The sequence below is a fragment of the Nomascus leucogenys genome, chromosome X (genome assembly GCF_006542625.1).
Source record: "Nomascus leucogenys isolate Asia chromosome X, Asia_NLE_v1, whole genome shotgun sequence".
Lineage (NCBI taxonomy): Eukaryota > Metazoa > Chordata > Mammalia > Primates > Hylobatidae > Nomascus > Nomascus leucogenys.
In genome coordinates this window covers 62302601-62446779 of record NC_044406.1, presented here as the reverse complement: position 1 = coordinate 62446779, position 144179 = coordinate 62302601, and the positions used below count along the sequence as shown (strand labels likewise).

The window sequence follows — 144179 nt, the reverse complement described above, 5'->3', positions numbered from 1 at the left end:
GGGATTACAATTCAAGATGAGATTTGGGTGGAGACACAAAGCCTAACCATATCATTCCACCCCGGACCCTCGCAAATCTCATGTGCCTTTCACATTTCAAAACCAATCATGCCTTCCCAACAGTCCCCCAAAGTCTTAATTCATTCCAGCATTAACCCATAAGTCCATGTTCAAAGTCTCATCTGAGACAAGGCAAGTCCCTTCCACCTGTAACAGCAAAACCAAGTTAGTTACTTCCTAGATAAAATGGGGGAGCAGATATTGGGTAAATACACCCATTCCAAATGGGAGAAATTGGCCAAAACAAAGAGGCTACAGGCCCCATGCAAATCTGAAATCCAGCAGGGCATCAAATCTTAAAGCTCCAAAATGATCTCCTTTGACTCCATGTCTCACATACAGGTCATGCTGATGCAAGAGGTGGGTTCCCATCATCTTGGGCAGCTCTGCCTCTGTGGCTTTGCAGGGTACAGCCTCCCTCTGGTTGCTTTCATGGGCTGGCATTGAGTGTCTGTGGCTTTTCTGGGTGCACAGTGCAAGCTGTCAGTGGATCTACCATTCTGGGGTCTGGAGGATGGTGGCCCTCTTCTCACAGCTCCACCAGGTAGTGCCCCAGTGGGGACTCTGTGTGGGGGCTCCAACCCCACATTTCCCTTCCTCACTACCCTAGCAGAGGTTCTCCATGAGGACTCCACCCCTGCAACAAACTTCTCCATGGACACCCATTTGTTTCCATACATCCTCTGAAATCTAGGTAGAAATTCCCAAACCTCAATTCTTGACTTCTGTGTACCCACAGGCACAACACCACATGAAAGACACCAAGGCTTGGGGCTTGCACCCTCTGAAGCAGTGGCCTGAGCTGTACCTTGGCCCCTTTTAGCCATGGCTAGGATGTGGCTAAAAGTCACAGTTCCAAGAGTACACAAAGCAGAGAAGCCCTGGGCCTGGCCCAGGAAACCATTTTTCCCTCCTAGGCCTCCAGACCTGTGATGGGAGGAGCTGCCTTGAAGGTCTCTGACATGCCCTGGAGACATTTTCCCTATTGCCTTTGTGATTAACATTGGGCTCCTCATTACTTATGCAAATATCTGCAGCCAGCTTGAATTTCTCCCCAGAAAATGGGTTTCTCTTTTCAGTTGCATTGTCAGGCTGAAAATTTTCCAAACTTTTATGCTCTGCTTCCCTTTTAAACATAAGTTCCAATTTCAGATCATCTCTCTCAAGTTCATAGTTCTATAGGTCTCTAGGGCAGAGGCAAAATGCCACCAGTCTCTTTGCTAAAGCATAGCAAGAGTGACCTTTGCTCCAGTTCCCGAGAAGTTCCTCATCTCCATGTGAAATTATGTCAGCCTGGGCTTCATTGTCCATATCACTATAAGCATTTTGGCCAAAACCATTCAACAAGTCTCTAGGAAGTTCCAGACTTTCCCAGATCTTCCTGTCCTCTAAACCCTCCAAAGTGTTCCAACCTCTTACCTGTCACCCAGTTCCAAAGTCACTTCCACATTTTTGGGTCTCTTTATAGCAGTACCTCACTCTACTGGTACCAATTTACTGTATTAGTCCATTCTCACCATTTTACATTCCCACCAGGAAATGTATCTTAATTTCTCCACCTCCTTGCCAACACTTGTTGTTTTCCATTTTTTATTATTATAGCTATTCTAGTAGGTTAAATAGTATCTCATGGTTTTGATTAGTATTTCTCTAATGACTAAAGATGTTGAGCATCTTTTCATGTCTTTATTGGTTATTTGTATTTCATCTTTGAGGGAGGGAAAGGACTTGTCTATTCAAGTTCCTTGCCCGTATTTAAAATTGGGTTGATTTTTGGTGTTGAGTTTTAGGATTTCTTTATATATTCTGTATGTTAAACCCTTATCAGGTATATGATTTGCAAATATTTTCTCCTGTATGTTTTCTTTTCACTTTGTTGATAATGTCCTTTGATGTAGAAAAGTTTTTAACTTTGATGAAGTCCAATTTATCTACCTTTTCTTTTGTTGCTTGTGCTTTCAGTGTCATGTCAAAGAATCCATTGCCAAATCCAAAGTCATGAAGATTTATTCCTATATATTCTTCTAAGAGTTTTATGATTTTAGCTTATATGTTTGGGCAATTGATCCATTTTGAGTTCATTTTTGTATTCAATGGTATAGTAGGCATCCAACTTCATTCTTTTGCCTGTGGAAATCCAGTTGCCACCACGCCATTTGTTGAAGAGACTATTATTTTTTGTTTGTTTGTTTGTTTGTTTTGAGATGGAGTTTTGCTTGTTGCCCAGGCTGGAGTGCAATGGCACAACCTTGGCTCACTACAACCTCCTCCTCCCTGGTTCAAGCGATTCTTCTCCCTCAGTCTCCCAAGTAGCTGGGATTACAGGCATGCACCACCATGCCTGGCTAATTTTGTATCTTTAGTAGAGGTAGGGTTTCACGATGTTGGTCAGGCTGGTCTCGAACTCCTGACCTCAGGTGATCCACCCACCTCGGCCTCCCAAAGTGCTGGGATTACAGATGTAAGCCACCACACCCAGCCTGAAGAGTCTATTCTTTGTCCCATGTAATGGTCTTGACACCCTTGTTGAAAATCAGTCTGCCATAGATGTATGGGTTTATTTCTTAACTCTCAGTTCTATTCTGTTGGTCTATATGTCTATCTGTATGGTAGTACCACACTGTTTTATTACTGTAGCTTTGTAATAAGCTTTGAAACAGAGAAGTGTTGGCCCTCCAGCTTTGTTCTTTTTCAAGATTCGTTTTGAACTATTGGGGCACGTTACAATTCCATATAAATTTGAGAATTGACTTTTTCATTTCTGTAAAAAGAGGCTGGTGGAATTTTGATAGGGATTGCTTTGTGTAATATAAGTTTTGAAGTGTTGACATCTTAACAATATTAAGTCTTCCAATCCATAAAATGTAGGCTGTCTTTTCATTTATTTAGGTCTTCTTTAATGTCTTTCATCAGTGTGTTATAGTAATCATTGTACAGATCTTCCACCTTCTTGGCTAAATTTATTCTTTTGAATACTATCGTAAATGAATTGTTTTCTTAATTTCCTCTTTAGATTGTTCATTGCTGATGTGTAGAAACACAATTGATTTTTGCATGTTGATCTTGTACCTGCAACTTTGCTGAATTTGTAGCTTTCTTGTGGTTTCTTTGGGATTTTCTATAGGTAGGGTCATGTCATCTGTGAACAGTGAGAGTTACACTTCTTTCTTTTTACTTTGGATGCCTTTTATTTCTCTTTGTTGCCTAATTAATCTGGCTAAAACTTCCTGTACAATGTTGAATAGCAAACTTCCTGTACAGTGTTGAATAGCGGTAGTGAGAGGGCATCCTTGTCTTGTTCCTGATCTTAGGGGTAAGCTTCCACCATTGAGTGTAATGTTAACTGTGGAATTTTTTTAAATGCCCTTTATCGGGTTGAGGCTATTGTCTTCCATTCCTAGTTTATCTTGAAAATATTTTGGATTCTATCACATGATTTTTCTGCATCAATGAATATGACCTTTTTTCCTTTTTTCTATTGACATGGTATATTACATTAATTGATTTGCTTATGTTGAACCACCCTTGCGTTCTTGGGATAAATCACACCTAATCAGATTGTATAATCCTTTAATATGCTGTAAGATTTGGTTTGCTAGTATTTCGTTGGGTTTTTTTTATTGATATCCATAAAGAATATTGGTTTGTAATTTTCTTTTCTTGTGATGTCTACATTTGGCTTTAGTATCAGGGTAATGCTGGCTTCATAGAAGAAGTTAGGAAGTATTCCCTCCTCTTCCATTATTTGGAAGAGTTTGAGAAGAACTGCTGTTTATTCTTCTTTAAATGTTTGGAAGAATTCACCAGTGAAGCCATCTGGTCCTGGACTTTTGTTTATTGGGAGGTTTTAAATTACTTATTTAATCTCTTTACTTGTTATAGGTCTGTTGAGATTTTCTATTTCTTCTAAAGTCAATTTAGTAATTTGTGTGCTTTTAGGAATTTGTCATTTTATCTAAGTTATCTAATTTTTTGATGTACAGTAGTTCATAGTAATCTCTATTTGTGATCCAATTTTTGGAAGGTAAAATCAAGAGTTGTTAGAGGCAAATTGGGCGCTTGATTAAAATAGGATCTGGTAGTTCTGTTTTTAGTTCTTTGAGAAATCTTCACACTGTTGTCCATGGAAGCTCTACTGATTTACATTCCCACCAGCAGTGTAAAGCATTTCCTTTTCTCTGCATCCTTGCCAACATCATTATTTTTTGACATTTTAATAATGGACATCCTGACTGGTGTGAGATGATATGTCATCGTGGTTTTAATTTGCATTTTTTCTGATGACTTTTCAATCCAGCAATGCCACTACTGGCTATCTACCCAAAGGAAAAGAAATTATATATTAAAAAGATACCAGCACCCATGTGTTTATTACAGCACTATTCACAGTTGCAATGATATGGATGGAGTCAACCTACGTATCCATCAATGGATGATTGGACAAAGAAAATGTGGAATGAAGATACACACAATTAAATAGTACTCAGCCATAAAATTGGAATGAAATCAGGTCATTTGCAGTAACGTGGATGAAACTGGAGGCCATTATCTTAAGTGAAACAACTCAGAACCAGAACGTCAAATACTGCATGTTCTCACTCATAAGTGGGAGCTAAATAAAGTATGCACATGGACATAGAGTGTGGAATAATGGACACTGGAGACTAGGATGGGTGAGATGGTAGGAGGGGGTTAAAGGATGAGAAATTACTTAATAGGTACAATGTACATTATTTGGGTGATGGTTACAGTAAATACCCAGACTTCACTACTACTTAATGTATCCATGTAACAAAACTGAACTTGTGTCCTTTAAATTTATAGGAATTAAAAATAAAAATAAATAAGTAGGATCATGAGTGCCCAATAAACAACACTTGGTTACCTATTTAAACAAAGTGACAATCAAACATTTAAAAATAAACATAGGGCTTTGGAAGGCCGAGGTGGGTGGATCACCTGAAGTCAGGAGTTCAAAACCAGCCTGGCCAACATGGTGAAACCCCGTCTCTACTAAAAATACAAAAACTAGCTGGGTGTGGTGGTGCATGCCTGTAATCCCAGCTACTCAGGAGGCTGAGGTAGGGGAATTGCTTGAACCTGGGAGGTGGAGATTGCAGTGAGCCGAGATTGCGCCACTGCACTCCAGCCTGGGAGACAGAGTGAGATTCCATCACAAAAATAAATAAATAAATAAATAAATAAATAAATAAATAAACATAGGAGGTAACACAGTTGTAAAGAACTTTAGCTCTTTGACAAGTGAGGAACCTTTGCTCTTTGTTAGTTTGCCACTAAATAATCAAAAATAAAGAAAAAGACAACATAAAGCTCAGAGAATTATTCTTGTAAAACACAGAATCTGCTATCTAGGCAGATTACACAGAAGATGAAGAATAACTTTTGCATTGTGGTGAAGGCATTAATCAATAAACTAAGGAAGCAAGCCCATCAAAATTTAGATAACGTTGCTACAATTTTAACACATTGCATAGCTTTATTTCAGACCTAGGTTTAAATCAGGGCAAAAGAATTTAACTTTCCCAGTTTGTCCTTCATTATGCTCTTTGATGTTCTGGAACAAACTGACCATCTTTCAGGGCATCCACTAGGTCAAAACTATTTTTATTATAATACTAAGATGTGTAGTTTTTCAGGGGCAGTATGATGTGTGATACTGTAATAGATTGAATGCAGAAGCAGATAGTAGAGTCTAATTATTTCTATTAAGTTGGGCATTAGAGAACTTCGCAAAAATGTGAAGCAGTCTTCTTATTTTTAAAATAAAATTATTTTTATTAAAATTGACATCAGCATGCAACAGATTCATCTCAAATCAATTCAATCAATAAATATATTTAATTTTTTCTGTTTTAATTTATAATATGGTAAGTATTGATAGTTACAACATACATGCGGAAAACCTCTTTGGAAGTCCTTAGTAATATTTCAGAGTACAAAGGGGTCCTGAGAACAGAAAGTTTGAGAACTACTGTCTTAGAAACAAACTACTTTTCCCTTTAAAAGCAGAAGCATATACCCATTTGTCACTATTGCTCATAATATAATTTCAACCACTTGTTTTAATTTTAACTTTTAACCAAAATAATATCTGTTTCAAAGAGAAAATTTGAGAGGTGCAATTGAGAACTATCTCTCACAAACATTATAGCAGATTAACAGAGCTCATGAACACATGTAGCACTTTCGATGTACACACCCATCCCTTTTAAAGAGGAAAATGAACACAACCATTAACATGACCCAAAGATATTGTCTCTTTATAGCATATAAAAATAAGAAGCAACAGTATATAGGACCAGGCGCGGTGGCTCATGCCTGTAATCCCAACACTTTGGGAGGCCGAGGCAGGTGAATCACGAGGTCAGGAGATCAAGACTAGCCTGACCAACATGGTGAAACTCCATCTCTACTAAAAATACAAAAAACTAGCCGGGCGTGGTGGCACATGCCTGTAGTCCCAGCTACTCGGGAGGCTGTGCTAGGAGAATTACTTGAACCCGGCAGGCGGAGGTTACAGTGAGTCAAGATCACACCACTGCGCTCCAGCCTGGGTGACAGAGAGAGACTCCATCTCAAAAAAAAAAAAAAAAAAAAAAAGAAGCAACAGTATATAAACTTAAAACTGCTTAGTGAGGCCAAGATAGGAGGATTGCTTGAGCCCAGGAGTTCAAGACCAGCCTGGGCAACATAGGAAGACCCTGTCTCTATAAATAATTTTTTAAAGAATTAACCAGGAATAGTGGCACATGCTTATACTCCCAGCTATTCGGGAGGCTGTGGCAGGAGGATTGCCTGAGCCTGAAAGGCTGTAGCTGCAGTGAGCCATGATTGTGCCACCACACTCCAGCCTGTGTGACAGAGTGAGACCCTGTCTCAAAAAAAAACAAAAAACAAAAACAAAAAACTGTGCTTAGTAATCAATATTTAAGCAGTCTATGTTAATTAAAATTACGTAGGTATCCAATGATTATCCATTAATGAACTCAATTTAATATCAAACCAGTGTGTTAAGTTAATTAGATTATCTTAAATCTAACATACCACAGAATGTAATTACTGCTGAAATAAAAGTTTGTCAGAACAGGGATTCAATTTCAGTTGAACACAAATTTACATCTTTCATAATCTTAAATATTATATATAAGTAACATTATCTTATTTGATTAGTAAATCTGTATACATTTAGGAAAAACAGACCCAAGTAAAATAAAATGTATGCTTGTTTTATACATTACATAAATAAATCACCAAAAATGACATAGCTCTCTGAAATAAAAATTATTTTTAATGTTTTATTTTTAATTTTTGTAGGTACATTACAAGTGTATCTATTTATTGATTACATGAGATATTTTGATACAGACATGCCATGCATGGTAATCACATTAGGGTACATGAAGTAGCCATCACATCAAACATTTATCCTTTGTGTTACAAACAATCCAATTATACTCTTTTAGTTATTTTTAAATGTACAATTAAGTTAATACTGACTGTGGTCACCCTGTTAGGCTAGCAAACACTAGGCCTATTCATTCTTTCTATATTTTTTACCCATTACCCATCCCCACATTCTCCCCTACTATCTTTCCCAGCTTTTGGTAACCATCATTCTACTCTCTATTTCCATGAGTTCAGTTGGCTTAATTTTTAGCTTCCACAAATAAGTGAGAACATGCAAGGTTTGTCTTTCTGTGCCTGGTTTATTTCACTTAACATAATGACCTCCAGTCCCATTCATATTGTTGCAAATGACTAGATCTCATTCTTTTTAATGGCTGAATAGTGCTCCATTGTGTATATGTACCACATTTTCTCTATCCATTCTTCTGTTGATGGACAGTTAGGTTGCTTCCAAATCTTGGCTATTGTGAATAGTGCTGCAATACATATGGGAGTGCAGATATCTCTTCAATATGCTGATTTCCTTTCTTTTGAGTGTATACCTAGGAGTGGGATTGCTGACTCTTCTCCATAGTGGTTGTACTAATTTATGTTCCCACCAGCAGTGTACAAGGGTTCCCTTTTTTCAACATCATCACCAGCATTTGTTTTTGCCTATCTTTTGGGTATAAGCCATTTTAACTGGGATGAGATGATATCTCACTGTAGTTTTGGTTTGCATTTCTCTGATGATCAATGATGCGGAGCAACTTTTCAGTTGCTTGTTTGCCATTCGTATGTCTTCTTTTGAGAAATGTCTATTCAGATCCTTTGCTCATTTTAAAAATTAGATTACTAGATTTTTTCCTATAGAGTTGTTTGAGCTCTGTATATGTATCTGCTTATTAATCCCTGGTCAGAGGGGTAGTTTGCAAATACTTTTTCCCATTCTGTGGGTTGTCTTTTCAGTTTCTTTTTTTTTTTTTTTTTTTTTTTTTGAGACGGAGTCTTGCTCTGTCACCCAGGCTGGAGTGCAGTGGCATGATCTTGGCTCACTGCAAGCTCTGCCTCCTGGGTTCACCCACCATTCTCCTGCCTCAGCCTCCCGAGTAGCTGGGACTACAGGCGCCTGCCACCACATCCGGCTAATTTTTTTTTTTTTTTTGTATTTTTAGTAGAAACGGGGTTTCACCATGTTAGCCAGGATGGTCTCGATATCCTGACCTCGTGATCCGCCCACCTCCGCCTCCCAAAGTGCTGGGATTACAGGTGTGAGCCACAGCGCCCAGCCCAGTTTCTTGATTTAAACAAGAATTATTAAACAAATCTCATTTGCCAAAGATTTACCTTAATTTTGGATTCTTAAAATGTTTGAGTTAGCAGAATTTTTTGTAAAAATATTTTTAGTTTAGCACATTTTAGTATTAAAAGTTCAACTTCTGGCCGGGTGCAGTAGCCAGCACTTTGGGAGGCCAAGGTGGGTGGATCACCTGAGGTCAGGAGTTCGAGACCAGTCTGGCCAACATGGCAAAACCCTGTCTCTACTAAAAATACAAAAAATTAGCTGGGTGGGCACCTGTAATCCTAGCTGCTTGGAAGGCCGAGGCAGGAGAATTGCTTGAACCCAGGAGGCAGAGGTTGCAGTGAGCCAAGATCGTGCAATTGCACTCCAGTCTGGACAACAAGAGTGAAACTCTGTCTCAAAAAAAAAAAAAAGAAGTTCAACTTCTTTTTTTCTTGGAATTAAAAAAAATGTATCTAAGTTCTTATTTATGTCTATAAACCAATTAGAACAGAGCTCCTTTAATTTAGGAAACTTTATAATATAACTTATTAATACTCCCCAGAGATAGGAAAATATTTTACACTCACACAATGTGAGGTCAAAGCCTTTTCCAGTTGTAGACACATAGACATAGATAAAGCGATCTTATGAATTCAGATCTACAATTTCAGCTACAAGTTAAGAGTAAACACAGAAATACACCAGTCCAGATATTAAAGTGTTCACCTTCCCTGCGGGCATGAAATTACTGATTAATTTGAGTTCAAAATGAACAAATAGAACAACAAAAAAGACAAATTCTCTGTTATTTCCCACCCATCAGTGACTGGGTAAGTGACTAGATAATCCATTAGCCCAATTACAAAGACCACCAAATGGTCAGACCATATAATCACATTCCCAGTCATTGCTGCTACCAAGGAAGAATATAACTTACTGACTATACACAAACCAGAAACTAAAACAAAACATAAACTCAATAGAAAAGAAAAAAGAAAGAAGCAGAGATTCGACAAAGTTCTGCTGCCACTTTAGATTCAATCTGGAAGCCAAGAAAAGATTAATGTAAACAATCTATGAGTTACATTTCTCCAGTAACACAATTTACCTGGCCCTGTCAAGTGTATCCATTGGGCATCTCAGTCAGTACTTTTAAGATATAACCTTGGCTGGGTGTGGTGGCTCACGCCTGTAATCCCAGCACTTTGGGAGGCCAAGGCAGGCAGATCACCTGAGGTCAGGAGTTCGAGACCAGCTTGGCCAACTTGGTGAAACCCCGTCTCTACTACAAATACAAAAATTAGCTGGGCGTGGTGGTGGGCACCTGTAATCCCAGCTACTTGGTAGGCTGAAGCAGGAGAATCGCTTGAACCCAGGAGGCAGAGTTTGCAGTGAGCAGAGATCCTGCCACTGCACTCCAACCTGGTGACAGAGTGAGACTCTGTCTCAAAAAAAAAAAAAAAAGATATCATCATGACTCTCTTAGGAATATTAAATGAACACATCAAGGATTTTATTTAATTCATTAACTAATGAGGAAACTGAGAAGATGTTACAACCAATTTCAATTTGCATTTCATTTTGGTTGCTTGGTTTTTCCTGTTTTCTGTCTCTTACTGTTTATTCAGCGGTATCTTTTTTCCCTTTTGCTGCTTCCACTTCCTTTTGCTGCTTCCAGTTTTACTTTTATTTCTGTGGTGGCTTTATTTTTTTATTCCCATTTCCTTCTTTGTCTCTGACATAGCTCATATTCCATTTCCTTTTGTTGTCTACCAACTCTTCCCTGAGTTCTAGCATTTCTGTTTTATATTCTTGTTTTATAGAGATGATTACTTAATTAATATTACTGAATTTATGCTGATATGTTTAGTCACAATTTTAATCTGCATATGGCAACATTTCTCTGGTGAGAATTCTCCATCTGCCATTTTTTTTCTGTTTCTTCCATCCCATTTTCATGTAGTATCTTTGTGTATAAACTGTGCTGGAGTTGTTTGTTTTGTTTTGCTTTGCTTGATAACATCTTTAATTGCAATGAAGTCTCTTTAGACCTTCTACTTGCAGATGATACATGTGGAGAGGAGCTCAGGACCTGATCAAGGATAATAGAAATTTTTACTTAAGTTCTAAGGTTGTTGTGTATGTGAGTTCTTGTAGGCTCTACATCTTCTCAGCCAGTGGATATAGGCAGCTATGGTCTTCTCATAAGAAAGACTCTTTTCTCCCCACTGCTTCACTGACCTGTTGCTCACTCTTTCTTCTCTGCTTCTCAAAACCAAACTAAGTCCAGACAAATTCCCTTTACCAGCCTCTAAACTCTTTTCTTGTTATTGTAGATAAAGGATATGCACTTCAGGGTGTGCTCCTCCCCTTGGAGTGCTGTACTTTTGCTGACTTTTTCTGATTCTATTTTTATTTTTAAAACGTATGTGTGTATGTGTACACAAATACCCTAGACTGTAAGCTCCACAAGGACAGATACTGTGCCTGATTTTGCTTACCTTTGTATTGTGTGCCTAGCACATAATAGGTCTTTAGAATATACACACATATATATATTCTTATAAAATGTGTGTATATGTATATATATTTATGAATGCATATATCATCTATAAAGCCTTGGAAGGATACACATCAAACTTAATACTTGATAGCTCTTGGAACAAGTATTAGTGTGTTTAAGGGACTTTCACTTTTTATTTTGTTTCTGCATTTGAATTTTTCAATGAATATATAGTACTTTAATAATTAAAATGAAAGATACATTTAGAAAAATTATTCTGACTTGTTAAAGGTTTATGTTTCTTGAGATTTTGTATTTCCAATGAACTAATGCCTAAAATAATGAACCCAGTATGTCAGTAATGTAAATAAATCATTAAGCTACCAACTGCAAATAGATAAATTGAGGGAAAGTACAAAGCCAGTGAATCATAAACTCTTGAGGGAAAGTTGGAAAATGCCATCCTTTTAAAAATCTACTCCAAATCAGAGTTAATTAAGAGCTGTATAAACAGTGATTAAAATTTTAGTGCTATGAGAATTGGCTTTTACAAAAGGATTAACCCTGACATGCCATTATATTAGTGACCTAAGGAAAGCAGCTCACCACATTTATTCTGCAAAGTATTTATTAAATTCCTAAGGGCTACTATGTATTGTGGAAATAAGGAAATGTATTACTGTCTCTGTCCCTAAGAAATTTACAGTAAAGAAAGTAGGTCAGAAACATAATCAATTATACATATATAAGGCAAAATGAAATAACTATACTAATAGGGATACAGAATATATGGGACCACAGAGGAAGAAATGATCTATTCCAAAAGGTGATATTTGAACTTACTCTTCAAGAATAAATAGAATTTTAATGGTAGGAACCAAGTGAACAGAAGCCAGGAGTAATACAGGAGAACATTGTTAGTTTGGGGATTATCTCTTATTCAGGGGTTATATAGTGGGAGATGAGTCCGTGTCTTAGTCTGTTTCTGCTGCTGTAACGAAACACCTCATGCAGACGGGGTAACTTACAAAAGAGAAAAATTTTTTTTCTCACATTTCTGGAGGCTGGGAAGTCTACGGTCAAGGCAGGTTCAGTTTTCTGGTGAGGGCTGCTCTCTGATTGCAAGATGATACCTTGTTGCTGCATCCTCCAGAGGGGAGAAACACTGTGTCTTCACAGGGAGGAAAGTGGAAGGGCAAGAAAAGTTAGTGCTGTGTGGAAGCCTCTTTTTTAAAGGCCATAAGGGCTATCTGTAACCCCGTTCATGAGGGAGGAGCCCTCTGGGTCTAATAAGCTATTAAAGGTTCCACCTCTTATCCTATCACATTGGCCATTAAGTTTCAACATCTGAATTTTGGAGGGGACACATTCAAACCACAGTAGGCTGAAAGTAGTGTGATTTGTGATATGCCCATTCTCAATAACAAATTAGGCCACTAGTATCACCTAGTTCCAAGCTATCTCATGTCTCACTTGGACCACTGCAATAGCTTCCCAAGTGTCCTCTCTGCTGCAACTCTTGCCCTCCTAATAAATTCAATAGCCACACAGCAGCCAGAGTATTTTAACATAAGTCAGTTCATGTCAGTCTCCTTGCACTTCCCATTTAAATGGATTTAAAATAAAATCCCAAGTCCTTACCATAATCTACAAGGCCATAGATAATCTGGTCCTTAGATACCTTCCTCGCCACCTCTTCTGCCACTCTGCCTCATAGCTCAATGTACTTTAGCCCTACTATGTCTCGATAACACCTCGTACTTCCCTGCTTCTGGGCCTTGGTATTTGCCCTTTCCTTTGCATTGAACACTCTTGTCCTAGATATCCATATGCCTTGCTCCCCAACTTGCTCAAGTTTTACCCCCTCAGAGACCACACCCTTTCAAAAATAGCAACTTTCAATACTATTTACCCCTTTAATCTGTGTGTTAACTACTTGACGTATTCTATGTTGCTTATTGTTTGTCTCCCTAAATAGAATCTAAGTTCCATGCAGGCAGAAAAGTTGTCTGTCTTGTTCATTCTTTATCCATACCTCCTAAAGTTTTGCCTGGCATATAATAGGGCTCAATAAATATTTATTAAATGAAATTCTGCTATAACACCAGAAATTATATCATTAGAGAGTCACTTATTTTAGTATTAGAGTGTTTCGATCTTAGAGAACCCTCTATACAAAGATCCTCTATACAAAGAGAGCTCACAATTTAGTCATTATCAACGTATACTCTGGGAGAGGAACATTTGGAAAAAAATACCTAATGGAGATTGAACTTGAGATTTAGAGCAGAGAAGGGCAGGTTTCCAGGGGTGAAAAAGGATATTTAAGGGGAAGTTGGGTTTGTACCAAAGATGACTTTGCTTATAGTGAGAAGATACTCAAACCTTTCTAACTTGAGGAAGCTCACAGCTTCTGAATCTCTCTTTCTGGCTGTAAAAAGAGATTTCCTCTTTTGGGTCTCCCTTGAAGATTATCATTTTTGGATGTTGCTAAGAGCATCCTTGGAGTCAGAGTCTCTATATATAGCAAATCATCAAATGTTAGGGCTAGAAGTAATCTTGGTGATTTGGTTTCTTAAAACTATTTATTTTATAACATGAGTTAAACATTTGTCACAAAAACAGGAAGAAAGAGAAAAGGCTTTAGTTTTTGTAGGTCATTGCAAGGAAGAATTTCACTTATCTCCAGTGCTATAATTTTGACTTTGGTATAAAGCATTCATCAAGTGTCATCATCGAAAGTATTAGTGGTTATGACAAACAAGGCAAACCTCCTGAGAGCTTTAGAACAAAGCCCAGCATGGATGTTCTGCCAGCAGAAATGCAGCTCAGCTGGCAGGGCAGAGGATTATCTATGTTTTTATGTATTATATATTACATATTTATATATTAGGGTCAGGATCCTCAACCCATCACTGGAAAGGTCATTCTAATTTATCCAAATACAGTAGATAAAAGCTGCCATTTAACAAGGTGTATGCTAGAATAGAAATACTTTTTGTCTTTTCCATTGTACACACCAAAACTAGGATTGAATGCTTATTCCTTTGCAGGCAGTCTTTGCTCGGTTCCTTCATTGGCTTAATACAGCAATCAGTCATGCATTACTTTTGTCTCAGAGATTAGTTCTCATGGATAAGAAATTCTCAGAGATGAAAGTTTTGAGATCAGCCAAGAGAAAAGGCAATTGGAGCTGATCCTCAGGCACATTAAACAGAATGGTAAAACTTGAGTAGATTTTTTAGTATACATTTTGAGCCAGAACTTAGGCCATAGAAATAGGAGAACCTGAGTTTAGGATTATTTCCTGGAAGGAAATTAAACAATTAGCTGGAGATACCCAAGTATCTCTGATAAAAATGGATCCTAAAAGTCTTCACTTTTGGCAGCATTCCATTTAAATCATACCTCATAGTCAGCAGAAGCTTACCCTAATGATGCAATCCAAAGCCTTAATGGCAGTGAGTAGAGACTTTGATACAGGGCTATGGAGTCACTGAAGAAATATAGTAGGGGTTCCAGGTTGAGGAGACAGGTTTGTTATGGTTCCCAGATACTTATGGTGATATATACTATTCCTTCTCCAAAGTGCCTGATCTAATTAGGAATGTCAGTCCAATCTCACTGTTCCCAACATATATCTTATTATGGTTTGCTTTTAGAGAAGACAAATGTGAATCTGGAAATTTTATTTTTTATTTATTTATTTTTTTTTTTATTATACTTTAAGTTTTAGGGTACATGTGCACAACGTGCAGGTTAGTTACATATGTATACATGTGCCATGTTGGTTTGCTGCACCCATCAACTCGTCATTTAACATTAGGTATATCTCCTAATGTTATCCCTCCCCCCTCCCCCCACCCCACAACAGGCCCTGGTGTGTGAAGTTCCCCGTCCTGTGTCCATGTGTTCTCATTGTTCAATTCCCACCTATGAGTGAGAATATGCGGTGCTTGGTTTTTTGTCCTTACCATAGTTTGCTGAGAATGATGGTCTCCAGCTTCATCCATGTCCCTACAAAGAACATGAACTCATCATTTTTATGGCTGCATAGTATTCCATGGTGTACCTGTGCCACATTTTCTTAATCCAGTCTATCATTGTTGGACTTTTGGGTTGGTTCCAAGTCTTTGCTATTGTGAATAGTGCCACAATAAACATACGTGTGCATGTGTCTTTATAGCAGCATGATTTATAATCCTTTGGGTGTATACCCAGTAATGGGATGGCTGGGTCAAATGGTATTTCTAGCTCTAGATCCCTGAGGAATCGCCACACTGACTTCCACAATGGTTGAACTAGTTTACAGTCCCACCAACAGTGTAACAGTGTTCCTATTTCTTCACATCCTCTCCAGCACCTGTTGTTTCCTGACTTTTTAATGATTGCCATTCTAACTGGTGTGAGATGGTATCTCATTGTGGTTTAGATTTGCATTTCTCTGATGGCCAAGTGATGATGAGCATTTTTTCATGTGTCTTTTGGCTGCATAAATGTCTTCTTTTGAGAAGTGTCTGTTCATATCCGTCGCCCACTTTTTGATGGGGTTGTTTTTTTTTTCTTGTAAATTTGTTTGTGTTCTTTGTAGATTCTGGATATTAGCCCTTTGTCAGATGAGTAGATTGCAAAAATGTTCTCCCATTCTGTAGGTTGCCTGTTAGATGGTAGTTTCTTTTGCTGTGCAGAAGCTCTTTAGTTTAATGAGATCCCATTTGTCAATTTTGGCTTTTGTTGCCATTGCTTTTGGTGTTTTAGACATTTTCTTATACAGTTATCTTAGCACAATGTCTCCTGATCAGAATAAGTTGTGTACTATACCTCACCTACGTATTCATTACTTATTTTCACAAGATTCCCCAAGCTTTAAACTTCAGTCCACCCCTAACTGATTATATATATATATATATATATATATATATATATCTCACAATACACATTCTTTTCAAGTGCACTTGTAACATATACCAAAATAGATCATATGCTGGGCCAAAAAGCAAGTCTCAACAAGTTTCAAAGGATCAAAATCATACAAGGTATGTTATCCAAACAAAGTATAATTACATGAGAAAGCAACAACAGAAGGATGATTAGGAAACCCCCACTGTTGGAAATCTAAAAGAAACATTTCTAAATAACCCATCAGTCAAAGAAAAAATCAAAATGGAAACGATGGAATAGATTGAACTTAACAAAAATGAAATATGACATCAAAACTTGTTAGATACAACTAAAATAAAGGAAAAGACATAGCTTTAAATGCATATATTAGTAAAGATTAAGGGTTGAAAATTGATGATCTAAGCTTCCAACTTGAGTCTAGGGAAAGAACAACAAATTAAAGATAGTAGAAGGGAGAATGTAACAAAGATAAGAGCAGAAAACAAAGAAATGAAAAACAACACGCAACACAGAAAATCAGGCTGGGCACAGTGGCTCATGCCTGTAATCCCAGCACTTTGGGAGGCCAAGGCGGGCAGATCACCTGAGGTCAGGAGTTTGAGACCAGCCTGGCCAACATGGTGAAGCCCCGTCTCTACTAAAAATACAAAAATTAGCCAGGCATGGTGGCACATGCCTGTAATCACAGCTACTGGGGAGGCTGAGGCAAGAGAATCGCTTGAGCTTGGAAGGTGGAGGTTGCAGTGAGCCAAGATCACGCCACTACACTCCAGCCTGGGCGACAGAGCAAGACTGTGTCTCAAAACAACAACAACAACAATACAGAAAATCAACAAAGCTATAGGTTGCTTCTTTGGAAAGATTAATACAATTGCTAAAAGTCTTGCAAGATGGATTGAGAAAGAACACAAATTACCAATATCAGTAATTCAAAAGTGGGCATCACTACAAATCCTTCAGACATTAAAATCACAATAAAAAGGATATTGTGAACAACTTTATGCCAATAAATTTGACAGTTTGGACAAAATGACAAATTCCTTGAAAAGTACAGCTACCAAAATTACTTTCCCGCCCCCCATTACTTCTCAGCTTTTTGGCTAAGATCAAGTACAAAATTGTGCCTCCAAAAATAATCTGAGTAGTCCTATTTAGACTATTTTAAATAGTCCTAAACCTACTAAAGAAATGAAACCTTAAATACCTTCTCACAAAGGAAATGGCTTTACCAGTACATTATTCCAAATATATAAGAAAGAAATAATATCAATCTCATACAAATATCTCTTATGGAAAATAGAGAAAAAAGTAATACATTGATTTTATGAGGTCAGCGTGACTCTGATTACAAAAACTAAAAAGAAAAATACAAGTCAGTGTCAGTGTCTTTTTTGTTTGTTTTTTTTGTTTTTATTTTTGTTTTTTTGAGACGAAGTCTCACTCTGTCGCCCAGGCTGGAGTGCAGTGGCACGATCTCAGCTCACTGCAACCTTTGCCTCCCAGGTTCCAGCGATTCTCCAGCCTCAGCCTCCCAAGTAGCTGGGACTACAGGCATGCACCACCACGCCCGGCTAATTTTTGTATTTTTAGTAGAGATGGGGCTTCACCATGTTGGCAAGGCTGGTCTTGAACTCCTGACCTCAGGTGGTCCGCCCGCCTTGGCCTCCCAAAGTGCTGGGATTACAGGCGTGAACCACCACACCCGGCCTCAGGCCAGTATCTTAAATGATAGATGCAAAGATCCTAAACACATTTTAGAAAATTGAATCCAGCAATATATAAAAAGGATACTGCATCATGACCAATATTGCTTATCCCAGGAATTCAACATTCAAAAATGAGTGCGCATTAACAAAATCAAAGAGGAAAACATAATAATCTCAATAGATGCAGAAAAAGCATTTGAAAAAAATTCCATACCCATTCATGATGAGAACACTCAACAAACTAGGAATAGAAAGTCACTTCCTCAATCTGATAAACATTACTTGAAAACAAACTACTCCTTACTTTGTATTTAATGGTAAAATATGAACACTTTCTCACTGATGTCAGGGAATGAAACATGGATATACACTATCACCACTTCCATTCAATATTATACTGGAATAATTCCAGGCCTCCTAGTAACCCATTTCACATCTTAGGTCTAATTGATCACTCTCTCCATGCTGCCTCTTAAAAACGATCTGTTCTTTTTTAACTTCAGTTGTAAACCCTTTATGTGCTTTAAGACGGTTTCCAAAGCATTTGTTAAGCTCTGTCTTCTTCAGACCAACTATTTCAGAACTAGGTTCTATTTTCCAACCTTCTAGTCATAGCCATTCTTCTCCTCTACATGTTTTCCAGTAGTGGATTGTGAATCAGAACATGTGGGATTAGGGTCCTGGCTCTCCATTAATTTGCTGTTTCCATGGGTAGGAACAGCATTTAGTTTCTCAGCCATAATCTTCTCATCTGGAAAGTGGGGTTAATAACCCCTGCCCTGTGTATGCATTAGAAGGGCATTTTGCCTATCCGAAGGACTCAGAATAATGGAGCAATTTCTAAACCATGACTTTGAAAGCACTGCAGAGACCCAGCCAATCTACCATTTCCAGGAGCTGACAACATAATTCCGACAACAAATGTAACCTGAAATAGATAAACAAACTGTACATCTCTATAATGGAATACTACTCAGAAGTAAATGAATGTTTAAATGCATTTGCCAAGTGAAAAAAGACAGACCCAAAAGGCTATGATTCCATTTATATGATATCCTGGAAAAGGTAAAACCATAGGAACAGAAAACACACCAGTGGTTGCCAGAGGTTGGACATAGGAGTAGGAGTTCCCTATAAAGGGGTAACATGAGAGAATCTTTAGGGTAATGAACATTCTATAAGGAGCAGTGATAGTGGACACACAATTCTATGCATTTTTCACAACCAACAGAACTATATGCCACAAAGAGTAGCTTTTACCGGATACAATTTTAAAATAAATCAATCAGGATGTGGAGGGAACCCCAGATGGAATTCAGACTGTGACAAATGAATTTGACTGTATTACGAATGAACTACATAGCCACATGGAAGGGGGTGAGGAAGAAAGAAGCTGATTTAAGTAACTTTGAAAAACTCTGTTTTGATTAAATGCAAGGCTAAAGACAAAAAGAACTATGCACAATACTGTATTCTAGTTGGTAACTTTTTTCACGTAGATATGGATTAGCAATAATGAAAATACTTTACATGTTTAGTCAGTTTTGCTGGTACATGGCATATGCATGCCTAAAAATTATTACAGTATCCAAAATTGTGTAATAAAGACCACAGGGCTTATGTGAAAAAATGGGGTTGGGGTATAACACTAAAAAATTTGGTCTGTGACATATTAAAAAAAGATAAGAACCTAATAAAATGACAGCATGGTTTTATATATGTTAAATGACTAAAAATACATGAATACTACAATAAATATGGCTTTTTACCTTAAAAAAGACCTGGCATTTGCTTATGGAAGTGAGTATCAGAAGGATTGCAGCTTGTGAGATACTGTGAAGTGGTGGGAGGAGGTTGTCTGAAATCTGATGGAAAGTTATAGCAACAGATGTGGATGAGTGTGGCCCATAACACATTCAGTGAACTGAGGTAGTGGATAGAAGTTCGAGTTGTGCACGTGTGTGTTATGCATATTCCTATACAGCTTGGTTCAGCCAGATGCTGCTTTCTGCATTCACTTACTATTTCACATAGACTAAATTGCACATAAGCAAGTACTTAACTTACATAATTTACATTAATTGTTACCTAATATATCAATCTTGTTGGAACAAATTCACATTTTCAAAAACATCTTTATAACAACTGTATGTATGTGTGTGTGTATATATGTATGTATTATGTATATGCAAACAGACATGCATATAATATGGTTTTCTTTATCTGTGATTTGGAATAAAGTTTTAAAAATAAGTAAATTTGGACTGGGCACGGTGGCTCACACCTGTAATCCCAGCACTTTGGGAGGCCAAGGCGGGTGGATCATGAGGTCAGGAGTTCGAGACCAGCCTGGCCAATATGGTGAAACCCCATCTCTACTAAAAATACAAAAATTAGCTGGGCATGGTGGCACGTGCCTGTAGCCCCAGCTACTCGGGAGGCTGAGGCAGAAGAATTGCTTGAACCCAGGAAGTGGAGGTTGCAGTGAGCTGAGATCACGCCACTGCACTCCAGCCTGGGCGACAGAACGAGACTCTGTCAAAAAAAAAAAAAAAAAAAAAAAAGTAAATGGGTATGGTTGTTGGATACAGGTTTATATATAAATAATTAATTATATTTCTGTGTACTAGCAAGAAATTATTGGAAAGTGACCTTTAAAATACAATTTTTGATAGCATCAAAATCCGTCAAATGCCTAGTAATCTATAATGAAAGATGTATAAGACCTCTGCACTGAAAGCCACAAAACCTTGAAACATGGCTGAAAGAAATTTTTAAAGGTCTAAATAAACACAGATATATGCCATGTTTATGTATTAGAAAACTCAATATTGTTAAGATATATCAGCTTTCCCAAATTGATCTATAGATTCAAAGCAATCCCAATCAAAATCCCAGCTGTGGCTGTGTGTGGTGGCTTACAGTACTGTAATTCTAGCACTTTGAAAGGCCAAAGTGGGAGGATTGGTTGAGTCCAGGAGTTCAAGTACGGCCTAGGCAACATGGCGAGACCCTATCTTTACCAAAAAAAAAAAAAAAAAAAAAAAGCCCGGTACGGTGGCATGCACTTGTGGTCACAGTGGTCACAGCTACTTGGGAGGCTGAGGCAAGAAGATCACTTGAGCCCAGGAATTTGAGGTTACAGTGAGCTATGATGGCACCACTACACTCTAGCCTGGGTGACAAAGTGAGACCTTGTCTCAAAAGATAATGAAATAAAATAAATAAAAACTTGTAGGAGAATATCTTCATGACTTTGTGGAGACAAAAGATTACCAACTATAAAAGAAAATATTGATAAAGTGGACTTCATTACAAGTGAGAACTTTGGTCTGTCAAAAGATATCATTGAGAAAAGAAAAAGACAAGCCACAGATAGGAAGAAGATAGGCCAATACATAAGCTTGACAACTTCCAGAATATATAAAGAATTCTTACAACTCAACAAGAAAAGACAAATAACCCAATAAAAAAATGGACAAAAGAATTGAATGGCCGGGCGCAGTGGTTCATGCCTGTAATCCCAGCACTTTGGGAGGCTGAGGCGGGTGGATCACCTGAGGTTGGGAGTTCGAGACCAGCCTGACCAACATGGAGAAACCCCATCTCTACTAAAAATACAAAATTAGCCAGGCGTGGTGGCACATACCTGTAATCCCAGCTACTCGGTAGGCTGAGGCAGGAGAATCGCTTGAACCCGGGAAGTGGAGGTCATGGTCAGCTGAGATCACGCCATTGCACTCCAGCCTGGGCAACAAGAGTGAAAATCCATCTCAAAAAAAAAAAAAAGAATTGAATGGAAATTTCACCAAAAAAAATGTATAAATGGTCAATAAGCAAAGGAAAAGATGCTCAGCATCATTACTCATTAAGAAAATGCACATTGAGAAGCCGCTGCACCCTCACTGAAATGACTAAAAAAATCAAGTGTTAATGAGGGTGGGAAGCAACTGGAGTTCTGGCACACCACTAGTGGAAATGTAATTAGTACAACCACTTTGGAAAACTGTTTGGCAGTGTCTGCTAAAACCAAACATGTTTCTATCCCAGCAGTGACTGTGAAATCTCACTTTTAGATATATACTCAGGTGAAATGAGTACATCAGTTCACCACAGTTTGTACAAGAATGTTCAAGACAGCTCTATTCATAAGAACTAAAAATTTGAAGCAACATTACTGTTCATCAGCAGAATGATAGATTAAATAAATTGTGGTATGTTCATACAATGGAATACTACAAAGCAATAAAAGGAATGAACTTCTGATAGCATACAAAAATATTTATGAATATGACAGACGTTATGAGTAAAAGAAGTTGGTCCCAAAAGAATACACAATATAAATTCAATTTTTCAAACAATTTTATTGAGATATAACTCACATGCCATGCAGTTCACCCATCAAAGTGTACAATTCAATGCACTTTAGTGTATTCACAGATATGTGCAACCACCAATGATAATCAATTTTGGAACATTTTATTACCTCAAAAAGAAAGCAACGTACCCTTTAGTTACCCTCGCATTTCTCCCACAAGCCCTGAACAACCACTAATCTACTTTCTGTTTCTATAGCTTTGCATATGCTGAACACTTCATGTAAATAAAGTTATATAATACATGGACTTTTGTGACTGCCTTATTTCACTTAGCATATTTTTAAAGTTAATTCATGTTGTGGCGTGTCAGTACTTCATTACTTTTTATGGTCAAATAATATTCCATTGCCTGGGCATACCATGTTTTATTCATCCATTCATCAGTTGATGGACATTTGGATCGTTTCCATCTTTTAGCTATTATGAATAATGTTGCTGTAAACACTTGTGCACAAGTTTTTGTGTGGACCTATTTTCACTTTTTTTTTGTATATACCTAGGAGTAGAATTGCTGGGTCATATGGTAACCATATGTTTAATCATTTGAGGAACTGCCAGAGTGTTTTTCATTGAGCTATGTCTCTGTTGTGGTACCAGTACCATGCTGTTTTGGTTACTGTAGCCTTGTAGTATAGTTTGAAGTCAGGTAGCGTGATGCCTCCAGCTTTGTTCTTTTGGCTTAGGATTGACTTGGCGATGCGGGCTCTTTTTTGGTTCTATATGAACTTTAAAGTAGTTTCTTCTGATTCTATGAAGAAAGTCATTGGTAGCTTGATGGGGATGGCATTGAATCTATAAATTACCTTGGGCAGTATGGCCATTTTCACGATATTGATTCTTCCAACCCATGAGCATGGAATGTTCTTCCATTTGTTTGTATCCTCTTTTATTTCATTGAGCAGTGGTTTGTAGTTCTCCTTGAAGAGGTCCTTCACATCCCTTGTAAGTTGGATTCCAATCCTCTTTGAAGCAATTGTGAATGGGAGTTCACTCATGATTTGGCTCTCTGTTTGTCTGTGATTGGTGTACAAGAATGCTTGTGATTTTTGTACATTGATTTTGTATCCTGAGACTTTGCTGAAGTTGCTAATCAGCTTAAGGAGATTTTGGGCCGAGACAATGGGGTTTTCTAGATATACAATCATGTCATCTGCAAACAGGGACAATTTGACTTCCTCTTTTCCTAATTGAATACCCTTTATTTCCTTCTCCTGCCCGATTGCCCTGGCCAGAACTTCCAACACTATGTTGAATAGGATTGGTGAGAGAGGGCATCCCTGTCTAGTGCCGGTTTTCAAAGGGAATGCTTCCAGTTTTTGCCCATTCAGTATGATATTGGCTGTGGGTTTGTCATAGATAGCTCTTATTATTTTGAGATACGTCCCATCAATGCCTAATTTTTCAAGAGTTTTTAGCATGAAGGGCTGTTGAATTTTGTCAAAGGCCTTTTCTGCATCTATTGAGATAATCATGTGGTTTGTGTCTTTGGTTCTGTTTATATGCTGGATTACATTTATTGATTTGCGTATGTTGAACCAGCCTTGCATCCCAGGGATGAAGCCCACTTGATCATGGTGTATAAGCTTTTTGATGTGCTACTGGATTCGGTTTGCCAGTATTTTATTGAGGATTTTTGCATCAATGTTCATCAGGGATATTGGTCTGAAATTCTCTTTTTTGGTTATGTCTCTGCCAGGCTTTGGTATCAGGACGATGCTGGCCTCATAAAATGTGTTAGGGAGGATTCCCTCTTTTTCTATCAATTGGAATAGTTTCAGGAGGAATGGTACCAGTTCCTCCTTGTACTTCTGGTAGAATTCAGCTGTGAATCCATCAGGTCCTGGACTCTTTTTGGTTGGTAAGCTATTGATTATTGCCACAATTTCAGAGCCTGTTATTGGTCTATTCAGAGATTCAACTTCTTCCTGGTTTAGTCTTGGGAGGGTGTATTTGTGGAGGAATTTATCCATTTCTTCTAGATTTTCTAGTTTATTTGCATAGAGGTGTTTGTAGTATTCTCTGATGGTAGATTTTATTTCTGTGGGATCAGTGGTGATATCCCCTTTTCCATTTTTTATTGCATCTATTTGATTCTTCTCTCTTTTCTTCTTTATTAGTCTTGCTAGCGGTCTATCAATTTTGTTGATCTTTTCAAAAAACCACCTCCTGGATTCATTAATTTTTTGAAGGGTTTTTTGTGTCTCTATTTCCTTCAGTTCTGCTCTGATTTTAGTTATTTCTTGCCTTCTGCTAGCTTTTGAATGTGTTTGCTCTTGCTTTTCTAGTTCTTTTAATTGTGATGTTAGGGTGTCAATTAGAGCCCTCAGAAATAATGCCGCATATCTACAACTATTTGATCTTTGACAAACCTGACAAAAACAAGCAATGGGGAAAGGATTCCCTATTTAATAAATGGTGCTGGGAAAACTGGCTAGCCATATGTAGAAAGCTGAAACTGGATCCCTTCCTTACACCTTATACAAAAATTAATTCAAGATGGATTAAAGACTTATGTGTTAGACCTAAAACCATAAAAACCCTAGAAGAAAACCTAGGCAATTACCATTCAGGACATAGGCATGGGCAAGGACTTCATGTCTAAAACACCAAAAGCAATGGCAACAAAAGCTAAAGTTGATAAATGGGATCTAATTAAACTAAAGAGCTTCTGCACAGCAAAAGAAACTACCATCAGAGTGAACAGGCAACCTACAGAATGGGAGAAAATTTTTGCAACCTACTCATCTGACAAAGGGCTAATATCCAGAATCTACAATGAACTCAAACAAATTTACAAGAAAAAAACAAACAACCCCATCAAAAAGTGGGCGAAGGATATGAACAGACACTTCTCAAAAGAAGACATTTATGCAGCCAAAAAACACATGAAAAAATGCTTATCATCACTGGCCATCAGAGAAATGCAAATCTAAACCACAATGAGATACCATCTCACACCAGTTAGAATGGCCATCATTAAAAAGTCAGGAAACAACAGGTGCTGGAGAGGATGTGGAGAAATAGGAACACTTTTACACTGTTGGTGGGACTGTAAACCAGTTCAACCATTGTGGAAGTCAGTGTGGCGATTCCTCAGGGATCTAGAGCTAGAAATACCATTTGACCCAGCCATCCCATTACTGGGTATATACCCAAAGGACTATAAATCATGCTGCTATAAAGACACATGCACACGTATGTTTATTGCGGCACTATTCACAATAGCAAAGACTTGGAACCAACCCAAATGTCCAACAACAATAGACTGGATTAAGAAAATGTGGCACATATACACCATGGAATACGATGCAGCCATAAAAAAGGATGAGTTCATGTCCTTTGCAGGGACATGGATGAAACTGGAAATCATCAGTCTCAGTAAACTATTACAAGGACAAAAAACCAAACACCGCATGTTCTCACTCATAGGTGGGAATTGAACAATGAGAACTCATGGACACGGGAAGGGGAACATCACACTCTGGGGACTGTTGTGGGTTGGGGGGAGGGGGGAGGGACAGCATTAGGAGATATACCTAATGCTAAATGACGAGTTAATGGGTGCAGCAAACCAACATGGCACATGGATACATATGTAACAAACCTTCACATTGTGCACATGTACCCTAAAACCTAAAGTATAATAATAAAATTTAAAAAAAGCAGCTGCATCATTTTACATTTCCACCAGCAATGTATGAAGCTTCCAGTTTCTCCACCTCCTTCTCAACACTTGTATTACCTGCCTTTTTTATTCTAGCCATCCTAGTGAATGTATAGTGATATCTCATTATGGTTTTGATTTCCTGATGACTAATTTTCCTGATGACCAATGGCTTTAAGCATCTTTTCAGATGGTTATTGGCCATTGTATCTCTTCTTTGGAGAGTATCTATTCACGCCCTTTCCCAATTTTTCATTAGGCTGCCTTTTATTATTGAGTAGCAAGAGTTATTTATGTATTCTAGATACATGTCTTTGATCATATATATGCCTTGATTTTGCCCCACTCTGTCAATTGTCTTTTCTCTTTCTTGATCATGTCCTTTGAAATACAAAATTCGTTAACTTTGAGGAGGTCCAGTTTATCTATTTTTCTTTCATTGCTTATGCTTTTGATGTCATATCTAAGAATCCATTGCCAAATCGAAAGTTATGACGGTTTACCCCTCTGTTTTCTGCCATGAGGGTTTTTTTTTTTTTTTTTGGATAATTTGAAGAAGGTTTACTTACAAAAGTGTTTATGCAAGGTGGTGGACCTCAAGCAGATTGAAATCCAATATCAGTTAGAAGCCTAATTCTTTCCAGTGTTGTGAAATTAAATATCACCCATATTCCTCTCAGCTAAATTCTTCCCCTTCTTCTAGAAGGATTTTTTTTTATTGTACTTTAAGTTTTAGGGTACATGTGCGCAATGTGCAGGTTTGTTACATATGTATCCATGTGCCATGTTGGTGTGCTGCACCCATTAACTCATCATTTAGCATTAGGTGTATCTCCTAATGCTATCCCTCCCCTCTCCCCCCACCCCACAACGGCCCCTGGAGTGTGATGTTCCCCTTCCTATGTCCATGTTTTCTCATTGTTCAATTCCCACCTATGAGTGAGAACATGTGGTGTTTGGTTTTTTGTCCTTGCGATAGTTTACTGAGAATGATGATTTCCAGTTTCATCCATGTCCCTACAAAGGACATGAACTCATCATTTTTTATGGCTGCATAGTATTCCATGGTGTATATGTGCCACCTTTTCTTAATCCAGTCTATCATTGTTGGACATTTGGGTTGGTTCCAAGTCTTTGCTATTGTGAATAGTGCCACAATAAACATACGTGTGCATGTGTCTGTAAAGCTGAAACTGGATCCCTTCCTTACACCTTATACAAAAATTAATTCAAGATGGATTAAAGACTTATGTGTTAGACCTAAAATCATAAAAACCCTAGAAGAAAACCTAGGCAATACCATTCAGGACAGAGGCATGGGCAAGGACTTCATGTCTAAAACACCAAAAGCAATGGCAACAAAAGCCAAAATTGACGAATGGGATCTAATTAAACTAAAGAGCTTCTGCACAGCAAAAGAAACTACCATCAAAGTGAACAGGCAACCTACAAAATGGGAGAAAATTTTCGCAACCTACTCTTCCGTGAGTTTTATAGTTTAGCTCTTATCTTTAAATATTTGATCTATTTTGAGTTAATTCTTGTATATGCTATGAGGTCAGGGTCTAACTTCATTCTTTATCATGTGGCTATCCAGTTGTCCCAGAACTATTTGTTTAAAAGACTATCGTTTCCCCCACTGGCTGGTCTTTGCCCCTTGTGGAAAATCAGTTGACCACAGACATATTGTTTTATTAATGGGTTGTCAATTCTATTCCGCTTTTATATATATATATATATCCTTATGTCAGTACCATGCTGCCTTGATTACCATTGCTTTCTATTTTCTTTTTCTTTTCCTTTCTTTTTTGTTGAGACTGAGTCTTGCTCTGTTGCCCAGGCTGGAGTGCAATGGTGCCATCTCGGCTTACTGCAACCTCTGCCTCCTTGGTTCAAGCAATTCTCTCAGCCTCCCAAGTAGCTGGGACTACAGGTGGCCACCACCACGCCTGGCTAATTTTTGTATTTTTAGTAGAGACAGGGTTTCACCGAGTTAGCCAGGCTGGTCTCGAACTCCTGACCTCAAGTGACCTGCCCACCTCGGCCTCCCAAAGTGCTGGGACTATAGGCATGAGCCGCTGTGCCCAGCCTCCATTGCTTTCTAATAAGCTTTGAAATCAGGAAGTGTTAGTCCTCCAACTTTATTCTTGGTTTTCAAGATTGTCTTGGTTATTCTGGGTCCCTTGAATTTCAATATGAATTTCAAGATCAACTGTCAGTTTCTGAAAAAAATAACCGAGCTGGGATGCTGATAGGGATTGTGTTGAATCTGTTGATAATTTTGGGGAGTGTTATCATCTTAACAATGATAAATCATCAAATCCATGAACACGGGATATGTTTCCATTTTGTTACATCTTGTTTATTTCAATGATGTTTTATAGTTTTTAGTTTATAAGTTACATAACAAAATGGAAACTAAGTTACATAACTTATACACTAAAAACTACAAACTTACACACTAATTCCTTCTTTTTCTTTTTTTTTTTTTTTTTTTTTCCTGAGACAGAGTCTCACTCTGTTACTCAGACTGGAGTGTAGTGGTGCAATCTCAGATTAATACAACTTCTGCCTCCCGGGTTCAAGTGATTCTCATGCCTCAGCCTCCTAAGTAGCTGGAATTACACACATGCGCCACCACGCCCGGCTGATTTTTTTTTTTTTTTTCGTAGAGATGGGATTTTGCCATGTTGGCAAGACTGGTCTCTCTCAAACTCCTGGCCTCAAGTGATCCACCTGCCTTGGCCTCCCAAAGTGCTGGAATTACAGTTTTGAGCCACCATGCCTGGCCCTTGTTCTTTATTTCTAAGTATTTTCTTCTTTTTGATGCTGTTATAAAGGGAATTGTTTCAATTTTATTTTCAGCTGACTCATTGCTGCTATATAAAAATAGAATTGGCCAGGCATGGTGGCTCACTTTGGGAGGCCAAGGCCAGAGTATCACTTGAGCTCAGGAGTTTGAGACCAGCCTGGGCAACATAGTGAGACCTTGTCTCTAATAAATAAATAAATAAATAAATAAATAAATAAATAATTGATTTTTGTATATTGATCTTGATGAACTTGCTGATTAGTTATAATGGCATTTTACTGGATTCCCTAGGAATTTTATTCACAAGATTATAGCATCTTGTGAATAAGATTGATGTTTTTATTCTTTTTGATGCTATTGTAAATGGATTTGTTTTGCAGAGCTTCAAAACACTTGAAGCAAAAACTGCTAGAACTAAAATGAGGAATAGACAAATCCATAACTACTTGGAAACTTCAATATTCCTTTCTTAGTACTCAATAGAATAGGTCAACAAATACTCAATAAAGATATAGAAGACATGAGCAACACTATCAGCCAACTTGACCTAATTGACATTTAGAACACTCTACCCGACAACAGCAGAATACAATTTTTTCAAATTCACAAGGAACATTCATCATCGTAAGCCATATTCTGAACCACGAAACAAACTTCAAAAAATTTAAAAGTATTGAAATCATAAAATTATTGAAATATCCAAGTATTTTCTCTGACCACAAGAGAATTATATTATATATCTATAATACAAAGTTATCTGTAAAACCTTCCAATATTTGGAAATTAAACAACATACTTTAAAATAATCCAGTAGGCCAAAGAGGAAGTGACAAGGGAAATTAGGATTTTTTTTAATTGAATGAAGATGAAGACACAACATACAAAAATGTGTAGGCTACAACTAAAGCGGTATCTAGACAAAAGTGTATAGCATTAAATGCTCCTATTAGAAAAAAAAAAGAAAGGTCTCAAGTAATCTAAGTCTCCACCTTAAGAAACTAGAAAAAATGAGCAAATTAAACCCAATCAAGCAAAAGAAAAGTAATAAAAATAAGAGCACAAATCAATAAAATTTAAAACAGAAAGCAGTAGATAAAGTCAATGAAACCAAAAGTTTTTTTTTTCTTTTGAAAAGATCAATACAATTGATAAACCTCTAGCCGGGCAAATCAAGCACAAATTAACAATGTCAGTAATAAATGTGGAGACCTCACTAGAGATCCTACAGACATTTTAAAAGGTAATAAGGGAATATTATGAACACTTTTATGTCCATGAATTTAGAATTTTAGGTGAAATGTACAAATTTCTTGAAAGTCACAAACTACCAAAGCTCCCTCAAGAAGAAATATATACTCCTATGCCTATTAATTAAATTCATAGTTTAAAATCTTCCAACAAAGAAAACTGCACTGAAGAATTCTACCTAACATTTAAAGAAGATGTGATACCAACTCTATACAAACTCATCCAGAAAGGAGGGCCAATTCCCAGTTCATCTTATGAGACTATTATCCTGATACCAGTAGTAGACAAAGACAATATAAGAAACTGCAGACCAAGTTTCCTCATGAAAATAGATGCAAAACATAAACGCAGAAAAGTAAAGATAGTTGCTACCTTGGTTGGATGGTATTGACTGGAAAGGAGCACAAAGGAACCTTCTGTATTGTTGGAAGTGTTTGTTATCACAATCTAGGTAGTTATTACACGGGTTTAAACACATGTAAAAACTCATCAAGCTGTTTAAGGTTAGAGCACTTCTTTCAGTTTGTTGTATATATGTCATACCTCAAAACATTTTTCAATGTTCAATCTACCAAGAAGGATGAATGAAAACTGTCTCACATAGTTTAGTGTATGACACCTGACATGAAATTCTTTCTATGTTGATGCCCAAGAAATTCTGTAGACTAATGAAACAGTTTGGAAACTCTCCTCTATTCTGCTTAAAATAAAGTCACTGTTAGTTTATACAGCACTGTATCTTCTGGTTAACTCAGCCATCAGAGTGAGCACCAGCCCAGTTGAAAGTTCACAAGAAGCAAGTAAACATTGGATTTGAATTAGAATCAATGATAGCAGCAGGGTTTTCTCAGGCTGTTTAGAAGCATTGTGGCAACTGTTTGAGAAAATATAGGTAGTTCTAGTGAATGCACTACAGAATGTTGGAAGTAGCGGTGAGCTTAGAGATTTTAAAATGTTAGAATCAAATAAAAAAATAAATAAAATTTAGAATCTGTCTACAGCAGTGAAGATGATCTTCAAATTGTAAGTAAAATTAATTTTTCTTAGAAGGAAAACCTCTCCAGTTAGTGAAATTACAACCAAAGAGAATAACAAAATATAATCACAAAGAATGTTGCATTTTTGCCTCTTTCTTAGGGACCTTCTCAAATGATTCATATGAGAAATTGCTTCTGCTGTACGAGTTTGAAGTTAGAGCCAAATTGAATGATCCATTACTGGAAAGCTTCCTGGAATCAGTGTGGGAGCTGCCTCATTTAGAAACTAAAACATTTGAAACAATTGCAAGTAAGAGCTATATTTATGCTTTTGTAAGGCTGGTGCCCGTTTAGATCGTATGACTTTTTTTCTTCTCTCTACTCTTGTTTCTTACCTCCAGGTAGGAAATAATTTTTCCTCATAGCACTTTGTTTCTCCTTCTCTAATGCCATTCTTAGACTATTTTGTATTATGATTATTTGTGCATTTATCTTCTTTACTCTATGAGATTATAATCTCTTTAGGGTCATAAACAATAATTACTTAATTTGCACTTACAAACCCTAGCGAAGTTCATTGCTCCTAATAGGTTCTCAAATTTTTTCTATGTGGAATTTAATTATGTAACTACACAACAGGGGGAGCTCAAACTTTAGAAAGTTTTTCTGGGCTAGCTGGAAATAACTGAGTGCTTCAACAATCAAAAGTGATGCAATCTTAGCTGTTTGTTGAAATGTACAGAGAAATACTGGTAATATTTTTTAACACAACTGACACTCTCAAATTTCAGGCCGAACTTTAAGTGGGTTTGGGGGCTTAGAGCCTTTTTGGGAGTACACTGCAGGAAACAGCCTAATTATCTTCCCTTTTTAACTCTCACCCTCTTCAGGAACATGTGTGTGGTTAATAAAAATATTAGGTAGCTCCAAGTGCACAAGAGTCACATTTGCCTTTCCTTGGTCTTGCCAAGACAGAATTCCTAGAGCCATGGAGCAGATGATATATACTTTATGGACATGTGGCAGTGACCACTGCTCCTTGTATAACAGAACTCCAATTCTAAAAATCTGTTAAATGCATCTGGAAGTCTTAGGGTTAGTTACCTCTGATACTCCCTTGTCAAGTGTTTCCTATTTTTAGTATCAGATAAAAGTAGAACATTTTAGTACAAACCTGTTTCGATTAGTGCCCTTTTACTGATCTGCTTTCTGTTTCCTTCTTAGTGTGCCCTTCCTTGACTCTCATTCATAAGATTATTGCTTCACCTGTATGACTGTGTGCAAGGTCATAGAAACAGTAGGTTTTCTGTTGATGTTTGCTAAAAAAGGATGTTACTTGGTAATCCCACCATGCTACTCTGCCCAGAAAGTAGAAGCTATTTCCAAAAGCGATTGTAGATTTATCATTTATAAAATACATTGTTGTTTATTTTTGTTCATCTGTTTCAGCCCAGTTTCATTAGAGAAAGCAAGTGGTAGCCTGGGATGAAAACTGATGGGTGACATTGTCATGTTCACAACCTTTTTCCTTTTCTTCCTTTAGTAATAGCAATGGAAAAGCCTGCACACTATCCTTTGATTGCTCTCAAGGCCTTGAAAAAGGCTTTATTGCTCTACAAAAAGGAAAAATCAATTGATGTATCACAATACAGGTTAGTAAATACAATCCAGCCTTTTTGCTAGCCAAAAGAACTATAGTCAATGCCTCATAAGTAACCAATCATTCTTAATTGACCCAACTTAAAAGATGATATGGGGATGATCTGGGGGCACTCTTGTGAACAGCTCCATACTGAGAGTTGTATTACAGACCAATAATTATTTAGCAAAGTCAAGGAGCTTGGTTTTCCCAAAGGAGGAAAAAAAAGGGGGAAAGTTACTTCTTTGTGTGAATCTTTGTATATAATAAAACTGCTAAGTACCTTTCTTTCTTTGTTTCATCGCTAAATAATATTCCAAATGTACAGAAAAGTACAGGGGTTAATATAACAAACACCAACGTATCCACCACCCACATTTATTTGTTTTATTTTTAGAGATGGAGTCTCGTGATGTTGCCCAGGCTGGATTCAAACTCCTGGGCTCAAACGATTCTCCGCCTCAGCTTCATGAGTAGCTGGGATTACAGGCACGCAGCACCCAAATTTAACATTTGTTAACATCTTGCTATGTTTGCCTCATTATTTTTCTAAGCACTTTAAGCACCGATAAGTGCTGTATAAAATATTATCTATTGGAGACTTTTTTGTTTTCTGTGTCCAGACATGGGGAAAAATAGATGTTGTGTGACTTTTTTTGTCTGGAAAACATCATTGCAGTCTCCCTGTGTTAAGGCACGAAAGACAGTTCTTGTGGAATCATTCCACTTTAAACCCCAGTTCCCTTGCCCATTTGAGGAAGTACCGAGATGCTTTAAAATGCCTGTAAATTGAACCAGCTCATGAAATATAATAGCCACAACTCCTTCGTGCAGGAAACTAAAAAAAGAATGAAAGACAACCATGGGCATGAAAAAAGAAAGGATTGGTCAACCTGTTTTACAGCTTCAAAAATCTGTCTTCTGAGGTTGGAGGCCAGATAAAACCGAGGGAAGAACAGAAGTGTTTTGAAGCTGTTAGTCTGGGATGAGATCCAGATTTTACTTATCTTAGCCATGAAGCCAATGATTTCTTTCCTTATGGGGTGAGTTTTCTCTTTTTGATTTTCAGCAAATGTATGCACAACTTGGTTAACCTCTCAGTGCCAGATGGGGCGTCGAATGTAGAGCTCTGTCCCCTGGAAGAAGTTTGGGGCTATTTTGAAGATGCTCTGAGCCACATTAGCCGCACTGTAAGTCAAATAGTGATATTAAACTTTCAGTTAATTTTAAAGAACTGAACTGTCTTGTGTACTATAAATTATATACAATAATGCTTTCTGATATGAGTTTTAGGATAAATTCATATTGCAATTTTGTAGTTACACACTACAGAATTTTCCTGGGTTTCTGAAATATAAATAGTTGAAAGTAGACATTTTCTAACACAAGTGTATTATGGATTAGGTCCAAGTAGCAGTACCACCAGGCATTTTGAATTATTTTATATTTTCAAATCATGGTGGAATGATTACTTCCTCTGTGATGATATGAACCTTTTGAAAAAAAGTTATTGCTATTCCCATCCTTTCTCAGAAACATCCTTTCTCAGAAGAGTAGAAGGAACATTGAAGACCTGTATTCTAGTCCCTCCTCTGCTGATTTATTTTTCTTTTCTGTGCAGGTTTATTCAGTGGTTTTAAAATTAGGTTTCTTGAGGTATAATTTACATATCATAAAATTCACCCATGGCTTGTGCACAATTTGGTGAATTTATAGAGTTGTGCAACTATCATTACAATCCAGTGTTTTTTAATTTTAAAAATGTTTTATTTTTAATTTTTGTGGGTACATAGCGGTGTATATATTTATGGGGTACATGAGATTTTTTGGTACGGGCATATAATGCATAATAATCATATCAGGATAAATGGGGTATCCATCACCTCAAGCATTTATCATTTGTGTTATAAGGAATTCAATAATACTTTTAGTTTTTAAAAATGTACAATTAAATTATTGTTGATTATAATCACCCTGTTGTGCTATTAAGTACAGATCTTATTCATTCTATTTTTCGTACCTATTAACCATTTCCACATTTCCCCCACCCCTCCTCTGGTAGCCATCACTCTACTCTTTCTCTCCCCAACAGTTCAATTATTTTAATTTTTAGCTTTCACAAATAAGTGAGAACATGGGAAGTTTTTGTGTGTGTGTGTGCTGGGCTTATTTCACTCAACATACTGACCTCCAGTTCCATCCATGTTGTTGCAAGTGACTGGATCTTATTCTTTTTTATGGCTGAATCATACTCCATTGTGTATAAGTACCACATTTTCTTTATCCATTCATCTGTTGATGGACACTTAGGTTGCTTGCAAATCTTAGCTATTGTAAACAGTGCTGCAACAAACATAGGAGTGCAAATACCTCTTTGATATACTGATTTCCTTTCTTTTGAGTATGTATCCAGTAGTGGGATTGCTGGATCATACAGTAACTCAATTTTTAGTATTTTGAGGAACCTCTGAACTGTTCTCCATAGTGGTTGTACTAATTTACTTTCCCACCAACAGTGTGCGAGGGTTCCCTTTTCTCCACATCCTCACCAGCACTTGCTATTATTGCCTGTCTTTTGGATATAAGCCATTTTAACTGGGGTGAGATGATATGTCATTGTAGTTTTGATTTGCGGTTCTCTGATGATCAGTGATGGTAAGTACCTTTTCATATGCCTGTTTGCCATTTGTATGTCTTCTTTTGAGAAATGTCTATTCAGATCTTTTCCTTATTTTAAAACTCGATTATTAGATTTTTTTCCTATAGAATTGTTTGAGCTCTCTATATATTCTGGTTATTAATCCCTTATCAGAGGGGTAGTATGTAAATATTTTCTCTTATTCTCTAGGTTGTCTCTTCACTTTGTTGATTGTTTCCTTTGCTGTGCAGAAGCTTTTTAGCTTGATGTGATCCCATTTGTCCATTTTTGATTTGGTTGCCCATACTTGTAGGATATTGCTCAAGGAAGCTTTGCCTACTCCAATATCCTGGAGAGCTTTCCCAGTATTTTCTTGTAGTAGTTTCATAGTTTGAGGTGTTGGATTTAAGTCTTTAATCCATTTTGATTTGATCTTTGTATAAGGCAAGACATAGGGATCTCAAGTTTCCTCCTGCATGTGGATATCCAGTTTTCCCAGCACCATTTATTGAAGATACTCTCCTTTCCCCAAAGTATGTTCTTGGCACCTTTGTCAAAAATGAGTTCACTGTAGATGTATGGATTTATTTCTGGGTTTGCTATTCTGTTCCACTGTGTTGAGCTGCCTGGGGCTGGAGGAGGGGTGATACAAGCAACCTTGTGGCCACTACCACTGGGACTGTGCTGGTCAGTCCTGAAGCCAGCACAGCACTGGGTCTCACCCAAGGCCCACTGTAACCACTACCTGGCTACCACCTATGTTTGCTCAAGGCCTTAGGGCTCTACAATCAGCAGGTGGTGAAGCCAGCCAGGCTGTGTCCTTCCCTTCAGGGCAGCGACTTCCCCCTGGCCCCAGAGATGACATGCAGGAGCCAGGGCCTGGAGTCAGAAACCCTAGAAATCTACCTAGTGCTCTATTCTACTGCAGCTTCGCTGGTATCCAAACCACAAGACAAAGTCCTTCCCACTCTTTCCTCTCTCCACACGCAGAAGAGTCTCTCCCCGTGGCCACCACCATCAGGTGGTGTGGGGAGTTCTGCCGGGCTACTGCCAGTGTTCACTTAAGGCCCAAGGGCTCTGCAATCAGCTTGTGGTGAGTGCTGCCAGGCCTGGGACTCATACTTCAGAGAAGTGGGCTCCTCTCTGGCCCAGGACAGGTACAGAAATGCCATCCAAGAGCCAAGGCCTGGAACTGGGGACCCTAGGAGCCCACTTGGTGCTCTAACCCACTGTGGCTGAGTGGATATCTAAGCTGCAATACAAAATTCTCTTTACTCTTCCCTCTGCTTTTCTCAAGCAGAAGGAGTCTCTCCTCATAGCCACCACAGCTGGGAATGTACTGGGTCACAACTGAAGCCAGCATGTCTGAGTCTCACCTAAGGCCCACAGTATGTACTACCTGGCTACTGCTGCTGATCATTGAGAGCCAAAGTGCTATTTAGTCAGCAGGTGATGAATCCTGCCGAGACTGGGTCCTTCCCTTCAAGGCAGTGGGTACCCTTTAGCCCAAGGTGTGTCTCAAAATGTTATCTGGGAACTAGGGCCTGGAATGGGGCCCTCATAACTATGCCAAGTGCCCTATCCTACTGTGGCTGAGCTGGTATCCAAGATGCAAGACAAAGTCCCCCTTAAGCTTCCCTCTCCTCTCCTGTAGTGGAAGGAAGGGGTCTGTTTTGGAGCTGCAAACTGCACTGCCTGGGGTTGAGGGAGGGGTCGTGCAATCACTCCCTTGGCTGCCCTGGCTGGTGTTTCACTAGGTCGCATGTCCCCCAGATGCACTGGCTCCAAGCCCAGCACTGCACTAGGATTTGCCCAGGAGTTGCAGTCCTTGTGGCCTAGACTGCCTCTCAAATTTATTTAGAACCCCAGAGCACTTTAGCTCTCAGTGGCAAGGCTTGTTGGAACTCAAGTTCCAACTACTGGGATGGACAATTGCTCTCTAGCTAGGGCTGGTCTAAATACTCCCTCCATGAGCATCAGTTGAGTTCTGCCCAGTGTTACTTTCCGCTGTGACAGGGCAGCACTGAGTTCCAAGCAAGATCCCACAATCACTGTGCTCTCCCTTCCCCAATCACCAGATTCGCCATGCCATGCAGCCACTGTTGGGGCATAGGAGAGGGGTGGCATTGGCAATTCAAGATTGTCTTTCCTACACTCTTCAGTGGCTCTTTCAGTGATACGAAGTTAAAACCAGGTGCTGTGATCACTCACCTGATTTTTTATTCTTTTTTAAAAATTTTATTAGTATTATACTTTAAGTTTTAGGGTACATGTGCACAACGTGCAGGTTTGTTACATATGTATACATGTGCCATGTTGGTGTGCTGCACCCATTAACTCGTCATTTAGCATTAGGTATATCTCCTAATGCTATCCCTCCCCCCTCCCCCCACCCCACAACAGTCCCCGGAGTGTGATGTTCCCCTTCCTGTGTCCATGTGTTCTCATTGTTCAATTCCCACCTATGAGTGAGAATATGCGGTGTTTGGTTTTTTGTCCTTGCAATAGTTTGCTGAGAATGATGGTTTCCATCTTCATCCATGTCCCTACAAAGGACATGAACTCATCATTGTTTATGGCTGCATAGTATTCCATGGTGTATATGTGCCACATTTTCTTAATCTAGTCTATCATTGCTGGACATTTGGGTTGGTTCCAAGTCTTTCCTATTGTGAACAGTGCTGCAGTAAACATACGTGTGCATGTGTCTTTATAGCAGCATGATTTATAATCCTTTGGGTATATACCCAGTAATGGGATGGCTGGGTCAAATGGTATTTCTAGTTCTAGATCCCTGAGGAATCGCCACACTGACTTCCACAATGGTTGAACTAGTTTACAGTCCCACCAACAGTGTAAAAGTGTTCCTATTTCTCCACATCCTCTCCAGCACCTGTTGTTTCCTGACTTTTTAATGATGGCCATTCTAACTGGTGTGAGATGGTATCCCATTGTGGTTTTGATTTGCATTTCTGTGATGGCCAGTGATGATGAGCATTTTTTCATGTGCTTTTTGGCTGCATAAATGTCTTCTTTTGAGAAGTGTCTGTTCATATCCTTTGCCCACTTTTTGATGGAGTTTTTTTTCTTATTTTTATTTTTCTTTTTTTATTATTATTATTATACTTCAAGTTTTAGGGTACATGTGCACAATGTGCAGGTTTGTTACATATGTATCCATGTGCCACGTTGGTGTGCTGCACCCATTAACTCGTCATTTAGCATTAGGTATATCTCCTAATGCTATCCCTCCCCCCTCCCCCCACCCCACAACAGTCCCTGGAGTGTGATGTTCCCCTTCCTGTGTCCATGTGTTCTCATTGTTCAATTCCCACCTATGAGTGAGAACATGCGGTATTTGGTTTTTTGTCCTTGTGATAGTTTACTGAGAATGATGGTTTCCAGTTTCATCCATGTCCCTATAAAGGACATGAACTCATCATTTTTTCTTGTAAATTTGTTTGAGTTCATTGTAGATTCTGAATATTAGCCCTTTGTCAGATGAGTAGGTTGCAAAAATTTTCTCCCATTCTGTAGGTTGCCTGTTCACTCTGATGGTAGTTTCTTTTGCTGTGCAGAAGCTCTTTAGTTTAATTAGATCCCATTTGTCTGATTTTTTATTCTTAATTTTTGTGTAGATAGTTATTAAATTTGGTGTTCCTGCAGAGAGGATGATTGGTGGAGGCTTCTATTCAGCCATCTTGCTCTGTCCTTCCTCCCACAATCCAGTTTTAGAACGTTTCCATTACCCGAGAAATGTTCCCCTTGCCCATTTGCAGACAATTCTTGCTCCCACCTTCAGCTCCAGGCAACCACAGATCCACTTTCTGTCTCTGTATATGTTCTCTTTCTGGACACATCATATAAATGAAATTATGTAATACGTGGCCTCTTGTGTCTGGCTTATTTCATTGAGCATAACGTTTTTGAGGTTCATCCATGTTGTGGCATTGTCAGTATTCCGTTCCTTTTTTTTTTGCTGAATAATATCCTAGTGAATGGATATAACACACTTTGTTTATCCATTGATCAGTTCATAGATATTTGAGTTGTTTCCACTTTTTGGCTATCATGAGTAATGCTGCTATAAATATTCATGTGCAAGTGTTTTTGTGAACATATGTGTTTAATTCTCTTGAATATATAACTAGGAATGGAATTGTTGGGTCAGCAGGTAACTCTATGTTTAACTTTTGGAGGAGCTGCAGTCTGTTTGCCAAAGTGGCCATACCATTTTACATTTTCACTAGCAGTGTATGAGGATTCCAGTTTCTCTACATTCTCAACACTTGCTATTGTTCATCTTTTCTTTTTTTGTTATAGCCGTCCCAGTGGGTGTGGAGTGGTAGCTCATTGTGGTTTTGATTTATATTTCCTTGATGGCTAATGGTGGTGATCATTTTTTCATGTACTTATTGACTGTTTGTATATTGTGTTTGGATAAATGTCTATTCAATTATTTTCCCATTTTTAAAATGGAATTTTTTATTGAGGTATAAGAGTTCTTTATATATTCTGGATACAAGTCCTTTACCAGATATATGATTTGTAGGTATTTTCTTCTAGTCTCTGGCTTGTCTTTTCATTTTCTTAACGGTATCATTTGAAGAGCCAAAGTTTTTAATTTTGATGAAATCCAATTTATCAATTTTTTCTTTTGTGGGTAGTGTTTTGGTCATGCTGAGAAATCTTTGCCCAACCCACGTTTACAAAGATTTTTTCCTGCGTGTTTTTGTAGAAGTTTTATACTTTTATCTCTGACATGCAGCTCTATGATTCATTTTAAATTTTGTTATAGTGTGAGGTAAGGGTCTAAATGCTGTTTTGTTTGTTTGCTGTTGCATATTAGTATCACTCCTCTGCTGTTTGACTTCAGTTTTCACATTTGTAAAGTGGGAATAATACCTGATCTGACTCTCCCACACTGGGGTTGTAAGGATCAATGAAAATAATGTATGTTTTGTAAACTTTAACAGCTTGTACACATGTAAGGCAGTATTGTTATTATAAGAGAGCTATAAAACATTAAGAACACTACATGCCTTGCTTAAAGTTACACAGAAAGTCATTATTTGAGTCCATGTTAATATCTGAGGATCCTGACTTCTCTTGACTCAACTACTTCTTAATATATAAATATAGTCATGTGCCACGTAATGACATTTCATAATATATAGTGGTGGTCCTGTAAGATTATAATGGAGCTGAAAAATTCCTGTCACCTAGTGACATCATAGCCATCATAAGGCAACACATTACTCACATGTTTGTGGTGATGCCAGTGTTAACAAAACCTACTGAACTGCCAGTCATATAAAAGTACAGCACATACATTAGATACAGTCCATAATTCTTGTTAATGATATAACAAATTACTATGTTACTGTTTCATGTATTTACTATACTTTTTTCATTATTTTAGAGTATATTCCTTTTACTTATAAAAGAAAGTTAAAACTGTAAGGCAGCTTCAGGCAGGTCCTTCAGGAGATATTCCAGAAAATGGCATTATCATCCTAGGAAATGACAGCTCCATGTATGTTTTGCCCAAGAAGCCTTTCCAGCAGGACAAGATGTGGAGGTGGGAGACAGTGATATTGATGATCCTGGCCCTGGGTAGGCCTAGGTTAATGTATGTGTTTAAAACAAAAAGTTTTAAAAGTTTTTAAAAAAAATTAAAAATAGGAAAACGTTTATACAATAAGGATATAAAGAAAATATTTTTGTACAACTGTATAATAAGTTTGTGTTTTAAGCTAAATGTTATTACAAAAGAGTCAGAAAGTTGGGGTTTTTTTGTTTTGTTTTTGTTTTTTTGAGACAGAGTCTTGCTCTGTCACCCAGGCTGGAGTGCCATGGTGCAATCTTGGCTCACTGCAACATCTGCCTCCCGGGTTCAAGCAGTTTTCCTGCTTCAGCCTCCCAAATAGCTGAGACTATAGGTGCACGCCACCACACCCGGCTAATTTTTGTATTTTTAGTGGAGACGAGGTTTCACCACATTGGCCAGGCTGCCCTCAAACTCCTGACCTCAAGTGATTGTCCCACTTCAGCCTCCCAGAGTGCTGGGATTACAGGCGTGAGCTAGCATGACTGGCCAAAAAAAATTTTTTTTAATTGAAAAGGTTTTTCTTGTTTTTGTTTTTTTGATTTTTTGGTTTTTTTTGTTTTTGTTTTTTGTTTTTGAGATGGAGTCTCGCTGTCACTGATGCTGGAGTGTGAAGGCACAATCTCGGCTCACTGCAACCTCTGCCTCCCAGGCTCAAGTGATTCTCCTGCCTCAGCCTCCCAAGTAGCTGGGATTACAGGCGTGTGCCACCACATCTGGCTAATTTTGTATTTTTAGTAGAGACAGGGTTTCACCATGTTGGTCAGGCTGGTCTCGAACTCCTGACCTCAAGTGATCCATCCTCCTCGGCCTCCCGACCTCAAGTGATCCATCCTTCTCGGCCTCCCAAAGTGCTGGGATTACAGTTTATAAAGGAAAAAAGTTGCAGTAAGACAAGGTCAATTTATATTTATATATTTTTTGAGACAAAGTCTCTCTGTGTCATCCAGGCTGCAGTGCAGTGGCATGATATCAGCTCCCTGCAGCTTTGACCTCCCAGGTACAATCAATCCTCCCACCTCAGCCGCCTGAGTAGCTGGGACCACACGTGCGCACCACCACACCCGGCTAATTTGTTTGTATTTTTAGTAGAGACAGGATTTCACCATGTTGCCCAGGCTGGTCTCAAACTCAGGTTCAAGTAATCTGCTCAAGTAATCTGCCCACCTTGGTCTCCCAAAGTGCTGAGAATACAGGTGTGAGCCACCACGCCTGGCCAAAGTTAATTTATTATTAAGAAAGAAAAATACCCTTTAATAAATTGAGCGCAGCTTAGGCATACAGTGTTTATAAAGTCTGCAGTAATGTACAAGAATGTCCTACACCTTCATGTTCACTCACCACTCACTCACTGACTCACCCAGAGCAACTTGTAGTCCTGCAAGCTCTATTCATGGTAAGTGCCCTATACAGGAGTACCATTTTTTATCTTTCATACCACACTTTTCCTCTACCATTTCTATGTTTAGATACACAAATACTTACCATTGGGTTACAGTTGCCTACAGTAGTCAGTAGAGCCACCTGCTGTATGGGTTTGTAGCCTAGGAGCAATGGGCTTTACCATATCGCCTAGGTGTGTAGGAGGCTATACCATATAAGTTTGTGTAAGGACACTCTATGATATTCACACAATGACGAAATCACCTAATGATACATTTCTCAGCTTGTGTCCCCATTGTGAAGTGAGACATGACTATCTGCAAATCACAACAGATGGTGGAACATTATAGCAGGGTGACAATCTGATACAAACTAGCATTGACTTACCAAAGCCTAGAATTCTCCTGGAGATGTGTAATTATGGCCTGTGTGAATTTAAGTTTAAAAATAAAAACTTCAACATTGGACATTTGGATTATATATTTTACTGTCTTCTCGGATGAATAGGAAATTCTATTTCTAAGCCATGAGCCTCATCTGGACCTTTCAGGTGTGTTTGCCATAGTGACCAATACAAACTGAAATTAGATTGTACTATAACTCCAAGTTGGTCAATTTCCATAGTCTCTCTATAAGGCCAAAATTTCTCTGTGCATTTTGTTTTTGCCACTTTCATTCTGTCCAATATATTGCAGTTCCAATTCTCTGGCTCTTGGGTTACCTGTTAGAGAGCTTAATGTTTTTCTACTTTTCTCATGAGTTTCCCATCCATTTATTGCTCATCCCCTGAAACATGACTGGATAGTTAGCTTTTTAATGCAGTGATTAATTTATTTTTTTAAATTTTTTATTTTTATTTATTTATTTATTTTTATTTATTTTTTTTTTTTTTTTGAGACAGAGTCTTGCTCTGTCACCCAGGCTGGAGTGCAGTGGCACGAACTCGGCTCACTGCAAGCTCTGCTTCCCAGGTTCACGCCATTCTCCTGCCTCAGCCTCCCAAGTAGCTGGGACTACAGGTGTCCTCCACCATGCCTGGCTAATTTTTTTGTATTTTTAGTAGAGACGGGATTTCACCGTATTAGCCAGGATGGTCTTGATCTCCTGACCTCGTGATCCGCCCGCCTCAGCCTCCCAAAGTGCTGGGATTACAGGCATGAGCCACGGCACCCGGCCTGCAATGATTAATTTAATAACCCTCTTGGCTCTTTATATTATATATGTTGCTTTTTCCTGTTTGATTGAATGTGCCGTGCATCTCCTTTGTTTTAAATGCTTGGGAGAAAATTCTGCCTTTGTTTGATTGACTTTTTTAATGACCAGTCACTCATTCATTATTCACTGAGCAGATAACCTTTATCAAGTGCCTCCACACACTGGCAAAATGGCTATCATACAAATATAAAACCTCATGCCTCACAATATTATGCTTTAGACTGAGCAGAGTACTCTTACATCCACTCTCTCGTACAACCTCCAACAGCAATTATATGAAGTGGACAATGCTGCTATTGTTATCCCTAATTTATCAATGAGGGAATTTTAAGATTCAAAAAGTCAAGTTACCGATTTACCTAAGGTCATTCATGACTAATAAGTGAGAGTCAGGACTAGAATGCAGGTCTTCTGAGCTCCTGTCTTAGTCAATTCGGGCTGCTATAACAAAAATACCATAGAGTAGGTGGCTCATAAACAACAGAAATTTATTTCTCACAGTTTGGGAGGATAGAAAGTCCAAGATCAAGACACTGGCAGATTCAGTGTCCGGTGAGGGTCCGCTTCCCCATAGACGGTCCTTTCTGACTGTAAGCTCACATGGCAGAAGGGGTAAAGGAGCTCTCTAGGGTCTCTTTTATAAGGGCACTAATCCTATTCATGAGAGCTCTGCTCTTATGACCTTATCACCTCCCAAAAGCCCCACCTCCTAATATCATCACCTTGGAGGTTAGGATTTTAACATACTAATTTTGAGGGAACACAAACATTCAGTCCATTGCACGTCGACTACAGGGGTGTTTCCACTAGAAGTGTGTGGCTTCTTTACCAGTTCTTGCTAGGAAATTTTAGTTTAAAGAAGCTCAAGTTGATATTTAGAAGCTAGTGGTAATGAAAAAGCAGGGAGATGACTCCCAGGCTTAAGCAGACAAACCTATCAACCTATGTAGATTCATATTCTAGATAATTTGTAAGAAGAAGTCGATTGTTCAGGTTTTTTAAAATCAAAATTTTATGTTGAAATAATTGTAGATTTACACGCAGTTGTAAGAAATAACACAGAGAGATCTCGTGTACTCTTTTTATTGTTTGTTTCTGAGACAGAGTCTCACTCTGTCACCCAGGCTGGAGTGCAGTGACGCCATCTCGGCTCACTGCAACCTCCGCCTCCTAGGTTCAAGCGATTCTCATGCCTCAGCCTCCCGAGTAGCTGGGACTACAAGCACATGCCACCATGCCTGGCTAAATTTTTTTGTATTTTCAGTAGAGATAGGTTTACACCATGTTGGACAGGCTGATCTCGAACTTCTGGCCTCAAGTGATCTGCTCACCTTGGCCTCCCAAAATGCTCATGTACTCTTTACCCAGTTTCCCCCAATGATAACAAAACTATAGTACAATACCACAGTCAAGATATTGGCATTATCACAATCAAGACATAGAGCATTGCATTTCTGTCACCACAAGTATTCCTCATGTTTTGTTTGTATAGCCCCCATACTCTTCTCTCCCACTCTCAGCTCCTCCTTAAACCCTGAAAACCACAAATCTATTACCAATTTCTATAATTTTGTCATTTCAAGCACGTCATATAAATGTGATCAAACAGTATATAGCTTTTGAGATTTGGAATCATACAGTACATAACTTTTTGAGATTGGCTTCTTTTGAGACAGGGTCTTGCTCTGTCACCCAGGCTAGAGTGCAGTGAAGCTGATCATAGCTCAGCCTCAGCCCCTCAGGCTTAAGCAATCCTCCCACCTCAACTCCCTGAGTAGCTGGGACCACAGGCATGCACCACCAAGCCGAGCTAATTTTTTAATTTTTTTGTAGAGATGGTCTCAAACTCCTGGACTAAGCGATCCTCCCTCCTTGGCCTCCCAAAGTGCTGGGATTATAGGCAGGAGCCACCACACCTGGCCAAGATTGGTTCTTTTCACTTAGCATAATTCTCTAGATTCATCAAGTCATTGTTTGTTACAAAAGGACAAATATCGTATTCTTCTATTTATATGAAGTACCCAGAGTGGTCAAATTCATAGAGATGGACACCTGCAGGGGAGGCTCCCCAGGAAGAGCTGACTGGGTGTTTAATGGCGTCTTCTTGCAGGCTCAAGATTGACCTCAGCTTGGAGTCACTGGGCTTGAGCTTCTATTTCCCAGTCAGGGGTGTTCACTCAGTTTTACATGAGAAAATACTCAGTGTTTGAAGAATCCAGCAAAATTACTCAAACTCAGTGTTTATGGAAGGGAATAAAATAGTAAGGCATTTACATTTTATATCTCCATAAACAAGCAAAAGTGTCTATGTCTTTCAGACAACAAACATGTCATTTAACTATCTCCATAATAAAAAAATTATTTAATAAACAATTAAAAAAAAAGAAAGTAAAGTGGTTGTCACCAAGGACTGGGGTTATTATATAATAGGTACAGACCTTTAGCTTTGCAAGATGAAACTGGTTCTGGAGATGGATGGTAGTGATGGTAGCACAACAATGTTAATGTACTTAATGCCACTGAACTGTTCACTTAAAATGATTAAGATGGTTAAATTTTGTGCTATATGTATTTTACCCCATTTTTTAAGTCATAGAAAAGAATCTTTGTCAGGTATTGTAACATTTCTGTCATCTCAGTGTTGGCATCAATTCATTGTCTTTTTTCATTATTTGAGATCTTCCTGGTTATTGGTATAATGAGTAAATTTGTTAAACCTGGACAATTTCATATTTTGTTCTGAGACTCTGGATCTCATTTAAACCTTCTGTTTTAACTTGGTTTCTCTGATCTGCTTTAGCAAGAGAGTGGGCCCAGCCTTGTTACTTCCAGGTAGAGGTAGAAACAAGCCTAAGTTTCTAACTTGGCCTCCATCGTTGATACTCAAGGTAGAGGACTCCTTTTTACTACTGGTCCCTTGGCTAGAGACAGCAGACTTTTCTTGGGGCTTTTTTCCTTTTTTTCTTTTTGGGTCTATGTCTGTTGGCATCTCTAGCACCAAGTTTGGGGTATATGAAGCAAAAAGAAAACCCAGAGAACTTATCACTGTGTCAATCCTTGGCTCCAAGGTCTTCCCTTTCTCTACACCTTTCAGAGGTTTCTTATGTTTGTTTTATGTATAATGTTCAGGAGTTAGTTCTATTTAGCAGGAAGAATAGGGATAAGTACATCTATTCCATCTCATGGAAGTGGAAATTTCTTGGTTCGTTTTTAAGAATATACAAAGACTTAAATAATGGTGGGGGGGAAACCTACACTTAAAGAGAAGGGACAAACCTAATCCTCACAGCTGATGTCAGAGTCACAGAGTCACAAAGGCGTTTTGTAACCAAGAAGCCCAGAAGAACACAGACTCTTTCCTTTTACAAAGGAAGCTAAGGTGATTCAGACTACTTAGCTACATTCTCTAAGAGTTTGCTTCTCAAAGTGTGATCAGCATCCCCTAGGAGCTTGTTAGAAGTATGGAATCTTAGGCCCCAGACCTACTGAATCAGTCTGCATTTTAACTATATTTCCGGCCGGGCATGGTGGCTCACGCCTGTAATCCTAGCACTTTGGGAGGCCGAGGCGGATGGATTACTTGAGGTCAGAATTTGAAACCAGCCTGGCTATCATAGTGAAACCCTGTCTCTACTAAAATTACAAAAGTTAGCCGGGCGTGGTGGTAGGCGCCTGTAATCCCAGCTACTTGGAAGGCTGAGGCAGAAGAATCGCTTGAACCTAGGAGGTGGAGGTTGCAGTGAGCCAAGATCACACCACTGCACTCCAGCTTGGGCAACAGAGTAAGACTCCATCTTAAAATTATATTATATATATGTATATTTCCAAGTGTCTTGTATGCACATTAAAGTTTGAGAAGGTCATTTATCAGTATCTTTTGTCTCGTTTGGCCTTCTACTAGTTCAATTTCATCTCAGTTCCTACTTCTGCCAATCTTATATAAGTTCATAGATTAGGCAATTGGGATCTAAAGGAAATATAAGGTAAAGCTTCATTCAAAGACTGAGAAAATTTAGAACTGGAAACTAATGATCTTTGCAGTTACCTAATTTAAGCTCATTATTTTGCAAATTGAGGCATTGAAAGGTTAAATATCTGACACAAGGTCATACCACTATATAATGGCAAAGCTAAAAATTGCAGCCGTGTTATTTCTTCATAGGACAATTGTCCTTGGGCTTTCTTTCATCTATTTTTTAATAAAATTTTTTTAATTGAGAGGAGGTCTTGCTGTGTTGCCCAGGCTGGTCTCAAATTCCTGGGCTCAAGCAATCCTCCTGCCATGTCCTCTCAAAGTGCTGGGATTACAGGTGTGAGCCCCTGCACCCAGCCTTCTTTCATCTAAATCTTCCTCCTTCCAAGCCTCACATCTCCCTGAGACTGGAATTGAGGTTCATACAAAGGCATCTTTTAGTCAGACTTTGGTATTGTGTCTCTCCTACAGCTTTGTAGTTTCCTAATTGGTCTCTGGCTCTTTCTTCTCTTCTCCATTTTTTCCTGTGCAGCCCTATCAAATATATCTCCCTAAAACACAACCTTTGCTCTATCACTCCCTTTCCCTCAAATCTTTTAACAACTCTGTATTTCCCAAATCCTTACCTAGACCCTTAAGGCTATCTATCCATAACCTCGTTGAACCACCAAAACAAGACAGAGTTTTTCCCAGGCAATAGTCAATATTCTCTTTATCATCAACCTTCATCTCCTTCTCTCCCTTCTTCTTAGAACAAAGCAGAATCTTCCCTGAAGAAAACGTGTCCCTCACTACCAATTTTTATGGAGGTCTCATCTTTTCTAACTCCCTGTTTCTCAACAGAAGGGACTAAATTACCTGGATCTTTGCTCCATGGTGGCACTTTGTTCTACTTACATACCACCTTCCTACTGTTTCTCTTCACTTAAAACCTATATCTCTTAATCACCAACGTTGTCATGTCCTGGACCCACCTTTTCCTTCCTTGATAACTTCGTTATTTATTATCCTAAGCGACTTTGGCATCCATGTTAGCAATTCTTGTACCTCACAGTTTCCGTTTTATACCTTTTAGCCACTGTCTACATCCCATATAAGCCACCCACTGTGGCACTGCTCCACCTTCAAGATTGGTAACTAATGCAACACTTTTCTATTGAGTATAATCTCCCTTACTTCCCCATATCTATTCTCTGTTCTCACTTGAACTTCAAATCACTCATCTTTTCCCACTCTATTATAGTCCAGTCTAACTACCTTTTTTCTTTTTCTCTTTCTTTTCTTTTCTTTCTTTCTCTTTTCTTTATTTATTTGCTTCCTTCCTTCTTCCCTCCCTTCCTTCCTCCCCTTCCTTCTCTCTTTCTATCTTCTTTTGATTATTCCTGCTGTTTCATTTTTTTTCCAAATGTTTCATTTTTTTTCCAAATCTGGTACCTTGCCACCATCAGTTCTTCTGCTCCTCATCTTGAGCAGCAGAGGCACTAAAGAAAGTTACAGAACCATCTAGATCTGGTCCAGTACAGATTCGTTCTGTTAAGCTTTCAACGACTTCTCATTGCTGCTCAGAAATACCTTTATTCCTGTCAACTTTTTGGCAAACTCAAGTAAAGTGGCTGCTTCAAACCTTTTCTAATCTCGTAAAAACTTAGACCTACCTCATTCTCCATTAGATGATCTCATCATATCATTTCAGTTGAGAAGATCAAGGGCATCACATATGAGATCCCTCATTGGCCCATGTCTCAACCACAACATTCTACCACTGTACCTATCTACTCACCTTTCCTCTTTTTTCGAAAGAAATTTTCTCAACCTTGCACTGTCAGTTCAATCCCCTTCTACTTCCTGAGGCATTTTACTGCCTGTCCATCATTTTTACTCTCTGTCTACAGATCGTTCCATTCTGCTTTCAAGAATGCATAAGTCTCAAACAAATGGAAATATATACCATGTTCTTGGACAGGAAAGCCTTAACAGTATAAAGTCAGTTTCCCTAAATTCAATGCAATCAATTCAGTTAAAATTAAAATCTCAATAGGATTTTTAATGAAACTTCATAAGATGATTCTAAAATTCTTCCCTAAAAGAGAATGAACCAAAACTTTTTTTTGTAAAAGAACAAGGAAGGACTTGCCTTATCAAATACTTTTAAAACTATAAAATGATATTGATTTTAAAAGTATGGCATTAGTGCAAATATCTACAAAGAGATTAATAGAATAGGACTGAGCCCAGAAGGAGATCCACATATCTATGAGAATTTTGTATGCAATGGGGAAGGTATATCACATCACTGAGGGAACAGTTGGTAAAATGGTATTGAGACAATTTAAAAAACAAAGTTACATCCTTATTTTTAAACTGAGGGGCATTATAGCATAGTGGTTAAGAGAACAGACTTTGGAGCCACATAGCCAGTTCAAATAAATTCTGGATACACCATTTATTAGCTGTATGACTTTGGTCTTATTAATTAATTCTTTATACCTCTGTATCCTCATCTGTAAAATAAATATAATAATAATCTCAGCACTTCGGGAGGCGAAGGCAGGAGTATCGCTTGAGGCCAGGAGTTCAAGACCAGCCTGGCCAACATAGTGAGACCTTGTCTCTGTGAAAAATAAATAAATAAATAAAAGCTAAAAATAGTGCCTGCCTTACAGTATTATTAGTATTAAATAACTTAATATATATAAAGTACTTATAGCAGCACATAGTAAGTACTATGTAAGTGGTAGTATTTTTTTTTGCCTTATACCATGCACAAAAATAAAGTCCAAAAGGAAGAAATAAAGAAAATCCAGATAGATTAAAGAGCTAAACATAAAATCAAAGCTATAAAAGCATTAGGAAAAAACAGAGGAAAGCATTTTTTTAAATCATGGAATGGAGAGGATCCACTCAGAAGCTGTATAAGAAACAAATAGTTTTGGTTACATGAATTAATAAATAGCACAAGATACCACAAAACATTTTAGGCCTGGTGCAGTGGCTCATGCATGTAATCCCAGCATTTTGGGAGGCCGAGGTGGAAGGTTCACTTGAAGCCAGAAGTTTGGGACCAGCCTGGGCAATAAAGTGACACTCTGTCTCTATGAAAAAAAAAAAAAAAAAACCCATAAGTTTTGTGGGGTTTTTTGTGAAATGGAGTTTCACTCCGTCACCCAGGCTGGAGTGCAATGGCATGATGATGGCTCACTGTAGCCTTGACCTCCTGGGCTCAAGAGATCCTCCCACCTCAGCCTCCCAAGTAGCTGAGACTACAGGCACATGCCACTGCACCCAGCTAATTTTTTGTATGTTTGGTAGAGATGCGGTTTCACCATGTCTCCTAGGCTGGTCTCAACATTCTGAGCTCAAGCAACTTACCCTCCTTGGCCTTCCAAAGTGCTGGGATTATAGGCATGAGCCACCACACCCAGGCAGATATGTATTTTGTACTTTGGGTTATAATACAATATTACTTTATTTTATTGTTCATATTGTTCTAGCTTTGAAAAAGTCTGGCAGCTTCCCAGAAGGTTAAACATAGTTACCCTATGACCCAGAAATTCCACTGGTAGGTGTATACCCAAGAGAAATGAAAACATGTGTCCAAAGACTCATAGCAAATGTTCATAGCAAAGTTATTCATATAGCCCAAAATGGAAACAACCTGAATGTCTGTTAGCCAATGAATGGGTAAACAAAATGTGGTATTTCCATTCAACGGAATATTATTTGGCCATTGAAAGGAATGAAGTACTAACACATGCTATAACATGGATAAACCTTGAAAACATGGTAAGTGAAAGATGTCAGTCACAAGGGCCCACATACTGCCTGGCCCCATTTATCTTAAATGTCCAGAAAAGGCCAATCTATAAGAGACAGAAATGAGAGTAGTGGTTGCCCAGGGCTTAGTGGGGTAGAGGGGCAGGTTTAGAGGAAATGGAAGGATGCTGGCTGGGGGCGGGGGGAATGTGGAGCCAATGGGCATGGGCTTTCCTTCTGGAGGAATGAAAATATTCCATAATTGATTGTGGTGATGGTGGCAGAACTCTGTGAATACTGTGAATATACTAAAAACCACCGCATTGTACACTTTAGGTAAACTATGGTATTTTTTTATTGTATCTTAATAAAGCTGATGCACATACTATTTACTTTGGGAATCTATGGAGAACCTAAAAGGACAGGCATTTGTGCTCCAGAATACCTACAATTCAGTTAGAGATCTACGTGGCTGCCATATGTATTAAGATGTTGAGGACAGAGAAAACGGGTTTCAAATATGAGGCCCCAAAAACCATCAGAGCAAACACCTCAGTTTGCTGGCGTTGATTTGTATTACATGTAGGCAAGTCCATGTGGCTTTGAGGTCAGTAGCTGTGTGGATGCATTTCTTTACTGAGGATTAATGATTTTCATAAGCAATGCTGGGCATGAGGGCAACTAATGCAAATTAAAATAAAACTCCAGTGTTCCCTAACTCATTGAATGACACCATCATTCTTCTGGTTGCCCAAGCCAGACATCTAGGAGTCATCCTCAGCACCTCCCTCACTCCCACTTCTAATCTATCACCAAGTACTATCAATTTGACCTCCCAAATATCTCTCAAATTCATCTACTTCCTCCTATCTTTCACCATCAATAACCTAGTTCAAGTTACACACCTTTTATCTCAGCTACTTCAGTGATCTCAGGAACCTTTTAACTGGTCTTGCATCTACTCTTGCTTTCTTCCTTCCTTTCTTTGCCCAGCAACCAAGGTGATCTTTTACTTTTTTTTTTTTTTTTTTTTTTTTTTTTTTGAGACGGAGTCTCGCTCTGTCGCCAGGCTGGAGTGCAGTGGTGCAATCTCGGCTCACTGCAACCTCTGCCTCCCAGGTTCAAGCAATTCTCCTGCCTCAGCCTCCCCAGTAGCTGGGACTACAGGCACCCGCCACCACGCCCAGCTAATTTTTGTATTTTTAGTAGAGATGGGGTTTCACCGTATTGGCCAGGATGGTCTCGATCTCTTGACCTCGTGATCTACCCACCTCGGCCTCCCAAAGTCCTAGGATTACAGGTGTGAGCCACCATGCCCGGCCAATCTTTTACATTTTTGAGTATGCATGACCTTTTGAAATCCTCTTTAGTAGTTTCCCATTGCTCTTAAAATAAAGACCAAAATCTTGAATGTGGTATACAAGATCCTACTAACCTGTCTGTCCTCATCTTGAGCCACTCTTTCCCTCACATTCTGCACTGTCAGCCACACTTTACAAGACCACAAATTACCACCTTCTAGGCAAATATGATGGTCTCTTTTCCCTGGCCTTCATTATTGACCACTGCCTCCTTATTGAAATTCTGTTTTCCTTTGTCCTTTATTTTCTCACCACTCCTCTGCGTTCTTTTCCCTCTTACCACCCAACTATGAACATTTCCAATATTCTCTACTCTTTGCTACTCTGTATTCCATACTGTCCTTTAAGTGAATTAATACACTTTAACTATTACCTGAGTTCCAATCCATATCTGCAACAGCCTGCTTATGTCCACAGTTACCTCAAGCCAACATGTTTAAAATAGAACTTACTGTTGTCTTTATCCCTTATCCCCAGAAACATGTCCTTCAATTTTTTCTTTCAATGATGCCAGCATTCTTTCAGCCGTTCAAACTACAAATCTTAGAGCCATTTTCACTTGACCTGTCATTCCCCATATCAAATCAGTTACGAAGTTCTGTTGATTCTTCCTTTAAATGATTCTTACATCTGTCCATCTAAATTGTCACTATTTTAGTTCTGACCCTCATCACTTCATTCTTAGGTCACACAACTCCCTTTATTTTATTTTTATTTTTATTTATTTTTTTATTTTTTTGAGACAGAATCTTGCCCTGTCGCCCAGGCTGGAGTGCAGTGGCGCGATCTTGGCTCACTTCAAGCTCCGCCTCCCAGGTTCACGCCATTCTCCTGCCTCAGCCTTCTGAGTAGCTGGGACTACAGGTGCCTGCCACCACACCCGGCTAATTTTTTGTATTTTTAGTAGAGACAGGGTTTCACCATGTTAGCCAGGATGTTCTTGATCTCCTGACCTCGTGATCTGCCCGCCTCGGCCTCCCAAAGTGCTGGGATTACAGGCACAAGCCACCACGCCCGGCCTTTATTTTATTTTTTGAGACGGAGTTTGGAGTTTTGCTCTTGTTGCCCAGGCTGGAGTGCAATGGCACGATCTTGGCTCACCACAACCTCCGCCTCCTGGGTTCAAGCGATTCTCCTGCCTCAGCCTCCCAAGTAGCTGGGATTACAGGCATGCACCATCACACCCGGCTATTTTGTATTTTTAGTAGAGATGGGGTTTCTCCGTGTTGGTCAGGCTGGTCTCAAACTCCCAACCTCAGGTGATCTGGCCGCCTTGGCCTCCCAAAGTGCTGGGATTACAGGTGTGAGCCATTGCGCCCAGCCACAACTCCCTTTAAACACGTCTCCCTGTCTGTGTTTTCCCACACGGAGGTCTGTTCTAAACACCACTGGCATTTCTATCTTATTAAAACTACACTTTCATCATATCACTCTCCTTCTCAAAAAGTTTCAGTGCCTTCCCGTTGCCAGCAGGATGAATTTCAAAATCTGAAGCCTGCAATGCAAAAACCCTTAACACTCCAGCCCACAAGATGTTAGCAAACGTTCCACATACTCTGGATTAGACAAAGTTCCATGGTTTCTTTACTGTAAAACTTCCTTAAACTTTCAGTGAACTAATGTGCATTATAATGCTCCAAAAGGGTGATATATAGAATGCGGCATTTCCAAAATGTATTTGACTAAAGAACTCTATTTTCATAGACCATCTGTTAACATTTCTCATGACACTAGTGTTCTGAGGAAGAACATTGAGGAAAGGCTTAGGAAGCCCCATCCTACATTTCCAGTCTTATTTCCCGTTAACTCCTCTACATAAATCATCTGCTTAGGCCAAACAACTCTTGGTCTTCCTAAGACATGCTTGTTCTCAAGTACAATCCAAATCTTCATTTATTCTGTTCTACCCACATGGAATGCCCTTCGCTTTCTCTGAATATCTATATTTTTCTTTTTAATTGAGATTTAGTTCATATATCATAAAACTCACACCAAGGTATACAGTTCAGTGAGTTATAGTATATTCACAAGATTGTGCAACCATCACCATTATCTAATTCTAGAACATTTTCATCATCCCCCAAAGAAACTCTATACCCATTAGCAGTCCCTCCCCATACCTCCCGTCCCCAGCCCCTGCAGCCACAAACCTCCTTTCTGTCTCTATGGCTTTGCCTATTCTGCACATTTCACACAATCTCTGTATATGTAGATCCTACTCATCTACCCTAAGATCCTGTTTGTTTGTTTGTTTAAGTCATTTTTTTCATTCATAACATTAAAATCACAACACTCATACCCTGTATCAGACACTGTGCCAAGCAGAGGCAACTGTCATTTTACCTTCAAGGTGCGCCCTGCCTAGTGGGGGAGACAGGCAGTACAGTGTTCAAAGTACTATTATGGTGCTGTGAACAAAGTACCAGAGGGGCAAAGAGGTTTGAGCAATAAATTGTGGAGAGCCAGGGAAATCCTCACTGAGGAGGTGGCATCTGACTGGATGTTGATTCATTTGTTCATTCATTCAGCAAACATCTGTTGTGCCTCTTATGTGCCAGGCACAGTGCTGGACTCTGAAGATACAAAAATGCACAAGAAAAATTCCCTGTACCTCAAGGAACTCAATAGTCTGGAGGAGATAAATACATAGCATTTCAAAACAATATAATATAAGTTATATTAGAGGAAAGGCAAGCTCACTGTGGGAACAGACAACTAACTCTGCTTGTGAATTTGAAGAAAAAGTATAAGTCTACGAAGTGGACAAGGATGAGGGGGTAGTGTTTCAAGCAGAGACTAGACCGCCTCTGACTGGGATATCCTAGTGCTCATTCCTTTAAATGAATGAGAGCACCTAATGTTTGTGTCTCTTAATCACATACCTTGTGAAGTCGTCTTTACATGTGGATGACTTGTGTCCCCAAAAGCATTGCACAACCTTTAGGATAAAAGTTTTGTCTTTTCCCTCTTAGTGCCCTCATTATCATAGTGTTTTATGTAGAGTAATTTCTTTTTGGATCCAAATGAATGAAAGGATGACAGCTGAGACAGCATTCTTGACACTCTCAAAAAGCTGCTGCCTAATGTGTCTCCTATCACATTTCTCCCTTCTGGGGCTTTAACATGAATGCTTTCTTTGTGTTCCATCTCCTATTCAAGAACCAAGAAAGTAGCTTCTTAGACTAATACTTTTCACTATTGCAAAGTACTGTGAAGAAGCAAATATAATCTTGTGATTAGTCATGTTAAAGACCACTGATAAGGCTAAGGGGCCATCTTAGAAATGTGTGCTGTGTTCATAGCTAGGTAGATATTGTTAGCTCTGAAGATGAATATAATTTCTACTCCAAATGTGGACTAATTCTGGTGACAGAAATTAAGAAATTCAATAAAACTGCTTCTTGACAACCTTATCCAAAAAGTAGAGGTAGGTATTAGGGAGGTAATTGACTGAAGACAGAATCAAGGGAAGCCCCAAACAGTATACAGGTTTTTCTCCTGCTTCAGGGAGATTAGGAATCTTTCTAATTCTTTCCTCCAGTCAGAGAGGACCTCGATTTGTGTTTCTTCATGAGATCTTGTTGTGGAACATTCTACAGCTGACAAACTTTCAAAGTGCTCTCCTCCTCCACTCTCCAGGAGCACAGACCTTCCTAAACGTCAGCAGAGCTCCTATTGTTTGTTTAGTAATAAAGGGACATAGCATGGATACAGGTAGTGCCACAATGAACTGTGACAGTAATAACTGCAAAATTTCTGTTCTTGGACTTCAGAAAGACTACCCAGAAATGGAGATTCTCTGGCTGATGGTCAAGTCCTGGAATACTGGAGTACTTATGTTTAGCAGGAGCAAGTATGCATCTGCTGAAAAGTGGTGTGGCCTGGCCTTGCGTTTCCTTGACCACCTTACCTCCTTTAAGGAAAGCTATGAAACTCAGGTGAGGAGGGAGAGGGCTAGGGCAGATGACATGACCTAGGGGGCAAGAGGTTATGGCTGGGCTCTCCACAAGGACTCAACCCCATCCTCCTTGGCTGGGAAAGGATCTTGCTCATTGTTCCTCTCAGTGGTTCCATATAACTTCAAGAATCAGGAGACCACAAACAGTAATTCCTTAGAGCAAAAACCAAGAAGGACAGAGAACAGGGGGAAACTTAAGGATAGCAAATGGAATCTAATTAAGAGGAATGCCAGGAGTGAGCTCTGGAAAGATGCATCACTGTCAGTGCCAGTGCATGTGGGAAAGGACTGGCCTCTGCTCAAAGCAGTAACTGTTGAAAAAGGCATTTTGTCCAGGAACTATTCTCAGTTACAGAGTTCTGGGCCATTGGCTAACCAGGAGAGGTTTGGTGGAGAAAAAGCTTTGTTACCAAATAAGAGCAAAGGATAGTTTATAGTTAAGTATCTTCTCCCTTATAATAGGGGATTCCTTTTCCTCAAGAGAGGACTGTATTTTCTCCCCAAATCTGAGATGCTTCAGATCACCAAAGTAACGGTTAGACTTTCATGCCATCACCATGGGTCTGGGAAGCTTTCCCAAGTTTCCTTTTCCCCTCAAGAAATCTATTTGTTGTTCTCTTTCCCAGATGAATATGCTGTACAGTCAGCTCGTGGAAGCACTGAGTAACAACAAGGGCCCAGTTTTTCATGAACATGGCTACTGGAGCAAGTCAGATTAGGCAAGCTCACGGCCACATGAAGAAGATACATTGTCCTGAGATGCTGACTGTTTGAATTTTTGCCAGAGTTTCTCTTGAGCTTTTGTTTCTGTTTCCTCAGACCCTGTTTTCATGTTGTTGAATAAACTTTCTAAAATAAAAGCATGATGAATTTACTTTGGTGACCAGCTCATTTCTGGGGGACAAATGAATTTTCCAAAGTGCTAAGGATGATATTGAAATAGACCATGTGAGAGCAAGATGGTTTATGCCCCATGTGAACAAAAGAGAATGTTCATCCCAGTTCAACACAGATTGCATTTTATTCCCAAAGTGCTCAAATTCCCAATCCCTGAAGATAACAAAGAATCCCAGACTCTTATTTGGAAGGACCTTAGTGGTCACCAGGGCCAGCATTTATCTGATTCATGAAATCTCTCTCTAACATCCTTGAGAATCTGTTGCCCAGTTTCTAACAGAACTTATCCCAGGCCAGGCGTAGTGGCTCGTGCCTGTAATCCTAGCACTTTGAGAGGCCGAGGTGGGCAGATCACCTGAGGCCAGGAGTTCAAGACCAGCCTGGCCAACATGGCAAAACTCCATCTCTACTAAAAATACAAAAAAAAATTAGCCAGGCATGGTGGCACATGCCTGTAGTCCCAGCTACTCGGGAGGCTGAGGCAGGAGAACCATTTGAACCCAGGAGGCAGAGGTTGCAGTGAGCTGAGATCGAGCCACTGTACTCCAGCCTAGATGACAGAGCAAGACTCCATCTCAAAAAAAAAAAAAAAGGAACTTATCCCACTGAACCCACCTATTTTGCTCTCTAATTGGTAAAACGTCCTACCTCATACTAAACAGAAGTCTGTCTCCCTGTAACAAATCTGCTTCCTGTGTCACAGATGCCCCTTGGAGATGCCTCTGAAGACAGAAGCCAGACCTATCTCTGTCCTCCAGGCTTTTTCTCCTTCGAGGTAAACATCCTCAGTCCCCTTAGTTGTTCCTCATTGTGATCTGGTCACCTCACCTTCCAAAAGCCAAGCCCCATGTCCCAGTGAGGTCTGACCAATACAGTTGAGCAGCCTCTTTCTGGGTAGACTGGCATTAGTGTACCGTAAGATTACACTACCTTTTTCCTCCAGTTGATTTGTATTAACATTTTTAAACTTTTGATTTTGACATAGTTGCAGACTTAAGAAAAGTTGCAACCAAGCACAAAGAATTGACATACACCCTTTATCCAGCTTCCCTATTTATTTTTTACCACATTGCCTTCCTGCCACTCTCTCAGTTTCTTTCTGAACCAGTTGAGATTAATTTGCAGACATCCTGCCCCATTTCCCCTTAATGCTTCAGTATTTCATAAAAACAGGGATACTCTCCTACATAACCACAGTACAACCATCAAAATTAGGAAATTAACAATGATTCAATTCTGCCATCTAATCCACAGACCCCATTCAGATTTCACTGATTATCCTAGTAAAGTCCTTCCTAAGTTCAGGATTATAAATTGTATTTAGTTGTCATGTCTCTGCCATCTCCTACAAATTGAAATGGTTCCTCAATCTTTCCTTATCTTTTATGACCTTGACATTTTTGAAGAGTACAGGCTAATTACTTTGTACCATGCACCTCAACTTAGGTGGTTCTGGTGTTTCCTAATGATTAGCTTCAGTTTATGCATTTTGGGCAGGCATACCACAAAAAAAATGATGTGTTCTCAGTGCGTCATACCAGCAAGCTCACAATGTCAATTTGCCCTGTTACTAAAGTTACGAAGATGTCTGCCAGGTCTCTCCAATGTAAAGTCAGTTGCTAAATATTTTGTACTTAGTGGTTAATAATTAATTATGAGGTACTTGGTAGAAGATAGTTTGAGACTAAGCAAATACCACGTTCCTCATTAAACTTTCACCACTAGTTCTAGCATCCATTGGTGATTCTTGCCTGAACATTTGTACTGTGATGGTTGCTAAATGTTGATTTTTCTGCTTCCATCATTCCTTCTTCATTTATTAGTTGGCATTGGTAAGGTAGAGGTTTTTCTTCTCCCCAATTTATTCATGTTTTTAAAATACATTTTAGTACAGACTAATGGATTCCTATTTTATTAAATGGGTTATAAGCCATTATCATTATTTATTTTGCTGCCCAAAGCTGGTCCTACTCCCATTTGACATGTCCCCATCATTCTTTCAGCACTTCCTTATGTTGTGTCACAATAAGATGCACCAGAGCTTATCTTGTACTTTCTCTGTGCCAGACCCGGAATCAGTCATTTCTCCAAGGAGCCATGATGCCTTATAACAGAGTGGTAGTTACTGTCCAAGATCTGGGTCCTACAGGTGTACTCATTGTTACGGGGGTAACATTATTTCTAGGTCCTCTCAGTGGACAGAGCTGGGAAATAAATGTGTGTATGTGTACATACATATAGATGAATGTGTACATTTACATGCACACATATAAAATCATAAGTTCATACTGATAGCTCCATTTTCTTTTCTTTTCTTTTTTTTTTTTTTTAGACAGAATCTTGCTCTGTCGCCCAGGCTGGAGTGCAATGGCACTATCTCAGCTCACTGCAACCTCCGCCTCCTGAGTTCAAGCAATTCTCCTGCCTCAGCCTCCCAAGTAGTTAAGACTACAGGCATGTGCCACCACGCCTGGCTAATTTTTGTATTTTTAGTAGAGACGGGATTTCGCCATGTTGGCCAGGCTAGTCTTGAACTCCTGACCTCAGGTGATCCACCCACCTCGGCCTCCCAAAGTGCTGGGATTATAAGTGTGAGCCACTACACCTGGCTGATAGCTCCATTTTCAATCCAACACCAGTGGATTTATTCTAGCTTTCTCCCCTTTCCCTGTTTGTAACTCTTTCAACATTGAGAAGCCTGGCTGATTAACCTCCGATATTCACTTATTGGCTCATTCTCTCTGTATGATCCCAATCTCCTAGTCATTTTGGCTGTCTCCCCAGCCCTAACCTCACCAACCTGACCAAGACGCTGCCCCTTTGGCCCAAGCCCCAGTGAACACTCTGGCCAACTTATCAAGGGAGCCTCCAGTCTAGAGAGCAAGCAAGCTGAGTCTCTAGCTGAACCCGCCACCAGGCCCTGACCCTGACCCCAGCCGCGCCGAGGAGAAGGGAAAGAAACCACATGGCATCGAAGCAGGCCCTTCATGTTGTTGACTCACCAGGCTCACTGTTTGCTCTTCCCTGCCTTCACCTTAGTTTGCTCCTACTTATCTTTGAGAAGTCGGCTCATGTGTCAGTTCCTCAGGAAAACTTTCCCTAACTAGGTCAGTCTCTCTTATTCTACGCTCTCAGCATTGTTTTATTCTTCACAGCTTAAAATAAATACATTTGTTTGTGGAATGATTTGATTAATGTCCGTTTCCCTCAATAGTCTTTAAGCTCCATGAGAGAAGATGGTGTGTTTTCCTCACCATTGTATAATCTCAGGGTCTAGCACAGTGCCTGGCACGCTTTTTTTTTTTTTTTTTTTTTTTTTGAGATAGGGTCCTGCTCTGTTGCCCAGGCTGGAGGGCAGTGGTGCGATCTCAGCTCACTGCAACCTCTGCCTCTGGGCTCAAATGATCCTTCCATCTCAGCCTTCCAAGTAGCTGGGACTACAGACGAGTGCCACCACACTCGGCTAATTTTTCTATTTTTTGTAGAGACGGGATTTCACCATGTTGCCCAGGCTGGTCTCGAACTCCTGAGCTCAAATGATCTGCCCGCCTCTGCCTCCCAGAGTGCTGGGATTACAGGTGTGAGCCACCGCACCTGGCCTGCTTGGTACTTCCAATAAATATTTGTTGAAAGAAGAATGAAAACTTCTAAGTCTTTTTTTTCTACACATACGGCCATTAATTAATGTCTCTGCTTGTACTTCCAGGTTTTTGTGTTTGTTTTTGAAACAGGATTTTGCTCTGTCACCCAGGCCACAGTGCAGTGGCTCAATCATAGCTTACTGCAGCTTCAAACTCCCAGGCTCAAGTGATCCTCCTGCCTCAGCCTCCCGAGTAGCGGGGACCACAGGCGTGCACCACCATGATTAGCTAATGTTTTTTATTATTATTTTTAGTAGAGACAAGGTCTCACTACGTTGTCCAGACTGATCTCAAACTCCTGAGCTCAAGTGATCTTCCTGCTTCGGCTTCCCAAAATGTTAGGATTGCAGGCATGAGCTGCCATGTCCGGCCTACTTCCAGTTTTTAAAACATCTAATTGGCTGGGTGCGGTGGCTCACGCCTGTAATTCCAGCTCTTTGGGAGGCCGAGGCAGGCGGATCACCTGAGGTCAGGAGTTTGAGACCAGCCTGATCAACATGGAGAAACCTCGTCTCTACTAAAAATACAAAAATTAGCCGGACGTGGTGGCACATGCCTATAATCCCAGCTACTTGGGAGGCTGAGGCAGGAGAGTCCCTTGAACCCGGGAGACGGAGGTTACAGTGAGCCGAGATCATGCCATTGCACTGCAGCCTGGGAAATGAGCGAAACTCCATCTCAAAAAAACAAACAACAACAACAACAACAACAAAAAAAACATCTAATTGATTGCATCACTATTAAATTGCTCTTGCCAGCTAATCTTTTTTGGATGCAGAGTCTGTCTTTAAGTATGTTACTTATCCCTCTCAGGCTGACATCATCTGCACATTTGATCGGCATGCCAGCTAATGGCTTTAACCAAGTATATGATAAAACACTGAACAGGAGAGGGCTGAGACAGAGCTTGGTGAAGTGCTTTGTAGTCTTACTTCTGGGTTATTTCATTCACACAACAAATATTTCCTGAACACTTCCTGCTAATGGACTGGACACTTCATGGTACAAGGGATAAAGTGGTGAACAAAATAGAGGACCAAGTCTCTCCTTCAAAGAGCTTACATTCTAGTGGGGGCAATAGATAATAAACTAGTATATAAATAACTTAAACATTGATGCATTAATAGCAGACTTTGGGATGATCATTTGCCTGCTCAATAATTGTACATCTACATTTTTCCAGCCTTTTCACAAGAATGTCATGAGTGATTGTTGTCAATGCCTTGCTGGAACCCAGCTACACTTTACCCATTTTCGAAGCTTTACCCATTTATGTTGATTTACTAAGCTCATTTCAGAAAAGAAAATGAGCTTACTCTGTCTTAAGCTATTCTTAGGTAAAGGGTTTATAAACTCTTTGTGATCACTAGCTCCCCTCTAAAGACTCTCATGCAAACCATTCCTTCCAATAACATATTCCAGAAACTTGCTTGGAATTAAGATGAAATCTTCTTGTCTAAAGCTTGTGAAATCTATCTTCTTCCAAAAAAAAGGGGGGGGGCCGGGTGCAGTGGCTCACGCCTGTAATCCCAGCACTTTGGGAGGTGGAGGCGGGCAGATCACGAGGTCAGGAGATCAAGACCATCCTGGCTAACATGGTGAAACCCCGTCTCTACTAAAAATACAAAAAAATTAGCCGGGTGTGGTGGCGGGCACCTGTAGTCCCAGCTACTCGGGAGGCTGAGGCAGGAGAATGGCGTGAACCCAGGAGGCATAGCTTGCAGTGAGCTGAGATCGTGCCACTGCACTCTAACCTGGGCAACAGAGCGAGACTTTGTCTCAAAATAAAAAAAAAAGCATAATCCTTCTCTAGGCTTTGTGGCATCTCTCATTCCCCATGATTCCCCAAAGGTTACAAACACCAGTTTAGCGATCTCACTATAGGTTCTCTCAACATCCTGACATACAATTTTTCCAGGTCAAGAGACTCATTTAAAGCACCTTGGTGCTTTCGTACTTACCATGATCACCAGTTGCCTCTTGCCAATGTCTACTTGACCCTTTCCAATCTAATGTTCAGAGTTTGGATGGCAGAGAAGACCAAAGCAAAGTAGGAATTACAGGGTCATATTTATCTTTGTTGTCTGGTAAGCATTGCACCATTTTATTTTTCATATTATACTCTGTGGTACTATTGGAATTTTTTTTACATGTGCTTATATTACTTTTATAATTTAAAAAACTAATTATAATTAAAACATACTATGTGCCCCAAATGGACTTGAAGGCTTCCTTGATTTGTTTTTTGATGCAAACTAAACTGTAAATGGCCTCTGTTTTTTTAACTCCTAGAATTAGCTCATTTTGGGCCAGGCCTTCCTGACATGACTCGGGCAGTTCCATCTTACCATCTTATATTCTTCCTTGGTCAGATGCTCTTCTTTCTACCTTTTTAATGTCTCATCATCAAAGAACCCTCTGTCGGCCAGGCGCGGTGGCTCACGCCTGTAATCCCAGCACTTTGGGAGGCCAAGGTGGGCAGATCACCTGAGGTAGGGAGTTCAAGACCAGCCTGACCAACATGGAGAAACCCTGTGTCTACTAAAAAAAAAAAAAAAAAAAAAAAAAACAAAATTAGCCAGGCATGGTGGCACATGCCTGTGATCCCAGCTACTCAGGAGGCTGAGGCAGGAGAATCGCTTGAACCTGGGAGGCGAAGGTTGTGGTGGGCTGAGATTGCGCCATTGCACTCCAGCCTGGGCAGCAGGAGCAAAACTCCATCTCAAAACAAACAAACAACTCTCTGTGTATTTGCATCATTTTCTTTAGATACCTCTCCTTTTACGTGTTCCTTAAAATAATTCACACATATACGGTCAGAATTTAATTTTTAAGAGACTTTCAACCCTTTTGGGAAGGCAGCCAGGTAGAAAGTGCAGGAAAACTAACAATTAATGCATACCCACTAAGAGCTAAGCACTTACACATGTGCTATCTCATTTAATTGGATAACAACCCTGTGAAGTAGGTGATTCCATTTCATTCCCTCCTTCTTTCACTCTCGCTCTTCCCTTTCTCCTTAGTGATTCCTGTAAGAAAGTGAAGCTCAGAGAGTTTAAGTAACTTAACCAAGGTAACACAGCTGGTAAATGGCATAGCCATGATTTAAAGTCACATCTGGCCAGGTGCAATGCCTCATACCTGTAATCCCAGCATTTTAGGAGGCTGAGGCAGGTGAATTGCTTGAGCCCAGGAATTCAAGACCAGCCTGGGCAACATGGCGAAACCCAGTCTCTACAACAAAATACAAAACTTAGCCAGGTGTTGTGATGAGTGTCTGTAGTCCCAGCTACTCAAAAGGCTGAGCGGGGAGGATCAGTTGACCTTGGGGGGCAGAGGTTGCAGGGAGCTGAGATTATACCACTGCACTCCAGCCTGGGGGACACAGTGAGACTCTGTCTCAAAAAAAAAAAAATTTAAGTTGTATGTATCGGACCTGTCCTCACTCTTTTCCCTCATGCTACCTTTGTTTTCTCTGAACTTTGAAGCCTGCCCTCTTAAATTCTTAGGCAAAATACCTTACTATGTCTAGCCTTATGCTCTCACAAACTGACATCATATGGTTCCTCAAGTTTCCACTTCACCCATCAGTTCTTCATTAATTGGTCAGAATTCGGTAATAAACAGCAAACAGTCCCTCTTGTTGATTTCTTTATGTTCTGAGGGGTAATATTGTCATCAAGACAAGTAAAGAATTTCTAGGCCAGACAAGGTGGCTCACACCTGTAATCCCAACACCTTGAGAGGCCAGGGAGGGCAGATCACCTGAGGTCAGGAGTTCGAGACGAGCCTGGCCAACATAGTGAAACCCCATCTCTACTAAAAATACAAAAATTAGCTGGGCATGGTGGAGGGCGCCTGTAATCCCAGCTATGGGAGGCTGAGGCGAGAGAATCATGTGAACTTGGGATGCGGAGTTTGCAATGAACTGAGATCGTGCCACTGCACTCCAGCCTGTGAGACAGAGTGAAACTGTGTTTCAAAAAGGAAAAAAAAAAAAGGCCCATTCTAAGATGGCCGAATAGGAACAGCTCTGGTCTGCAGCTCCCAGCGTGATCGACTCAGAAGACTGGTGATTTCTGCATTTCCAACTGAAGTACCTAGTTCATCTCATTGGGACTGGTTGGACAGTGGGTGCAGCCCACCGAGGGTGAGCTGCTAAAGCAGGGCGGGACATCGCCTCACCCAGGAAGCACAAGGGGTCAGGTGATTTCCCTTTCCTAGCCAAGGGAAGCCGTGACAGACTGTACCAGAAAATTGGGACACTGCCACTCAAATATTGCACTTTTCCAATGGTCTTAGCAAATGGCACACCAGGAGATTATATCCCACACCTGGCTCGGCAGGTCCCATGCCCATGGAGCTTTGCTCACTGCTAGCGCAGCAGTCCGAGATCAAACTGCAAGGTGGGAGCCTGGCTGGGGGCGGGGCATCCACCATTGCAGAGGCTTCAGTAGGTAAACAAAGTGGCCAGGAAGCTCGAACTCTGTGGAGCCCACCGCAGCTCAATGAGGCCTGCCTGCCTCTGTAGACTCCACCTCTGGGGGCAGGGCATAGCTGAATAAAAGGCAGCAGAAACTTCTGCACACTTAAACGTCCCTGTCTGACATCTCTGAAGAGAGCAGTGGTTCTCCCAGCACAGTGTTTGAGCTCTGAGAACAGACAGACTGCCTCCTCAAGTGGGTCCCTGAGCCCCATATAGCCTAACTGGGAGACATCTCCCAGTGGGGGCCAATTGACACATCATACAGCAGAGTGCCCCTCTGAGACGAAGCTTCCAGAGGAAGAATCAGGCAGCAATATTTGCTGTTCTGCAGCCTCCACAGCTGTTACCCAGGCAAACAGGGTCTGGAGTGGACCTCCAGCAAACTCCAACAGACCTGCAGCTGAGGGACCTGACTGGTAGAAGGAAAACTAACAAACAGAAAGGAATAGCATCAACATCAAGAAAAAGGACACCCACACCAAAACCCCATCTGTAGATCACCATCATCAAAGACCAAAGATAGATAAAACCACAAAGATGGGGAGAAACCAGAGCAGAAAAGCTGAAAATTCTAAAAACCAGAGCGCCTCTTCTCTTCCAAAGGATCGCAGCTCCTCACCAGCAACAGAACAAAGCTGGACAGAGAATGACTTTGATGAGTTCACAGAACTACGCTTCAGAAGGTCGGTAATAAGAAACTTCTCCAAGCTAAAGGAGGATGTTCGAACCCATTGCAAGGAAGCTAAAAACCTTGAAAAAAGATCAGACAAATGGCTAACTAGAATAGACAGTGTAGAGAAGACCTTAAATGACCTGATGGAGCTGAAAACCATGGCATGAGAACTACGTGATGCATGCACAAGCTTCAGTAGCCAATTCGATCAAGTGGAAGAAAGGGTATCAGTGATTGAAGATCAAATTAATGAAATGAAGCAAGAAGAGAAGTTTAGAGAAAAAAAAGTAAAAAGAAACGAACAAATCCTCCAAGAAATATGGGACTATGTGAAAAAACCAAATCTACATTTGATTGGTGTACCTGAAAGCAACAGGGAGAATGGAACCAAGTTGGAAAACACTCTGCAGGATATTATCCAGGAGAACTTCCCCAATCCAGCAAGGCAGGCCAACATTCAAATTCAGGAAATACAGAGAATGCCACAAAGATACTCCTCGAGAAGAGCAACTCCAGGACACATAATTATCACATTCACCAAAGTTGAAATGAAGGAAAAAATGTTAAGGGAAGCCAGAGAGAAAGGTCGGGTTACCCACAAAGTGAAGCCCATCAGACTAACAGCAGATCTCTCAGCAGAAACTCTACAAGCAAGAAGAGAGTGGGGGCCAATATCCAACATTCTTAAAGAAAAGAAATTTCAACCCAGAATTTCATATCCAGCCAAACTAAGCTTCATAAGTGAAGGAGAAATAAAATCCTTTACAGACAAGCAAATGCTGAGAGATTTTGTCACCACCAGGCCTGCCTTACAAGAGCTCCTAAAGGAAGCACTAAACATGGAAAGAAACAACCCATACTAGCCACAGCAAAAACATGCCAAATTGTAAAGACCATCGATGCTAGGAAGAAACTGCATCAATTAACGGGCAAAACAACCAGCTAACATCATAATGACGGGATCAAAGTCACACATAACAATATTAACCTTAAATATAAATGGGCTAAAGGCCCCAATTAAAAGACACAGACTAGCAAATTGGATAAAGAGTCAAGACCCACCAGTGTGCTGTATTCAGGAGACCCATCTCACACGCAGAGGCACACATAGGCACAAAATAAAGGGATGGAGGAAGATCTACCAAGCAAATGGAAAGCAAAAAAGAGCAGGGGTTATAATCCTAGTCTCTGATAAAACAGACTTTAAACCAACAAAGATCAGAAGAGAAAAGGCCATTACATAATGGTAAAGGGATCAACTGAACAAGAAGAGCTAACTATCTTAAATATATACACACCCAATACAGGAGCACCCAGATTCATAAAGCAAGTCCTTAGAGATCTACAAAGAGACTTAGACTCCCACACAATAATAATGGGAGACTTTAACACCCCACTGTAAATATTAGACAGATCAATGAGACAGAAGGTTAACAAGGATATCCAGGACTTGAACTCAGCTCTGCACCAAGCAGACCTAATAGACATCTACAGAACTCTCCACCCCAAATCAACAGAATATACATTCTTCTCAGCACCACATCGCACTTATTCCAAAATTGACCACATAGTTGGAAGTAAAGCACTTCTCAGCAAATGTAAAAGAACAGAAATCACAACAAACTGTCTCTCAGACCACAGTGCAATCAAATTAGAACTCAGGATTAAGAAACTCACTCAAAACTGCACAACTACATGGAAACTGAACAACCTGCTCCTGAATGACTACTGGGTACATAACGAAATGAAGGCAGAAATAAAGATGTTCTTTGAAACCAATGAGAACAAAGACACAATGTACCAGAATCTCTGGGACACATTTAAAGCAGTGTGTAGAGGGAAATTTATAGCACTAAATGCCCACAAGAGAAAGCAGGAAAGACCTAAAATCGACACCCTAACATCACAATTAAAAGAACTAGAGAAGCAAGAGCAAACACATTCAAAAGCTAGCAGACGGCAAGAAATAACTAACATCAGAGCAGAACTGAAGGAGATAGAGACACAAAAACGCTTCAAAAAATCAATGAGTCCAGAAGCTGTTTTTTTTAAAGATCAACAAAATTGATAGATCGCTACCAAGACTAATAAAGAAGAAAAGAGAGAAGAATCAGATAGACTCAATAAAAAATGATAAAGGGGATATCACCATTGATCCCACAGAAATACAAACTACCATCAGAGAATACTATAAACACCTCCATGCAAATAAACTAGAAAATCTAGAAGAAATGGATAAATTCCTCGACACATACACCTTCCCAAGACTAAACCAGGAAGAAGTTGAATCCCTGAATAGACCAATAACAGGCTCTGAAATTGAGGCAATAATTAATAGCCTACCAACCAAAAATGTCCAGGACCAGAAGGATTCACAGCCGAATTCTACAAGAGGTACAAAGAGGAGCTGGTACCATTCCTTCTGAAACTATTCCAATCGATAGAAAAAGAGGGAATCCTCCCTGACACATTTTATGAGGCCAGCATCATCTTGATACCAAAGCCTGGCAGAGACACAACAAAAAAAGAGAATTTTAGACCAATATCCCTGATGAACATTGATGCAAAAATCCTCAATAAAATATTGGCAAACCAAATCCAGCAGCACATCAAAAAGCTTATCCACCAAGATCAAGGTGGCTTCATCCCTGGGATGCAAGGGTGGTTCAGCATACACAAATCAATAAATGTAATGCATCACGTAAATGGAAGCAAAGACAAAAACCACATGATTATCTCAATAGATGCAGAAAAGGCCTTTGACAAAATTCAACAGCCCTTCATGCTAAAAACTCAATAAACTAGGTATTGATGGGACATATCTCAAAATAATAAGAGCTATTTATGACAAACCCACAGCCAATATCATACTGAATGGGCAAACACTGGAAGCATTCCCTTTGAAAACCGTCACAAGACAAAGATGCCCTCTCTCACCACTCCTATTCAACATAGGGTCGGAAGTTCTGGCCAGGGCAATCAGGCAAGAGAAAGAAATAAACGGTATTCAATTAGGAAAAGAGGAAGTCAAATTGTCCCTGTTTGCAGATGACGTGATTGTATATTTAGAAAACCCCATCATCTCAGCCCCAAATCTCCTTAAGCTGATTAGCAACTTCAGCAAAGTCTCAGGATACAAAATCAACGTGCAAAAATCACAAGCATTTCTATACACCAGTAACAGACAAACAGAGAGCCAAATCATGAGTGAACTCCCATTCACAATTGCTTCAAAGAGAATAAAATACCTAGGAATCCAACTTACAAGGGATGTGAAGGACCTCCTCAAGGAGAACTACAAACCGCTGCTCAATGAAATAAAAGAGGACACAACAAATGGAAGAACATTCCATGCTCATGGATAGGAAGAATCAATATCGTGAAAATGGCCATACTGCCCAAGGTAATTTATAGATTCAATGCCATCCCCATCAAGCTACCAATGACTTTCTTCACAGAATTGGAAAAAACTACTTTAAAATTCATATGGAACCAAAAAAGAGCCTGCATTGCTAAGACAATCCTAAGCAGAAAGAATAAAGCTTGAGGCATCACCCTACCTGACTTCAAACTATACTACAAGGCTACAGTAACCAAAACAGCATGGTACTGGTACCAAAACAGAGATATAGACCAATGGAATAGAACAGAGCCCTCAGAAATAACACCACACATCTACAACCATCTGATCTTTGACAAACCTGACAAAAACAAGAAATGGGGACAGGATTCTCTATTTAATAAATGGTGTTAGGAAAACTGGCTAGCCATATGTAGAAAGCTGAAACTGGATCCCTTCCTTACACTTTATACAAAATTAATTCAAGACAGATTAAAGACTTAAATGTTAGACCTAAAAGCATAAAAACCCTAGAAGAAAACCTAGGCAATACCATTCAGGACATAGGCATGGGCAAAGACTTCATGACTAAAACACCAAAAGCAATGGCAACAAAAGCCAAAATTGACAAATGGGATCTAATTAAACTAAAGAGCTTCTGCACAGCAAAAGAAACTATCATCAGAGTGAAAAGGCAACCTAGAGAATGGGAGAAAATTTTTGCAATCTACCCATCTGACAAAGGGCTAATATCCAGAATCTACAAAGAACTTAAACAAATTTACAAGAAAAAATCAAACAACCCCATCAAAAAGTGGGCAAAGGATATGAACAGACACTTTTCAAAAGAATACATTTACGCAGCCAACAGACACATGAAAAAATGCTCATCATCACTGGTCATCAAAGAAATGCAAATCAAAACCACAGTGAGATACCATCTCACTCCAGTTAGAATGGCAATCATTAAAACGTCAGGAGACAACAGGTGCTGGAGAGGATGTGGAGAAATAGGAATGCTTTTACACTGTTGGTGGGAGTGTAAACTAGTTCAACCATTGTGGAAGACAGTGTGGCGATTCCTCAAGGATCTAGAACTAGAAATACCATTTGACCCAGCAATCCCATTACTGGGTATATGCCCAAAAGATTATAAATCATGCTACTATAAAGACACATGCACACATATGTTTATTGCAGCACTTTTCACAATAGGAAAGACTTGGAACCAACCCAAATGTCCATCAATGATAGACTGGATTAAGAAAATGTAGCACATATACACCATGGAATAGTATGCAGCCATAAAAAATGATGAGTTCATGTCCTTTGTATGGACATGGATGAAGCTAGAAACCATCATTCTCAGTAAACTATCGCAAGGACAGAAAATCAAACATCGCATGTTCTCACTCATAGGTGGGAATTGAACAATGAGAACACATGGACACAGGGCGGGGAACATCACACACTGGGGCCTGTTGTGGGGTGGGCGGGTTGGGGAGGGATAGCATTAGGAGAAATACCTAATGTAAATGACGAGTTAATGGGTGCAGCACACCAACATGGCACATGTATACATATGTAACAAATCTGCATGTTGTGCACATGTACCCTAGAACTTAAAATATAATTTTAAAAAAAAGAATTTCTAAATGTCCTGCTTTGTGTGTGTGTGTGTGTATGTGCATGTGTGTGACCAAGTTTCACTCTTGTTGCCCAGGCTGGAGTGCAATGGCACGATCTCAGCTCACTGCAACCTCTGCCTCCCAGGTTCAAGTGATTCTCCTGCCTCAGCCTCCTGAGTAGCTGGGGTTACAGGTGCATCCCACCACACCCGGCTAATATTTGTATTTTTAGTAGTGATGGGGTTTCACCATGTTGGCCAAGCTGGTCTTGAACTCCTGACCTCAAGTGATCCGACCGCCTCGGCCTCCCAAAGTGCTGGGATTACAGGCGTGAGCCACTGTGCCTGGCCAAATGTCCTGCTTTTAAGCAAAGGAAACTTATAGCAACTCTGAGCAAAGTCCCTCATTGCTGCTGTATCTTGCCCTGTGCCATTTTTGTGATGTGCATCAGGAGTATGTCACCCATTTCCTCCATTTTGCAGGGTAGTGGTGTGTTACACTATATAACTCCCCTCTTTCTTTCCCCATTTTTTTTTTTTTTTTTGAGACGGAGTCTTGCTCTGTCACCCAGGCTGGAGTGCAGTGGCGCGATCTCGGCTCACTGCAACCTCCACCTCCCAGGTTCACGCCATTCTCCTGCCTCAGCCTCCCGAGCAGCTGGGACTACAGGCGCCCACCACCACGCCCAGCTACTTTTTTGTATTTTTAGTAGAGACGGGGTTTCACGTGTTAGCCAGGATGGTCTCGATCTCCTGACCTCGTGATCCACCTGCCTCAGCCTCCCAAAGTGCTGGGATTACAGGCGTGAGCCACCGCGCCCGGCCTCCCATTTTTTTTTTTAGATGGAGTCTCACTCTGCCAACAGGCTGGAGTGCAGTGGCACGATCTCAGCTCACTGCAACCTCCACCTCCCGGGTTCAAGCAATTCTCCTGCCTCAGCCTCCCAAGTAGCTTGGACTACAGGCACCCACCACTACGCCTGGCTAATTTTTGTATTTTTAGTAGAGACGGGGTTTCACCATGTTGGCCAAGATGGTCTTGATCTCTTGACCTCGTGATCCGCCCGCGTCAACCTCCCAAAGTGCTGGGATTACAGGCGTGAGCCACCGCACCCGGCCCCTTTCTCCTTTTAACTTCACCAAAACTCTGTAGAGGGCTATGTCCCCACCTTTGTGGATTTCTATGCATATAGCACAGTGTCATCTCCCATTCTAAGGGATGTCTTCTTAGGCTTCTTCAAATGCCAAATTCCAGTTGTAAGTTTCATTCCCCCAAATCTTAGTGGTACCTCTTAGCTGGTATTTATTACCATGAGTTAAAATTTCAAGTTCACTCTATAATATTAAGTTGAACCATATGAGGTCACCATTTTTGTAGGTCAAAAACAGTTGGATAATGACAATTTCGTATGGTTCAAACTAATGCATGTGCTGTGTATTGATACCAAGACAGCTGAAGCTGTAAATTCTATTTATGACTCTTTTCCAAGATACATTCTTCTCTGCCTTAATGGGCACCTCCCCCAGTACTGTTCTTGCTCTCATATCTGATATCATTCCAGAGCAATTGATTTTATAATATTATCGGGACACTTTTTTCCTTTCCCTTCCGTTTTCAATTTAAAGTTCTCTTTATTAGATCAACACGGCTCTCGGTAAACACATTTTTCCCAGTTATCATAGAGAACTCTGTCCTTAGCCAAGAGCCCAGCAATCCAGTATTTTAAACCATGACCCAGACAAAACAAATCCTATTCTAAAATTCCATCTCTAGGGGAGGACCCCACTGTGCCTGTATCCCAGCTACTCGGGAGGCTGAGGTGGGAGGATTGCTTGAGGCCAGGAGTTTGAGGCTGCAGTGAGCTATGATCCAGCCTGTGAATAGCCACTGCACTCCAGCTGGGACAACATAGGACAATCCCATCTCAAAAAGAAATAAACAAATAAATAAATTTTTAAAATTCCATCTCAAAAGGCAGCCATTTCATCATATATATATAATATACATTATATAAAATATGTACATTATATATAATGTATTTAATGTACATTTTATATATATAGTATATTATATATATTTATATATATATATATCTCCTTTTTTTTTTTTTTTTTTTGAGATGGAGTTTCACTCTTGTTGCCCAGGCTGGAGCGCAATGGCACGATCTCTGCTCACTGCAACCTCCGCCTCCCAGGTTCAAGCAATTCTCCTGCATCAGCCTCCTGAGTAGCTGGGATTACTGGCGTCCACCACCACGCCTGGCTAATTTTGTATTTTTAGTAAAGACGGGGTTTCTCCATGTTGGCCAGGCTGGTCTTGAACTCCAGACCTCAGGTGATCCACCCATCTCGGCCTCCAAAAGTGCTGGGATTACAGGCGTGAGCCACCATGCCCAGCCTATATATTCTTTTCTATTGCAAAGTACCAATTTTCTTGTGTAAGAGGAAAACAAAACCACCTGGTCCCCCAAGTCCTTGAATTTTCTGCCCACAACTTTATAGTCCTTGAAGATCATTTCCATGTCCCCTTTTGGTGTAGCCACTCATCTCTACAAGAGGGACAACTGCTAGAATAAGAGGTGGAGGAAGGTGGAGATGGGCAGCATTTATTTGACTTGATGGGTTTCCCACAGCTCTTTGTTAAATGGCAATGAAAATACGTGATCAAAGGCAATAGTCATGTTATGTCTGCATACTTACAGCCCCTCCATATCATCGATCAGGAAGTCACCAACTTCATTCACTCATTAATTAATTAATTCATTCATTCATCTGTCCATTCATCCAGTGAATAACTGTGGTTTAGATCCTCAATGAGCTTATAGTCTGATAGGAGAAGGGGTTAGGCTTCCATTTATTGTATTAGAACGATTACAATATTAAAGATAGAGGGTGGGTGCTATGAAAGTGCGGGGAAAGTACTGAGATTCCAAAGGAGGGAATAAGGAAATGCTTTGCAGGCAGGGCACCCAGTCACTGCTCATGCCTGTAATCCCAGCACTTTGGGAGGCCGAGGCAGGAGGACCACTTGAGGCCAGGAGTTCAAGACCAGCCTGGCCATCATGGTGGAACCCCGTCGCTACTAAAAATACAAAAATTAGCCAGGTGTGGTGGTGTACAACCGCAATCCCAGCTATTTGGGAGGCTGAGGCATCAGAATTGCTTGAACTCAGGAGATGGAGTTTGCAGTGAGCCAAGATCGCGCCATTGCGCTCCAGCCTGGGTGACAGAGCGAGACTCCATCTCAAAATAATAATAATAATAATAATAATAATAAGGAAATGCTTTGTGGAGAAGGTTGAACTGGGCTTTAAAGATGTATAGGATTTGGACATAAGGAAGGAAAGGAGAGGTGTTCCAGGCAAAAGGAAAAGCATGGCAAAGGTGCACAGCTTTGTGTGAGGGGCAGTGGGTTCAGTGTATTTGCAGCATGGAATCTCCTTAAAGGGGAATAGTGGGAAGAGGTTAAAAAGGCAGGTTGGAAGCAGACTATGGAGGGTCTGAAATATCTGCCTAAGGAGTTTAGACTTTATTGTGTAAACCACTGAAGGAGTTTGAGCTTGGGAGTGGCAGGGTCAGAAATGGACCCCAGGAGTATTAACCTGGGCAACACTGGGTAAATTGGATTGGAGAAGGGAGAGGGTAGAGGAAGGAAGATTAATTTGGAGGCCACTATAATCTCCCTATGTTGCCCTTTTTTCTTTTCTTTTGTTTTCTTTCTTTCTTTCTTTCTTTCTTTCTTTCTTTCTTTCTTTCTTTCTTTCTTTCTTTCTTTTCTTTCTTTCTTTCTTTTTTGAGACGGAGTCTCACTCTGTCACCCAGGTTGGAGTGCAATGGTGCGGTCTCGGCTCACTGCAACCTCTGCCTCCCAGGTTCAAGTGATTCTGCTGCCTCAGCCTCCCAAGTAGCTGGGACTACAGGCACGTGCCACCACACCTGGCTAATTTTTGTATTTTTAGTAGAGATGGGGTTTCACTATGTTGGCCAAGTTGGTCTCGAACTTCTGACCTTGTGATCCGCCCGCCTTGGCCTCCCAAAGTGCTGGAATTACAGGCGTAAGCCACTGCGCCCGGCCCTATGTCACCCTTTTATAAAGGTCCACAATTTTCATTAACAGCACTTATCAGTTTGTGTGATTATTTATTTAATATCAGACTAGCTCCAAGACAGTAAACTCCGTAAGGGCAGAGGCCGTATCTGTTTTGCTCACTATTGTATCCACAGGGTCTGACACATAGAAGGAGAGAACAATTGACAGTGCCAAATGTAACAGAAAGGCTGAATTATGTATTGGTTGAATGAATGGAAATAATGAAGAATTGAATTGGGGCAACTGCAGTGAAACCCTGTCTCTACTAAAAGTACAAAAGTTAGCCGGGCATGGTGGGTATGAGGTCTGTGAAGGCATAAGATCTGGTGACTTGGGACCGGGCGCAGTGCTTCACACCTGTAATCCCAACACTTTAGGAGGCTGAGGCGGGTGGATCACCTGAGGTCAGGAGTTCGAGACCAGCCTGGCCAACATGGAGAAACCCCGTCTTTACTAAAAATACAAAATTAGCCAGGCGTGGTGGTGGACGCCTGTAATCCCAGCTACTCGGGAGGCTGAGGCAGGAGAATCACTTGAACCCAGGAGGTGGAGGTTGCAGTGAACCAAGATCGTGCCACTGCACTCCAGGCTGGGTGATGGAGTGAGAAACTGTTTAAAAAAAAAAAAGATCTGGTGACTTGGAAGTCATATTGACTTAGGCACAATTTCAATGGGGGTAGTGAGAGAGCAGAAGCTAGACAACAAAGAAGTACAAGGTGGAAAGTAGCAGCAGAACTAGGCAAGTCAGCAGAGCACAGGCACCCACACTGGAACCAAATTGTCTGGGTTCAAGCCCTTGCTCTCCCACTTGGGAGTTATATGACCTTGGGCAAGTTATTAAATGTCTGCAGACCTCAGTTTCCTCATCTATAAGATGTCCACAACTATCCTCACAGACTAGTAAAGAGAAAGTGAGGGAATACACACAAAGCTCTTCGAGTAATACCTGACACAGAACAGGCGCTTTCTAATGTTTACTGTCATTATTCTGCTCTTGCTGTCTGGCAGGGTCACCTGCAACCACTAAATCTTGACATTTCTCTCTTCATTCTCTCATTCTCCAGATCTCTATTTACCGCCTCCTGGAAAGGCTTCCGGCCTATTATTATAGGGCAGCTCCAGTCATGCAGGGGGTTTTCTCTCTCCTTTTTTTTTTCTTTTTGTCTTCTACTCATATTCTTGACTCTGGTTTTTATTCCCCTTTACCTCCTCTATTGCTTCTTATTATTTCTTCTCTAGAATGACCCAATTCACCCTTAGTGACATGAACTCTAGTAGACCCTGAAGCATGTGTCTGTCATTTCCTCCTTTGACATTCCTCTACTTAACAGCAGGATCTGTGTACTTTTACCTCCTTATTTTTCTATCCTTTTTCTTTGCATTTCTCCCAACCTCTCTGATAAGCCAGAAGAGAGTGGCAGTTTGCAAACCTAGTTTGCGAGCCTTTTTATTTCCTCAAGAAACGATGAACGTTGAAAAGCTTCCACTGATTCTAACAGCCACAAAGCCAGCAATTGCTCCAACTAAAAGATAAACCTGGTTACTCCACTCTGCAGGGCACAGGGGCAGTTTCCACACCTCCTAGTTATGGCTCCCACCTGTGACTATGCTCTCCCATGTGTCCAGCCCCCACACCACCCTCCCACCCATCTCAAATGCCTGTCAGCGGGAGCCACTGGGGGCACCTCAACTCTACTTAGGAGGAGTTCCATGTTGTGGTACTTCTGGCACCTCCATTCCCATATTTCCCTAGCACCATTTCTTTGCCTGACTGAAAGAAGTGATTCTATCACAAAGTTGTCTATTTCGTTCAGCTGTCCTGGAATGCGACCCTTCTGCCCAGCTAGGAAAAAGCCATTTCCCCGGTCCCAGTCCATGCATGTCCCAGGTGTTCTTTGCTTCTTCACAGCAGGCACCAAGCCTGTCCGTCTGTGGTGTCTGATTGCATATAAACCGAATGTGCTCAAGCGCCATGTTCTTTGACAGCTCTGTTTAAGCCTTTTATGTTATCTGTGTCACCATTTGGTTTTTTTAACTGCAAATTCACAAAAAGTGTGAACTGGCTTTTTGTGAGGGATTCAGCATAGCACATGCCCTTTAGAATTCTACTATTTTATCATGATCATTAAGTGTGGGAGCTGGGAGAGGCTTTGGAGATTATTTGTCTAACTTCCTCGTGTTTTAGAGTAAGATAGTGAGGCTCAAAAAGGGGAAGTTCATTCACAAATCATTTATCGAGTATCAATCATGTTCAAGGCATGTGCTGTGAGGGATAGAAAGATACACTAGATACAATCCCAGCCTTCTAGAAGCTTTTTGACTAGTTGGAGAGTGTATTCTTGACAAATTGCTACCATGCAAGAAGAGAATGTGTTCAGTACCAACTGCTAGAGTGGTTCAAAAGGAGGGAAGGGGAAGCTCCTCTGCCATGATCAGTGACATGATCATGGAAGGTGACATTTGAGCTGGAGCTTGAAGGGTTTCATTAAATAAGAGATGGGGACTGAAAACACTCCAGGCGGAGGTCTTGCTCATGGGTAAAAACTCAGAGTCTAGACTGGTTTGTAGAGAAGTATCAGGAGATAATGCTGGACAAGCAGATTAGGACCCGTGGAGTGTGAAATACTTCCCTCCCCAACACCCACGTCCCCTCCCCTACCAGGCTGGTCCTGCTTATCTCACAGGTCTCAACCTGAATGTCATCTCCTCAGAGAAGCTGTCTCTGGGCACCTTTTCTAAGTATTAGCTTCTATCATTGCATCCTATGTACTTCCTTCACGGCATTCACTCAAATGTGTACTTATGTATTTAGTCATTTCCTGCTTTGCTGTCCCCCACCCCCAACTAGATGATGGGCCCCTTGGAAACAGGCTTTATTTGCCATTGTCTTTCCAGCACCACGCACAATGCTCATCAGCAGGTGCTCACCAAGAAGTAGCTCTTGTCACTGCAAGGGTAGGGGCAGTGATAATGACAACAAAGGACTGGATTGAAAAGACATTGCAAATAATCCGCACATTTTGGTGGGAGATCGGATGTGATGACCAGAGTGGGGAGATCAGGGCTTAAACCTGGGTGACTAGGGCAATGGCAGCACTTAGGGGTGGGGGAAGAGAGCAAAGGGATCAGAGCTGAAGGTGGGAGGAGCCCATGGAAGGGGTGGGGCAGGATGGGAGAGAACTGAAGTCATCAGGGAGAGCAAGGCATTTTCCCATCTAGGGTCTTGGAATTTCATGCTTGGAAGGTAATGGCTGGTCTTTGAGGGCTTCTAGATGCTTGATCAACTTGTGTTGCATAAATGAGTGATGGTAGTAAAGGAGAGCAGGGCAGGTAAAAGGTTCAGCCCTGGGTGAGAAGACAGCAGAGTGAAAAGAAGGGGAAGGAGAAATGAAGGATCAGAAATGGACGAAGAAGATGAAAAAGAGGAGTCATAACGATGGGGTGAAATCCCAGAGGAAGCGGCAGTGGCTCCAGAAAGGAAGCTCTCCATAAAACAAACCAAAATAATTCACACACGCCACAGGTTTGAACCTGGTCAAATCACTTCCCTCCAAGCTTGAGCCAAAGACCAGTGCAGCTCTTTTCTTTTACCAAGCATCTACTATGTGCCAGATACTGTACTAAGTGCGGGGGGTATAAAGGTGAACGGGACATAGTCTCTGCTCTCAAAGAGGATTCTAGGAGAGGAAGACAGATGCAAAGAGATGGGGCAAGAAAATGTTCTAAGCAGAGCAAAGTGAGATGCAGCCTGGGCCTGGTGTGCTGAAGAGCACAGCTGCTACAGCCAGACAGCCTGTTTTGGGCTCATAGCTCTGCTACTTATTAGCTGTGTGCCTTGGTTTCCCCATCTGGAAAACAGGGATAATAAGAGTAACTGGGCCGGGCGTGGTGGCTCACACCTGTAATCCCAGCACTTTGGGAGGCCGAGGCGGATGGATCACTTGAGCCCAGGAGTTCAAGACCAGCCTGGCCAACATGGTGAGACTCCATCTCTACTAAAAATACAAAAATTAGCCGGGCATGGTGGCATGCACCTGTAATCCCAGCTACTCAGAAAGCTGAGTCAGAAGAATCGCTGGGACCTGGGAGGCGGATGTTGCAGCGAGCTGAGATAGTGCCACTGTAGTCCAGACTGAGCAACAGAGACTCCTTCTCAAAAAAAAAAAAAAGAGTACCTGCCTTCTAGGGCTGTTTTGAGCAACAGGTGAATTAGTATGCGTACAGCACGTAGTAAGCAGGAAATAAATGTGAGCTGCTATAGTGATGACCAAAGTCCTTACAAGGTATAATACAGCACTCAGGGTGGGAAGGTCAGTTGTACCTACAGGGTGAAAGGGAAGAAGAGGTAGTGGTCCAGGAAAGTGAGCACTGAGAGGGGAATTCTTGAATTGAGTCTGAGATATTAAGAGGAGGCCAGGCGCAGTGGCTCACGCCTGTAATGCCAGCGCTTTGGGAGGGCGAGACAGTAGGGGGGTCGCTTGAGCCCAGGAGTTGGAGACCAGCCTGGGCAACATGGTGAAACTTCGTTTCTAAAGAAAATACAAAAATTAGCTGGGCCTGGTGGCGCACGCCTGGGGTCCCAGCTACCAGTGAGGCTGAGGTGGGAGAATCACTTAAGCCTGGGAGGTAGAGGCTGCAGTGAGCTATGATCACACCACTGCACTCCAGCCTGGGTGACAGATGAGACCCTGTCTCTCTCTGTCTCTCTCCCCCACCCTCGGTCTCTCAAACAGTATTCCAGGTTAAGCAAGATGGGGCAGCAGCAAGGGCATTTATGGGCACACAGAAAAAGGATGAGCCAAGACCCAGGGCTGTGGTGCATTCAGGGAACTCAAATGCCTAGAACAGAAGGGGGCACAGCAGAAGAGACAGGAGAGAAAGCCTGGGGCCTGATGGTGGAAGGGCTATGCTAAGGAGCTGGGACTTCGACTTCTCCCTGTGGGTGGCAGGACCCATGGGAGGGGTAGGGCATGTGAGGCAGACGATTATGTCAGCCAGGGCAGGACTGGCCGTAGGCAGACAGGAAGGCCAGACAACAGAGTATCCTCTCACACATGCCCTTCACTGGGAGAACGCAGGTCTGAAGCCCATTCTCAAACCACCCGCTTTCCAGTTCTTCAAAGTGTTAGGTACGTGTGCTTAGATTACCAGTGGTGGTGGAGGGAAGGCCACAAGGGTAGTTCATTCGGTCTAACACGGAAGAAGCCAGTGGGCATCACATTGTGCACAATGGGAACAGCTCTGCAGATAAAGTCTAGTTGGGGCTCGTTAAAGAAGCTTTGCTATTTTCTGGCAAAGCAATGAGGTATCGACACCCTGTTCACTGGGGAGGAACCGAGGTATGCAGGAGCCAATACTATTTCTTGGAAGTGACAGGGGAAGAAGGTTTTGAGGCAACAAATTTGAGCTTCAGAATGTTATTTGCAATGATAATAAAATGTCCTAGAGGTGCCAAGGAAGTGGCTGGATGGATAAAAGGATTAGTGGAATCAAGGCCATGAAATCTTAGGTGGGAACAGGGATGAAATACAATACTCGGGAATGCTGAGACTGAACGAACACTTCCAAGGCCCAGGTTGAGGTTGTCGGGCATCCAGGATCGCTTTTGACTTCAGTGCTAATTCGTCAGCTTGCCTTGAGAAAATTACCAGCTCTCTCAACACTTTCTCACCTAATTGCAGTGGTTGGTATTAAGCAAGGATTATCCCTGAAGAAAGGGCTCCACTGGCCTTTAGTGCTGGCTTTTCTGCTTGAGCTGGCACCCCTTCTCAGTCCTACTCTTTTTTGCTTGGCCTTGGCCTGCTTAGGATGCTTCCCCTCCCCTCTAGGCTCCTCCCAAACCTGCGGCTCAACTCCCACTTGCTTCTGCATCTTTCTTAGCTCCGCCCTTGAGCCACTCGACTTCCATACTTGCTGCAGGTCAGGATTTTGTTTTCATTAGCTGATTTATAGAAGCACTTTCAACTTAAGACAAAGCTGGTCATTTGTGATTGAACAAATATTTTATTTATTCATGGGTAGACCATAAGGTTTGATAATACAGTTCTTCCTCTGTTAGAGATGAAGGAGTCAAGGCATGATCAGCTGCAATGTCAGCAACAAAACCAGGAGGAGATAGGGCTCTCTCCTCCTTCAGGACACGGCACAGCACAGCACGGCACAGTGTTAAGGGTGTGTCTCCCTTTGGGGTTTCCAAGTTGCTCTGTATCTTCTTGTGCTGGGGCTGAATGTTCTTCAGCTGTACCTCCACTAGGAGAACATCAGCTGTGAAGACAGAGCCTCAACAGTGTGACCATAGGCCAGATCTTTGTTCTCTTTGTCCTCAGGAGATGAATTTTCTTAAGCTCTCATGGAGCTCTTTGGGGACTCCCTTTTGTTAGGCTGCCTTCAAGCAAATGAGAGAATGTGGGAAAGCAAGCAACCTGCACACCATAAAGCACCACAAGCAAGAGGACTCACCCTTCCTGTGGCTCAGCCCACACACATTTCAGGTGGCTCATTCATCCAGATGTTGCTCTTGACCTTATGAATTATGACAGCACTTCCTAAGACTCCTCCGCACAAGTTGCAATGGCACCTGCCACGTCAGAACTGCCAGAACTGCCTGCTCTAAGCACCCCTCCCCTCCTCAGAGGGCTGTGGGGATGACTGCTGTCCTGCTCTGCAAATGGGCCCATCCCACCCTCATTTTCGGAAACACTGGTAGCTGGCAGGTCACTTTCTCTGGCCATTTTTCTCACCCAGTTCTCTGCTACTAAATTAGGCCCCTGCTTTCTCTAACACACACCTCTGCTACAGCAGGCCTCTCCCATCTTGTGTACCTCTTGGGAAAATGTCAGCATTTTGCCACCACAGATGTGGACTCCCATCTGGTTGGTGCTATTTGAAGCAGTGTCTGGGGCTGGGGTGGAAGACCAAGCACACAACTTTCACAAAGGGCCTGTCACCACCCCAGGGAGCTGTACCGATCCCCAGGACAGCCCAGCTGACTAGCTGATCATCACTAAGGAGAGAGCCCTCTGGCCCCCAAAAGTTTGGGATGTTCTTCCCACTGCTTTGCCCATGCCCTCCCTTCTCAACTACTTCAAGAAGGTCTCTGAGCCACAGTTCATTGCAACTATCGTTTATTAAAAAATATATGTCTCCTTGGAAGGAACACTGGTAAACCAACTAGTGTCATGCTTACTTTGAATCTTTGTTTCTCTTCCCTGGGAGGGGGAGGGCTGAGCACGGTTGAGACTTCGCCACTTAGTTAACATCAGAGAATCAACCTCCCTGCTCACCCCTCCTCAGCAGAGTCACAGTCGGCTGTCACTTTATCCCTCTTTGCCTTCAAGCCAGTGTACTGCCCAGGGAAAGCTGCTGCCCTTTCCTGATCCTCATCCTGGGTCCCATGCTTTATACAGTTAGCCTCATTCTGCTGGTTGGACAACTGTTAACAGAGTTCCCGGATTCGGCTGGTAGTGCTTAAAGCATCCTCAACATTGCCTCGCTGGCACCAGCCCTAACCCAGCGGGCTAGGAAACAAGTGCCTCAACCCTAGGGCCAAGCACTTCTCTGTTCTCCCCTGCGTCGTCCCTCCAGTATGGAGGCGAGGGAGGCACGTTGGCTTCAAAGGAGCACAGTGGGGTGGGGGAGGACCTGAACCACACCTGCTGCCTGCACTTGTGGTGGTGAAGATTCCCTTGATCACAGTCACTGCCATCAGACTCTGGGAAAAAGCAACAAGGTTTCACAGCTCACCAGTAAGCGAATCTTAGCTCTACAGCTCAAATGTACAGCATAAAGTCTACTTTCCTCTTGAAGAAACCATAAGCTACCAGCTGTTGGGGAGGGGCTGGAGCAGAGCATATGAAGCAGCTGCAAAAAAAAAAAAACCAAATCAAACTCATGACGTGGCTGGCCAAGCAAGCCAAGTGCTGTCCTGCCATCCCAGCACAGAATTGGAAGGCAAGTGACTCCCTGTCCCTGTTGGTGGAACCCAGGAAGGAACCTCAGCAGAGCCCTGCGTGTCCTCCTCTCAGCCCAGCCCCTGCTGTCCCTTCTGCTGACAGGACAACCAGGCCTGTGTCACCTACTCCATCACAAGGCCTGGCTCCTTCAGGACCTCATAAGCCTTTAGAACCTTGGCAAATTGGATTCTATGCATTCACTTAAATAGTAAAAGTAAAATTTGCAATAATGAAAAGGCTGACACAGTAGCACAACATGGTTTTGGTTTAACAGCAGCTTAAAAAGGAACAAAAAGGAAACCTCTCATGCAGACACATCAGGTGGCATAAAACAATAGGCAATTCCACGCGGAGCATCATTAGCCATTCTCTCTGTCCGCACACAGGACTCTGGCTGCACCTCAGGGGCAGCAGCTGCTTTCAGGTCAAGTCTCTAACCCTCTCACCCCAGGCAAAAGTCCTTTCTCTCAGGCTTCAGGCTGACCCCTCCTAGCTCTCAAGAGAATGACCAAATGCGAGTGCCCTTAGTGCAGCACTTGCTACCATCTTCAATCCCTTCCCAACCAGCTGGGATAGAAGATGCCATCTGATTGGAATATGAAAATTAAAGCATTTCTCTAATAACATAGTACCATTGATGAAGTCTCCATAGATTTTCTAACCCAAATGTGTGTGAATATATATATATATATTATATGAGAGTGTATAATATATATATATAATAATTTCTATATATTTTATATAAATTACATATATATATCTATATATAAATAAGATACTTTCTGTCGCCATTATGTTGCACCGTTCAGAGCTGCAAGACAGCAGTACAGATAGGGAGAAATGCCCAGGAGCATCTCATCATGTGGTGCATTTAGCTCACTTCACAAGCCGTGCAGCTGTCCAGAGTCTGTCTTTCCATCAGTCCTCCTCTTTTCTCTTCACTTCTGCTTGGTTTTTATGAAAACAATGGCTCTGATGGATTTTGCACCTGTGCTAGCGCTTGGGAAAGGTCCATGCAGGAATGGGCACAGTCACATGATGAATGAGATGGCATCATCCCAAAAAATAAACTGAAACAAACAAAAAATTTAAAAAAAAAAAGAACAGGACTAGAAAACTCAATTTTTTTTGACATATCTAAAAAAGGGGACAAGAACAGTAGCATTTGTTCTCCCCATGGGGACAGGAATGAAGAGGGAGGAGGGAAGAGGGACTTGATTTCTTCTGTTCACAAGAGAATGGTTGGAGGGGATTCTTCAGAGTTTTTCAGGGGATGGGACCCAAATGTAGTGCCCAGACTGGTCCTCAATGATTTGTTTGATTTTGTTATAAATCTCTTCCAGTGAGTCACCCTGTACAATGGCTAAAGTGAAGAGGAAAACAAGATTATTACTGTGGTCACAGCACATCCCCCAAACCCAGCAATCCTGCCTCTCCCAATAATCCTACAAGTCCCCCCTCCACCCCGTCACCCCTCACATGAAGGACATGTTCCCAGGAGTATGGATTTGGGCTTGGGTTCACTGGCTCGCCGCCTGTGTGTTCAGGGCAGTAAGGGCAACCAAGTAGGTGCCCCAAGTCCAGGACTTGAAGTCAACTCACTGAGACAGTGAGACTAAGTAGTAATGACCAGAAAAATGTGTTTATTCAAAAGATGTTTATTGAGCACCCACTATGTGCCAGACCTTGCAGTTCATGTTGTTCTTGGGTGCCATAAGGCCAGCAGCTTGTTATTCTAAAGCGGCCTTACTAAAAGATTTGGAAAAATCGCAGTTCTCCACAGAAAGAACTGAAAGCCACAATTTCTGGCAAGAGGCAGTGCTCCTGGGCCCATCACATCTGCTGTATGTCAGAGGTCAGCCCGGCAAACAAGGACATGGATGCTGATGGTAAAGCGAGCTCTGAAGACCCAAGGTGTGTGAGGACATTTATGAATTCTTTATGCAGTTAACCTAGTGTCACCACCAGCTAGAATGGATTCAGCACTGCCTTGCATATATATATGTATATATATATATGTCACTGTACTTCAAAAGATGAAGAACATATTACATAGAAACCTTCCCAATGTTTCAGGAACTGACCTTCTAAAGTAGATGATCACACACACACACACACACACACACACACACACACACCCCAACAGACAACTTGAACACCACACCAAGGAATCATCATCATCAACAAACGTTTATTCAGACCTAAACATGCAAAGCAAAGTACTGGGGGAGGGGGAGTGGAGCTGAAACGGAGGGAGACAGAGTAATACAGGGAGCCTACAATCTAGTAAGGACAAGACAAAATGAACAAACCAACAATTCAAGGAAGCATTTGGTGAGCGGTTTATGCTATAAACTGGCTGAACTGCTATGGATGGACACGGGGAACTTGTGTGCTTTGGAAAGGTTTGTGCTCAAAAACTTAAAAGCAACTGGAAACTCCATGCAAGTTTTCTACATTCTGTCTACACCTCTTTGAGACACTTATAGAAACAGGTACCTGGCTAGTCCCCCAGAACCCCCTGCAGGGCAGCAGGAGTCTTACCCGTAAAGTACTCTCCAAATTCCTGCTCCAGTTTCATGGCTTTGTCATAGATCTTATTTGCTTGTTCATATGTCTGCCTTCGGTTCATTTCCCTGCCAAAAACAGAAGAAAAATAGTTCTGAACCAGATCTTATGTTCTGATTAACCATAAAGGATTATTCCAGGATCCTAAAAATCTGCTAAGCTGCCCTCTCAGAGCAGCAGTGGCCCGTGGCTAACTCCTCCAACCTGCGTTCAAAAGTCCAACCGAGAACATATGCACAAGCCCTCAAAACAGGAGCGCCCAGTGACCAGAGCTGGGGCACAGAGTTTCTTTCAAGTTTCTGCCCAGCAAATCACTTTCTTCTCCATTTCCCTTCCAGACCCGATCTTAGCTTGGTGTGTCTGAGTTCTCAGTTAAACACTTACATAAGGGCTTCAATAGACTTGGGCTTGATGAAAATGGCAATGGGGTAAAGTTGTGCTTGCTGCAGTCTCTTGATAGCATTGCCGGAAACATCTAAGATGCAGTGCTTGCCCTGAAAAAGCAGAGATTGTATCAGCCCAGCCACTCCCTATTCACCGAGCCCCAAGAAGAAATCCAGTGACATTCTAAACATCCACCTTGGCCGGGGGTGGGGGTGAGGGGAGGGGCACCAGGGCCACCCAAAGTGGCCTAAAAAATTCGATCCCTGAAGTAGACAGGCCCTACTTTTTGCTCCTATTACCCAGAAAAGGCCACATCTGTCCAGGGCCCCCTATTCCCTGTTGGGTAATGCTCTGGGGTGAGTTGTATGAAAGAGACAGATAGCTTCGTCAAGGGGCTGGGCGTATGCAGAGGTGCTATGGCTTTGATCAGCAGCACTGTTGGGCAGCTCCTGTGTTGGAAGGATAAGGATCCAAGTGGAACCCTGGCATGAGCGTTGGCCTCCCCTTTGAGGCCATCTCCTCTAAACTTACCCTCTCTGCAACTGCCCGCACTGACTGGATGCTGGTCCCATAGAGGTTATCATTAAATTGGCCTGCCTCAATGAACTTGTTGTCCTGAATATCTTTCTCCATTTGTTCTCGGGACACCACAAAGTGGTAGTCTTGTCCATCCACCTCATTATCACGTCGAGGCCGGGTAGTATCTGAAGAAGAAAGGAAATGCTTTGTGGCCCAGGGGCAATGATCCGCCCCGAACCAAAAAATACTGACTGGTCCATTCTCATTTGGGTGGGTCACTGGGCCACTCCATTTTTTTTTTTTCAAGTAAGTGGGAGAAAACAAGCAGTTGGGAAGCAGTTCGTCTGGCCTACTACTCTTCCAATCTCCAGGTCTCACACAGGGGGCTATTTGCTTTAGCTTAAACTGGACGAGAAAGGTGGGGTTTCCTGAGCTAAAGCATGGCAGAGGGTGCCAAACTTGGTACAGGACACAGTGAACCTAACAAACTGTTCATGGAGTCACATCAACACCACTTTGGCTGGGCCTCCCTATTTGTCCAATCATTCTCAACCATCACCACTGAAACTTCCCCTCAAGAGTGAGCAGCCAAGCCTGATGACTGAATCTCTCCAACCCCATCAGCTTTTGGGGAATATATTGCCACCTACTCTTTTCCAGGGTGTCAAATGTACCCTGTCCCCAAATAGCCCTAGAATCTGATCCCAGACCTTTTCCATAAAACATTAGAGCAACAATTCCCAGGGCACCAAGCCTCACTCCTCTGGGCCTTCCTGGACTCTTACGTGGCACACAGGATCCAAATTTATGTGGAAATTCGGAGATCAGGTCATCATTGACTCGGTCCTTCATTGGGCCCAGGATGATCACAGGCCTTGCATAGTGAACTAGAGAGGGAGAGCATCGAGACAGTGAACAGAGGCCCCCACTAGACACCCTGTCCTACCCCTAAGTCTGGCTAGAACACAGAGGCTCTGGAGCAGAGACTCAGACAGGGTAAAGCATCCTCAGCCATTGTCTGGCTTTTAAACAGAAAGACATCAAAGAGCCTTTAATTTGAGAATATCTAAGTTCAAGGCAAGTCTGAAACCGGAAGCTGCTCCCCTTCTAACAGAGTCAGAAAAAATCTCTGCACTGACACCAGTAACTGAGCAAGGTTTTTGCAGAGCAGCCACTGAAGGGAAGAACCTGGACCTCTCTTTTAGCAGTGGCTACATCTACTGAAATAGACCTTCCTTGTAAATTTGCCCCCTCCTTTGGAAGGTGTCCTGGCAGCAGGCAAAGGCACAGAGAGAAGTGCACACTGGATGTACCCCCTCCCCTATGACACTAGGAAGAAGCATAGAGAATAAGGAGCCCATGGGCTGGATGCGCCCTGAGTCAAGCCTTCCTCCTCCTCCAGGTCCCTCCCTCTGCTGCCACAGCCACCCACTGTATTGAGCCCCACGACCAGGAGACCAGCACGAAGACAAGGCTCTCAGAGGAGGCTTACTTTCTTGCCGTGTCACTGGCTCATACGACAAAATAGCATCCTCTTGTCCTTCTGCAACAAAAAACGGAGATAGGTTAGCACCATATGATCTGCCTCCTTCTGTATAACACTCCCCGTACCCCTCCCCTGCCAGGACACAGCCTATCAGGTGGTCCTTGCTACCACCTGTGATCCTTTCTGTTATCTGCTGGTGAGAAAGCACATGAAACCCTTCACTGGCTCTGAGACAGGAATCAGCAGTTCTCTTGTTCAGTGAAATATCACTGGGCAAAGGGCCAAGGCCCAGAAGCCATGAAGCCTCCACCCCAAACCACCCCAATTTGTGAGGAACTCTTCTTGTAGGTAACAAGTCAGCTTGTGCAGTAGCCCCTTGCTCTGGTAAGAATGACAGGGATGCTTTGACTGGTTGAGATGCTTGCCCGAGTCTCCTTCATCTACATGCAGGGGAGTCAGGGCACACACCCAGGTCCCCAAAGCTGCAGCCTAACTTTGCCCTTTTAAAGGTCTACTGACCCACCTCCTGCATTGGAAGCAGCATCCAGAAAAGTGGCACATGGCTCTGCTAAGGTCCCCAGTGCCCTTTAAGAGCAATGCTGAACCTGCTGTCTCTTCCTGATGGAGCTCCATGTCGAGCCTAGCAATGTTGAGGTTTTCCTAAACAGTCGTCAAGCCACTCGGTGCTGGGTACCTGGAGGTCCCAAAGTGGCTGATGGCAGTCCCAGGGAAGACAGTGATATTTGCATCAAGGCACACAATGCTTTCTAAAAGGCTTCTTCTGAGCCTAAGACTCCTGGGCAGATTTTACAAGGCTTCTAGCCACCATAGCTCCTGAAAGACCAGTGCTCCCAAAGTTCATGAGGTTTGAATTACGGTTTCTCTGGTCTGGTCACAGGATCTCCCAAGGAGAACTTAGCAATTACCTGATCCTTTAACTGGCCCCAAAGGCAAAGAAGTCCTAATGACCTGGAAAGGCAGATTTAGGGCAGTGTCCTATAGGAGCCATTTTTCTTTTGGTCTCTGAGCAAATCTATAAACCTGGCAGCACCTATGGCCCACAGTACCCATGGCAGGGATTTACTCTTTGGCAGTTTACCCTTCCCAGTGCCAGGGATGCTTTTAAGTCAGGTCCTGGCCAGAACCATAGGGCTTATACTCTCCTTTAATCCATGGGGTGAACCCCAACCCATAAGGAGAATGAACTGGCCACAGCATTTCCAGGATCTCAAAGTGTACATGGCTAAAAGAAGCACCAGTCTCTGAGCAGCAGTGGCAGCTGTGCGACACTGGAATGAGGATGGCTGGGATACACGGTGGAGCTACACAACATGGAAGGAATGACACACACTTACTGGAACTGCTTTCGCTGTCACTGGTGTTGGATGTCACTCCCTCTGCAAGCCAACAAGAAAGAGACTCCAATTCAGAACACACCACTGAGAGGTCACATGCAGCACAAAACTCAAATGCTCCAGGAGCGAGACACTGAGCTGCCAACTGAGTCAGGCCACAGCAGGCCTGCCACATCCAGGCTACCAACTGGGAGGCACAGCTCCAATCCTGAGCCCCTGGCCCTCTCGTACTTGTCCCCAGAGCCCTCTTGGTCTGCCAAGTCCCTCCCTATGTACTACAAGCCATACTTCCTTCAGCAGCATCCTCTTCATCTGAATCAAACAAATTGACCTGGATGGTTTCCAAATCTCATTTCAAAATGCATCTCCCAAGGCTAACAACAGGAAAGAAAAGACAGTGACAGGAGCAAAGAGAAGTCCAGGGACCTGTCTGCTCATGGGTGTCCCCCGCCCAACAGAGCCCCCAAAGTACAGAACCATGTGGCACTCCACAACTAAGAGGCCAAACGCTGGAGCGTTAAGCAGACACCAGGGAGCGCCACTCTGACCATTTGGTGGGCTCCCCAGCCTTCCTGCCACCACTCCAAAGCAGGAGAGCTTGGCTTCAGTGGTGAGAGGGGAAGCACCTCCATCCACCACCAGACACATATGTCAAAACACAGACAACAAAACCAACAAAAACACCTTGAGGACAAGACAGCCCTCCTGTCTCACACAGCTGGGATCTGCCCATCTCTTAGTGGTGAGGGAAAAGAAAGCTCAAGCGGAGGAGCAGCGCTCATAGGAGACACAAACAAAGCCCATCCAAGATGACATGCGAATGAAGATGAGACACGGACACACCAAACTATGGAGAGAGATGCTGCTCATTTCAGCCAAGACCACACTGTTCCAGACCATGATATGCTGTGGCCCCCCAGAAAGGACTGGCTGAGTTGCCACACATGGCTAGTTCCTGAACAATCCCCATAGGCAACTCCTTTGCCTTTGGCCTTTATTATTTATTGAAGGAGAGTATATGCTGACAGAACCCATTCGGTGTCTGTGCACCCTTGCACGCAGCAGGATGGCCACTAAGGCCTCATCATCTAGGTCTTTTTCATTTTCCACTCCAGGATTCTTTTCCAGAAAGGAAAATGAGGTTGGAGTTTTCCTGAGATAAAGCACTAACTATATATGGTCCATAAATGGTGCTGAGGCCCTTAGCAGACCAGCTCAACCCCTTACAGGTGCTCTGTGGGAAACCAACCGGCAGCTGTTTGCTGAGGCCCTGCATCTGCTGGGACATCCCAGATGCAGGTTGGGAAAAGGGGGTCACAGTACCCTTGCCCCTAGTTAGAGGACTGTAAGACCTGCAATTCCTACACCCAATTCTTTAGCGTGGTATCACTGGGAGAAGAATCCAACCAGCAGGCACCCCTCCCTTCAACAATAGGCTAGAGATTAGCTGAGTGGTTACCTTGGAGAAACATTTCAAGCCCACTTCACTTCTAAGGTGGGACGCCACGCTCACGCCCTCCCACTTTGAGTAGCAAAAGGTAAACAAAGGCATGAATGATAGGGACTTATTTGGGTACTAGGGATCCAGAGCAAACATGTAACATATGGAGCCACATGCACTTCTTCCTGCTGTGATGTCAGAGTGCTCACAAACACTGCCCTCCCCTCACCCTTCACCCTCACCCACGTCCCCAATAGCCCCACCCCCACTATCTCCATTCATGCCACAAGTACAGTGAACGGTGTGTAAGTTGGACTTACTCAGGTTCTTTGCTCCATAATAATCGTCACTTAACCCCGGGAAGTCCTGATTTCACAGACAGCAAGGGCGAAGAGAGGACGACGGGGAGAAGAAGAGGGGGGAAGGGGAAGGGATGGGAGGGAATGGAAGAGAGGGAGAGATTTGGGGAGAAGAGAAAAAATAGAGAAAAAGACAAGGGGGGAGGAAGAATACAGAGGTAGGTGAGCACTAGTGACAGAATTATGAAACACCATGAAGACCTAGCACTATAGTGAGGCCAGGAACTTTGCCACAGAAAGAACATCCCAGGGCAGATAAGACATCAAGACTTCATGCTGCCCAATTCGTTGCCAGAGGGCCTTGGAGTAGACTAGCTTTCTGAGGTGTCTACAGCTGTAGGCCAACAGGACAGGACAGGTGACACTCCAAGGCTTAGAGCACCTGCTTTGACCAAATTTTGGCTGTGGAGCCCAGGTCTCTGTTTGCCCCTGAAATCACCATTTCCCTCTGCAGTGCATGAAAGAGCAAATGTCCACGTGTGCCAGGTAGGCAGATAGAATTGCCATCACCTCAAGAAGCTTTTGCCCAATACTGATTCACTCTGTTCAAACCCTTCAGGAAAAGTTTCGCATGGTGTAGGGTGTGGCCTCCAAAGCTGCCCTGAGCCAGGAAGATCTTGGGGGATGAGCTCAGCTTCTGGAGAAGCACTAGGCACTTTCAACTCTGTCGTCCAATAGATACCCCTCCTCGCCCACCAGGCGGGACCACTGAGCAATGAACACCTCCCCAGGCTGGGCTTGGCATGGAGGGACTCTGGGACTCATCTGATGAAACTACGGTGACATCACCTCAGGCCTCTGACTCAGGCTGTCTCCTAAGTGCTCATGAGCAGAGCCACCTCGTCTATGGCTTCTCATTGAACTACTCCAGGATGATGAGCCGTGGCTGCCATCTAGATGAGGGCACCCTTCTGTCCACCAGGTACCACCCCAGATAGCAACGACTTACACATACCATGACCGTGGACCAAGCTGGCCTGACAGAAGGACATTTCCTATCAGAACCAGTCAGTCTCCTGCCAGCCCCAACAGCCCAAGACCCCAAGATCCCTCCATGTAAGACAGAGGAGTCACTGGTAAATGAGAGATGTTTACTATTCATGATGAGACAAGTGAGAAGACATTTTTCAAGCCAGACCTGGTGTTTAAGGTTAGGGTTGGAGCAGTTAATTGCTGAGGCACATGGTAGAGCAAGAAGATTTATCAGGATTAATTTCTTCTTCTGTTGAATTTAGCTCAGTGTGACTGCTCTTCCTACCGAACCAACTTTGTGTTTCTCAATAGATCTTTATTTTAACAATGTGGAGCAACACTCCTTCCATGTCAACTCATTTAAGCAGGAAGGATTCTCCTGGGAAAACTGGCTCTGTAGGCACTCTAGGATGACAGCGAGTCTGCTGAGAGTTGTGTGGATATCCTGTATGCTTATGCACGTGCGTGGGATTCCAGAAGTAGCCCCAACTCCAGGGATCTTGGGAAGAAAAGGCTCTTCTCTTGACATACATGAGTGAAGTTAAGGGAAAGAAAACACAAGAGGAAGAAACCAGGAGAGCAACACTGAGTCCCTAGACCTTGTTCTCTTGAAAAACCATTTTCCTGACCCTGACACTCTAGCTGAAAAACCGTTCCTCACCACCACAGCAGAGCTCTGTCTGGCACTTCCATTGCTAGTGCCAGGCACTTCCTGGAGGCTGACCCTGGAACCAGTCCCACCTCAGTGCCTCCAACATTCATTCTAACTGAGGAGCAGGACAAATAAAACCCAACATCTCCTTAGGTAGACCAATTTCTGCCCTGACTCTGTAGATAAGCAGGTGCACGCGCACACAGGCAGGCACGAGGCCACACATGGCCCTGCCCAGGCTTCTCTTGAGGGAAGGGCAACTGAGGATGAGAGGACGGGGCTGCAGACGGCCTGCTCTCTGGACTCTGCTGCTACTTACGTTCCTGTATGCTGCTCTCCTGGGCCATGTTTTCTTTGCTCTTGTAAAATGGAAACTTTCGAGAGAGGCGGAAACTCTTTTTACGTTTCGTTTTGATCGACTGTGAAAGAACATGAAGATGGAGGGGAAGGACAGAAGAAAAAAAAACAGAACAATGGATTTTAAAGCATGCAAGAAAAACTAAAATGGAGACAATGGTGAGCTAAATAAAAGACCATCTCTCACAAATGGAGTCTATGAGATTAAATGAAAGTTGATGTAAGAGGAAAATCATGTTTACAAGAAAATGTTGTAGGGATGTTAGAGGTTTCTACCTAATCCAGACACTCATAACACTCACTGGTACTTCCTAAAGAACAAAGGTCACTGTAGCCTCCTGGACACATGCCCTAAGGTACCACTGATATACACATCTACTCCATGTCTCTCTTCCCTCTACTGCTCCAGAAGTTCTTTGGCCTGTGAAGCTCATAGAAAAAAATGGGTGAATGGAGAGCCCTCCTGCCTCAGGTGGTCTGAAGGGAGGTGGGAGCTCTGGGGCTGGGCTTCTTGGCTGGATGCTCTGACAGGATCTATAGCCAGGGAGACACCCACGAGTGGTTTCATTTTCCCCAAGCAAGTCAGCCTTCCAGACAGTCCAACTCCAACACATCTTCAAGAGCCGGTACCCACGGGAAAGGAGCACAAACTGGCTGTGGACTTTAAGAGCTCCCTCTCTGCTTTCTGAAAAGCAGTCAATGTTCTGATAGGACAGAGCCAGCCCCCTGAAAAAGAGATTTTCTTTTGTGCTCCCCAGTTCTCCTACACATCAGACTAAACTCCAAGCTTCTCACCCCTCTTTACCTACTGGCTGATTTCCTTGGGGATCCCCACTTACCCTGTTAGACTCAATCATCCCCGTCCTGGCATGGAACTTCACAGTTTTCAATCGAGCTCTTTCTTTCTTTTCCACCCTGTTTTGGAATCAGAAAGAAGTCCTGTTACTGCCAGTAAATGGTCTCAGCAGTGGGTTGCAGCAGGCACAGCAGCCATTTTATTGGCTCACTGAGTAAAAACCATGTTGAGTACCGACTCTACCAAAAAGGAATCAAGGCACAAACATTGCTCTCAAGAAACTTCTAATAGGAAAACAAGAAAGAAATACCAGCAAGAGGGCAGGAAAGGCCTTGCTCATGATCATGACGACTCACCTCTTCTTACTGGGGATCACACCGATCTGCTCACTTTCTCCGTGTGGGGTCACCAGCCTTGCCTGCCACCACTCATCATCAGAGGCATTAATGACATGCAGAATGTCACCATAAGAGAAGCTGAGCCCCTGGCTTGGAAGGCAGCTGTCCCGAGTCCGATCATAATCAAACAGGGCCCTGAAAGTCACAGTGAAAGATGAAGTGATCATCCAACCCCAAATGCCAAGACACTGGCACCTTGAAAAGATGGAAGGCCAACCCAAACAGCACAGACATAGCTGCCTCTCAGTATACTAGAAGGATGTCTCCAGGAGACCACATCCTTCTTTCTGAGCCAAAATTGTAAATATGCACCCCCTTTCAAAGAAACATCTCATTCTCCCAACAAGAAGCATATAGAGAAAATATTTTACAAACCCCATCTCCTCTTGGCTTCTGGATGCAAGATAAAAGTCCAAAGTAGAACTCGCTCAATAGCCCTCTCCCTCACCCACTTCCTAGGAAACTAGCTCTAGCAGGGAGCTTTCTCAGTTCACAAACATATCTTCAAAAAGTAGCTAAAGAGAGGACAAAAAAATGTTAACTACAATCCCAAACAATGACTGGTAAACACTCCTGAAGCACTAAAGAAAGGGCCCTATGTCCTCGGGCGGCCAAAGAAAAAGCACACAATGGTAGGGTTGAAAAGACCAATGGGACCCTAGAAGTCACCTAGTGCGGTCTCTTTCTCTTACATATGGGGAAACAGAGGCTCAGGGAGGAAAAATAGTTTGACCTAGGTCATACATCTAACCAACCTGGGACAAAACCCAGGTCTTCTGACAAGACATGCTGTTGTGACATGCTATAAATGATGCAGAGTAAAGAAATAAAAGGGAAGGTGGGAGAAGGTGGGGAGAGAGCTATAAAATCCAGGCTTATGGAAAAGGACACCAGCTTGGCTGCTGCTAGAAGTCCTAGGAAATGGTATTGGAAATAAAGGTCTGAAGCAAATTTTGGAAGCCCTTGAGTAGACATGACCTAGTGGCCCCTGGAAATCTGAGAGGAGTGACACATCAAAAGAGCCTTAGGAGGTCGGGCGCAGAGGCTCACACCTATAATCCCAGCACTTTGGGAGGCTGAGGCGGGTGGATCACCTGAGGTCAGGAGTTCAAGAGCAGCCTGGCCAATATGGTAAAACCCAATCTCTACTAAAAATACAAAAACTAGCTGGGTGTGATGGCGCACGCCTGTAGTCCCAGCTACTCGGGAGGCTGAGGCAGGAGAATCATTTGAACCTGGGAGGTGGAGGTTGCACTGAGCCGAGATTACGCCACTGCACTCCAGCCTAAGCGACAGAGCGAGACTCCGTCTCAAAAAAAAAAAGTTTCTACTTTTCACATCCAGTGGAACCTGTCTTCATATGGAGTCACCACAAATGAGTGATTTCAGTGAGAAGTTTGTATTTTTCTACCTTCAGTCTAGGCTGTCTTCTTCATATTCTCTGTTAATAGAGGTGTTTTCACACCTTTGCACACACAACTCAAAATCTAGTTCCAAGACTTTGACTTCTACCTGCAATACTGTGGCCTTTGGCTCAGTTGGAAGCTGCAAGTAAAACACACTATCTTACCATATGCAAGCCCAGATGAGATAGGATGTAGTAAAACCATGAAGAGTGAAATACCCACCTACTGCTTAAAGTTCTTGAAACAGAGTTCTTAAAAATCAGTCTCAGATGATTTGAAAATGAAAATACCCAAACTCTAACAAAAAGCCCTTTTTTCCCCTCAATTTACACACTCAAAGCAGTAAGGAGAATGGCGGAGGCAGCAGACAAGGAGGTGCTGTCCGAGAGGTGCATTCCAGGCTATATGTGACAGAATCAAAACTGAATGCATTCTCACTGCCTGAGTCCTGCATTTCCTAAAGCAAGGAAGACATTCTGTCAGCCACTCCTACTAAGAAGAGCATCATGAAGCAACCTCATTCTCAGTGACAATGAGAAGCACTGGATGTCATTATGGGTTTCAAAGATTAGAACAAATATAGTAAGGAAAAGAACAGAACTTGAATTAAGCACAAATTAGTTTGGTGAGGGAAGGAAGGAAGATGTTAAATGAATTTAGGAGGCCGGGCGCAGTGGCTCACGTCTGTAATCCTAACACTTTGGGAAGCTGAGGCAGGCAGATCACTTGAGGTCAGGAGTTCGAGACCAGCCTGGCCAACATGGTAAAACCCCGTCTCTGCTAAAAATACAAAAATTGGCCGGGCGTGATGGCGGGCACCTGTAATTTCAGCTACTCGGGAGGCTGAGGCAGGAGAATTGCTTCAATCTGGGAGGCAGAGGTTGCAGTGAACCGAGATTGTGCCACTGCACTCCAGCCTGGGTGACAGAGTAAGACTCTGTCTAAAAAATAAATAATAAATAAATAAAATAAAATGAATTAGGGGAGTTAGGATGAATTTGTAGAAGATTACAAGGCAGAGTTTACTGGTTGTAAGTTTAAAACACAAGATACATTTCAGCACTTCCCAGAACCATGCTTGACCTTTGGCAATAGCAGTAACAAGCTGAAGTATATAGAGTTGATGTAAACATGTTTTCTCCATGCTGGGAATCCAATTGTTTGTAATTTTTAAAATATCTGAGGTTCAAATAAAATTAATGTAACAGTTTACTTCTGGCTGGGTAGGGTGGCTCATGACTGTAATCCCAGCACTTTGGGAGGCCGAGGCGGGCAGATCATTTGAGGTCAGGAGTTCGAGACGTGCCTGGCCAACGTGGCAAAACCCCGTCTCCACTAAAAATATAAAAATTATCTGGGTGGGGTGGTGGGCGCCTGTAATCCCAGCTACTCGGGAGGCTGAGGCAGGAGAATCGCTTGAGCCCGGGCGGCAGAGGTTGCAATGAGCCAAGATTGCGCCATTGTACTCCAGCCTGGGTGACAGACTGAGACTCCATCTCAAAAACAAACCAAAACAAAATAAAACAACAAAAAAAATTAAAACACATACAGCACAAGCTAAGTAAAAACAATATAAACACAGATCAAAGTCAAAAAGATTTTGCCAGTAGTTAACTCTGCACATTGGGAATTGTACTATTCGGGCTTATGTTTTTAACCACAGCATGTGTTCCTTTCACAATTTTCAAAAAACATTAAGTCAATTAAAAAAAAGTGGGGAAGCAGATATATCAAGCACTGGTTTGAGTCATTTACTTCACATGAGGAACATGTTTGGCTCTAAGTTCCCTGGCAAACAAGGCAAAAAGGAAGTTGTCTAACTCTAATTTCCCAATAAAAAATGGTACCCAAGTCTATCTGGATTTTGTCTGATGAATTTATGAATACTGAATGAACAAGAAATATGAACAGGATGGACAATGCTTTTTTAAGCTACGGTTTTGTAAAAGACATAGAAATGTAGTATCTGAGGTTTGAGATTCTGAACTAGACTATTATTCACAGTTGAGAATGCAAAAAAATTGAACAAGAATTTCCTTTTCTATCAATCAGAACTGCAAATAGAAAAAGAATTTTGCAGACCGCTAAAGCCTCAGAGGTCATTTTGTCCAACTTTCTATCTGATAAAGGAAATCCCTTAGATACTCTCTAAGTTTCTTTCCAGCTCTAGCATTTAATGAGTCTGAGTCTTTCCTAGATCTTCTCTACCAGGCTAAACATTCCCAATTCCCTCAACAATCCCTTCCTTTGTCATAACTTTTATTTGTTTTCCAAACCCATAATGTGGATTTTCTCTAAATCTACTTTGCCTCTTTTTCCTGCTTAAATTTGGTTTGACTGAGCTAGAAAATTTCCTCAAAGACAATGAAAGCCAGGCCCAGATATGCACACAGCCTCATCTAGAACTGCACACTGGGTGACTCTCAGACCAGGGCTCTTCTATCTCAGAAAATTTCATAAGGCCCAAGTCACAGTCACATTCACATGTGCTTTTTCAAAAAAAGCTAATTATCAGCTGGGCGTGGTGGCTCACATCTGTAATCCCAGCACTTTGGGAGGCCGAGGCGGGCGGATCACAAGGTCAGGAGATGGAGACCATCCTGGCCAACATGGTGAAACCCCATCTCTATTAAAAATACAAAAATTAGCTGGGCGTGGTGATGCATGCCTGTAGTCCCAGTTACTCGGGAGGCTGAGGCAGGAGAATCGCTTGAACCCAGGAGGCAGAGGTTGCAGTGAGCCGAGATCACGCCACTGCACTCCAGCCTGGTGACAGAGCGAGACTCCGTCTCAAAAAAAGAAAGACAAGCTAATTCTTCACTCAGCTATGTGTGGAAAAATACCATTCTCCCACTATTTAAATACTTAGTCTGGCGAGGCATGGTGGTTCACGCCTGTAATCCCAGCACTTTGGGAGGCTGAGGCGGGTGGATCGCCTGAGGTTGGGAGTTCGAGACCAGCCTGATCAACATGGAGAAACCCTGTCTCTACTAAAAAGTACAAATTAGCCGGGTATGGTGGTGCATGCCTGTAATCCCAGCTACTTGGGAGGCTGAGGCAGGAGAATTGCTTGAACCCAGGAGGCGGAGGTTGCGGTGAGCCGAGATCGCACCATTGCACTCCAGCCTGCGCAACAAGAGCAAAACTCTGTCTCAAACAAAAAATACTTAGTCTTCTTTACACAGAGTATGTGTTAGATACATGGGAGATACAAGAGCAAAGTTTATTGTCTTGTGGAGCTTACTAGGTGACAGAGGGTATAGTATACTAAGGATGTTGTAGCAAGAAGCCCAAGAGGAGGACAAACCAAGGCCTAGAAGGATTCACAGGGAGTACAGATCACATCTAGTTTGGGGAAGCCACAAGGAGATACTGCTTTTTGAATTGGTTCTCAATGAAGATTTAGGATTTCAAAAGGTAGAGCTGGGGAGAGGTCCTTCCAGCTAAAGGGAACAGTGTAAGCAAAGGTCTGGAGGCAAGAAGCACAGGGTTATTTTCAGGGATCAGCCGTGCATCCAGGTCTGGCTGGGCCTCAGAGAATGGCAGGTTGGGGCCTGACTGTGGACAGCCTGCACTGTCCAGCTAAGGAGTTTGACATTCATTTAGAAGGCCTTATGGGACCAACTTCATTACCTCAGCTTTCGTATCCCATTATCAGGCTAAACTTTCATGTGGAAATAAAACCAGTAAAAGAGAGTAGGCCAGCATACTAAAGTCAAACAGCTTCTCCCATGAGACATATTTCATGTAATCAAAAAAAGTATGTAAATTAGACCTTAATAATTTTTAAAAAAATATTGACTGCTTTCCTAAGATCTTTAAGAAGCAGCTAAACTGTGGCCATCTAGCAGTGACAGTCTGTCTTAGTAACACCCTGGAATCCTAATGAAGTGACAGGGACTGGCACCTCTCACAAATAAATGCCTCGTGGTAGGCTTGATGAGAGGAAGAAGGAATACCTTTCTCCACAACACTGATATATCCTCCTCTTCCTCCTTTTATCCTTAGGGCAGGCACTAGAGAAAGTCAAGGCAGATACTCCCCTTTCAAATCAGGCTGAACCACTGTCCCAGGATGGAAATCCTACACATGCAAGGCCCACATGACATAGCAACCAACCATTTCAACCTGACTCAAAATTAGAGTGAGCATGGAAAAAAAAAAAAAGCAAAAGGTATTTGTCTCTTAATACCTAAAGAAAGGCTGCAATTAACCAACTGCCACCCTGGTCTCACTGTGTGTGTGTGTGTGTGTGTGTGTGTGTGTGCGCGCGCATGCGCACATGTGTGCATATCTGTGTGTGTTTCAGCTTATCTGACAAGATAATGTGTTGGGAGAGTAGAAGGAAGTCTCAAAAACTCATTATTCCTTCTGTACTTAGATAAAAATAATTTCATTGAGGCCTCCAAGTTAGGGACTGGTCACATCAGAGGGAAACACTGTGCCATGAGAGAATAAAACTCATGGAAATATATTACCATCCCTAGCCTGAAGTCACAGTGCTTGATGTACAAGAAAGATGATCTGCCCCTGAATATGTTACTTCTTAGTTATAGCCACATACCTCTACGAAGCCAGGGAGAGCCAGAGCCTGGGTATTCCTGCAACTTTTCAAACATCGAGGCCAGGCCAGAAAAATATTACATTATTTAAGAGCAAGGGAAAGAGTGTAGCCCAGGGAAAATGTGACATGTAAAGACAAAGTGACGGTAGGCTACAAAGCAGCTTTCCAGAGCCGTCATACCACCATGAAGAGCAGATGCAACTTCCGGGGGATGTGCAGGTTTGAGTTCTTGAGCTCATCTTCAGCACTCTAGCTCTCAAGGCTGCTGCCTGTCTCCCTAAGGAGAAAGTGTTTCCAAAGGTCTTGAAAGACAATGTTGTTTAAGAGGTGACCTTTAAAAATATCCTCGAAGGGATGCATGCGCCCACCTACAGGGATAATGTATGTGCTCTAGAGGACTTTGTCCAGTCTTCCTTTCAGCTGAGTCCTCTCTGCCGGATGGAAAAGCAAGAATATAACCAGCTCAAAGTAAACAGATTATCAGGCAAAAGTCCTTGCAGTTGAGATCCTAAATTGTAAGATTTGGGTTGGAAAGATCCAGAGAAATTATAAGCACTTGGCACAGCCACCGTGATGTCTTAATGAACCGGAACGCAAAGCAAATGGTAACTAAGAAGGAAACTGGTCAAGCAGGTTTCTTGATGCAAAGCAAATCAGCATTTTAGCGCTATAGCCTCAAAGGCAAGGGGTTTCTTCTGCTAAAATAACCTAGTATTGTGCCCACCTCTGTACCTGTGGCTCGAGCCATCTGTCTATAGCCTAAGATGCTCCGTCAGTCCCCTCACCCAGCTCAGCAACTCCTCTGAGGCCCAGCCCAAGTCTCTCCCAGCTTTGTGATCCTGCCCACTCCAAATTTCATTCTTCTAAATCCATACCATATTTGCTACCACATTTGGCAGCAACCTTTCTTTATATTTTCTACTTATTGCTATTTAATTCTTGCAAGGTTTTTTTAATATTTCATATTACACCGCCAAAGTGGAAGCCCTTTGAAAACTGAGACCATGTCTTATGCTTCATGTGGGATTCTGAATCCTTGTGAATGGTGGGTGAGACCTGGCTACAGGGGATGGAGTGTCCACAGAAGACCCTCCCAGGTACTCCCTAGTTTCTAACCCTGAGAGTGTTCCCTCCCATAGTAACTGGGGCCTAAGATATCACTTTATTCCTTTGGCCAGAAAGTACTGAATAAAGGGCACACATTATTTGACGACTAAGCAGCCCATCCCTTGCCCAGTCTGTATAAAGCATGCACAGAAAGTTATAAAGCAACAGTCATTCATCAGCCCTTGACCTTAGTGAGAGTTAAATTTCCAGCAGCCTCTGAAGAGCAGCCTAACAGCACAAACCCGAGCACTCAGACAGGCACAGTGTGGGTCAACACAAAAGGAGTGATCGGGCCTCCCTGGTGTATCTTGAAGAAAGGTGCATGGAGAGCAGGTTAAGAGCACCTTCCTCCTTTGTCTGTCTCAAAGTGTCAGGCCTTATGGCAATTATGACGTTGGAGAGGCATTCAAGGACCAATTAGCCCGCAATGAGCGACTGTTTGGGGCTCACGGCACTTGCAGATGATAGGATGAGCTGAGGGATTATGAGTGCAAGCCCAGGACTAGTGTTTGGGAATAGGCAGTTCTAGAAATCACTGATGCAGGAAGCTCTGCCCCACCCTCTGGTAGCCCTGAACACTTACATACATTATTGTTGCTTTTTAAAATGCATATTATCCCCACCCCCAAATTCTATCAGATAGTGAAGCCTGCCAATATTTCCCCATTGGCATCTTAATCCACTATTGAAACTCATTAACAAACAAGACCAAGTCAGGCTCCACCAAGCACCACCCTGGGCAAAGCAGAGTAGTTGCACAATTAATGTCTGCTTGTTGACAGGAATGAGCATTCTTCAGCCTTCTTTAATGACCAAGCCAATATGTCTGACATTGTTTCTTGAATCAAGACTACAGATGCTCTAACATGATTTCCTTCCTAGAGTGGGAAGACGACTGAGATGGCAGATGGCCAGTCAGGAGGCCAGGACCCCCAAACTACCTGAATGCTGTCCTGTGGCTGCAACGAATGCAGCCAGGCTAGCCCGAACAGACTTTCAAAAGCTATTTCTACGACTGTACTCTTGAGCCTCTTGGCAACCTTTGGAGCACAAGGTCTTTCCTTTATTCATTCAATAAATTAAATTAAATTAAATTAAATACAAGTATAGAACAAGGTCATCCCTGGAACTCTAACTTACCCAGTGTCTTTGTACTGCCTTCACATCAGAATGGTCTGAGTTAAACACACCTACCCATCCCAACCCTGAGCAAGAAGTTCAAGAGAGGTTTATTTCTGTGGACTCTTCCAGTGGGCAAGGCAAATTCTCCAGCAGAGCAAAAGCCCTAGGCTGGGCAGACTGAGGTGCTGTGCTCATCTACTTAAGATCTGATTCTAGCATAGTGAAGTGTGAGGAAGGTCCTTCCAAATAAGTCACTGATGACTTTAAAATCAAATTTCATTTTCCAAATACTGCTCTCTTTCCTTCTTCCTCCTGCTCCCTGCTCTACAAACCCCATGTCCCCTGTGGTTAGTACAGCTGCAGCTCCCTAGGGTTTCACCTGTTAGAGCCTGTTGCAGCTCTAAGAGGGTGTTATTTACTTCAAAATAGCTTTGCAAACCCATGTACACCAAAGGGAGATAGATACTCAGGGGAGGGGATGGAAAGCAAAATAATTATGTCACAGGGAAAGCGACACCAAAAGAATCAGAGGTGACACCCAAACTGAAAAAGGGTTCCCTCACTTTAACCACCTGCTGCTTAATCTTTTCTGGGTAGATGGTGAACTGCCAGAGGGCAGGGACCATACCTGCTGCTTCCTTGAATCTACCCTGCAACTGTGCCCAAATTCTCGGTCTTGTGTTTTACTGCTTTCTACATAGTAGGAGCTAAAGTAAGTGTGATGTTTACTTTTTATAATTTTTTGTAGAGACAAGGTCTTGCTGTCACCCAGGACGGAATACAGTGTCATGATCATAGCTTACTGAAGTCTCAACCTCCTGGGCTCAAGTGATCCTCCTGCCTCAGCTCCCTAAGTAGCTGGGACTACAGACACATGCCACCACACCTGGCTAATTAAAAACATCTTACTTTTTAAGAGGGGGGCTCACTATGTTGTGCAGACTGGTCTTGAACTCCTGGGCTCAAGCAATCCTCCTATCTTGGCCTCCCAAAGTGCTGGGATTACTGGTGTGAGCTGCCACACTCAGCCTTGATTGCTTGTTAAAAACATATATTTTCCCGGGCAGGGCGCGGTGACTCACGCCTGTAATCCTAGCACTTTAGAAGGCTGAGGCGGGCGGATCACGAGGTCAGGAGATCAAGACCATCCTGGCTAACACGATGAAACTCTGTCTCTACTAAAAATACAAAAAATTAGCCAAGTGTGGTGGCAGGCACCTGTAGTCCCAGCTACTGGGGAGGCTGAGGCAGGAGAATGGCGTGAACCCGGGAGGCAGAGCTTGTAGTGAGCCTAGATCGCGCCACTGCACTCCACTCCAGCCTGGGCAACAAAGCGAGACTCCATCAAAAAAAAAAAACCACCACACATGTATTTTCCCAAACCTGGTGAATCCAAAGCAGTAGAAAAGGAGCCTGGGAATCTGTATTTTTACTAGCATTCCAGCTGATTCCTATGAGGAAGTTGGGGAAACACTGAAAGAACCACACTTTATAGTCAGAGCAGCCAGGTTCAAGTTCCAGTTTTGGAACTTCTTAGCTATCTAACTGGAGTCTCAGTTTTCTCATCTGCAAAATGAGAATCATAATATCTACTCTGTAGGATTATTAAAGGGATATTAAAAGCCATTTAAAGAGAATAACAAAGGTCTTGATGAACAATGTGTTCCCTAAATGTTTGTTCCTCTTTATCCTGAAGACACTGAGGAACTAGTGAAAGCTTTTGAGAAGATCATGTTCAGATTATTGCTTTAGTTTCAACCCCCTCTGCAACACCCAGGCAAATGGTTGCCCAGCCTCTTCTGTAACACCTTGAGTGACTAAAGATCGAATTTACTATATCCAGAAGCAGTCCATTCCATTTTCAGACAGTTTTAATCATTAGCTCTTCCTTCCTTATGTTGAGCAGTGATCTGCCTTGGGTGACAGAACAAATCTAATCCCTTTTCCACATGATAGGGTGAGGCAATTAACTTAGATAAGGAAAGTACATGCCGCTTGTTTGAGGCACCGAGAGGGCAGTTTTATTTATGCACATGTCCAGCAAGTAGTTGATATGCAGGTCTGTAGTTCAGTAAAGAGATCAGGAATGTCATTTATACGTCAGGATTTGAAGCTGTGAAAATAAATGACATTGCCATGTAGGGGGGCAAAGCTAATGAAAGGTATTAAGGAATGGTAAGCAGGGTAGAAAGGGAGTCTTTAAAGAAGAAAGCAGGTAATTCATGGAAACAAATGTGGTGAAGAGGTCAGAACAATGTCAGAGAACCAGTGAACCAGTCACTAAATTTGAAGACTAAGAAGTCACCCACTGATCCCTGACAGAGAGTCAGGCTTTTGCTCCCCTGGAGCTTTCCAGAGCTGCTCAGAGCCACACTACCACACTGAAAAGCAGATGCACGCTTCCTTTCGGGCTAGTGAAAGAGAAGTGATTTGAAGCAGCAGCAAGTACTCCAACATTTCCCAACCTGGATGTTGACATAGGTTTCTCAAATAAGGCTCCCATGCTCTATCTTTTGGGGAAACACTGCCTAGTACAGTCCTTCCTGGAGATTAATCACAGGAAAGAGCCCCATTTTCCTCTGTTTAAGCCTGCATTTGCCCAACTTACTAAACCACTGATTTTTCACACAATACTTACTAATATCTTGAGGAGCTAGTGTTTTCTGGCCAATAATTTGGCAAATGCAGTAAGCAAAGGGATACAAGACAATAGTTTAAGGGACTATTGGTATCAAGGGATATTTTCTTCTTTTTAAGAATGGAAGAAGCTTAAATATGTTTACATGCTGAAGAAAAGGAACCAAGTGTAGAGTGAAGGGCCAAAAGCAGGAACAAAAGGGAAGAGAGCAAGCCAGGTTCCGATAAAGGGCTTAGCTTAGCAAAGGGCCTCAGCTCAATGCTTTAGCCATGAGACATTAAGTGCCCCTGATTAAATCTAGTGATCACAAATGGTTACTATTTTCCTAACCACATCTACTTTCCTCAGAGGATGCAGATAATTTATCTAGAGAAGGTTACGGGCATATTATATAAACTGATTCACTAGACACAGTCATGGTCTCCACCCTCGCCCCAGAGTTAAGCTGAATGTATCCCTTTAATTCCCTTGCCTGAGCCAGGGAAGAGTGCTCCATATCGGGAGCCAATGCCCCATTCCCCCTGCCCAGGCAGAGAGAACTCTAACACAGGATAGGCGGAGAGGGGAAATCTAAAAATAAAGCTCTCCAAAGAAACTGTCTTGCCTAAAGAGCAGCTTCCCACGCACACTGGAGTGCCACATCTGCGGGGGCTGGAAGCATGGAACGGAACAATCCTGACCAAGTCATATAAGCATTACCTATTTTGGGGGGTCGACAGTGCATTTCTGATTTCACCCATCAGCACCCCAGTATCCAGACTGCAGACTGGGAGCAAGGGCTTTAGTGACAGAAAACAAAACTTTCTTTTCCGGGGAATTGGAAAAATGACCAGTGACTAGTCCTGCCTTCCTACCACTCTCCCTTCACAGCGGGAGGTAAGCATAGCACATGCTTTCAACACACAAGGGGTGGAGCTGAGGGTTCACATTAGAAAAGATTGTGAAGGGTTCTAGTGGGCTTCAGGCTCAGAGATGGGTTCCCTTAGCTCCACTCCCCGCGGTAGAGTCAGGGACCACTAACTGGGGAAAAAGAAAAGCAAGCACCATGAGAAAAACTGCAATTAGCATTGACATCCCTTCACTATTGTCATCTCACACCCCAAGGACAGAGCAGTTGTCACGTTGCCAAGCAACTAGCAAGTGCAACTTCCCGGCCAATATCAGAGGCCACTAGAAAAAGTTCAGCCCAAGAGTTTGATAGGACCCCACACCTAAGCATTAAACACAATACTGTAGCGACTTCTGGCTCAGGAGAGTAATCCCCACCACCTTTCTCTAAGGGCTTTAACCTTGGAGGATACAATGTACTTGGCACCAGATTTTGGAGTTTTGCCAGGAAGCCAAAGCAGGAAGAAGGAAGCTATCCCTAATTCTATGAGGAGTCCACAGTATTCACTTGGCACTCCAACTCCCCAGGAGATTTGTACTTTGACCTGACAAAGTATTGTGCTATGCCTCAAGGGTCAGAGAAGCTCAACCTTGGAAATATCTCGGAATAGCTTTCAGCAGCAATATACTCCATGCTACCTATCTGTTTCCTCCACCTCCTCCCTCTTCCTAGGGCACATACACTATACATCCCATGATTCATAGATACAGCAGACCAGTGCAGCGGGTGGTGAGGGGGGAATGGAATCACAATAAAACATACAGAATGCAGCAACCTGTCAGTTCTTTGGTCTCTTAAAAGAGATCCTGTACCAGAACACTGCGATAGTTGCTATGCTCAGATACAAATCCTGATGTCTATTATGCATACATGGAAGGGGATGGGGGGGTGGCAAGTTTCCCCTCAAAGCACAGATTGCAAGCAAAGTACTTTGAACATTTGACTGATATTTGAATGCTGACTAGCAACAATCACCCAACAGTCTTTTACAATTAGAGCAAACTGAAATTTTCCCATACTGAGTCATTCATGAGCTAAAAGGAAGAAGCCAGCTCACAAAAGGGAGGAGACACTGACCATAAAATACACAACCTAAGCATACAGTGAGAAGCGTTATTTTAGTACTGGGAGTACATACTCTCTAGCTCCCTAGTTAAATAAGAAGGGCTGGGTTGGCATGGAGCTCTCCTCGTCCAGCACAAGGGCTAGTGCTCTGAAGGGCAACTTACCTGACATACAAGGACCTCTTCTCACTTGTTCTGAGGGACCCAGACCCAGAGCTCATGCTGCTGTTCATCATTTGTTCTCGCAAGTCATGTATCTTTGATTCAAAGCGACTGTATTCTGTCACGGAAACAAGAGAAAAGACAGGAAAAGAATGAACTCAAGGAGCGCCCCTGAGCTTGCATGCCAGCAGCCAAAAAGCCAGAAGGCCCCTTGGCTTAAAAGCAGCCAGAGCCAGCCCACTCAGTCTTTGCTTTGATAAGCAAAGTCCCTCCTCCTAAGCACAGAAAGACAGACTTCCCTTCATCCCCAGACTAACAGAAGGAAAGAATGCACCTGAAAAAGGAGTAGCATTTGGGCAGGTCAAATGCAAAAAGCTCTTATCTGCCTCAAAATCTCACTGACCCTTTAAAACAATAACAAATGGAAAGAGGTTCCAGTGCAACCTTTATAAATCTTTAGAGCCGACACTAAGGCCCAAGGAGAGCAGATGGGAAAGGAGACTTTCCCAAAAAGCGGATTGCAGAGAACAGATGGCCCTGAGACACAGAGCGGAGGGGCTGGAAAGGACCTGAGGTCATTATATCATTGTTAGGCAAGAAGACAATTTTTTCAGGATGACTTTTTGGCTGGGGTGAAGGGGGGTGATATTGGAACCCAGTACAGAGGTAAAAAACAAACCTCACAACCGTAACAACCATATGAGGAGAATTGAAGCTCTCATGAGTTATTTCCCTTTTAACCAATAGCCTCTTCGGCTTCACTAACATACAGTAAAACATAAATTCTCCCAAACCGAGAAGTCGGCTGACACCTCTCACCTCCAGAATCATCCAGTCAGTGAGGTCATAAGTCCATCCCTAACCTTATAGCCCATTGAGTCCATCACAACAGCCGGAAACAGCCTTATCACTCTGGAAATGTAATACAGGTTTATGCCCAATTTAAGAAAACCTGATATAAGAAAATTAACTCTAGCTGTACAATTATTATAAAAGGCTTTTTATAGGGCTGCTTTGCTGTGACATTCTCCTAGGACATTTAAAATACAATATTCACACTTACCAAACACACAATTACACATTTTCCAGGCCTATAATTGCCGCATAAAATGGGGTATATCTAAGGCCACAGGCTGTGGAAATGCTAGAAAACAGGCACACTTCACTATGACAAGCTGACTTTAAAGGGAGTCAAAATTTATACTAGGGGTTGAAGGTTGGGAAACTGCTTTAAAAAACGAACACACTTCCAGAGGAAAAAATTCCACAAAAGCAATTTCGTGCACCATAGAGGGCTGGCAAGAAGCATCCCCACCTGGTCCGTACGACTCTACAGGAGAAAACAAAACACCTGTTCCAGCACCTGACACTCCCCTTCCCTCGGCAAAGCAACCAGACTGACCTTCAACTGGGTGTAAGGGGAAATGCTAAAGCCTAAAGGGGAAGGAATGGAGTCAGGCAAATAGCCTCCTCTCAACAAAGTTTCTTTTGTTCACTGTGATATCAATTTAACCAACTGGTTAAATTCGTGTGCTCTTTCATTCATCACACGCCGGCGTTATGGTGATTTGTCCTCATTACCTACTCCTGTTCCTGAAATCCTGGAGGAAGCAGTTAAGTCACTGACTCACCCATTAAATGTTGCAGGGGGCGGGGGGGCGGTGGGTAGAGAGACAACAGCTGGACAATGTTCCTGTTCTGAGGGTTACACGGCAACCCATCAATATCAATGAGGTGCCCCAACCTAAGCCCTGGACTGTCCTAGAGCACAGCAGCAGGCCAGTCTACCTCTGGAGACTGCCTGAGTGCTGGCCCCACCCCAGGGCTTGGCCCTCTACACTGGGTGGGGATTGTTTCTCATTCGTTCCTTTCTGGCCCTCCTCTGAGCTCACCGGCTATGGGCAGAACCCGGTGAGACAAAGATTTCTGACCAGGCAGCCCTTTCTTAGGGGAAGATAAGTAAAGGAGAGAAAGAACTATGCATCGAACTGTGAACAAAAAAGTACACCCAATCTATCTTTAAGCCATGTTTTCCCCTCCTTGAAACTTGTTTATATATTCCCTTCTTTGGAATCGACTTGCCCGCTGAACTCCAACTTAGCAGCAGGTCATGGCAGTTGCTTAGTAACTACATTTCTTTAAAAATCCTTTAAAAAACAACCACCAAACCACCATTTCCTCAAAGCTCCTAATCCAAGGCTGATAATTCTGGGCCAGAGGGCCCACTTAAAATAGACTACAGAAAGAGAACAAAGCTATTGCTCTAAGGCATACACTTTTTGTTTTCACATGTGCTGCTAAAATTTCAAGTTTATTAAATTGTGTTTTATTCACTTTTTTTTCCATTTGGATGATCCCCTTAGAGTTCCAGCTGCCCATCAGTCTCTGGCTTTTATTTGTAGATTTATCTAAAGTCTACTAGGCAGAGCAGCCTTTGAATAAATGATTGTTGGGTAAATGAGGAGCAAATTAGGAAACTGTGTCCAAGTTGACACTTCTATTCTTAAACTAATAAACTTAATGGTTTATTTAACTGATGGCTGCCAGCTTCACTGAGGGCTTAGAAAGGTAGTTAAGAAGCATTCACATTTACTTTTGTTCCCAAGGTTAATTGTTGGGAGCAATTGGGGTTTATTATTTTTAAACACCCTTTTGAGATGTTAACAACCCACAATAGGCAGCTGATTAACAACTTTGTTTACAACAAAGAAAAATCATTCTAACAAAAAACTGTTTAGAATAGACTTAGATACTACCTCATCTTAAATATTAGAGGTATCATTTTCCCAGGACAAAAGCTTCCCTTAGAAAGCATCTCAATTCTAAGACTTCAGGACCCGCCAAGCTCCCTCCTTCCCTCCGATTTGTCACTAACACAGCCATCGCAGCCAATGCTGGAGGACATCTTCTAGGCCAAAGTCACCGCCTAGGAAGCCCACCTGACCAGCCTCTAACCCAGAGGGCCCACTTCAAAGAAGCAACACTTAATAGTATACCAAAATCTCAAGTCTACTAAACTGCTCTTTGTTTTTTCCCATTCAGATGAACCCAACTGTTTGTGACCCACAAAGATATCCAGTCATCGCCCTCTTTCCTTTTTCCCAGTTGCTAATCACAGAGAAACAAGTGGGAGGGGGCACAATCAGAAGTCAGTACCGAAGAAGGGTTTTGCCCCAGTCACTGACAAGCTGGGGTGCCTCTAAAAGATCAGGATTTGGCACCCCATCCCAGATACACAGAATCAGAACCTACTGAGCAGGGGCCCAGGAATCTGCATTTTAACAAGCATCAATGTGATTCTGATAAAGTTTGGAGCTGCTGGTCTTAACTTACAGAATTGGATCCTGCAGTGTCTCTGAAAAGAAAGGTGGGGCCAGAGAGTGGATAAGCTCTCAAAAATAAAACTTGGTAATACAATTGCAAATCCTTCGGGAAAGGAAAGCCCTGAAGATGCCACAGTCTTACGTGCCTGCAAAGAAAGCTGCTGAGTTTACACTTTTTAAAAATTCTGTATTACTTCTCCATCCCACTCCCCAGAAGATACCACTGTTGGTATTTTTAGTATGTGTCCTTCCCGACTTACTTCCATGCATATACGGCTTATATACATGTACTCACAATTCACACACAAGCTTTTTTCATTTTCTGATACATCATGAAAACCCATCCATGTTGGCCAGGCATGGTGACTCATCTGAGGTCAGGAGTTCAAGACCAGTGTGGCCAGCATGGTGAAACCCCATCTCTACAAAAATACAAAAATCAGCCAGGTGTGGTGGCAACACGCCTGTAGTCCCAGCTACTCGTGAGGCTGAGGCAGGAGAATCGCTTGAACCTGGGAGGCGAGGGTTGCAGTGAGCCGAGATCGCGCCACTGCACTCCAGCCTAGGTGATAGAGCAAGATTCTGTCTCAAACAAACAAACAAACAAACAAAAAACCATCCCTGTCAGTACACAGACTTCATTTTAATAGCTGCATAGGATTCCATACTATGGACAGACCATAATTTATTCAGTCATATTTCAATTGATACACATTTAAGTTGTTTACAATTCTTAATATTACAATAAATGCTGCATTGTGTATTTGTGGGGTTTTTTTGTTTTTTATATTTTATTTTTTGTAGAGATGGGGGTCTCACTATGTTGCCAGGCTGGTCTCGAACTCCTGACCTCAAGGAATCCACCTGCCTCGGCCTCCCAAAGTGCTAAGATTACAGGCATGAGCCACCGCACCCAGCCTGCACTGTATATTTGTTTGAGCATTTCTGTTGCATAGATTTCCTAGAGTGAAACTGCAGGGTCAAATTATATGCAAATTAAAATTTTTGATTAGCACTACCAAATTGAACCCCAACATTCTGAAACCTTTCTAAGGATAAACTACTATTCCACTCTTCCAGCACTTTTTCTGTTTCTGAAGTGGAGGCAGAATTTACCTTTGAGGACAAATTGATCTTTTGTTTGGAGAGAAACACTTTAATGAGCCTTTTGGTTATGCAAAAGTAAAGATTTTATTCTGGAATGGACAAAGAGGAGCTAAAATGTTCTCTGCATCATAATGGAAAAGGTGTCCTCTTGATGAGTGGAGTTGCTGGTTCTCCAGGTTAGTTAGGCCTCAGTCCACAGGTCTTTCTCTCCCTCTTTCCCTGGCCCTGTTTAACCATGAGTTAAGATGCTGTTCCACCTACATGACACTATATCTACCTCTATAAGTTATCTACCTAACTTGACTACATTACATCTGCCCCCAACTTGAAAACCAAGCCTTTTTTTCCCTCATGCCAAACCCCCATTACTGTAAATGACACCCCCTTTTCCCTGCATACAACCAGTGTTTCCTCAAATTTTGCTGACGTTTCTTCCTAATTGCTTCCTCAATCTATTTCTTTATACCTCTAATTGTCATTGCCTTACTGTTGATTTCGTATCTTAATTTTCCCTTGACTATTTTATTATCTCTTCTCTGGGCCAGTGCTGTATCTCCCTAACTGGTCTTCTGCCCCAAGGCTTTACAAACTCAATCCAGATTAGATTCTTATTTGAAAAGCTTTCCTAAAGCTTGAATTTGTAGCTCCCCTGTCCAAGTATCTATAATGACTCAACGAGCACTAAAGAATTTTACTTTTAATATGTCAACCAAACTTTCAAGGACTGCTACAACCATCCTCCCATCACACCCAGCCTATCTATCCCACATCTGAATTACACAGGTCTTCTTTTGAGCTAGCCTGCCTGGACCCCTTGAATACAGCTTGTTCAGTTCTACCTGTTATTCCCTGCTCCTGAAACATTTCTCCCCTGCCTGACACTGAACAACCTTTACATCCTTCACCATCTTTCCTACCTCATTCCAAGAAGTTTTATTCATTCATTTATTTATTCAAATATCTTCTAAGTTTGGGCACAGTGACTCACACCTGTAATCCCAACGCATTGGGAGGCCGAGGTAGAAGTATTGCTTGAAACCAGGAGTTCAAGACCAGCCTGGGCAATATAATGAGACCCCAATTCTACAAAAAAATTCAAAAATTAGCTGGGCATGGTGCTGCACACCTATAGTCCTAGCTACTCGAGAGGCTGAGGTAGAAGGATCACTTGAGGTCAGGAGTTTGAGGCTGCAGTGAGCTATAATCACACCTCTGGACTCCAGCCTAGGTGACAGAGTGAGATGCTGTCTCTAAAAAAAAAAAAAAAAAAAAAAAAAATTACTGAATGTCTACTGTGTATCAGGCATTGTGCTAGCTGCTGAGAATATAATGGTAATCAAAATGGTCCCTAGAAATTACAATTACAAAACAAACAATTATTTAATTACAATTGTGATAACTGTGATGAAGAAAATGCTAAGAGAGAGACGAATAGGGTGACTTAACCTACCTGTGGGAGGGGGGTGGAGTTCAACAAAGGTTTCCCTGAGGAAGTGACATTTAAGCTGAGTCCAGGGAAAGGGCGCTGGTGAAGAAAGCATTCCAGACAGAAGGAACAGCATTATGTAAGGGTACAAATTGTATGGAATACAGGAAAGTAAGGGGATACCGGCAGGAGATCAGACTAAGAGGTAAGCAGGGGTCAGATCATACAAGGCCTTGTAGACTATGGTAAGGTTATTTGCTTTTTTTTTTTTTTCTTTTTTTTTGAGATGGAGTTTCACTCTTGTCACCTAGGCTGGAGTGCAATGCCATGATCTCAGCTCACTGCAACCTCCACCTCCTAGGTTCAAGCGATTCTCCTGCCTCAGCCTCCCGAGTAGCTGGGATTACAGGCACCTGCCACCACTCCCAGCTAATATTTGTATTTTTAGTAGAGACAGGGTTTCACCATGTTGGCCAGGCTGGTCTTGAACTCTTGACCTCAGGTGATCTGCCCACCTCGGCCTCCCAAAGTGCTGGGATTACAGGTGTGAGCCACTGCGCCCGGACAGGTTATTTGCTTTTATCCTAAGATAAATTCTTTCTCAATGGAAAGAAGCCATTGAATGATTTTAAGGAAAGGAAAGACATGATCAGATGTGTGTGTCACTTTGGCTTAATTTTCAGCCTCTGCTCAAACATGTCCAATACTGGGAAGCTCTCTAATTCTTTTTTTTTTTTTCTTTTTCTTTTTTGAGACAGGAGTCTCGTTCTGTCACCCAGGCTGGAGTGCAGTGGTGCGATCTCGGCTCACTGCAAGCTCCGCCTCCCTGCAAGCTCCGCCTCCCAGGTTCAAGGAATTCTTGTGCCTCAGCGTCCAGAGTAGCTGGGATTACAGGTGCCTGCCACCACATCCAACTAATTTTTTTGTATTTTTAGTAGAGACGGGGTTTCACCATGTTGGCCAGGCTAGTCTCAAACTCCTGGCCTCAAGTGATCCACCCACCTCGGCCTCCCAAAGTGTTGGGATTATAGGCGTGAGCCACTGCACCCAGCCGAGAAAATTTTTTGGTTTAGCGCCATCCCTTCTGCCAGCTGGTCCTAATTTTCATGTCTAAAACAGCATAAAACATGATGGGTTCTTTCGTTCAAAACAGTGTGAAGGAATAGTTTAAAGAAGGTCAAAGAGTTGGAAAAGACTGGAACAAGACTACTGAATAAAATGGGAGTAGATGGCAGAGTGGAAACAGGGGAAGGGGAAGTAATAGTAGGTTGCAGGCCGGATTATAAGTGCTTGAGATAGGACTTTTCTTACTAGGCAATGGGAACTGCGTTTAAGTGTTTAAACAGGAAAGTAATACAATTAGAACTAGGTTTGAGGGAAAATTATTCTGGGAGTGTAATATAGAATTGGAGGACAGAGAGAGAGAGATAACAGAGACCGGGAAGCCACTCTACTACTACAGACAATAATTATAAAGGCCTGACATAGTATAAGGGCAATGAAGACAGAAAGAAGAGACAGGAATCAAGAAATATGTTGGATCCTTCAAAAGTGGAGAAAGACAAAAAAGAAATATATTGGAGCTTGAAGGGAGAAAATTTGACATCTGATTGGATGTAGAGTGTTGGGATTATAGGCGTGAGAAAGGATCAAACACAAAGAATCTGAGTTTTTTCCTTGGAGACACGGAAAAGGTGGGATAATATCAGCCATAATGAAGAATGATCTCAAGAATGTCCTCAAAAAGTTATGTCTTAGCCGAGATGGGCGGATCACGAGGTCAGGAGATCGAGACCATCCTGGCTAACACAGTGAAACCCCGTCTCTACTGAAAATACAAAAAATTAGCTGGGCGTGGTGGCGGGCACCTGTAGTCCCAGCTACTCGGGAGGCTGAGGCAGGAAAATGGCGTGAACCCGGGAGGCGGAGCTTGCAGTGAGCCAAGATCGTGCCACTGCACTCCAGCCTGGGCAACAGAGGGAGACTCCATCTCAAAAGAAAAAAAAAAAAGTTATGTCTTCTCCAGGCTGAATGTTGTTATTTCCTTAACCATTCTTCATCCAACATAGTTTCCTGACCCTCCACTACCTCACCCTTTTAAAATCTAGTGCTCAGAATTAGTGGTGATGTCATTTACTAAAATATAAGCTCCTTGATGTGGTTTTTGCTTCTTTCTCAAGGTTTAGTATGGCAATCTGCACCCCTGTCGAGTCAACATTTATTGAATGTGCCAACTGGATATAGAGGTCTGACAGGACAAACCTGGACTCTGTAATTCTCAAATTTTGGCTCCTCAGGAACAAATGTAAGAAGAAAAGGGATACAAACTTTCTCCTTTCACCCACCCAAACATGCTAAAAACTGACCAACAAAACCACGAACCACTTCTGCAAAACACTAACATGTCAGAGGTTTCAAGATATAGTTAACAGCCCAATAAAGCATCAAAGGGGACTGAAACTACAAGGTTCACTATTGCAAACTGGAAACACACCCAAGCTTCCAAGTCCTTCTCTCCTCTAAGCCTCTGCTTCCAAATCCATCTACCTCCCTAATGACAGGAAAATTGTCGAAAATTAAAGATGACATTTTTTATTAATTTGGAAAGCTGAGAGGTGCTCAGTTTCTCAACCTGTATTGTTTATTTGGTTCTATTTGATTATAGGCAGGAAAATATTGTAGAGACAGGAAACAAGTGGTAGCAACAGAGGATATTGATTCTGCATATAGTATAGACTACCAATGACTCGAATGAAGATATAAAAGGGAAAAGCTACAAAATAACATCCTGCCTATCAAATTTAGAAATGACGCTGGGTGCAGTGGCTCACTCCTATAATTCCAGCAATTTGAGAGGCCGAGCTGGGCGGATCACTGGAGATGAAGAGTTCGAGACCAGCCTGGCCAACATGATGAAACCCCATCTCTACTAAAAATACAAAAATTAGCCAGGCGTGGTGGTGCACACCTGTAATCTCTGCTACTCAGGAGGCTGAGGCACGAGAATCGCTTGAACCCAGGAGGCAGAGGTTGCAGTGAGCTGAGACCACACCACTGCACTCCAGCCTGGGCAACAGAGCAAGACTCCATCTCAAAAAAAAAATTAGAAATGACGATGACACTGGGGAAGCAACTGGATGACAGACTTCAAACACACAGATTATGATAGGTAGAAAGAATCAGAAGATGCAAATAAAAATAAAGTGAAATAGAGAACTTTATCTTCTTGACCTTGAGTTCCCACACAAATATTGAGTAGGGAAGACATGGCTGAATAATGGCTTGTGTTTTGGTTGCCTATAACCTCAAAATAAATCAACTGCTGCCCAAAAAGTTCTCTCCATCTTATGGAAGTGCAGGCATTCAAATCTCAAACTCATACAGCCCTCATTTGCCATTGCTGAGCTGCCCTGAGGCTCAAAGAAATAAGTCACCAATTGTGAAAAATAACAGAACTCTGGTGGAAGTGAAGTTACAGCCTCAGAAGAGAGTCACAGAATTTGAGGAGTATGAATTGTGATTTAGGTTCCTATAGTTGCCTTTGGAGTATAAACTTTCACACTATGGTTCATATTTTAAAAAGAAATGGATGGGCTGGCACGGTGGCTCATGCCTGTAATCCCAGCACTTTGGGAGGCTGAGCCAGGTGGATTGCTTGAGGTCAGGAGTTCGAGACCAGCCTGGCCAACATGGTGAAACCCCATCTCTACTAAAAAAAAAAAAAATACAAAAAATTAGCCAGGCATAGTGGTGGGCGCCTGTAATGCCAGCTACTCAGGAGGCTGAGACATGAGAATCACTTGAACCTGGGAGGTGGAGGTTGCAGTGAGCCGAGACTGCACCACTGCACTCCATCCTGGGTGACAGAGTGAGACACCATCTTAAAAAAAAAAAGAAAGAAAGAAATGGATGGAGGTGAAAGTAAAATAAGCCCATCAAGAAGATACTTTTTAGTATGGAGTAAGTAGATGAATTGCCAAATATCAAAACATTTCTAGGAATCACAAACTTGTCTTTATAAAATAGGTATGGGGCCAGATGCAGTGGCTCACACCTGTAAATTATAACATTTTAGGAGGCCAAGGTGTGAGGATTGCTTGAGGCCAGGATTTTGAGGCCAACCTGCACAACACATTGAGACCCTGTCTTTACAAAAAATTAAGAGAATTAGCCAGGTGTGGTGGTGTACGCCTGTAGTCCCAACTACTCAGGAGGCTGAAGCAGGAGGATCGCTTGAGCCCAGGGGTTCAAAGCTACAGGGAGCTATGATCACACCACTGCACTCCAGCCTGGGTGACAGAGTAAGACCCTGTCTGAAAATAATAATAATGAAGCCTATTACTTGGGTTAGTTTCTAATGATGAGTCCATTGTTTAGAGGTGTTGTCTAACACCTCTAAAACTAGATAATTTCTAAGGTCCCTTCTAATTATGACATCATTATGATTTTATGACCAAATCAATGAGGTCCATATGGAATCAAAGTTAGAACTAGTCTAATTTAATTTTTGAATATAATTTAGAGAGGGAAATCTTCAAATCTGCAAATAATTCTAAACTCTTTGGGTAAAAACAATACCAAATCAATAAACATAAATTACCAAAAATACTTCTCAAGGCTAAGTGAGAGGGCAGAAATACAGCAAATAGGCTTCAATGGGCAAATATTGCTTGAGGAAAAATAATTTCAGTTCTACTTTTAGAATAATGGCTTGGTGCCATCCCCATCAAGCTACCAATGACTTTCTTCACAGAATTGGAAAAAACTACTTTAAAGTTCATATGGAACCAAAAAAGAGCCTGCATCGCCAAGTCAATCCTAAGCCAAAAGAACAAAGCTGGAGGCATCATGCTACCTGACTTCAAACTATACTACAAGGCTACAGTAACCAAAACAGCATGGTACTGGTACCACAACAGAGACATAGATCAATAGAACAGAACAGAGCCCTCAGAAATAATGCCGCATATCTACAACTATCTGATCTTTGACAAACCTGACAAAAACAAGCAATGGGGAAAGGATTCCCTATTTAATAAATGGTGCTGGGAAAACTGGCTAGCCATATGTAGAAAGCTGAAACTGGATGCCTTCCTTACACCTTATACAAAAATTAATTCAAGATGGATTAAAGACTTATGTGTTAGACCTAAAACCATAAAAACCCTAGAAGAAAACCTAGGCAATACCATTCAGGACATAGGCATGGGCAAGGACTTCATGTCTAAAACACCAAAAGCAATGGCAACAAAAGCCAAAATTGACAAATGGGATCTAATTAGACTAAAGAGCTTCTGCACAGCAAAAGAAACTACTATCAGAGTGAACAGGCAACCTACAGAATGGGAGAAAATTTTTGCAACCTACTCATCTGACAAAGGGCTAATATCCAGAATCTACAATGAACTCAAACAAATTTACAAGAAAAAAACAAACAACCCCATCAAAAAGTGGGCGAAGGACATGAACAGACACTTCTCAAAAGAAGACATTTATGCAGCCAAAAAACACATAAAAAAATGCTCATCACCAAAATGAGATACCTTCTCACACCAGTTAGAATGGCCATCATTAAAAAGTCAGGAAACAACAGGTGCTGGAGAGGATGTGGAGAAATAGGAACACTTTTACACTGTTGGTGGGACTGTAAACTAGTTCAACCATTGTGGAAGTCAGTGTGGCGATTCCTCAGGGATCTCGAACTAGAAATACCATTTGACCCAGCCATCCCATTACTGGGTATATACCCAAAGGACTATAAATCATGCTGCTATAAAGACACATGCACACGTATGTTTATTGTGGCACTATTCACAATAGCAAAGACTTGGAACCAACCCAAATGTCCAACAATGATAGACTGGATTAAGAAAATGTGGCACATATACACCATGGAATACTATGCAGCCATAAAAAATGATGAGTTCATGTCCTTTGTAGGGACATGGATGAAACTGGAAAACATCATTCTCAGTAAACTATCGCAAGGACAAAAAACCAAATACCGTATGTTCTCACTCATAGGTGGGAATTGAACAATGAGAACTCATGGACACAGGAAGGGGAACATCACACTCCGGGGACTGTTGTGGGGTGGGGGGAGGGGGGAGGGACAGATTAGGAGATATACCTAATGCTAAATGACGAGTTAATGGGTGCAGCAAACCAACATGGCACATGGATACATATGTAACAAACCTGCACATTGTGCACATGTACCCTAAAACCTAAAGTATAATAATAAAATAAAATAAAAAACTAAAAAAACAAACAAACAAACAAAAAAGAACAATGGTTTGGAACTATGACTAACCCAGAAACCTGGGTGTCCTTCTTCTGGTCCCTGCACTGTCACTGTGTATGCTTCCTCGGCCATACACACACATAGCCAGAGTTCTGGATAGCATCCTGAAGGATACTGACAAGAAAACAGAAAACAAAACATGCCAGATCAGCATGCCATAAAAATTTCCAGTTTATCCCTATTGACTGGATGTTTTTGTCCCCCAAAGAGCTTAGTGAGGATGAAAGAAGAGCTACTGAGTGAAAATGCCATACTAGGCCAGGTGCGGTAGCTCACTCCTGTAATCCCAGCACTTTGGGAGGCTGAAGCAGGCGGATCACCGGAGGTCAGGAGTTCGAGACCAGTCTGGCCAACATGGTGAAAACCCATCTCTACGAAAAATATAAAAATTAGTTGGGCATGGTGGCGGGCACCTGTAATCCCAGCTACTCAGGAGGCTGAGACACAAGAATCGCTTGAACTCAGGAGGCAGAAGTTGTGGTGAGCCGAGATCACGCCGCTGCACTCCAGCCTGGGTGACAGAGTGAGACTCCATCTCATAAACAAAAAGGAAACAAACAAACAAAAAAAACATCTACCTAGTCTAAAATGACTGGAATGAAAAATGCCTTGATCTCACATCAAACTAAGAAAAGGTATTCACAGGATCTTGCCTTCTCACCTATTCCAGATCGCCCAGCAGATAGGGTAAAAGCCTCAATAGGGCCTTCTCTATATCTTAAAGCAATTTCATATAGCATATTCAAATGAAAGATTAATAGAGTCTTTGGTTCTTGCAACCCATAAGCCAAAGTATACATAAAGACCACCAAGACAAAATACCTCATCCAAAAAACATGAGAATAAAGACAGATTTGTACCTTTTCCCTGTTCTCCAGGTGGTGGGTACACTTGTTAAGAAGAATCTTTTCCACTTAACAGAGATACTATAACACAATAACTAAAATACACACATTTTATGATGAAGTTTGACAACTGGAGTTAATGTAACCAAATTCTATGTTTTACCAGGTCAACGGAGAGTCTCGATTCAAATGTTCTTCACAGTTGTCACACCCACAGGATCACAAACTCAACTGAATCTCCTTTAAGTCAAGTTTCTGTGGAAGAAACTCAGAAAATGGGACCTGGAGAAATACTCTTCTCATCTAAGTTGTCAAAACACCTATGGTCATTTTTCAGTAACTGATAATCCCAGAGTAAAATATTAAAGTCCAAATCGTGTGTGTGTGTATAAAAGAATTTTATTTATAATAAAGGTGGTACTTCAAAAATGCAGAGAAATGATGGACTATCCAACAAATGGTACTGAGGTAATTCATTAACATTTGGAAGAAATTAAGTTAGTACCCTACTTACATCACAAATCAACTCCAGGCAAGTTAAGATTTTAAATGCAAAAACAGGCCAGGCACAGTGACTCTTGGCTGTAATCCCAGTGATTTGAGAGGCCAAGGTGGGAAGATCACTTGAGGCCAGGAATTTGAGAGACCAGCCTGGGCAACACAGTGAGACCCCATCTCTACAAAAAACCACAAAAATTAGCCATGCTTGGTAGCATGTGCCTGTGGTCCCAGCTACTTGGGAAGCTGAGGCAGGAGGATCACATGAGCCTAGGAGTTTAAGGTTGCAGTGATCTATGATTGTGCCACTGCACTCCAGCCTGGGTGACAAAGCCAGACCCTGTCTCTAAAAAAATAACAAATACAAAAACAAAAATATTAAATAACTAGAATAAAACTCGGATGGTATTTATTTGCCCTCGGGTAGGGAAGGCCCTTCTAAACCTCTGGGCACAGGCAAAATATACAAAACGTTAATAGATTTGACCACATAAAAACATATGAAACATCTGTACATCAAGATAAAATTAAAAAACAGGCTGGGCGCAGTGGCTCAGCCTGTAATCCCAGCACTTTGGGAGGCTGAAGTGGATAGATCACTTGAGGCCAGGAGTTCGAGGCCAGCCTGGCCAACATGGTGAAACCCCCTCTCTACTAAAAAATACAAAAATCAGCCGAGTGTAGTGGCGCATGCCTGTAGTCCCAGCTACTCGGGAGGCTGAGGCAGGAGAATCGCTTGAACCTGGGAAGCGAAGGTTGCAGTGAGCTGAGATCGCACCACTGCACTCCAGCCTGGGCAACAGAGCAAGACTCGATCACGAAAAAAAAAAAAAAAAAAAGAAAGCAAACTATAAACTGGGAGAAATCTTTGCAATATATATGACAAAGAATTAATATTCTAACCATATTAAGGCTTTTATATATCAATAAGAATTGATGAACACACCCCAATAGGGAAGTGGGGAAAGGGTATGAACAGGCAATACACACAAATGACCAAGAAACACTTGCACACAAATGTTCAACTCTATTATTAACAAAAGAAATACAAATTAAAATACAAATTAAAGAATAACATTTTTAACCTATCAAATTTGCAGAAATTGTCTTAAAAAATAATACTCCACGTTAGTGAGGATCTTGAAATAGACATTCTTATACTGTCAGTGGAAATGGAAGCTAATTTGGCCAAATACATCAAAAACCTTAAGCATGTTCATACCCTTTGATCCAATAATTCCACCTTAAAAAAATCTATTCAGAACATAATCAGAGATTCACAAAAACTGTATACAAGGATATCAATCAGAATGTTTCGTGTAATATCAAAACATTGGAAATAATCTAAATGTTCACCAACAGGGGAATGGTTATACGAATTATGGCACACACATGATGAAATATTATTTAACTATTAAAAACCATTTTTTCAAAAAATATATGGTGAGCTAGGAAAATGTTCATAAGTTAATGGGAAGAACATAAAACTGCTTAAAGCCAATCATCTCATTCTTAAAACAGATAGATACAAACATATTATATGATATATGTAACATAAATATATAAAAGTTTAGAGGGAAATACACAGAAATATACACATACAACAGTGGTTATCTCTGGATATAATTTTACAGATGATTTGAATTTACTTTACTTTGTATTTTCCTGTATTTTCCAATTTTCCACAAATCTAAATGTAATATACTTTTAAATGCAGGAGAAAAATATAATTTGAAGAGAATGGGAAAGTAGACAGAACAGGATAGGCTCAAGGACAAAGCCAGGACACACATGCACTAGAAACTTCTCTCCACACTGCTCTTGGCTTCATTAATGATTTTCCTCTGGGACTATTCATTCAACCAGTTCCAGACAAGTCCAGTTAAACATATTATCACTATTATCACCCAGCTATCTTATCCAAAAGTAGACCAAAGAAGTTTTGTGAATGCCTTGCAGAAATCTAGATATAGTACATCTACCATATTTCCCTAATCTACAGCCCAATAACCCCGTCCATCAAGAAAATTTGATCAGGCTGACAAGACTTTTTTGTCCTTGGTGAACCAATACCAGTTCCTAGTGCTCACCACTTCTTTTTCTGAATATTTACAAAACAACTCTTAATCTACCCTGGAATTTAACCCGAAATTTGCATAATTCTCTCCTTTTTGAAAATCCAAAGGACGTCTACTTAGGCCCCTAATGTACATATTTATACAAAATATGTTAATTTTCTAGTCAAATTTTTTATCACTTAATTTCATCAAGTAGAAAAATCATAAAATCTCTAGGGCCTTCGCTTTTTTAGCACAGTGGTGCCATCTCGGCCCACTGCAACCTCCGCCTCCCAGATTCAAGAGATTCTCCTGCCTCAACCTCCTGAGTAGCTGAGATTACAGGGGTGTACCACCAAGCCTGGCTAATTTTTGTATTTTTAGTAGAGATGGGGTTTCACCATTTTGGCCAGGCCGGTCTCGAATTCCTGGGCTCAAGTGATTCACCCTTCTCGGCCTCCCAAAGTGCTGGAATTACAGGCATGAGCCACCACGCCCGGCCTGCTTTTTTAAAGATACCTAAATTCAGCCAAAAATAAACAAAAGTCCATTTCAAGAGGGGAAGACAAGACCCTCATAAAAGCAAGACTGTTACTAGCTCAAGACTCTGTGAGTCTTGGCCGGGGGTGGTGGCTCAAAGCCTGTAATCCCAGCACTGTTGGACACAGAGGCGAGGGAATCACTTGAGCTCAGGAGTTCAAGACCAGCCTGAGCAACATGGCAAAACCCAGTCTCTACAAAAAATACAAAAATTAGCAGAGTGTGGTAGCACGCACCTGTAGTCCCAGCTACTTGGCAGGCTGAGGTGGGAGGATCACTTCAGCTCAGGAAATTTGAGGCTACAGTGAGCCATGATCACACCATTGCACTCCAGCCTGGGTGACAAAGCAAGACAAAAGAAAAGAGAAAGGAAAGGGAAAGGGAAAGGGAAAAGGAAAGGAAAGGAAAAAGAAAAAAGGAAGGAAGGAAGGAAGGAAGGAAGGAAGGAAGGAAGGAAGGAAGGAAATAAAAGTCTATGCTGGGTGCAGTACCTGTAACCTTAGCACTTTGGGAAGCTGAGGTGGAAGGACTCCTTGAGCCCAGGAGTTCAAGACCAGCCTGGGCAACATAGTAAGACCTTGTCTCTATGCAAAAAAATAAAATTTAAATTTAAATTTAAAAAGGGGCTGAGTGCAGTGGCTCATGCCTATAATTCCAGCACTTTGGGAGGCCAAGGTGGGTGGATCACTTGAGTCCAAGAGTTCAAGACCAGCCTGGGCAACACAGCAAGACCCCATCCCTAATTTAAATGATAAAAAAGAGTCCAGGTACAAATAGGAACTTGTAAATTGCATTCACAACTCACTACCACTTATCTGACACAGAATTTGAGTTAGACATTAGTGACCATTTTGCACAGCCTCCTCATTTTATAGATCAAAACACTGAGTCCCTAAGAGGAAGGTTGACTAGTCAAGATCATTCAGCTACTTTAAGTCAGAACCCAGGGCCTTGGCTCCTCTGCCAAGATTTTATATATATATAGATTTCATACATATATACATTCTTACATAAAAGGAGCAAAATCGATATATTTTACAAAAAACAATTACCCTATTGTGCAATATAAGACTAAAGCTTTAAACAAAGTAACAGTGTCAATATCAGAGTCAAGATTTCAACAAGCAACATATTAAACAAAAAAGAAATCCTAAAAAGCTACAGTTAAGTAAGAAATAACTCATTCTCAGGCTTGGCACAGTGGCTCAAGCCTGTAATCCCAGCACTTTGGGAGGCCGAGGCGGGTGGATCACCTGAGGTCAGGAGTTTGAGACCAGCCTGGCCAACATGATGAAACCTCATCTCTACTAAATATAAAAAATTAGCTCGGCGTGGTGGTGCATGCCTGTAATCCCAGCTACTTGGAAGGCTGAGGCAGGACAATCACTTGAACCCAGGAGGCAGAGGTTGCAGTGAGCTGAGATTGCGCCATTGCACTCCAGACTGGGCAACAAGAGTGAAACTCCGTCTCGAAAAAATAAAATAAAATAAATAACTCATTCTCATCACTGTTATTCTAATCATTCTACCCTATCAGGAAGAACCGATGTTTTACAGACACCAAAGCTCCTAGGATTTTGCCTCAAACCATCTAACAAAGACGAGAAAGCACCTGACCAGCTAAATTCAGAGTGCTTTACTAAATCTAGCACCATGTCCTTGGGTTACATAGAATAAAGAAAAGCCCAAAACAAACACACACATATGAAGTTCAGCTCCAGGGGGTAAAACTGAAAAGAAAACTTAATCTTTTTTTCTTTTCTAAGTATATAGAACAGGGCTGGGCCTAAAAGGGTGTAGCTACTTTTAAAAAAAGCCAGACAGTTCCTCAAAAATGCTAAACACTAAGTTACCTATGACCTAGCAATTCTACTCCTAAGTATATATCACCTAAGAGAACTGAAAACATGTTCACACAAAAACTTGTATATTAATGTTCATAGCAGCAGTATTCACAATAGTCAAAAGGTGGAAACAACCCAAAGGTCCATCGACTCAAGAATGGATAGACAAAATGTGGCATAACCATAGGATGAAATATTGTTCAGCCATAAAAAGTAATCAAGTGGCTGGGTACGGTGGCTTGCGCCTGTAATCCCAGCACTTTGGGAGGCTGGGAGGCCGAGGTGGGTGGATCACCTGAGGTCAGGAGTTTGAGACCAGCCTGGCTAACATGGCGAAACCGCATTGCTACCAAAAACACAAAAAATAGCTAGGCATGGTGGTGCACATCTGTAGTCCCAGCTACTCAGGAGGCTGAGGCAGGAGAATCGCTTGAACCTGGGAGGCAGAAGTTGCAGTGAGCTGAGATCACACCATTGCACTCCAGCCTGGGCGACAGAGTGAGGCTCTGTCTCAAAAAAAAAAAAAAAAAGGAAAGAAAGAAAGAAGAAAGAAAGAAAGAAGAAAGAAAGAAAGAAAGAAAGAAAGAGGAATTAAGTACTGATACATGCTATAACACACATGAATCTCGAAAACATTATGCTAAATGAAAAAAGCCAAACACAAAAGGCCACATATTGCATGGTTTCATTTATATGAACTGGCCAGAAGAGGCAACTTTATGAAAACAGAAAGTAGATTGGTAGTTGCCTAGGGCTGGGGGGTGGGGGGCGGAGGGGGGATGAGGAGTGAATGCTAATGGGGTCAGGGCTTCTTTTTGGGGTGATAAGTTCTAAAATTGATTGTGATGACAGTTGCGCAACTCTAAAAATTCTAAAAATTGTTGTACCCTTTAAATGAGTGCATTGTAGCATGTGAATTATATCTCAATCAGCAATTTTTTGTTAAAAAGGTAGGCCCCTGGCTGGGCATGGTGGCTCATGCCTATAATTCCAGCACTTTGGGAGGCCAAGGCGGGCGGATCACCTGAGATCAGGAGTTCAAGACCAGCCTGGCCAACATGGTGAAACCTCGTCTCTACAAAAATACAAAAATTAGCCGGGCATGATGGTGGGTGACTGTAATCCCAGCTACTTGGGAGGCTGAAGGAGGAGAATCCCTTGAACCCGGGAGGCGGAGGTTGCAGCGAGCTGAGATTGCGCCATTGCACTCCAGCCTGGGTGACAGAGTGAGACTCTGTCTCAAAAAAAGGGGGGTGGGGCCCTATCATTTTTATCAGATCAGCATTCCTAAGCTAAAATTATCTACACCCAAAGCCTTAAACCCCTCCAGCACACAAAGCAGTCAGAGTGAGAAGTAGTTATCTTCCAGGTTCTTTCTAGTTGCCTAATAACATAGTTGACTTGCTCTGGTCTCAAGTCAATTTGGAAACAGAGAGAGAATCAAGAGAATCAATCAGGGGACCAAGCAAAACAAAAGTGAATAGCAAACAATAAGCACATGAAAAATGCGCAACATTAGCCATGGGGGAAAATTCAAATCAAAACCACAATTAGATACCACTTCACACCTACCAGGATGGCTAGAATCAAAAAGACTGACAATAACAAGTGTTGGGGATGATGTGGAGAAATTGGAACCCTTACACACTACTGGTGGGAATGTAAAATGTTGCAGCCTAAATGTGGAAAGCAGCCTGGCCATTCCACCAAAGGTCAGAGTTGTCATATGATCCAGCAGTTCCACTGATAGGTATATATACTCAAGAGAAATATAAACATGTCCATGCAAAAACTTGCACACAGATGTTCACAGAGCATTATTCATAATAGCAAAAAAGTGGAAACAACCCAAATGTCCATCAACCGATAAACAAAATGTGGTATATCCATATAATGACATATTATTCAGCTATAAAAAGGAATGAAGTATTGATACATGTACAACACAGATGAACCTTGACAATATTATGCTAAGTGAGAGAAGCCAGTCACATATTATATGAATCTAGTTATATGCAATGTCCAGATTGGGCAAATCCATAGAGACAAAAAGTATAATAGATTAGTTGTTGCTTAGACATGAGGGGGATGGGGAGATGAAGGGTGACAGCTAAAGCATACAGGGGTGATTAAAATTCTAAAATCAATTGTGGTGATGGTTGCACAACTGTGTGAACATTCTAAAAACTGCTTAAGTATACTCTTAAATGAGTGAATCGTAAGGTCATAAAAAATGAATGACAAATACAACTCCATTTCACTTGAAGAATTAAAAAATGCTTGCTTATTCCATTAATATCCTTAAGCCTGCACATATTTACTATCAAGTCAGGAAAACCAACTCCCATCTTTTGGCTCCTCCTGGGGTTCCCCCAACAGTATCATTCCCTGGTAGTCTTCCTAAATCCACTTTCCTTCTGCAGGAAAAGGGATCTCCCTCAGGCTTCCCAGCAGGCCATCTACCCTCAAGTTACTTCTTCCTTTGGGGCAGGAGTTTATGGTCATCAAGACTAAAAAGCTGAGATTTGGGAGTTTTTTTGTTTTTTTGAGACGGAGTCTCGGCTCTGTCACCAGGCTGGAGTGTAGTGGCACGATCTCAGCTCACTGCAACCTCCACCTCCCGGGTTCAAGCGATTCTCCTGCCTCAGGCTCCTGAGTAGCTGGGACTACAGGCGTACGCCACCACGCCCAGCTAATTTTTGTATTTTTAGTAGAGATGGAGTTTCACCATGTTGGCCAGGATGGTCTCGATCTCTTGACCTCGTGATCCACCCACCTTGGCCTCCAAAAGTATTGGGATTACAGGTGTGAGCCACCACGCCCAGCCTGGGAGTTCATTTATACTCCATTTGTTGACGGCTTCTGGCACTTGAAGAGTCTCAGAGTGATATCTTCTGCTGTAGCCAGATATATCTGGGTAGGGAGATAGTTGTGGCCTAGTGACAAAAGCCCTGGACTCAAAGAAGTTCTCCAGAAATCTGTACTCAAACTTTTATTCTGTCCCTTACAGACTGTGTGACCCTGAGCAAGTTACTCAACCACTCTGACCCTCACTTTCCTTATTTGTAAAATGGGGATAATGCCACCTAATCCACAGGGATATTCTGAAGATTAATGCTTATAAAAGTATCTGAAACAGAGATAATAATTCAACAAACTATTTGCCAGGCTCCATACTAGACGCTGGGGACACAAAGATAAATGTAATACTAGCTGCCTTCAAATTGTTCACAGTGTACAAATGCTGCTGATAGGAAATCATTTTCTTTCTTCCTTACCTTGCCTTCTTTTAAGATGGCAACAGGAATTTCAGAACTTTGATTCTCTGCCTTGGTATACTCTCACCTTTGTGCTTTCAATGCTGATAGGATAGCAGTTACGTTTACATCCTTCATTCTCAAAAAGGGGGAGATAGAATGGTTACTTAAATGTTATGGGGAAAATATCCCTTTTATGCTTTCAAGTTATTATCACCACTGATTTCTAACTCTTCCAGGCCTTACCCAAAGGTGTTTCCATGGTAAAAGTATGCTTATTCAGCACCTTAAAATAACTTACAGAAATACTCTCATTCTCTCTCATTCCTTGTACCGCCAGCCTGCCTGGATTTACATTCCCGAAAAGACTGGTCATAAAGGATCATTTCCTAGTTAAGCTACCTTAATGACCAATTTCTGGCTCACCTCCTGTTTTTGAGATCAGTTTCTACTCTAAAAACAAAAGGGCTTTCAAGAAAAATACTAGATCAGTTTATAAACAGAGGCTGACATAAAGTCACTATGGGGAAAATGTAGGAGATCTCAAAATGTTCTAACACATAACCCATCCTTCCCTTGGTGGGACAATTCCACAAGTCACAGAAAAATATTTTTCGTTTTAGAATAGATTTTAAGAGAGCCTTTGCCAAGAGCCAGTTGTTTAAATTTTCAATTGAATTTTAAGCAGTATTATACACATCCAAGAACATCATGCTATTTTTAGCTAATAGGTAGGATTGCTGTGTCCATAACTGTTTGGAGCAATCAGGAGTGAAACCATTAAATAGCATCTCTCACTGTATCTTATCAATTAGCATTTCTATTTCTATTTTAATATTTTCCAAAGCCTCGTCATAAAAACACCTGTAAAGCACCCATGCTAGGCACAATACAAAGTTCAAACAGAAAGACACAGTTTCTATACTTCATTATGGGTTAAACCCACATTAAGCAAACCAGGTATTTGAAAGAATCTTGGCTGGGCATTATGGCTCACGCCTATAATCCCAGTGCTTTGGGAGGTCGAGGTGGGAGGATCACTTGGGCCAGGAGTTCGAGGCCAGCCTGGGCAACATAGTGAGACCCTGTTTCTACAAATAAATTAACAAATAAAAAAAGAATCTCACAGAGCATTCTCAAGTTGCCACCAGCCTCTAAGTATCCAGGGGAGGAACATTAGGAAGCAATTGTCCTAAACCCATCATCTTTCTAATGCTTGCACACCTTTTATGTATTAAAAGAAGAGGGGTAAGGAAAATGTTCTAGGCCAGGAGCGGTGATCCCAGCACTTTGGGAGGCCAAGGTGGGTAGACTGCTTGAGCTCAGGAGTTCAAGACCAGCCTAGGCAACATGGCAAACCCCCATCTCTACTAAAAATACAAAAATTAGGCTGGGCATGGTGGCTCACACCTGTAAATCCCAGCACTTTGGGAGGCCAAGGCAGGAAGAATGCTTGAGCCCAGGAGTTCAAGACCAGCCTGGGCAACATGGTGAAACCCCATCTCTACAGAAAACACAAAAATTAGCCAGGCCCCATCTCTACAAAAAACACAAAAATTAGCCAGGCGTAGTGGCGCACACCTATAGTCCCAGCTACTCAGGAGGCTGAGGTGAGAGGATGGTTTGAGCTTGAGGGGCGGAGGGATGCAGTGAGCCGAGATCGTGCTACTGCACTCCAGCCTGGGCAACAGTGCCTGACACTGTCTCACACACACACACACACACAAAGTTCTAGGCCGGGCACAGTGGCTCGCGCCTGTAATCCCAGCACTTTGGGAGGCCGAGGCGGGCAGATCACAAGGTCAGGAGATCGAGACCATCCTGGCTAACACGGTGAAACCCCATCTCTACTAAAAATACAAAAAATTAGCCGGGCGTGGTGGCGGGCGCCTGTAGTCCCAGCTACTGGGGAGGCTGAGGCAGGAGAATCGCTTGAACCCGAGAGGCAGAGCTTGCAGTGAGCCGAGATCACGCCACTGCACTCCAGCCTGGGTGACAGAGCGAGACTCTGTCTCAAAAAAAAAAAAAAGTTCTAAAACGTACTGTGGTGAAGGGGGCACAACTATACCTAAAAGTCACTGAAATATATATCTAAATGAGGGAACTGTATAGTAAATGACTTATCTCTCAATAACACCATTTTAAAAAGGAGACAAATTGTCTTACTCTGATTGTTCTATTAGTCAAACCTATTTTTTAAATCTCTCATGCTAAAGGCTATCTAGGTAAAGGCTGCACTGGTTTGGCAAAGGTGCCTCAGAGGCCACCATGGAGATCACTCTAACCTTCCCCTCCACATCCATCTTTCTTTCCCTTACACTCTTCCTAGTCTCTCCTCTGTTAATTCCCCAGTCTCCTTCCTGTTGCTCCTCCACTTTTAACTAGTTGTTAGGTCCCTCAGGTGTTCACAAGCATGGTCTGTCCCAACTGGTAGACCTCAGGATTAAGCTGATTTGCTGACCCTCTGATGCTGACCTTCAGCAACTTTCCCTTCTTAGACAAGTTATATCTTGGCTCTCTTGTCATTGTTTCAGTATGCACAATGAGGAATTGGACCACTTGATCCTTTCCAGCTCTCACATTCACGTGAAGAAAAAAATTCAAGTAATGAACACTTACTTGGCCAATCACATGCAAAGTCTCTTGCCAACCAACATACATGTATTTGGATTACTCATTTTGTAAATACCCACCATGATGCAATCCTCTGAAGAACCACACTTATTTATAAATTGATCAACATGGAGTCCTTATTTTTAAAAACTAGCACTTTACCAAAGAAAATTTAGAGCCCAACACAGAATGCTTGACAGTCCCTCTAGACCAGTCTCCAGGGATCTGTTTTCAAAGGGAAAAAAAAAAAAAGCTTTTGCATGTTGGGGACTTGCTGGATTTACCAAACCAAAGGAGGAAGTAAGATTGATTGGGGTGGCAGAGCCTTAACAATCAGTGGTTCACCTAAATCCTAAGAGAAGAAAGGCCTTATTTGGCAAGTAGTAGAAAGAACTAGCATAAAACAGCACCTCAACCTACATTATAAACTCTCAGAAATATGCTCAGAGAGCAATAAACACTGCAGGAATCCCCTTACCCTGGACAACTTGCAGCTTTTTACGCAAGCCAGTTGCATTCCCCTAACAAGTCATAGAAATATGTAGTCACTAGTATCCAGCATACCCCCACCACACACAATTCACAGTATTGTTTCCATGTGCCCAACATCAGAGAGCAAAACCGAAAGAAACATCAATTTCTCCTACAACATACACACACAAATACGCAAGAAAAACCATTTCCTTTGCAGAACCTGTGTTGTCTAAGTTGTGGGCATGAAATGCATAAATATTAGTTGCTAATAAAAATCAGGCGGTTAGCTCTGTACTGGAAAGCGAACAGCACACACATAAATCATAAAAAAAAAAATATATCCCTAAGGTGCGTTCCTCATCAGTAAGCTGAAAACCAAACAAGGAGAGAAATGACTCAAAGTGTCCATTTGCATCCCTCTCTCTCATTACCTCAGACCAACAAGCTCTCTCTCCTGTGAGTTACCTCCCTACACTTCTGTCCTCGATCAGAAGAGCCTCGTGGAAAAGGTTGCAGGCTCTCTCTTCTTTCCCTTCAGGATCTTGAGGCACTGAAGGAGCATGGGGGGAGGGGAACGGAAAGGACAAAGGTAGGCTCTTTCCATCCCTCTCGGCTTGGCGACAGGGCTCCCAGCCTCTCCCCCTCTCATCGCGGAAATAGAGCACCTGCCAGGGAGAGGTCGGTCCCTTCCACCTTAGTAACCGGCCCACAGGGCCTAGGTGTCCCAGGAGCCCAGGCGCTGCAGCCCTAGGGGACAAAGGGGGAGGAGGAGGCGAAAGAAGTCGGGAATGGTACGAATCCCTTGCAAACAAAAGGGAGGGGGCAGAATACCAAGCCGGTCGCGGCTGTTCTCAGAGGTGGCCAGGTTGAGTGGAGAAATGGGTGTCGGGGGAGGGGAAGATTTAGAAAATTCCTCTAGGGCAAGGGATTAGGGAGCTGCTTGGGGGCGCAGCAGCCAGCAGGAAGGGGGCTGAGACAGGACAGAGGCCCTGGGGCGAGAAGTGGGCACAGCTCGCTGTGGGGGAGAGGTGATGGCCAAGAGGTGAAGGCCAGACTGGGCCCAGTGTAGGGTGAGTGGGCGCTGAGCCCCGCGCGGCGCTCCGAGGGGCCCTGAGGAGGGTCTCAGAAGGAGGCTGGGGGCACCCAACGAAGGCATTCGGGGGAGAGGGCAGAGTTGGGGGACGCAGTGTTGGGAAAGAGGCTGAGAACAGAGCCGTAGAGAGGTTAGGGGGGACTGCGAGGGGGCCTGACCCCCGTCCGCCCCACCTCACCTGGCGCCGGGTCGGAGTCCAGATCTAGTGCTGAGAAAGCGCCAGCTCCGGCCAGTCCCTCCGTCCCGCGCGGGAGACCACGGACACAAAGCGGGGCGCGCGGGAGGAGGGGAGGAGAGAGGAGGGGGAAGGAGGGAGGAGGAGGAGGAGACGCCTGAGGCGCGCGATGGGGGGAAGGAGGGGCGCCCGCCGCCCTCCTCCTGGGTCGGGGGCGGGGCATGCGGCTGGAGGCCGCCCTCAGCCGGCCAATGGCCACTCCACTGGCCCGCAGGCTAGGGCGCGCCTTCCCGCGGCTCACCTCGGCACCTGGGCCTCGGTTGGCCCCAGCCAATCAAACGCCTTTATTTGCATGACCAGCCCCGCCCATTCGCCCCAGCCAAGGACTGCTCACTGAGAATACAAAGAAGGCCCCCCGGAGGGGAGGGAGTCGACTCCAGCTGGCCTATCCCAAGGGCATAGTATCACCTTTTCAGCGCGTTTATGGGTCTTTCACGGTCATCATGATGATGGAAGGGGAGTGGGGGTCAGAGGTTTGGCCCAAGATCTCTTAAGAGATCGGATCTCTTCTACCTGAGGTCCTTCTAACCAAGAGCTGCTCTCCTCTTCCAGGGCACACAGTTCCCAGTCTTCTCCTGTGGGCCCTCCACCCCCTCCCCTCTTTCCAGTCGCCCTAATCTTTGGATGCTGCTTCCCGGAGGCTGCTGCCCACTACTGGCCTTCTCCTGCACTGCAGCCCACATCAGCCGACTCCGAGCACAGCCTTAATTGATGCTTTCAAGCTGCCCAAACCAACCCCTACCCAGCAGGAAAAGGAGAGAGGAAGAGGTTACTGCCCTAGGTAGAAGGGACCTGGTCAAGTGGCTTTGTTACCTAGGATGGCAAAAAGCCAACACGTAATATAAGTGTAACTCCCCCACGTCATCTCTTCCCACCTTCTCTTCTCCTACCTTCAGGTCTGTACTGTGCCACAATGGTGACTGACTGGCCGGCCCGTTTCAGAGCAGCTGCAGCTTGCTCATGAGTTGCATTCCTCAGATTCACTCCATTCACCTGTCCAAAGAGAGAAGCTGTGAGCCACCCCAAAAGCAAGAAAGGGGGTCCTCTGCACTAGCAGTTAGGAGAGGGAGATGGGTACCCCACCCCTAAGCCTGTTTAGATGCCTTTCCCAATATTACAACCTTGCCCCTAAAACAAGGCCTAAAGGATACGACATCTCTAGTGTAACAATTATCTTCATAAAGGTCGAATGCCAATCAGGGTTAAGATCCAAGAGCATTCATTTCCTCCTCAAAGATAAGTCTGGTCCCGGTCCCTGTCACTAAGGATGTCTATAAAAACAAGGTAAGTTTTCTCCAGTCCCTAGCCCTCCCCTCATCTCAAGAAGCATTCCTCGGAGGAAGTTAGGTCTCTCGCTCTCCATTTTAGACTGGCACGGTTCCCATCCTCCCACCTCTCCTTTGTCTCCTCACCGATAAGATCCGGTCTCCCCTGCGCAGCTCCCCACTCAGGTCAGCTGGGCCTCCTGCCAGGATGAAGGAGACAAAAATGCCTTCTCCATCCTCTCCTCCTACGATGTTGAAGCCCAGGCCTGTGGAGCCTTTGTGCAGGATGATCTTGCGGGGCTCTCTGGTGGGAAAGGAGTGGAGGAGTCAGGACTAGGTAGATATGGACTGTTGTCCTTTGAGGGCCAGCCTGGAACAAGGTCCATACTTGCTGTAGGGAATAAGGACGTGGTTCCCTATGTATGATACCCTGAGCCTCCCTTTGTCTCCTGAAACCTGCTTGGCTGCTGTTCTGTCAGGTGCCAAGTTTCAGTTCCTCTTCCCTCCCTTCTTCCCAAGGGCTTGCAGTCAACTTCCCAGTGGACAGTCCCCTACCCTCTCGGGTCAACAAATCCCTACCCTGAACTCCAGAGACCACATCTCAGGCCCACTCACTGGTCCTCTTCCTTCCCAGATTCTCCTATCCTACCAACCCGTGTGATGGACCCTGGACCACAAGAAGAGGAAGCAGTTAGGGGTAGTGGAGTCACCCTGGGGTTGACTGCACTCATCATCCACAGGATGTGCACACTTACTTCACAGATACTCTTCTGCAGTCTCAAAATTTCACCCATCAAGTATGACCCCTCGTACCTGCTGCCCCAACAACATATTTAATCAGCAGCTAACACTATGTAGCCCCAGGCGGTTGCAGCACCTGGGTTCTTAGGGGGATCCCAGGTCCCCAAAAGGAGTTTAGAATCCAAACTGAAGAAAGCAGACAAGCACATGAAAAATGCGAGTAAAACTAACCACATCTAAGGAAGCCCTCTGTAAAAGGTCACAGTGTCATCGGTCCAACTCCCAGGGCACGTTCCCGGCCCACCGCCTTCACTTGTTACAAGCATCTTTCCTCGGAGGAGCCCAAAGCCCCACGCAAGACTCTTCCTTTCTTGCTCCCAGTCTCAGGGGCAAGGCTCCCTCCCTGAGTCCCGGATGCTCTTGCTCTTAGCCCTCCACTCCTACCTGGCATCCCCTCCGGGCCGCAGGGAGCGGAGCGGCCAGGCCCACCTCTGCGAAGCCCTCCTCCAGGCCGAAGCGGAGGCGGAGCCCAAGCCCATGGCCAAGCCGGAGCCCGAGAACTTGCGGGCCCTCTCCATAGCTCCTCTGTCTCTCCCCTGGCCGCCTACCCTTCCGGCTCCACTGCTGCCTGCCCGCCAGCCTCTCGGGCCCCACCCTGCAAACCCGTCCCCCGGAACCCCGGCCGGCCCGACCAGTTCCAGGCCCCGCGCAGCCGCCGCCGCCGCCGCCAGCGGGGCGGGGCCGTTGCCGGCGAGGCCACCGGGCCGGTCAGAGTCCCGCCAGCCCCACCAGCTGAACTGCTTTCTTCTCTAATTTGAAATGGTTGCAGCAGAGAGGGCTGCAACTATCTCAGGGCAGGAAACTCCGCTGCCCTCACCTCCTCAGCCCCCCAAACGCTCCACCCCATCCTTTCTTTATTTGCACTTTTGGACCGGGGCCACTCACTCGGCACTCCCCCTGATGGTAGAGCTTGTCCCTGCAGCCACTTCTGTCCCTCTCTAGGTCCCCAAGTTCCTGAGAGAAGGCCTCGGACCCCAAAGCCGGGAGTGATGAGGGCCTTATCCTCTTCTTTGCCGTACTACAAGGAGCCTGTGGCCGGCCAGAAACTGATTCCTCCCCTCCCCAATTTCTGGGTAGATTGAATGGGATGTTGGGGGCGGGGTCTTACCTGGTGAAGTCTTCCTCAGCCAGCATGTGCCTGGGAATAGGAGAGTAGCGAGTGGGGGGAACCTGAGGAGGAGCAGGGTAGCTGACCTTGCTCTCCACAGCCCCGAGATAACCCAGGCTGGAATTATGGCTTATGTGGTTGTCAGCCAAGGCAGTAAAAGCTGGAATCAAGAAAGGGAGAGAAAAGTTCAGAGACTGGTCCAGGGAGGTACCCCAAACTCCTCAAGGACTTTCCCCCACACCCCACTTCAGGTGCAAAAGAGACCAAGGGATGCTGATTCCTCAGGCCGCACCTCCCCACTCCATCCACCCGCCACCCAGGGTTCCTCCTCCGCAGTCCCTTTCTAAATCCTTGGCTCACTCCTGTGAGTCTTAGAAAGAGCTGAAGTCAAGGCAGTCTACAAAGAAAGACATGACTAGAGGTGTGACTAATAATAATCCCTCACATCTCTATAGCCTAATACAGTTTTCCAAGGGCTTTCTCATCCATGATCTCATTTGATCCTTGCGGCAGTCCTATGAGGAAGGCAGCACATACATCATTAGCTCCCTTTTGCCAAAGAGGAAACAAAAAACAGGTGAAAGGGACTTGTCTAAGGGCACCCAGCTCTAAGGGACAGAGCTGGGGGCCGGGCGCAGTGGCTCAAGCCTGTAATCCCAGCACTCTGGGAGGCCGAGGCGGGTGGATCACGAGGTCAGGAGATCGAGACCATCCTGGCCAACATGGAGAAACCCTGTCTCTACTAAAAATACAAAAACTTAGCCAGGCGTGGTGGCAGGCACCTGTAATCCCAGCTACTCAGGAGGCTGAGGCAGGAGAATTGCTTGAACCCGGGAGGCGGCGGTTGCAGTGAGCTGAGATCGTGCCACTGCACTCCAGCCTGGCGACAGAGCGAGACTCTGTCTCAAACAAACAAACAAAACAAAACAAAAAAAGACAGAACTGGGATCTGGACTCAGTTCTGTGCACTATCCTCTGCGGCTTCTCTCTGTCCTCTTTTTAAAATTTACTCTCCATAGAAATTGTCAAAAATTGCCAATGCTGACTCTATGGCAAGTCTTCACGGTGGGGTACTGAGCAAAGTTTTCAATTAGCAATAATGGTGCCTCAGATAAACCTTACTGGCTGCTACAGTGCCACCACTGATCAAAGCTGCTTGCCCTCTCTTAACAAGGGGTATGAACTTCCCCTCCAGAAACCAGGGGACAGAGCTTTAGACCAGGGACAGGGGCTGATGAGTACGTACTGCTGGCGTAGTCAGGGGGAGCGTACATGTCGTTGAGGTGGAGGCTGCCTGGCTTGGCCACCTTCAAATACACCATATCAGATGTGTTCTTCAGTGAGGCCACAGCTTCCTCGTGCCTCACATCCTGCAGATTGGTGTTGTTCACCTACAAGAGGAGAGGCCTCAGGCTGGGACTTGGGAGAAGGAGAGGCTTCTCCAGGGAACCCGAGGGATGCCTTTTCAGTGAAATTCAACAACATGCTAACAGAGGCCCAAGTATAGTGCTATGAGGAGCAGAGGCAGGAGGTAGGGGATAGGGCAAGACCCTGGCCACAGAAAGAATTAGGGCCTTTGTATCTGGGCAAACACAACACAGATGATAACTCTTGAAATTCCCCCATGATGCCTCATCCCTTAGTGAGGTTTAGGCGGAGTGAGGGGTACTGGAGCTCCTCCTCCCTACCCTACCATTTGGGCATCCCCGTGAAGTCTGTCTCACCGCCAGCAGCCGGTCCCCAATCTGTAGGCGTCCATCCTTCTGAGCAGCACCACCCTCAATGATCTTGGTGATGTAGATGCTGTTGTCTCCTGGGATGTGCTGGTTGCCAATACCCCCAGCAATGCTGAAACCCAGGCCTGAGCGGGAGCCAGCAGGGGGTGGGAGAGGGCCACAAGGAGAGGTTAAAGTGTTGTCAATCCCAAATCCAAGCCCCCTCCCCCAGCCAACCCACTGGCCCCACAGGAGCTCCCCCCGGGGGATCCAAACGCTAAGATGCCATCCCGAGATGAGTAAGGGTGAGGCCTGAGGTCAAAAAAAACAGGCTGTGAGTTGGAACAGGGGGAGTCAGGCAAGGAGTAAGGCCATTCCCTTCCAATTCCCTATGGGGCAAGATGGGATCTGGGGCCTAAGGCTCTGGCTGGAGCACAGGAACCTGGAGGGCCGCACCTTTGGGCCCTTTGAGCAGGTTGACCTCCATGATGGTCTCGGGTGGAGGCTGTCGCCTCCGCACCACCAATCGCACCACAGGGCCTGCCTCCTTCAGCGCCTCCACCGCCCGGCTGTGTACCACCTCCGACACGTCCACCTCATTCACCCGCAGCACACAGTCATTCACCCTGCGGGGGAAGCCCGAGAGGCATGACACTGTGCCCCCACCCCTCCACCCCCTCTCCTGCTTCCTCCCACTTCTCTGTCCTCCCCTCCTCTGCCCTCCCACCCCGCCCTCAGATCTAATGGAAGGGTCATCCTGCCAGGCAGGCTTTCCTCCCCTCATCTGGATCCTGTCCCTGCCACCCACAACCCTGCTTCCAGGCCATCTCACCCCAGCCTCCCATCCATGGCAGCTGCTCCACCAGGGATAATCTTGGTAATAAAGATGCCAGGGTCATCAGGGACATGGGGATTGTCGATGCCACCTGCGATACTGAAGCCCAGGCCAGAGTTGCCCTGCAGAAGTGGGTGGAAAGGCACAGTCTGTTCACTCTGAGAGCACAAAGGAGAGTTCTGGGTACCTCATCTCTCCTTATGTCCCAGAGCTAGTTCTCCAGGCCTCAGAAGGGGCCACGGCAGGCTGGGCACATTTATCAGAAACCCAGCCTCTGCTGATCATTCTGGGAAACCCATCCCCTCCCCAATTCCCCAGGCCTCAGTGAGCAAGGTCAATTAATATTTGTTAGTGGGTTGATTGATTGATGCAGTGAAGCGGCCTCTGAGGGCTGCTGTTTCTCCATCCTCTTAATTCAGGTCCCCCCATGGGTCTTGAAACCATGATTCAGGGGTCTCCCCTCTCCTGGCTCCAACCCTCTGCTTCCCTTTCCGCTTTTCCCCACTGGCAGACTCACTCGCTCAAGTACGATTTCCTCATATTTGAACATGCCATCGCTGCCATTCACCTAGGGGGAGACACAGGCAGTTCCCTTAGTGCCCCCTGCCCTTCCAGCCATCTGCCCCTTGGTCAACCTGCCTCCTCCCCACTACCACAGAGTAGAAGAGCCCAAGTGCACCCCAGGTCACCTCTTGGCCACCGATGAGGACAGGCTGACCTGAAAGAGGCCGCTCCTCACTCACCCCCCCAACCCCTGCTTTGCTTCCAACCATATCAGCCCAAACCCAGCCGCTCATTTAGCCCAGATCAATTGTCTGAGACTGAGCCAGCCAGTGGTGCACTCACCGAGAGGCTGGGCTTCAGTGCCTCAGAGTTCACTAGGAGGGGTGCAGGCCTGGCCTAAGAGGGATGGCAGAGATGAAGCATGGCGGGCAAACCATGCCACACCCAGTGTCCACAGGGGATACCCAGTGGCCTAGACAAATAACCCTTCCCCTTCTGAACCACAGTTCTCCCTGACTGGGGGATCATAGACTTCCACCGTGTCCAAACTGGAAGGACAGCAGACATCATCTTGTCCTATCCCCTTTATGTGACAGTAGGTGACACGGAGGCCCAGAGAGGACATGGGATGTGCCTAAGGGCACACTGGGAATTAGTGACAGAGCAATGGGATCTCCAGGTGTTCTTTGATTACAGTAAGCTCTTAAGGCCACTGATGTTTTGGTCACTCATCCCCATACCCCAGCAGAGCTCATGGGAAAAAGGACAGTTGCCCCACTTTGGAGCACCTCGTGAGTCTTCACTCTATACCTCTTTCTTGGACTCCAGGAACCCAATTCCTCAAATAGGCAGAAGGAGTCAAAGTCCTAATCCATTTTCTACCAAAGGATTTTTGGTTCTGAGCCCTTTGTGTTTCCCAGCAGAAAGGGTGAGGGTGGGATCTGGTCAGGAGTCAGAGACAAAGCCAAGGGTGGGACTGGAGGAGGGTAGACAAGATTCCCCATGAGGGAGAAGTTGGTGACCCACAGACTGATTGGCAGCAGAGTCCGTGGTCTTCAATATGCAGTAGCCATGCAAGAAGAGGCAAGGGAACGGGTCAGAAACACAGGGGTGATTTGGCCAACCCACAGAGATGGCCTCCCAGACAGGACACGTGTGTATCCATTTGTCAAGTGAAAATGTGATTCTGGACATACAAGCAGCACCTGCCTGCTGGCTCCCACTTTCACCTCCAAGAATGGAGAAGCCCTCTTGCCTGTCTCCCCAGGTATCCTGGCACCCCTCCCCCACCTTTCTCTGGCTGTGTTGTCCCTTCCCTGACCTCTGGCCTCCTCCTCAGAAGAGGGGAGCTGGAAACCAGGGTGGGGGCTCCTCCACATGTCCTGCTGTGCTTCCCCCATCCCACCTCCACCCCACACAGCTTTGGCTTCAAGAAGCACAGAGGAGGAGAGGGAGAGAGGACTAGCTCATCATGCCTCCACCATTTCTGGGCTGGCCCTGCAGCTGTGGGAGTTGGTGGGAGGACTCCAGCTGCAGCCTTACCCTGGTCTGTGACCCCAGGAAGAAGAACTGAAGGCTCCTTAGAGACCCGAAACCAACACAGCTGCCTTAAGTACCATGCAACAGACACATAAGCAAAGGGACACCCATGTGGCTCTTGTGTGCATTTGGTGTACCATGTGTGCCCACGTGTGACAAGCCATGCCTCAAGCCCAGCCCAAGTGGTACCCAGAGGCTTCCCGTTCCCAGTGGTCCACCCTCTAGCCCCCACCCCTACTCAGGGACCTTGTTCTCAGGGCCAGGAGCCATCCAGGGATCAGCCCTGGCAAAGAAACCTTGGCCAACTGGTCCAGCCTGGGATTGCCACCTGTCTCCCAGCCGGGCAGGACAAGCATAAGAGGGTGTTTGCAAGGGAAAGGCCTCCAGGACAGAGGGGGCAAAGGAGAGAGAGGGACTCGCTGGAAAGGGCAAGAGGCCAAGGCAAGAGATGTGGGGAAGCCGTAAGTGTGGACAGACGGAAGGCCAGAACTGAGGGCTCTTCTCCCCAGGAAGTCCCCACCTTTGCCTCTGAGTGAGAGCACATCCTATCCCCAGAGGACAGAGGCAGCCAGAACGGTCACCAGCTTGGGGAAGTCATCACCTGCCCTCAACAGCAAAGCCTCCTCTTCCTCTCACCCCACCCTAGGAGCTGCAGAGCCGGATAACCAGACAGGCCCTCCGCCTTGCATGCCAGGGACCTGGCTCTGCCAGCCCAGCCTCCATTTTGCTGCTTCTCCCACAGATGCTCCTTCCATTTTCTAAGCTGGCAGTTTAGGCTGGGAGTGGAAGCCGGAGTTGTGCCCAGCACCCAGGGGCTCCCAAGCTGTGCCAAGTCAGGGCTGGGGGGTTAAGCCCTCTCACATCTGGAGGTACCCAAGGGGGACATGCCCCACTGGGGCCAGTCCCTGCACCAGGGCAGCTGCCCCTTGCCGGCTCCAGGCACCATGCCTGCTCTAGAGCGAGGAAGCTTGCTTCAGTTCCTTCAAATCTCCCCCCCTCCCCCCCCCGCCACCCCACCCCGGCACACACACTTCAGAGCTGCTTGGACAAAAGAGTCCGTCCTTCTCAGCAGCCTCTCAGCCTTGCTTGGGACGTGTCTCTCGCCTCCTTCCTCTCCCCTCCCTTGCTTGTCAAGCGCCTCTCACCAGAGACAACACATACAAACACACACACACTCACACACACACACACACACACCAGGCACACGCGTGCACACTCTTGCAGCCACATGCTCACACACATATACATGTAGCCACACACACAAACACAGCCATCCCTGCAGCCTCCTCTACAGAGACCTCTCCACATTCAGAGTGACATCTCCACACATCCATGTGCACATTCACACACAAAGGGACTGGGACGGAGAGGGACTCATGGCATCGAGGGATGAAGCTCAGCGAGCCGGGCACATGGGCTCCTCCACATGGATTCATGGCAGCTCCATTGCCTTCCTCCACACACCCCAACATACATACACACACATATGTCCCCCCTACGCAGAGCACCATGCCCCCTCCTCCCCTCCTGTGGAGACACACACCACACACAGCCCCCGCAGAACCTCCCGCCCCCTGCCAGACACAGAGGCATTGCCAAACCCCCACACTGAGACAAACCCAATTCCCCCACACAGGAAAATGTGCCCCTCCGCCATGCCCTTACCCCCTGACACACGGCTCCTCCCAGTCTTCTAATGGAGACCCCCAAACAGACACACACAGGGAACCACACATTTCCCACCGCCTCTCTTTGCCCAGCTGCAATGCTAGGGCTCGGGGTCCACAGGCTTGGAGCCCCAGCGACCCCTACGGCCTCCCAGGCCTCTAGGCCCCCACTCTCCAGCCCTCCTGGCTTGCCCCACCGCTCCCCCCTCCGCTGGTCCATACCTGCTCATACCAGTCCCGGTTGGTACAGGTGCACTCTGGCCACCAGCTGGGGCCGCTGCCGTTGAGTTTGGGGGTGCTCTTGCCCGGGACTGGCTTAGGAGGCACTGGCCCCACATCCCGGCCGGTGGGGATGAGCTTGGCCTTGGTGCGAGGGGTGGGGGTGGCCCCCGCCTGCGAGGGCAAGGTCTGCGAGCTGTAGCCCCCATAACCCGCGCTGGCGCCGTTGCCCCCACCTGGCCCGTAGGGGTCGGGGACCTGCCAGTCCCCGTAGCCCGGAGGCTCGAGGCGCCGCAGGGCGGCCAGGCGGGTCACCTCATAGCACTCAGGGCACTTACAGCAGTGCTGGTGCTTGTGCATGGCACTGCCCCCCGCGGCTCGGACCCCCCAGCCCACGCCGGTTTCCACGCCGCCGCCACCGCCGCCACCGCCGCCGCCGCCGCCGGGCTCCCGGGCACACTCACACTGCTCGGACCAAGAAGGGGGGGGCACCCGTGGGGGCGCCCGGGCTGAGCGGGGCCTGGGGCCGGGCGGGCGTCCCGGGGCCTCGGCCCCCACGCTGCCCCGCACCCACGGCTCCCCCTCCAGCACTGGCGGCTCCGTGTCGCCCGTCGTGGCTTCTGGGCCGAGGCCCAGCGGCAAAGAAGAAGCGGGAGCTCAAGCAGAGAATGGGTGCTGTGAGGACCGCTTCTGCTCTGGTCCCCAGGATGGATCTGAGTGGAGTCAAGAGCATCTCTCCCTGGCTCCCTTCTCAGTTGATTCCAGCCAATCAGCGTGCAGAGGCAGGCAGCGGCAGCGGCAGCGGCAGCGGCAGGAATGCTAAACAGCGGCTACTTAAAGGAACAGAGGCAGTGGCGCCCCCAGGCTCAGCCTCGGCTCCCCCAATCTCTAGGGAACTGTTGGCCCTAGGGCGGGGGCAGAGGACGTGGGCCACCAGAGAGCTCAGGCACCCGATCTTGTGCCCTTATATCGCCAATTTTAGCCTGTCCTCTGCATACTCCACCCCACCCCACTTCCAAGAGGGAGTTGCAGGGAGATGCTCAATGGGTCCCCAGGCTTGCTCTGAGCTGGGGACACCAGAAGTAAAGACGAGGTAGCAGGATGGACGGAAGGGACGTTGGAGCAGGGTGAGGGAGGTGCTTTCTCTTACAGGGGACCAAGGAAGAAGGCAGCATGTGAGGCCCACTGTCCTGTCAATGCCTGCTACACAAGACTATTGTTCTCTCAGTCTCTAGGCCCTGAAATTACTGTGACCTCACACTTGACCTTCTACCGTCACCAGTAAAGAACTCAACCCTAGATCAGGGATTAACAGAAAGCTCTAAGTCCTTGTCCCTGGCCCACAAACCCCTATCTCCTCCACTCCACCCCTGCATGGTTATGATGGGGGAAGGAATTTCAGGATATCAAGACGAGAGTCCCGGACAGGTGAAAAGGTAAGAAGGGAGAGAAACCCTTCTATGGGTCTGGAAGAGAGCTTAGGAATACTTGTCC

General features: G+C 43.2%; 2 protein-coding genes and 1 non-coding gene across 6 annotated transcripts in view; 1 reads left to right on the top strand and 2 right to left on the bottom strand.

The window, feature by feature from the left end:
• Nucleotides 1-57334, top strand: part of TEX11 (testis expressed 11) — a 404765-nt gene extending 347431 nt beyond the window's left edge. Inside the window, exons 26-30 of the mRNA XM_003272686.3 lie at nucleotides 31104-31253; nucleotides 32487-32595; nucleotides 33652-33772; nucleotides 56287-56451; nucleotides 57098-57334. Of these exons, the coding sequence (XP_003272734.1) occupies nucleotides 31104-31253; nucleotides 32487-32595; nucleotides 33652-33772; nucleotides 56287-56451; nucleotides 57098-57190 (638 nt within the window). The 3' untranslated portion in view covers nucleotides 57191-57334. The remainder of the gene's footprint in view (nucleotides 1-31103; nucleotides 31254-32486; nucleotides 32596-33651; nucleotides 33773-56286; nucleotides 56452-57097) is intronic.
• Nucleotides 57335-81213: 23879 nt separating this feature from the next.
• On the bottom strand, nucleotides 81214-143426 carry DLG3 (discs large MAGUK scaffold protein 3). 4 transcript variants are annotated; one of them, XM_030806940.1, is made up of 20 exons: nucleotides 142689-143426; nucleotides 139274-139324; nucleotides 138754-138878; nucleotides 138378-138547; nucleotides 137931-138067; nucleotides 137453-137597; nucleotides 136207-136366; nucleotides 134445-134601; nucleotides 133923-134025; nucleotides 107420-107534; nucleotides 94423-94599; nucleotides 94110-94185; nucleotides 93233-93332; nucleotides 89490-89531; nucleotides 88141-88191; nucleotides 87434-87535; nucleotides 86661-86833; nucleotides 86130-86239; nucleotides 85722-85813; nucleotides 81214-84540 (listed from the first exon to the last, which is right to left on the bottom strand). In XM_030806940.1, exons 1-20 carry the CDS (start codon nucleotides 143043-143045, stop codon nucleotides 84434-84436), a joined length of 2550 nt encoding a protein of 849 aa, XP_030662800.1. In that variant the 5' UTR covers nucleotides 143046-143426; the 3' UTR covers nucleotides 81214-84433. The 4 variants fall into 4 exon arrangements, with proteins under 4 accessions (XP_030662800.1, XP_030662797.1, XP_030662798.1 ...); XM_030806937.1 differs by lacking the exon at nucleotides 93233-93332 and adding an exon at nucleotides 91251-91296 and having other exon boundaries at nucleotides 142689-143424; XM_030806938.1 differs by lacking the exons at nucleotides 89490-89531; nucleotides 93233-93332 and adding an exon at nucleotides 91251-91296 and having other exon boundaries at nucleotides 142689-143424.
• On the bottom strand, nucleotides 137217-137360 carry LOC115833515. The gene has a single exon (XR_004028927.1). It is a non-coding gene; the product is annotated as a U4 spliceosomal RNA (small nuclear RNA).
• Nucleotides 143427-144179: the final 753 nt, after the last annotated feature.

Bases quoted from the DNA above. Each gene is read 5' to 3' on its own strand.
- DLG3 (XM_030806940.1), bottom strand. From the start codon at position 143,045: ATGCACAAGCACCAGCACTGCTGTAAGTGCCCTGAGTGCTATGAGGTG. The intron at 107,535-133,922 runs GTAGGAGAAGAG...TTTCCGTGACAG, and splicing joins GGCACAGTACAGACCTGAAG to AATACAGTCGCTTTGAATCA. The intron at 93,333-94,109 runs GTAAGTGGGGAT...GTTCTTTCACAG, and splicing joins GGATGATTGAGTCTAACAGG to TCGATCAAAACGAAACGTAA.